Below are 144,179 nucleotides of genomic sequence, written 5' to 3'. Positions count from 1 at the left end.
CCCATAGAACACATTGACATTCAAAGGAATTACACACATACATGTCCAAGAGTGGGAGGAAAAGAGTCTCACTCTTGGCAGATGGAAAAAAACAAACTCCCGAAATCCAGCAAAGCTGCTGGGGGACTCACTAGGTTAGGAAATTCAGCCTAAACAGAGAATTCTCCCTAAGACTCGGCCACCCCAGACTAAGGGACAGGAGGATTTAATCCATTCCTGGATGAATCTCATACCTCTAGTCGATGACATACATCCTAGAGAGACCATCAGCATTTTGGTGGTGACATCCTGACCTGTGCTCAATGGTGAAATCAAACCCTTGCAGGCAGATCAACCATCTCAATAGTTTTGGGTTTTCCCCTTTCATTTGCATTAACCATCTCAAGGGTTGGTGTTCAGTCTGAATAACAAAAGTAGAACCATACAAGTACGGCCTAAACTTCTTCAGAGCCCACACGATAGCAAAGCACTCTCTTTCGATTGTTGCCCACCTTGTTTCAGGATCCTTCAGCTTGCGGCTGATGAAGCAAACGGGGTGCTCCCTACCTTTCCCATCCAGTTGACTGAGTACGACACCTATTCCTACATTTGAAGCATCTGTCTGCACAATGAAGTGTTGGCGGTAATCAGGAGCTCTGAGTACTGGGGCTTGGCAAAGAGCCGTTTTCAGGTTTTCAAAAGCCTGATTGCACTCCTCATTCCATCTAACCTTCTTAGGAAATTTGGGCGAGGAGATGACATTCAGTGGAGAAGCTATGGTCCCATAGTTCTCTATGAAATTCCTTTAATACCCAGTGAGGCCTAGGAAGGCTCTCACCTGGGTTTGAGTAGTCGGTGTTGTCCAATTTTGCACAGCTTCAATTTTACTGAGCAAAGGCCTTATTTCTCCACCGCCTACCTCATGCCCAAGATAGACTACCTTACTCTGTTCAATTTGGCATTTGCTCACCTTTATGGTCAGATTGGCTCTTCCAAGAGCCTGCACAATATCTCTCAGGTGGGTTACATGTTCTTCCCAGGAATTGCTGAACACTGCGATGTCATCCAAGTATGCCATGCAGAAGTCCTCCATCCCATTCAGAACCTGGTTTACCATCCGTTGAAACGTAGCAGGTGCATTCTTCAATCCGAAAGGCATCACCTTAAACTGGTATAAGCCAACGGGGGTAGAAAATTCAGTTTTCTCCTTGGCATGGTCTGTCAGGGCTATTTGCCAATAGCCTGACGTCAAGTCAAAAGTGCTGAGGAACTTGGCGGCGCCAAGTTTATCCACCAACTCATCTGTTCTTGGCAAAGGGTGGGCATCAGTCTTGGTGACTGCATTAAGAGCTCTATAATCCACGCAGAATCTAAGTTCTTTAGATCCGGCCTTTGGTACTAACACAACTGGGCTAGACCATGGACTAGTAGAGGGCTCTATTACCCCGAGATCAAGCATCTTGCTGACCTCCCCTTTGATGTGGGTTCGTACGTTTTCTGACATGCGGTATCCTCTGCTTTTGACTGGCAGACAGTCACCAGTGAGTATGTCGTGCTGGCCCCAAGGGGTCAAGCCTGGTGAAAGCGAAAACAGAGAGGCAAACTGATTCAACATAGATTTGCACTCTTCTTGTTGCTCGGGTGTCAGATTGGAGGAGAGATTTACTCCTTCAACTTTTTCATCTAAAGGTAAGCCTCTGAGGAGATCCGGAAGAGCTTCACTCTCTTCTTCTTCCTCCGATGACGCTAGAAGCAACGCTCCTACATCAGGTCGTGAGACATACGCTTTAAGTCGGTTGGTGTGAAAGACTGTCGGAGCCTCCTTGGGATTGCCCAAGTCCACCAGATAGTTAACCTCTCCGAGTTTACCCACAACTCGGAAGGGTCCCATCCACTTATCTTGCAAGGCCCTCTGCCTTGTTGGGATCATAACGAGAACGAGCTGGTCTTGAGCGAACTCCACCATGTTAGCCTTTTGATCGTGCCAGTGCTTGGCCAATGCTTGTCCAGCTTTCAAGTTATCGCTTGCTTCCGTCATCATGTGTGACATTCTCCTCCGGAGACCTATCACGTAGTCAGTCACTCTGACTGGCTTGGGGGAAGGAGCACTCTCCAACCCCTCCTTAATCAGGGCCAATGGACCTCTGACGGGATGACCATAGAGTAGTTCGAAGGGCGAGTAACCTACGCCCTCCTGAGGGACTTCTCTATAAGCAAAGAGAAGGCATGGCAGTAGCAGGTCCCACTTACGCTTAAGGGGCTCCTCTAAAGCACCTATAATGCTCTTCATGGTTCGGTTGAACCGTTCTACCAACCCATTGGTTTGTGGGTGGTAAGCTGTTGAGAACTTGTAAGTAACTCCACAGGTTTTCCACATGGCTTTCATGTAGTTGGACATAAAGTTTGACCCCCTGTCAGAGATTACATCCTTAGGAAACCCGACCTTAGTAAAAATACCAAGGAGGGCCTTAGCCACAGCCGGAGCTGTAACAGTCCTCATAGGAATTGCCTCAGGATACCTAGTAGCATGGTCTACTACAACAAGTATAAACCTGTTGCCTGAGGAGGTTGGAGGATCAAGGGGACCAACAATGTCAATCCCTACACTCTCAAATGGGACTCCCACAACTGGGAGAGGCACTAACGGTGCCACGTTCTTCGATCCAACCTTACCAGAGATCTGGCAGGTGTGGCAGCTCCTGCAGTGTTTTTCTACTCCGGCCCCCATCTTTGGCCAAAAGAAGTAGAGCGAGAGCCTTCCCTTAGTCTTCTTGAAACTCAAGTGACCAGCCAAAGGAATCTCGTGGGCTAACTGCAAGAACTGTGGTCTGTTCTCTTGGGGTACTACAAGGCGTTTGTAGTCTCCAGGTGCAGACTCGGTCGGTTCACTGTAGAAGAGGCCATCTTCCCAGTGCAACCTGTATTTCCCAGGCTCTTGCCCTTCAGCCTGAGCTTCTGCCTGATGGCGAAGACCTTCCAGAGTTGGACATTCTGTCTGTCCCTTAGTGAAGTCTGCCCTGCTGGGTCTACCTTCTGCCAGTAAAGACTGCAGCTCAGGATGGTCAACAGGATCCAGATCTCCAATGAGTTCCTGGCCTTCCATTAGCTCTTCCTCAGAGTCTAATTCTACCACGCAGGGTTGTACCTCCCTCTCAGCCTCGGCTGGAGGTGGAGTTACGGGTGTGACGTTGGACAACCCCGGGGAAGTCCGTGTCGGCTGCACTGGAATGCTTGCGGCTGGTTTCGGGATAGAAGTCTTAGGTTTCCCCTTCGCTTCTGATTTCTTGGAGACAGCGGCCGACAATTCCAGTGGAGCAGGAGTGATTTCTTTCTTCATCATCTCCGGGAGAGTACCGCGCATGGTCCTCTCTCGTGCGGGTCTGGTTAGCTCCTGTAACCGTTTACCAGGAGGTCTGGGAGTATGCGATACAACTCCGAGAGTTTTCAAATCGTTACCCAACAGTACGCGTCCTGGTACCTCACTCTGTATGCTGACAGGTATCTTCACAGTCATGTCGTTACACTGGCTGAGAACTGGTAATTGGGGAAGCATGTGCACAGGCCCTCCAGCTAACTTGGTGAGGGGTTTGGGTGCCTTAGCAACATCCTCAGCCTGAAAAAACGATTTACCCACCACAGTTATGCTGGCCCCAGTGTCCCTAATGGCAGGAATCTCCTGACCATTCACCTGGACACTGTCCTTATAATACTCTTTAGTATCATCGGGGATAGAATTATAGACATCTAAATTCTGTTGTTCCCACAACCCCAGAGATACTAAAGAAACGCTGGCTGAGACTCCAATGGGTTCGTCAGCTAGCAGTAGAAAGTTTCCACTTGCCATTTGGACTTCCTCCTCTGGAGCGAAGGCTAAGGAGACAAGCTGGACCCCTGAAGGTTTACCCTTACATCTGGGATCTCCTTTCACGTGGTCAGTCGAGCCACAAACAAAGCATTTACCGAATGCTTTCTGGAATGGTGGCTTGTTCTGACCTCCTTCCGGTTTGGCACCAGAAGACACACTATTCTGCTGTGGTTTTCCCGGTGGCTTACCCTTCTGGTTTTGTTTGGGGCCCTCTTTGGAATGTGAGTTATTGGAATTCTCTTTTGAGTCTTTTTTAGGCTGTTTTCCCTCATCCTTTTTCTGAGTTGCCCCAGAATCCTTATGAGTAGCCCTGTTGGCAACCCACAAGTCAGCAGCCTTAGCTAGTGCCCTGGAATCCAATTCCTTCGAATCAGCCAAGTGCTGTCTGAGCTCAGGAGAACAGGCATCTCCCTGTCCCTTTGACTTGTGCCTTTTCACGATAAATGAATCCTACATGTTCTTGCCGCATGCCTGCACTGTACAATGCTGCCCTGTCTCTTTTCTGTCCATAGGGCTTGAGTATCCAGCATGCACAGGAAGTTTCCCACTGCAGTTGTAACTTTCCAGCACAAGGAAGGGCCTTGCAGAACCAGTTTCTTCATTTCTACCATGTTTTCGCAGTGGCTATCACTGATCTCTGACTGCATCCTGTCCCGGGGTCCTCTGAGGCCATGGGTAATGTGGTGGTCTTTTCTTCATTGTGCCGGGTTGTCCAGCTGTCCAGTGCCAGGAACCATCTCACCAGAGTGCTTACCCGCCGACTCGCCAGACCTGAATCCTGTCACTGAAAGTGACCCCTGCAGCAGAGAACAAGTTATGAGAGATGAGGGACCAGCGATTTCAGGACCCCCAGAAGTGGTCCTTCAGTGAGTGGGTCTATGGGAGGTGTCTGTTCCTAACCCTCCGCCCCAATAGAGTTTTTACAGGGATACTTGTCCTATCTCTCCCTTGCCTGATCATGCTCTGCGGAGTTCTGGTGAACAATTCTTCCCTGGGGTTTGCCTAAGGTGGTTGAATTGGGAGAGGGTCTCCAAAGAACTTTACTAATATAGTTCCTGGACTTTGAAACACTTACATACTGACAGGTGGCTTTGCCAATGCTTTTTCAGAGAACCTTGAAGACTCCCAGCATCCTACAAAGAGCGTTGTTGTGACTTGTGACTCTAAGAACACCTTGCCCCGTCTCCTTTAGCAAGGTATGGGCTTGTTAAGTGTAAAACCCTTTAATTATAAGGTTGTGTATAGTGTTTTACTTCGTTTTTCCATGAATATGGCTTTGCTAATGCTAAAGTACAGTGTTCTAAACCTGGTCAAACTGTGTTTAAAAGTAAACTGTTAGTGCTATGTAGCCAGAGCACCCCAAAAATGAATGTGTATACAATTGTAGTGTATGTGTACTATAATACTTGCCTGTAGGTTTCAATTACTATGCATTGCCCAAGCCCTAAATACACACTTGTATGTTTTTACATGTTGCCTAACTTGTATTATTAAGAGTGCTCTGTGTGTGCTTAACAGAACCCTTCACCACTCTCATGTCTCCTAAATCTGCTTAGTCACACTACCATAATAGTTTGGCTGTTAGAGGGTCTTTCCTTGTTCCCCAGAACAGGGTGTCCACCGGGCTGATTCTGCAACTCCATCTAAACAGGAGCTGTTCTGCCCCCGTACTTCCACAGAGTTAAAAAGGTACAAATTCGTGATCGGTGGAGTCTTGACCACGGATCACCTCCTAGGCTTACCTAAAGAAATGTGCTCACCTCTATTATTGCATTTCTGGACCACTCACTTGTTGGCGTTGTCATAACTTGCTCCACTACTTTACAAATACTCAAATTTCCCTACAAAGAGTTAACTCTGGGACTTGTGGCTTTTAGGGCACTAGGCCCCGCCCTCTTTAGTAGGATACTTTCTCAGAAAAATGATCTGGAGCCACTGCGTTAACAAGTGCATACAATCTCATTGTGTTTGACCCTATGCCGGTTTTGATGTTGCTGTTTACGGTGTACCTACTGACCCACAGAGTGAATGGTTTATTTTTAACAGATATAAAATATATCAGCATAGCTTTAATATGAAAATGTGGAATGTCTTATAAAACCCAGTTTAACCCTTTGAAAAATGACTTCCTCCCTAACTCTGTGGCATAATTTTTGACTATATAAAAAAAAGAAATAACATAAAGGTCAGGATCCCACTGTTTGCCTCTGCTAAATAGGGGATAGCGTGGGTCAACAATCTCAGTTCCAATACCTATCCCATTCGGTTGTATGCCTTCTCTCGGACCTGGGTATTCAATCAATATTGACGAGTTGTAAACCATTATATTGTCATCAAATTCCTTCTATACAAAGGTGGATAAAGGCAGTGTCCCCCCCTACTTGCCTCACCCATTTTAATAATCAATTAGTTGATACACCGTCCCAATTCCCACTTTGAGACATTGGCATACCCCAAGAGACCAAAAACAAAAGAATACTATAGCTCTACAAAAATACAAAACATCACAATCCTGGACATTTTATCTTGGCACCATGACCAAGCAAGCATTCCCTCTGGGCAGAAATGCCTCTGTGCTCTCATCACATGACACTAAAGAATGGACCAGCATGCAGATCTCAGAGGACTTCCTTCTAAACACATCAACACACCAGCAAGGCTATCTAGCATTCTCCCTCTATTCCCACCGTTGTAATCCACTCCCTTCTCTTTCAGATCCACCAGAGTCCCTGGAGAGCATGGTGCACTGTATAAATCCCAACAACAAAGCATAACATTACATTGCCCGTAGGACATGCCCTCATCTTCACATTAATTACACAACACATAGCTGACGCACCCAAAGCAAGCAATCACCCCCCATTTCCAAACTATATAAGAATCCACTCACAAGCCCACTGTGGGATGATTTTGAGGGTCACTCAACTAATTTCATTCTGGGTTTCGCCATAGCAAAATAAAAGTGACTGCACTACTGGCAGGTAGAATTGTGCTAAATCCTAGAAGATGTTGATAAATGGGCCCCCTCACTTTCAGGGCTTCATATCTTGCCTTCTTTAGACAAGGTGGAGCGTGACAACCAAAACCTCTGCTGTAAAAACTGACCTTAGTGTCTTTAGCCGAAGAAGGCCCCATACATTTTTATTTGACTACTTTCCAACCGAGACCATTTACTCAGGTGTGGTGTTCCTCAGGGCACCCCTCTTGCACCTCTTTTTATTTGTCTTTGAAACCTGATAATCCCAGCAGCAGGTACAAAATCACTAAAACACTGTTGCTGTCCTGTTATTTGCATCTTGCTCAGTGCCCCCAGGAACTAAAAATCAGCTTGTAGCCCCAGACCGGTAATCCTGAATGCATTAAGGGGGTAATTCATAGAATTCAGCGCACAAGTGGCGCACGCGGCTGGCGCACAGTGTGCGCGTGCGAATCCCTGCGCCAGCCGCGTGCGCCAAAACCTATTTCCGCGCACAGCGTATTCATGGATTCCAGCTACCAAAACCAGCCGCGGCGCACAGTGGTGCAGTGACCCTGCAGCAGCGCCAGTTACGCCCCCAAGAACGCCTCTCGCGCAGGGAAAAGCCATCAAAATCCCCAATCCAGCGCAAAGGGCTGCGCTAACCCTGTACCAGCACGGCAAGCGGGCTACGTGTATCACTGGGGTGCGCGGAAGTACCTCACGTCATTTCAGCTGGGTACGTGCATTTCAGGGGTGCGCGGGAAGTTCCACACGCGATTTCAGCAGGGTACGTGTATTTCAGGGGTGCGCTGGAAGTTCCACCCGCGATTTCAGCAGGGTACGTGTATCACTGAGGTGCGCTTGAAGTTCCACAGGCGATTGCATCAGGGTACGTGTACATCAGGGGTGCGTGGGAATTTTCACACGTGAATTCAGCAGGGTACGTGTATATCAGGGGTGCGCGGGAAGTTCCACACGCGAATGTCCTGGCTACGTGTATTTCGGGGTGCGCGGGAAGTTTCACACGCGATATCAGCAGGGTACGTGTATTCCAGGGGTGTGCGGGAAGTTCCTGTTAAGCGGAAACCTGTGCAGTTCCCTCTGGGACCACTGCAAAATATTTAGGACTACAGGTGTTTGGCGGTGAACCCACTTGGTAGCAGTCTGTACCACACAGATTCACTTGGTAGCTGTGGCTGAGCAGTCAGACTTCCCTCAAGAAGAGTTGAGCAGTATGTGGAGTATACAAAATAGGGCAATTCTTCGCAGCAAGACAAGCAAACACGCAACAAGGCTTAGTGTAAAGATATTAAGGTATTTATTTATAACGGAACATCTATGGAAAACACTATGGCACTATCACAGCAAACAAATCAAACACAATTACTCTACGAAGCAGAAACGATCAATCCCCCTAGCAATATTTCGACAAGTCTAGGTTCTACCGGCACCACTTATTTACAGACAGAGGTGTATACCTCAACCTAGATGGCACTCTAATATTAGTTAGGACGGGAGAGAAAAAGTTAGGCAAGTTACGAAATCAACACAGTTCAATACTTCACGGGAAAAATGCAAGGCAAGAAGGCAAGAACCACAATAGATCATAAAGTTCAGAGGCCAGGCCCACTTGTAGAGAGGCAAGGCGATATGTCCCAAAAAGTCTCTAGTGGAGATGCATTCAAGTCTTTGTAGCAAATTGTTATCGGCAGATTGAACCAGTTCAGAACAATAAATGAGAAAAGCTTGGAGGCGACCCAACGGCAAGGAGAGGATTAAGACACCTCACTCGAACCGATCGAAAGGGAAGCCAGGCAGACACGGTACCTTGTTGTGGAGGGCAGCTCCGGCGGGGGCAGTTGTTCCTGGTGGTGGATGCACGTCGGGTCTTTGCCAAGAGTAGAGAGGTTCTCGTCGTCGAAGAAAAGTGAAGTCCAGTGCACCACCAGGGAAGAGACCAGCCGCGGAGTGCTCTGTCACAAGGCACCACCTTTTGGTCGCGGTACAGGGGTAGTGGCTATCCGGTTGCCGAGGTTCGCTGCACGGGCAATTCGACCACTGCGTGCTGAGGCGAATAAAAAGCAAAGGGGACTGGTTGTTCCCACCAGTCAGGGGAAGAGACTCTCCGGCAGGGAGATCTCCTCTGTCGTCGGGAAGTGGTGAGTCGGCTCAGCAGGGCTCCACCGGAGGTGTCGTCGTTGCAGGTCGGCTCAGCGTTACCCTCGTCGGATTCTTAGGTCCTGTGGCGACTTCTGAAGATCCAGTCCCAAAAGCCCTGCTTTTATGCAGAAAACCCCCATTCATTCAGCCTAGCTGTCAATCAACACTTGCTAAGTGGTGAGCGGGGTGGCTCACCACTTGGGCCAATCACTCCAGATTGCGACCGAAGTTGGCAAGGCAACTCGGTCCAGGGTGCCTAAACCCCCTCCCACACCCCTGTGGTAACCCAGACAGAATGGCACCACTTTGGAGGGTCTCTGTACAGAGCCTGCCAAAAGTAGAACAAAGGGCCCAACCTTTGGTTTAGGAGTCACAGAGACGAACACAGACGCCATTTTAAAAACCGAGTTCTGGCAGAAAATACCATCCGATAAACTTATTTACGATAAGTAGACCGGTGGTACGTTAGAGATTAACGAGGAAAAGTATCAATCTCCAACAATGGGACGAATCCTATAGGGTTAGGTTCGGGGTCGAACATAACAAGTACTTTCCACTGCCACCAGCCAAAACTCGACGAGGGGGGACGGGACAGTGCCCCCTCGAATAACAGATCCAGGAGTAATCGAATTACCCCTACTAGTACGACCACAATAAGATGGTTTGTACTAGTTCTGTTAGTAAATTTAGGTCTAGTAAAACCAATGGTGACTTTACATGCCCGGGGAGACAGTAGTCAGTCCCCGGGTATGGAGTCTATGGTGGGGGTCCGCTAGGACGCCCCTGTGCTACGGCATGTAGGGTGCCGTGTAACACACATAGAAAAACATATGAGACCCTATGGAGTAAAAGACCCCATAGCCCATAGAACACATTGACATTCAAAGGAATTACACACATACATGTCCAGGAGTGGGAGGAAAAGAGTCTCACTCTTGGCAGGATGGAAAAAAACAAATTCCCGAAATCCAGCAAAGCTGCTGGGGGACTCACTAGGTTAGGAAATTCAGCCTAAACAGAGAATTCTCCCTAAGACTCGGCCACCCCAGACTAAGGGACAGGAGGATTTAATCCACTCCTGGATGAATCTCATTCCTCTAGTCGATGACATACATCCTAGAGAGACCATCAGCATTTTGGTGGTGACATCCTGACCTGTGTTCAATGGTGAAATCAAACCCTTGCAGGCAGATCAACCATCTCAATAGTTTTGGGATTTCCCCTTTCATTTGCATTAACCATCTCAAGGGTTGGTGGTCAGTCTGAATGACAAAAGTAGAACCATACAAGTACGGCCTAAACTTCTTCAGAGCCCACACGATAGCAAAGCACTCTCTTTCGATTGTTGCCCACCTTGTTTCAGGATCCTTCAGCTTGCGGCTGATGAAGCAAACGGGGTGCTCCCTACCTTTCCCATCCAGTTGACTGAGTACGGCACCTATTCCTACATTTGAAGCATCTGTATGCACAATGAAGTGTTGGCGGTAATCAGGAGCTCTGAGTACTGGGGCTTGGCAAAGAGCCGGTTTCAGGTTTTCAAAAGCCTGATTGCACTCCTCATTCCATCTAACCTTCTTAGGAAATTTGGGCGAGGAGATGACATTCAGTGGAGAAGCTATGGTCCCATAGTTCTCTATGAAATTCCTTTAATACCCAGTGAGGCCTAGGAAGGCTCTCACCTGGGTTTGAGTAGTCGGTGCTGTCCAATTTTGCACAGCTTCAATTTTACTGAGCAAAGGCCTTATTTCTCCACCGCCTACCTCATGCCCAAGATAGACTACCTTACTCTGTTCAATTTGGCATTTGCTCGCCTTTATGGTCAGATTGGCTCGTCCAAGAGCCTGCAAAATATCTCTCAGGTGGGTTACATGTTCTTCCCAGGAATTGCTGAACACTGCGATGTCATCCAAGTATGCCATGCAGAAGTCCTCCATCCCATTCAGAACCTGGTTTACCATCCGTTGAAACGTAGCAGGTGCATTCTTCAATCCGAAAGGCATCACCTTAAACTGGTATAAGCCAACGGGGGTAGAAAATGCAGTTTTCTCCTTGGCATGGTCTGTCAGGGCTATTTGCCAATAGCCTGACGTCAAGTCAAATGTGCTGAGGAACTTGGCGGCGCCAAGTTTATCCACCAACTCATCTGTTCTTGACAAAGGGTGGGCATCAGTCTTGGTGACTGCATTAAGAGCTCTATAATCCACGCAGAATCTAAGTTCTTTAGATCCGGCCTTTGGTACTAACACAACTGGACTAGACCATGGACTAGTAAAGGGCTCTATTACCCCGAGATCACGCATCTTGCTGACCTCCCCTTTGATGTGGGTTCGTACGTTTTCTGACATGCGGTGTCCTCTGCTTTTGACTGGCAGACAGTCACCAGTGAGTATGTCGTGCTGGCCCCAAGGGGTCAAGCCTGGTGAAAGCGAGAACAGAGAGGCAAACTCATTCAACATAGATTTGCACTCTTCTTGTTGCTCGGGTGTCAGAATGGAGGAGAGATTTACTCCTTCAACTTTTTCATCTAAAGGTAAGCCTCTGAGGAGATCCGGAAGAGCTTCACTCTCTTCTTCTTCCTCCGATGATGCTAGAAGCAACGCTCCTACATCAGGTCGTGAGACATACGCTTTAAGTCGGTTGGTGTGAAAGACTGTCGGAGCCTCCTTGGGATTGCCCAAGTCCACCAGATAGTTAACCTTTCCGAGTTTATCCACAACTCGGAAGGGTCCCATCCACTTATCTTGCAAGGCCCTCTGCCTTTTTGGGATCATAACGAGAACGAGCTGGTCTTGAGCGAACTCCACCATGTTAGCCTTTTGATCGTGCCAGTGCTTGACCAATGCTTGTCCAGCTTTCAAGTTATCGCTTGCTTCCGTCATCATGTGTGACATTCTCCTCCGGAGACCTATCACGTAGTCAGTCACTCTGACTGGCTTGGGAATAGGAGCACTCTCCAACCCCTCCTTAATCAGGGCCAATGGACCTCTGACGGGATGACCATAGAGTAGTTCGAAGGGCGAGTAACCTACGCCCTCCTGAGGGACTTCTCTATAAGCAAAGAGAAGGCATGGCAGTAGCAGGTCCCACGTACGCTTAAGGGGCTCCTCTAAAGCACCTATAATGCTCTTCATGGTTCGGTTGAACCGTTCTACCAACCCATTGGTTTGTGGGTGGTAAGCTGTTGAGAACTTGTAAGTAACTCCACAGGTTTTCCACATGGCTTTCATGTAGTTGGACATAAAGTTTGACCCCCTGTCAGAGATTACATCCTTAGGAAACCCGACCCTAGTAAAAATACCAAGGAGGGCCTTAGCCACAGCCGGAGCTGTAACAGTCCTCATAGGAATTGCCTCAGGATACCTAGTAGCATGGTCTACTACAACAAGTATAAACCTGTTGCCTGAGGAGGTTGGAGGATCAAGGGGACCAACAATGTCAATCCCTACTCTCTCAAATGGGACTCCCACAACTGGGAGAGGCACTAAAGGTGCCACATTCTTGGAGCCAACCTTACCAGAAAGCTGACAGGTGTTGCAGCTCCTGCAGTGTTTTTCTACTTCGGCCCCCATATTCGGCCAATAGAAGTAGAGAGAGAGCCTTTCCTTAGTCTTCTTGAAACTCAAGTGACCAGCCAAAGGAATCTCGTGGGCTAACTGCAAGAACTGTGGTCTGTTCTCTTGGGGTACTAGAAGTCATTTGTAGTCTCCAGGTGCAGACTCGGTCGGTTCACTGTAGAAGAGGCCATCTTCCCAGTGCAACCTGTATTTCCCAGGCTCTTGCCCTTCAGCCTGAGCTTCTGCCTGGTGGCGAAGACCTTCCAGAGTTGGACATTCTCTCTGTCCCTTAGTGAAGTCTGCCCTGCTGGGTCCACCTTCTGCCAGTAAAGACTGCAGCTCAGGATGGTCAATAGGATCCAGATCTCCAATGAGTTCCTGGCCTTCCATTAGCTCTTCCTCAGAGTCTAATTCTACCACACAGGGTTGTACCTCCCTCTCAGCCTCGGCTGGAGGTGGAGTTACGGGTGTAACTTTGGACAACCGCGGGGAAGTCCGTGTTGGTTGCACTGAAATGCTGGCTGCTGGTTTCGGGATAGAAGTCTTAGGTTTCCCTTTCGCTTCTGATTTCTTGGAGACAGCTGCCGACAATTCCAGTGGAGCAGGAGTGATCTCTTTCTTCATCATCTCCTGGAGAGTACCGCGCATGGTCCTCTCTCTTGCGGGTCTTGTTAGCTCCTGTAACCGTTTACTAGGAGGTCTGGGAGTATGCGATACAACTCCAAGAGTTTTCAAATCGTTACCCAACAGTACGCGTCCTGGTACCTCACTCTGTATGCTGACAGGTATCTTCACAGTCATGTCGTTACACTGGATGAGAACTGGTAATTGGGGAAGCATCTGCACATGCCCTCCAGCTAACTTGGTGAGGCGTTTGAGTGCCTTAGCAACATCCTCAGCCTGAAAAAACGATTTATCCACCACAGTTATGCTGGCCCCAGTGTCCCTAATGGCAGGAGTCTGCTGACCATTCACCTGGACACTCTCTTTATAATACTCTTTAGTATTATCGGGGATAGAATTATAGACATCTGAATTCTGTTGTTCCCACAACCCCAGAGATACTAAAGAAACGCTGGCTGAGACTCCAATGGGTTCGTCAGCTAGCAGTAGAAAGTTTCCACTTGCCATTTGGACTTCCTCCTCTGGAGCGAAGGCTAAGGAGACAAGCTGGACCCCTGAAGGTTTACCCTTACATCTGGGATCTCCTTTCACGTGGTCAGTCGAGCCACAAACAAAGCATTTACCGAATGCTTTTTGAAATGGTGGTTTGTTCTGACCTCCTTCCGGTTTGGCACCAGAAGACACACTATTCTGCTGTGGTTTTCCTTGTGGCTTACCCTTCTGGTCTGGTTTGGGGCCCTCTTTGGAATTTGAGTTATTCGAATTCTCTTTTGAGTCTTTTTTAGGCTGTTTTCCCTCATCCTTTTTCTGAGTTGCCCCAGAATCCTTGTGAGTAGCCCTGTTGGCAACCCACAAGTCAGCAGCCTTAGCTAGCTTCCGGGAATCCAATTCCTTCGAATCAGCCAAGTGCTGTCTGAGCTCAGGAGAACAGGCATCATAAATCGACTCCAACATAAAAAGATTCCTCATACCCTCATAAGTGTTCACTTTGTAACCCTTAATCCATCCCTCTAAGTTCTTCAACCCTTCACTCACCCAGGTAGCCCAAGGGGTACCATCATGCTTTTTGAGGATTCTAAACCTCTTAAGATACTGGGAAGGGGTCTTCCCGAATCTAGCTATTAAAGCTAGTTTCACACTTTCGTAATCCATCTTATCCGCCTCCCCCAACTCCATTACCACATCAGTCACAACAGGAGGGAGCCTAGAGAACAACCAGGGAAGTAAAGCATTCCCGGTGATGTCCTGGAGCCCATGATTGTATTCAAACAGTTTCAACCAATCCAATACATCCAATCTCGGTTCATACATACCCACTAATTCCTTCGGCATCCGGGGTCTTTTGGGACTGGAGCTCCTAGAGGAACCAGAGGAGAGAGAAGCATTTTCCATAGACAACTTTTTCATCTCTAACTCGTGATTAAGTTCTATTTCCCTGAGTCTTAACTCAGCTTGCTTCTGCTCAGCCTGGGCATTCATCCGTCTGAACTCGAGCTCTTGGTTTCTTTCAGATTGAGCCAAGAACCGTTTGTATTCTAATTCGAGCTTCATTTTTTCAAGTTCAAAATAAGCAGGGTTACTTGTGGGACCTGGTATGGGTCCCGTAGGCACAGCTGGTAAGGCGGGTAGAGGAGCAGGGGAGACAGTTTCGTTAGCCTCTCCGTCTACGTCAGCCTCTTCATCGCTATCATCAGAATTTACGATTTAGATCAATACCATCACTGTTATCTACATTTGCTGGAGAGCTTGGTTCCTCTGAACCAGTACCCAGACTTTGGTTCGCCAGCAATCTCTCGATTAGTTCTAACTTCTTGCCTCTTACAGAAAGATTCTCTTGCCTACAGAGAGCTCGCAAACTCTCAGTATTTTAACCTGACAAGGACTCTTGACTGTAAGTTTCCATCGTAGACATGTTTTTGAAAGTTGCTTTTTGTGCTAAGTTTTGTGGTTAGTTATCCTACATGTTAGGGAGAATTCTCTGTTTAGGCTGAATTTCCTAACCTAGTGAGTCCCCCAGCAACTTTGCTGGATTTCTGGAGTTTGTTTTTTCCATCCTGCCAAGAGTGAGACTCTTTTCTCCCACTCTTGGACATGTATGTGTGTAATTCCTTTGAAATGTCAATGTGTTCGATGGGCTATGGGGTCTTTTACTCCATAGGGTCTCATATGTTTTTCTATGTGTGTTACACCGCACCCTACGTGTTGTAACACGGGGGCGCCTTAGCGGGTCCCCCACCATAAACTCCATACCCGGGGACTGACTACTGTCTCCCCGGGCATGTAAAGTCACCATTGGCTTTACTAGACCTAAATTTACTAACAGAACTAGTACCAACCATCTTATTGTGGACGTACTAGTAGGGGTAATTCGATTACTCCTGGATCTGTTCCTCGAGGGGGCACTGTCCCGTCCCCCCTCGTCGAGTTTTGGCTGGTGGCAGTGGAAACTACTTGTTATGTTCGATCCCGAACATAACCCTATGGGATTCGTCCCATTGTTGGAGATTGATACTTTTTCTCATTTATCTCTGACGTACCACCGATCTACTTATCTTAAATAAGTTTATCGAGTGGTATTTTCTGCCAGCACTCGGTTTTAAAATGGCGTCTGTGTTCGTCTCTGTGACTCCTAAACCAAAGGTTGAGCCCTTTGTTCCACTTTTGGTGGGCCTCTGTACAGAGACCCTCCAAAGTGGTGCCATTCTGTCTGGGTTACCTCAGGGGTGTGGGAGGGGGTTTAGGCACCCTGGACCGAGTTGCCTTGCCAACTCAGGTCGCACTCTGGAGTGATTGGCCGAGGTGGTGAGCCTTCCCGCTCACCACTTAGCATGTGTTGATTGACAGCTAGGCTGAATGAATGGGGATCTTCTGCATAAAAGCAGGGCTTTAGGGACTGGATCTTCAGAAGTCGCCACAGGACCTAAGAATCCGACGAGGGTAACGCTGAGCCGACCTGCAATGACGACACCTCCGGTGGAGCCCTGCTGAGCCGACTCACCACTTCCCGACGACAGAGGAGATCTCCCTGCCGGAGAGTCTCCTCCCCTGACTGGTGGGAACAACCAGTCCCCTTCACTTTTTATTTGCCTCAGGACGCAGTGGTCGAATTGCCCGTGCAGAGCACCTCGGCAACCGGATAGCCACTACCCCTGTACCGCGACCAAAAGGTGGTGCCTTGTGACAGAGCACTCCGCGGCTGGTCTCTTCCCTGGTGGTGCACCGGACTTCACTTTCCTTCGACAACAAGATCATCTCTACTCTTGGCCAAGACCCGACGTGCATCCACCACCAGGAACAACTGCCCCCGCCGGAGCTGCCCTCCACAACAAGGTACTGTGTCCGCCTGGCTTCCCTTTCGTTCGGTTCGAGTGAGGTGTCTTAATCCTCTCCGTTCCGATGGGTCGCCTCCAAGCTTTGCTCATTCTTTGTTCTGAACTGGTTCAATCTGCCGATAACAATTTGCTATAAAGACTTGAATGCATCTCCACTAGAGACTTTTTGGGACATTGCGCCTTGCCTCTCTCCGAGTGGGCCTGGCCTCTGAACTTTACGATCTATTGTGATTCTTGCCTTCCTGCATTTTATCCGCATAGGATTGAACTGTGTTGATTTCATAACCTGCCTATCTTTTTCTCTCCCTTCCTAACTAATATTCGAGTGTCATCTAGGTTGAGGTATACACCTCTGTCTGGAAATAAGTGGTACCGGTAGAACCTAGAGTTGTCGATATTTTGCTAGGGGCATTGATCGTTTTCTACTTCGTAGATTAATTGTGTTTGATTTGTTTGCCATGATTTGCTTTAGTGTTTTCCATAGATGTTGTGTTATAAATAAATACCATACTATCTTTACACTAAGCCTCGTTGCGTGTTTGCTTGTCTTGCTGTGAAGAATTGCCCTATGTCGATACTTCACATACTGCTCAACTTTTCTTGAGAGAAGTCTGACTGCTCAGCCACAGCTACCAAGTGAATCTGTGTGGTACAGACTGCTACCACGTGGGTTCACCGCCAACGCCTGTAGTTCTAAATCTTTTGCAGTGGTCCCAGAGGGAACTGCACAGGTTTCCACCTAACACTGGTGTACAGCGGTGGGATTTGTATCGAGTATACAGTTTAGAGTGCTTTTCGACACTGTAGGATAACTAACCACAAAGCCTAGCACTAAAAAGCAAACTTTCACAAACATGTCTACGATGGAAACTTACAGTCAAGAATCCTTGTCAGGTGAAAATACTGAGAGTCTGCGAGCTCTCTGTAGGCAAGAGAATCTTTCTGTAAGAGGCAAGAAGTTAGAACTAATAGAGAGATTGCTGGCGAACCAAAGTCTGGGTACTGGTTCAGAGGAACCAATCTCCCCAGCGAATGTAGACGACAGTAATGGTGTTGATCTGAATCGTAATTCTGATAATAGCGATGAAGAGGCTGACGAGGACGGAGAGGCTAACGAAACTGTCTCCCCCGCTCCTCTACCTGCCTTACCAGCTGTGCCTACGGGGTCCATACCAGGTCCCACAAGTAACCCTACTTATTTTGAACTTGAAAAAATGAAGCTCGAATTAGAATATAAACGGTTCTTGGCTCAATCCGAACGAAACCAAGAGCTCGAGTTCAGACGGATGAATGCCCAGGCTGAGCAGAAGCAAGCTGAGTTAAGACTCAGAGAAATAGAACTTAATCATGAGTTAGAAATGAAAAAGTTGTCTATGGAAAATGCTTCTCTCTCCTCTGGTTCCTCTAGTTGCTCCAGTCCCAAAAGACCCCGGATGCCGAAGGAATTAGTGGGTATGTATGAACCGAGATTGGATGTGTTGGATTGGTTGAAACTGTTTGAATACAATCATGGGCTCCAGAACATCACCGGGAATGCGTTGCTTCCCTGGTTGTTCTCTAGGCTCCCTCCTGTTGCGACTGATGTGGTAATGGAGTTGGGGGAGGCGGATAAGACGGATTACGAAAGTGTGAATCTAGCTTTGATAGCTAGATTCGGGAAGACCCCTTCCCAGTATCTTAAGAGGTTTAGAACCCTCACAAAGCATGATGGTACCCCTTGGGCTACCTGGGTGAGTGAAGGGTTGAAAAACTTAGAGGGATGGATTAAGGGTTACAAAGTGAACACTTATGAGGGTATGAGGAATCTTTTTATTTTGGAGTCTATTTATGGTGCCTGTTCTCCTGAGTTCAGACAGCACTTGGCTGATTCGAAGGAATTGGATTCCAGGGCACTAGCTAAGGCTGCTGACTTGTGGGTTGCCAACAGGGCTACTCATAAGGATTCTGGGGCAACTCAGAAAAAGGATGAGGGAAAACAGCCTAAAAAAGAATCAAAAGAGAATTCGAATAACTCAAATTCCAAAGAGGGCCCCAAACAAAACCAGAAGGGTAAGCCACCGGGAAAACCACAGCAGAATAGTGTGTCTTCTGGTGCCAAACCGGAAGGAGGTCAGAACAAGCCACCATTCCAGAAAGCATTCGGTAAATGCTTTGTTTGTGGCTCGACTGACCACGTGAAAGGAGATCCCAGATGTAAGGGTAAACCTTCAGGGGTCCAGCTTGTCTCCTTAGCCTTCGCTCCAGAGGAGGAAGTCCAAATGGCAAGTGGAAACTTTCTACTGCTAGCTGACGAACCCATTGGAGTCTCAGCCAGCGTTTCTTTAGTATCTCTGGGGTTGTGGGAACAACAGAATTTAGATGTCTATAATTCTATCCCCGATAATACTAAAGAGTATTATAAGGACATTGTCCAGGTGAATGGTCAGGAGATTCCTGCCATTAGGGACACTGGGGCCAGCATAACTGTGGTGGATAAATCGTTTTTTCAGGCTGAGGATGTTGCTAAGGCACCCAAACCCCTCACCAAGTTAGCTGGATGGCCTGTGCAGATGCTTCCCCAATTACCAGTTCTCATCCAGTGTAACGACATGACTGTGAAGATACCTGTCAGCATACAGAGTGAGGTACCAGGACGCCTACTGTTGGGTAACGATTTGAAAACTCTCGGAGTTGTATCGCATACTCCCAGACCTCCTAGTAAACGGTTACAGGAGCTAACCAGACCCGCACGAGAGAGGACCATGCGCGGTACTCTCCCGGAGATGATGAAGAAAGAAATCACTTCTGCTCCACTGGAATTGTCGGCCGCTGTCTCCAAGAAATCAGAAGCGAAGGGGAAACCTAAGACTTCTATCCCGAAACCAGCCGCCAGCATTCCAGTGCAGCCGACACGGACTTCCCCGCGGTTGTCCAACGTCACACCCGTAACTCCATCTCCAGCCGAGGCTGAGAGGGAGGTACAACCCTTCGTGGTAGAATTAGACTCTGAGTAAGAGCTAATGGAAGGCCAGGAACTCATTGGAGATCTGGATCCTGTTGACCATCCTGAGCTGCAGTCTTTACTGGCAGAAGGTGGACCCAGCAGGGCAGACTTCACTAAGGGACAGAGAGAATGTCCAACTCTGGAAGGTCTTCGCCATCAGGCAGAAGCTCAGGCTGAAGGGCAAGAGCCTGGGAAATAAAGGTTGCACTGGGAAGATGGCCTCTTCTACAGTGAACCGACCGAGTCTGCACCTGGAGACTACAAACGCCTTGTAGTACCCCAAGAGAACAGACCACAGTTCTTGCAGTTAGCCCACGAGATTCCTTTGGCTTGTCACTTGAGTTTCAAGAAGACGGAAGGAAAGGCTCTCGCTCTACTTCTTTTGGCCAAAGATGGGGGCCGGAGTAGAAAAACACTGCAGGAGCTGCCACACCTGCCAGATCTCTGGTAAGGTTGGATCCAAGAACGTGGCACCGTTAGTGCCTCTCCCGGTTGTGGGAGTCCCATTTGAGAGAGTAGGGATTGACATTGTTGCTCCCCTTTATCCTCCAACCTCCTCAGGCAACAGGTTTATACTTGTTGTAGTAGACCATGCTACTAGGTATCCTGAGGCAATTCCTATGAGGACTGTTACAGCTCCGGCTGTGGCTAAGGCCCTCCTTGGTATTTTTACCAGGGTCGGGTTTCCTACGGAAGTCATCTCTGACAGGGGGTCAAACTTTATGTCCCACTACATGAAAGCCATGTGGAAAACCTGCGGAGTAACTTACAAGTTCTCAACGGCTTACCACCCACAAACCAATGGGTTGGTAGAACCATTCAACCGAACCATGAAGAGCATGATAGGTGCTCTAGAGGAACCCCTTAAGCGTAAGTGGGACCTTCTATTGCCATGCCTTCTTTTTGCTTATAGAGAAGTCCCTCAGGAGGGAGTAGGTTACTCTCCCTTCGAACTACTCTATGGTCATCCCGTCAGAGGTCCATTGGCCCTGATTAAGGAGGGGTTGGAGAGTGCTCCTTCCCCCAAGCCAGTCATAGTGACTGACTACGTGATAGGTCTCCGGAGGAGAATGTCGCACATGATGACGGAAGCAAGCGATAACTTGAAAGTTGGACAAGCATTGGTCAAGCACTGGTACGATCAAAAGGCTAAAATGGTTGAGTTCGCTCAAGACCAGCTCGTTCTCGTTATGATCCCAACAAGGCAAAGGGCCTTGAAAGATAAGTGGATGGGACCCTACCGAGTAGTGGGTAAACTCGGAGAGGTTAACTATCTGGTGGACTTGGGCAATCCCAAGGAGGCTCCGACAGTCTTTCACACCAACCGACTTAAAGCGTATGTCTCACGACCTGATGTAGGAGCGTTGCTTCTAGCATCATCCGAGGAAGAAGAAGAGAGAAAAGCTCTTCCGGATCTCCTCAGAGGCTTACCTTTAGGTGGAAAAATTGAAGGAGTGAATCTCTCCTCCAGTCTGACACCCGAGCAACAAGAAGAGTGCAAATCTATGTTGAATGAGTTTGCCTCTCTGTTCTCGCTTTCACCAGGCTTGACCCCTTGGGGCCAGCACGACATACTCACTGGTGACTGTCTGCCGGTCAAAAGTAGAGGATACCGCATGTCAGAAAACGTACGAACCCACATCAAAGGTGAGGTCAGCAAGATGCTTGATCTCGGGGTAATAGAGCCCTCTACTAGTCCATTGTCTAGCCCAGTTGTGTTAGTACCAAAGGCCGGATCTAAAGAACTTAGATTCTGCGTGGATTATAGAGCTCTTAATGCAGTCACCAAGACTGATGCCCACCATTTGCCAAGAACAGATGAGTTGGTGGATAAACTTGGCGCCGCCAAGTTCCTCAGCACATTTGACTTGACGTCAGGCTATTGGCAAATAGCCCTGACAGACCATGCCAAGGAGAAAACTGCATTTTCTACCCCCGTTGGCTTATACCAGTCTAAGGTAATGCCTTTCGGACTGGAGAATGCACCTGCTACGTTTCAACGGATGGTAAACCAGGTTCTGAATGGGATGGAGGACTTCTGCATGGCATACTTGGATAACATCGCAGTGTTCAGCAATTCCTGGGAAGAACATGTAATCCACCTGAGAGATGTTTTGCAGGCTCTTGGACGAGCCAATCTGACCATAAAGGCAAGTAAATGCCAAATTGGACAGAGTAAGGTAGTCTATCTTGGGCATGAGGTAGGCGGTGGAGAAATAAGGCCTTTGCTCAGTAAGATTGAAGCTGTGCAAAATTGGACAACACCGACTACTCAAACCCAGGTGAGAGCCTTCCTAGGCCTCACTGGGTATTACAGGAATTTCATAGAGAACTATGGGACCATAGCTTCTCCACTGAATGTCATCTCCTCGCCCAAATTTCCTAAAAAGGTTAAATGGAACGAGGAGTGCAATCAGGCTTTTGAAAACCTGAAACAGGCTCTTTGCCAAGCCCCAGTACTCAGAGCTCCTGATTACCGCCAACACTTCATTGTGCAGACAGACGCTTCCAATGTAGGGATAGGTGCCGTACTCAGTCAACTGGATGGGAAAGGTAGGGAGCACCCCGTTTGCTTCATCAGCCGCAAGCTGAAGGATCCTGAAACAAGGCGGGCAACAATCGAAAGAGAGTGCTTTGCTATCGTGTGGGCTCTGAAGAAGTTTAGGCCGTACTTGTATGGTTCTACTTTTGTTATTCAGACTGACCACCAACCCTTGAGATGGTTAATGCAAATGAAAGGGGAGAACCCAAAACTATTGAGATGGTCGATCTGCCTGCAAGGGTTTGATTTCACCATTGAGCACAGGTCAGGGTGTCACCACCAAAATGCTGATGGTCTCTCTAGGATGTATGTCATCGACTAGAGGTATGAGATTCATCCAGTAGTGGATTAAATCCTCCTGTCCCTTAGTCTGGGGGGGGGGGCGAGTGTTAGGGAGAATTCTCTGTTTAGGCTGAATTTCCTAACCTAGTGAGTCCCCCACCAACTTTGCTGGATTTCTGGAGTTTGTTTTTTCCATCCTGCCAAGAATGAGACTCTTTTCTCCCACTCTTGGACATGTATGTGTGTAATTCCTTTGAAATGTCAATGTGTTCGATGGGCTATGGGGTCTTTTACTCCATAGGGTCTCATATGTTTTTCTATGTGTGTTACACCGCACCCTATGTGTCGTAACACGGGGGCGCCCTAGCGGGTCCCCCACCATAGACTCCATACCCGGGGACTGACTACTGTCTCCCCGGGCATGTAAAGTCACCATTGGCTTTACTAGACCTAAATTTACTAACAGAACTAGTACCAACCATCTTATTGTGGACGTAATAGTAGGGGTAATTCGATTACTCCTGGATCTGTTACTCGAGGGGGCACTGTCCCGTCCCCCTCGTCGAGTTTTGGCTGGTGGCAGTGGAAACTACTTGTTATGTTCGATCCCGAACATAACCCTATGGGATTCGTCCCATTGTTGGAGATTGATACTTTTTCTCATTTATCTCTGACGTACCACCGATCTACTTATCTTAAATAAGTTTATCGAGTGGTATTTTCTGCCAGAACTCGGTTTTAAAATGGCGTCTGTGTTCGTCTCTGTGACTCCTAAACCAAAGGTTGAGCCCTTTGTTCCACTTTTGGCGGGCCTCTGTACAGAGACCCTCCAAAGTGGTGCCATTCTGTCTGGGTTACCTCAGGGGTGTCGGAGGGGGTTTAGGCACCCTGGACCGAGTTGCCTTGCCAACTCAGGTCGCACTCTGGAGTGATTGGCCCAGGTGGTGAGCCTTCCCGCTCAACACTTAGCATGTGTTGATTGACAGCTAGGCTGAATGAATGGGGGTCTTCTGCATAAAAGCAGGGCTTTTGGGACTGGATCTTCAGAAGTCACCACAGGACCTAAGAATCCGACGAGGGTAACGCTGAGCCGACCTGCAACGACGACACCTCCGCTGGAGCCCTGCTGAACCGACTCACCACTTCCCGACGACAGAGGAGATCTCCCTGCCGGAGAGTCTCTTCCCCTGACTGGTGGGAACAACCAGTCCCCTTCACTTTTTATTCGCCTCAGGACGCAGTGGTCGAATTGACCATGCAGAGCACCTCGGCAACCGGATAGCCACTACCCCTGTACCGCGACCAAAAGGTGGTGCCTTGTGACGGAGCACTCCGCGGCTGGTCTCTTCCCTGGTGGTGCACCGGACTTCACTTTCCTTCGACGACGAGATCATCTCTACTCTTGGCCAAGACCCGATGTGCATCCACCACCAGGAACAACTGCCCCCGCCGGAGCTGCCCTCCACAACAAGGTACCGTGTCCGCCTGGCTTCCCTTTCGTTCGGTTCGAGTGAGGTGTCTTAATCCTCTCCGTTCCGCTGGGTCGCCTCCAAGCTTTGCTCATTCTTTGTTATGAACTGGTTCAATCTGCCGATAACAATTTGCTATAAAGACTTGAATGGTACGTTAGAGATTAACGAGGAAAAGTATCAATCTCCAACAATGGGACGAATCCCATAGGGTTAGGTTCGGGGTCGAACATAACAAGTAGCTTCCACTGCTACCAGCCAAAACTCGACGAGGGGGGACGGGACAGTGCCCCCTCGAATAACAGATCCAGGAGTAATCGAATTACCCCTACTAGTACGTCCACAATAAGATGGTTTGTACTAGTTCTGTTAGTAAATTTAGGTCTAGTAAAGCCAATGGTGACTTTACATGCCCGGGGAGACAGAAGTCAGTCCCCGGGTATGGAGTCTATGGTGGGGGTCCGCTAGGACGCCCCTGTGCTATGGCACGTAGGTTGCGGTGTAACACACATAGAAAAACATATGAGACCCTATGGAGTAAAAGACCCCATAGCCCATCGAACACATTGACATTTCAAAGGAATTACACACATACATGTCCAAGAGTTGGAGAAAAGAGTCTCACTCTTGGCAGGATGGAAAAAACAAACTCCAGAAATCCAGCAAAGTTGCTGGGGGACTCACTAGGTTAGGAAATTCAGCCTAAACAGAGAATTCTCCCTAACAGTTCCACACGCGAATGTCCAGGCTACGTGTATTTCGGGGTGCGCGGGAAGTTTCATACGCAATATCAGCAGGGTACGTGTATTCCAGGTGTGCGCGGGAAGTTCCACACGCGAATGTCCAGGCTACGTGTATTTCGGGGTGCGCGGGAAGTTTCACACGCGATATCAGCAGGGTACGTGTATTCCAGGGGTGCGCGGGAAGTTCCACACGCGAATCTCCAGGCTACGTGTATTTCGGGGTGCGCGGGAAGTTTCACACACGATATCAGCAGGGTACGTGTATTCCAGGGGTGCGCGGGAAGTTCCACAAGCAAATGTCCTGGCTATGTGTATTTCGGGGTGCACGGGAAGTTCCACATGCAAATCTCCTGGCTACGTGTATCTTGGGGTGCGTGGGAAGTTTCACACGCGAAGTCAGCAGGGTACATGTATATCAGGGGTGCGCGGGAAGTTACACACGCGAATCTCCTGGCTACGTGTATCTTGGCGTGCGTGGGAAGTTTCACACGCGAAGTCAGCAGGGTACATGTATATTAGGGGTGCGCGGGAAGTTACACACGGGAATCTCCTGGCTACGTGTATTTCGGGTGCGCGGGAAGTTTCACACACGATTCCATCAGGGTACATGTATTACAGGGGTGCGCGGGGAGCACCACAGGTGAATTGCTCGTGTGGGTCCTCCCAGGTGTTCCCTCTACACCCTCCACGGCCCCTGCAGGTGGCTCACACCACAGGGGCCTACCCTGCACATGTCCTGCAGGCACCCCACCATGGCCATGCCCCCCAGCCAACCCACATGTCAACTTGCACTACTGCCCACCAACGCATGTCCCCCTGCACCCCCAGCCACCAGGGGCACCCTCCACCAGGCCCTCACCCATGTCTCCCACCACCCCCACCCCCCAGCAGTGCAGGGGCAGCCTCCACCAGGCCCCCACTCATGTCCAACTCATGTCCCGACCACCCCCACCCCCCAGCACTGTGGGCCACCTGCCAGCAGGCCCCCACCCATGTCCAACTCATGTTCCCCACCACCCCCACCCCCCAGCACTGTGGGGCACCTGCCAGCAGGCCCCCACCCATGTCCAACTCATGTTCCCCACCACCCCCACCCCCCAGCACTGTGGGGCACCTGCCAGCAGGCCCCCACCCATGTCCAACTCATGTTCCCCACCACCCCCACCCCCCAGCAGTGCAGGGGCACCCTCCACCAGGCCTCCACCCATGTCTCCCACCACCCCCACCCCCCAGCAGTGCAGGGGCACCCTCCACCAGGCCCCCACCCATGTCTCCCACCACCCCCACCCCCCAGCAGTGCAAGGGCAGCCCCCACCAGGCCCCCATCCATGTCCAACTCATGTTCCCCACCACCCCCACCCCCCAGCACTGTGGGGCACCTGCCAGCAGGGCCCCACCCATGTCCAACTCATGTTCCCCACCACCCCCACCCCCCAGCACTGTGGGGCACCTGCCAGCAGGCCCCCACCCATGTCCAACTCATGTTCTCCACCACCCCCAACCCCCAGCAGTGCAGGGGCACCCTCCACCAGGCCTCCACCCATGTCTCCCACCACCCCCACCCCCCAGCAGTGCAGGGGCACCCTCCGCCAGGCCCCCACCCATGTCTCCCACCACCCCCACCCCCCAGCAGTGCAAGGGCAGCCTCCACCAGGCCCCCACCCATGTCCAAGTCATGTTCCCCACCACCCCCACCCCCCAGCACTGTGGGGCACCTGCCAGCAGGCCCCCACCCATGTCCAACTCATGTTCCCCACCACCCCCACCCCCCAGCACTGTGGGGCACCTGCCAGCAGGCCCCCACCCATGTCCAACTCATGTTCCCCACCACCCCCACCCCCCAGCACTGTGGGGCACCTGCCAGCAGGCCCCCACCCATGTCCAACTCATGTCCCCACCACCCTCACCCCCCAGCACTGTGGGGCACCTGCCAGCAGGCCCCCACCCATGTCCAACTCATGTCTCCCACCACCCCCACCCCCCAGAAGTGCAGGGGCATACTCCACCAGGCCCCCACCCATGTCTCCCACCACCTCCACCCCCCAGCAGTGCAGCGGCATCCTCCACCAGGCCCCCACAAATGTCTCCCACCACCCCCACCCCCCAGCAGTGCAGGGGCAGCCTCCAACAGGCCCCCACCCATGTCCAACTCATGTTCCCCACCACCCCCACCCCCCAGCACTGTGGGGCACCTGCCAGCAGGCCCCCACCCATGTCCAACTCATGTCCCCACCACCCCCACCCCCCAGCACTGTGGGGCACCTGCCAGCAGGCCCCCACCCATGTCCAACTCATGTTCCCCACCACCCCCACCCCCCAGCAGTGCAGGGGCAACCTCCATCAGGCCCCAACTCATGTTCCCCACCGCCCACACCCCCCAGCAGTGCAGGGGCACCCTCCACCAGGCCCCCACCCATGTCTCCCACCACCCCCACCCCCCAGCACTGTGGGGCACCTGCCAGCAGGCCCCCACCCATGTCCAACTCATGTCCCCACCACCCCCACCCCCCAGCACTGTGGGGCACCTGCCAGCAGGCCCCCACCCATGTCCAACTCATGTCCCCACCACCCCCACCCCTCAGCACTGTGGGGCACCTGCCAGCAGGCCCCCACCCAGGTCCAACTCATGTCTCCCACCACCCCCACCCCCCAGCAGTGCAGGGGCACCCTCCAACAGGCCCCCACCCATGTCACCCACCACCCCCACCCCCCAGCAGTGCAGGGGCACCCTCCACCAGGCCCCCACCCATGTCTCCCACCACCCCCACCCCCCAGCAGTGCAGGGGCACCCTCCACCAGGCCCCCACCCATGTCCAACTCATGTTCCCCACCACCCCCACCCCCCAGCAGTGCAGGGGCACCCTCCACCAGGCCCCCACCCATGTCTCCCACCACCCCCACCCTCCAGCAGTGCAGGGGCACCCTCCAACAGGCCCCCACCCATGTCCAACTCATGTCCCCACCACCCCCACCCCCCAGCACTGTGGGACACCTGCCAGCAGGCCCCCACCCATGTCCAACTCATGTCCCCACCACCCCCACCCCCCAGCACTGTGGGGCACCTGCCAGCAGGCCCTCACCCATGTCCAACTCATGTCTCCCACCACCCCCACCCCCCAGCAGTGCAGGGACATCCTCCACCAGGCCCCCACCCATGTCTCCCACCACCCCCACCCCCCAGCAGTGCAGGGGCATCCTCCACCAGGCCCCCACCCATGTCTCCCACCACCCCCACTCCCCAGCAATACAGGGGCACCCTCCACCAGGCCCCGACCCATGTCCAACTCATGTTCCCCACCACCCCCACCCCCCAGCACTGTGGGGCACCTGCCAGCAGGCCCCCACCCAGGTCCAACTCATGTTCCCCAGCCAACATGTCATCACAATCTAGATCCCTGGTCCCTATGGTCAGCCTACAAATGCAAAACACCCACCCGAGTATTGTATCCACCCACTCAGAAATGGCAATTACATGACAGAACACCAATTGCAAGTTTCGAAACAAACACATGTCCCTCACATACACCCAATGGGTGTCAGTGAATCTCAAAACCCACATCATGATATTCATGAAACCAATGAGATGATACTACACATTGAAGTTCGATAAAAAAATATGTATTAAAGGAAACATAAATAGATTCAAAAATAACGAAACAGAAATGGGAATGTACAAAAATGAAAAGAAGCATGTCCTTGAAAAAAAGCAAAAACAAAAATCATAATCCAAAGTAATGGTGTCCAAAGTCACTGTCCACAAAAGAAAATCCAATGGGAAATAATAATTGAAAGCCATTGCTCCATGGGTAAATTGTGAAAGAAAAATAAAATCCAACTGTGAACTATGTACAGACGAACAAGCCAGGGTCCATTATCCCAACAAAAGAAATGAAACCTATCTAACAACACTAACTAATAAAATAACCTATATACAAAAATGTGGCCAATGTCCAAAAGGTCCAAAATAAATCAAAAAACAAAGGAAACCTAACACTAACTACATAACTATGTACAAGGGCAGCGTGCTAGTTTGACGGCTCACTTGTGGATGTCCCGGGCCAGGGCATCATTGAATTCCTGCTCAATGTCCTCCTCCATGGCCCTGAGGGTCCGCAGGGCCGTCGACGTGTCCACCTCCAACCCCCTGCGGATTGCCTCGAGGCACTAGGCCCACCTCAGGGCCCTCCGCATGGAGTTCTCCGCCCTGACCATTGTGAGCCGTGCCTCTTCCGCCCGCTGCCGCTCCGCATCTATGGCGTGGCCCAACCGCTGCCACACGGAAGACACTCTCTGTCCTGGGTCCTCCTGCCCTCCGGCCGATGCCTGCCCCTCCGATGTTGAAGGCCCTGAGCCTTCATGGCTCCCACCACGTTGCTGCTGCTGCTGTGCCTCTGCCCGTGCACTGCCTCCTGCTGCCTGCACATCCTCCGCCGGCTGGGGTGCAGTCGTTGATGTGGCCACCCCTGCTGGACGTCCGACTCCCGACTGTGGCAGGGATGCCTCCTCCACCAGCCTGGCCGCACCGTCAGAGGCAGCTCCACAGGGCACCCAGGTGACTGATGGGTGGGAAGATGGCACGGAGGACGACTGGCGCGTAGTGGGTTCAGTTGAGGAGGGGGTCGTAGCAAGCCCCATCAAACTGAGGAATCCGGCCTGGGTGACCTGTCCCAGTAGGCTGACGTGGTCAACGAGCCATTCGAGATGACGTGCAGTCTCCTCATGAAAAGACTGCAGGTCACCTCGCATGGCCTGTTGACGCAACGCCACACCAGTCAGGACAGGCTCAACCCGGACCCGGATAGCCACGTCCGCAGGCAGAGGAAGGCCAGTTGTCGTTTGCTCATCCCCTGCCTGAAAACGGGTCTGGACGTAGGCATCGCTGCTGGTGCAAGATGATGCAGGGACAGGATGAGGGACAGGATTGCACACAGGCACCTCCGCGGCGGCCTGTGCTGCCTCCTGTCCCTGGTCCTGCACTGCACCACTAGCACCAGTGGGATCCCCACCTCCAGACCCCGTCTCTGTTGCTTGCACGGCCTCCTCCTCCACCAAACCCCCCACCAACCTTGATGACTCCGTGCCATCCTCCCCCGTTGGGCCCTGTGGGGTCCCAGCTGCCCCTTCTGCTGCCGAGGAGTCCTACTCCAACCTCCGCCTCTTGGACCTCCCCCCGGCAGCTGCGGCCTGGGACTCGGCACCGGACTCCTCACTCCCCGACTAGATGACAACATGGGAGCGGAGCCGGGCCTTGCGTCTCCGGCTGGCGGTGGGATCCCTGCCGCTGTGCTCCACAGCACCTTCTCCGCCCTCTTCATCAGTTGACGCTGCAGACAGGGAGAAATAAAACACAGGCATCAGGGCACTGTACAATGGACACATACACACATGACAGTTGTACATGAGTGGCATTGGCAAACCTCAGACATGCCATCACAATCCCCAACACACATGTCATTTCAACTCGCACACATGAGCCATACCACTGCCATATCGCAACTGCCAGCACCTTCCATACACATACAACAGCATGAGCAGGCAAAGCTGAGCCAGACATCACATGCAACACAGGAAGTGCACCACACATGTACACACACCACCACACTTGCATGCATGTGTACACCTCTGCCAAGTGTCGCAGTGTTCAGATGGGCATCCATGTCACATCTGCCAATCAGGCTTCCACATCCCGCTGTCACATGCATCCATGTTGCATCACTGTGGCACCCTTGTCAAATACACACAAATGCACATGTACATAGTGCTGATACATGCAGCTGAAAACAACATACATGCGTGACATCACGGACATGTCTACTTACATACACATTCATCCAAACATGTGTGCCCACACAACTGCATTTGGCATGCAAGCCTACACACACAAGCACCATCCATGTCTCACACATTACAGCCCTCGCACGTGTTAGCCCCACGGCCCTGTACACCCCCACCCATACTCGACCCCATACAAACAGATGTGCAACCTGCACACTACTGAAACATAGCTCACAATCAGGATGCATGTACACTTACCGCTCGACTCCAGACGGGTCTGCCTCTCAAGGACCTGGACGTGGAGCGCTGGGGATATGCATTCCAGGACCCTCATCTGATCTTCCGACAAGTGGCCCCGGCGCCCCTTGGCATCCGCTGCCTTCAAGAGGCGCCGGGCCTTGTTCAGGGTCCTGGACCTGAAGTCCCCTCAGTGCTTCTTGACATGTTGTAAGTCGCGGACTGGCAGTCACGATGTCAGTCCAGATCCGAGTCCGTCCTTCCTTGTCGGCACGCACACTTCCAAAGAGGGCATCATACTGCCCCAGGACTTGCTCCACCAGGACACCAACTTCCCTGGCACTGAAGCTGGTGCCCCTCTGCCTCTCTGACCGGGGGTTGTAAGTGGTGCCAGATGTTGCAGTGCCCGACATGACAACCCCAGAGGCAGAAGTGGGTGGGCAACTGGGTCCTGAGGCTGGGCTGTGGAGCGATGGAATCCCAGTCGGGAGTCTTCGGTTCCAGCAGGGGTGGTCACAGCAACAGCACCCCTGGCTGATGTGCAGGCAGCAAATGGCAGGGCACGTGGGCAGCAGGCAGTCAGGCAGCAGCAGATGGCAGGTGGGAGCGTGCTCGGGGCTCGGGGGGCAGTAGTTCGGCCTTCTGGGCAGGAGCGTGGTCTTCCGTGTGCTTACGCGTGGCCAGCTTGATACGGAGTGATTTGGCACGTGAAAATTTGGCACGTCAGCGTGTAATTCGAGGAAAGGCCCTTAGCGCGTAAGTGCGTCTACACGCATACGCAATTTCATTGGACAGAAGGCCCCTCAAGCGCAAGCGCCCCTGTGACGTGACGCGCAGAGGCGTGCATGGGCATTTCAGCGCGCGTGAAAAACTGCACGTCCGCGTGTAATACGAGGAAGGGGCCCATGCGCGTAAGTGATGTGACGCGCGCGTGCGTTTCCCTCAGCACGGGTTAAAGGTGAGCGGGCCCAGTAGTTCGCTGTACGTGCCTTTCGCGGAGACCGACGTGTGTTGCTGCTTCCTGTTGTTTCGCGCGCCATCACAACTTCACAGCTATCAAGGACGTATCTCTTCTTTTGGCGGGGGTATTGGCTACGCGTGTTTTTCTGCATCGCGCTAGTCAGACGGTGAGTCGCACACGCTCTTTTTCCCACTGCGGGTGCCCCTGTGTATCGCACCCATTTTCGATGTCATAGTAGCCTGCGTGTCCCACGCGTACGCGTTATTCGTGTTACTGGGTGCCACCGCGTACTGCGGGTGGTTGAATCCACGCACGTAGGCTGCAGGGTTGCGTGCACGGTTATACTGCAGTTTTGGGGTGCCTGAGCATTGCGTGACCCGTCACTACATCACCGGGGTCACATACAGCCTTGCAGGTGCAGGAGGGCTGTTAACATCTTGCTTCCCACCCCCTTCACCCCAATTGCCCAGGTCAATTGTGGTGTACACCTCCCATTGGCACCACACCATCTGTGCCGGCACTACTACATCTGTGCCATGGTTGGGAGGCCACCAAAGGTGAGGGGCGCCTCAGCTGGGCGTCCTCCTCGTGGCGGGCGTGGTCGGGGACGTAGTCGTGGTGACCAGGGAGTAGGGGGACTCCAGGGTGTCCAGGGCGGCCACAGAGGGGGAAGAGGCAGGGGTGCGCCACTTGAGCACAATGTTGTGCCATGTGTCGGTGCAGTCATGCCACCACCCCCTGTGGTTCCGGGGGATGCAGCTTCTGCATCTGGCACTGGCGCCCGTGTGACCCGGCAGTCCGTTCCATCGACTGCCATGGGCCGAAGGGTAGTGGTAGCTGCAGGTGCAGCTGTGGACACAGCCACCCAGGCTCAGGGTCTGCCAGCGCAGGCTGCGTTGGCACTTGAAGAGCCCTTGGTAGATCTCCAACAGGCCAGGGGGGAAACCATAGGGGCAGGGGCAGATGCACCCAACAGCACCCCGGTTGTGAGTCTGCCAACCAGGACCATTGCGGTCAATGACCCTGCCACAGCTGATGTTGCTGCGCAGGGTCCATTAGTGGGCACCCAGCTGCCACTGACACAAGTCAGGCCTTTGGTCATCCCTCCACCTGCCACTCCCTTGGCTCAATCCACCGAACCCACTGGCCATACTGGTCAGGGCGGCATTAGCCAGCCAGGGTCTGCGCCACAGTCCAAGAGGAGGAAGGTTGCACCTGTAGCACAGGCTGGGACCCCACACACAGCCACGACCTCCTGCACGTCAAGGAAGAAGCCTTTCTGTAAGCAGGAACTGGACTTCCTCGTGGACTACGTGCGGTGCCACAGCCGTGACATGCTAGTGGGTGCCAATAGTCAGACTACGGCTGCCCAACGTGACACCCACTGGAAGCATGTTGCGGAACATGTCAGTTTTTTCGGCCATGAGGTGCGCACGGCGCAAGAGTGCAAAAAGCGTTGGATTGACATCAAACGCAGCACTAAGGCTAAGCGTGCCTCTAATTACAACTTGACTCTGGTGACTGGCGGTGGGCCTGCACCAGAGGAGGAAGAGCTCACTCCGCATGAGGCACTCGTTGCGGAGTTCATACCACCTGAATTGGTCGAAGGAGTGGGAGAGATGCTGGACTTTGATGCCCAGTCCAGTGAGTGTTGATGCGTGTTTGTTGAGGACGTGTTTGTTTCACTTGTGGGATGTGTTGTGCATGATTGCCGCTACATGTGACGTGTACATGGTTCTGATGTGTAAGTAATGCAATGCTCCCGTCATGCATGTCTCCTCTGCCTGCATGCGGGGACTCCATGTAGGCATGTTCCCTTGCCCCTTCTCCGCCACTCTGCACCCCAGTTCCACCTTTGCACTGGTGTTCTTCAATCTTGCCAATGTGTACTTTCTTGTTCATGCATCCTGTGTAGATGCCAACTTCCAGCGTAGAATCTGCCAAACATATGCCGTGTGGTACAGCCTTAGTACTTGATGCAGGGTATCTCACTTGTACTGTGCATAGGTCAGATGTCCCGCAGGGACATGAGTGCCCATTCATGCTCCATGTGCATTGCACGCATGCCCCTATGTGTCCTTGACTGGATGATCACTGTAATACAGGTCCTTGGTTACATACATTGCCTGCCATCTCATCAGCCTTCCCATTGTCAACTATGGCTCAGTCCTGCGTTGCACACATGTTTAGGGTCTGACAATCTGTGTGGCTCACAGGCCTCAGCCTGTTCAATGGCCAATGACTCTGTCCAACTGTTGTTGTGTCTTCTTCACACATGGGCGGAATCCAGAGTTTTCATCATGTGTCCTGCTTACTGTCCCAGCATCATTTGCAGTGTTGTCACTTGAATCACATTCAGCTGTTGATGCCAGTCAACACTGCCTGTCAATACACAGGTATATGGTCCGCCTTATGATACCATGCTAGGCATCCCTGCTTTGGTACTGGGGTGGAGGGGTGCTTGGCTTCTAGATATGGTACACATTGAATGCACAATGCACGTGATTTCTGAATTTGACATTGCACTGCCTTCACATTTCCTGGCACACACCATGGAGTCCTTGTACATGTAGGTAGTGAGTGACGTACACATTTTCTGCACTGCATAGACCCACTTCCATGGAAACTGCCACCTTTCAACAGGTCTGATCACAGAAGCAATTCAAAGTTGACACAGCATGCATGGCAGGTTATATGTTGTGTGTCACATGTCTGTCTGATGCATTTGCTGTCGGTGTGTGTGTGTGTTGTGTGCTTCTGACATGTGTAGTGACCTTTTTTCTCTCTATTTTTCAGGTGATGACGCAATGGAGGCGGAGGATGGTGTTGTCATGCCAGACACAGGGTTGTTACCACTACATCAACCCGGCACTAGTGGGGGTCGTGGGGTGGTAGGCCACGAAACCCCCAAGTGCTACAGTCCATCTTGTCTCTGGCTGCCTATGAGTCCAGCCTTGATGACGACTCTGACGTCCATGTTGAGTTGGATGAGCATCAAGTCCATGTGTCAGGGGTGAGTGATTCTGATGTGGACACTCCTCTGTCTGCGACACCTGCACTGAGGGATCAGACAGTCTTGGTTCCTCCGCCCGTGGTGGATCGGGTTGCAGGGTCACCCTCCACACCAGTCACTGATGTGCCTGGGACATCACGTCGACGGGGGCATGTAGTCGTGCAGCCGCGGGCGGTGCCAACACAGCGAGGGCCCCCGGTCCTTGGGTCCCGCAGGGGTCAAGCCCTGTAACGCGGTCGTCGCGCGCAACCGCAGTATACTGAGTGGGAGCAAGACATGACTGCCAATTCAGAACGGCAGGGGGCAGCAATGGAGAACATTGCTGAGAGCATGGAGCGTGTGGCCCGATCTGTGCTCCCCCCTGCTAGGCAGGTGCTTCTCCAGCAGCAGGCGGCACGGTCCACGGGCCCGCTAGCTCAGGCTGGGCATGGCGGCCTCAGACAGGGCACGCCAGGCTGAAATGTCGTCTCCGCGTCAAGCAATTGCTGCTCATGCAGAGGCGCACATGGATGCCCTGAGGGAGGAGTATGCTTCCCTCAGATCCACTCTGGGTGTCCTTATGATGTCCCAGAGGCAGCAGGCAGAGGAGAGGTTTGCACAGCTTCAGCGTACCATCTTGGCTGAGCTACAGGCTTGCCGGGAGGTGCAGCGGTTGTCCAGCCAGGCCTTGTAGGAGGAACTCCGTGTTACACGTGCTACCTTGCAAGAGGAAGCACGTGTATCACGTGAGGATCTGCATGCAGACCTGCGTCACATCGCCACACAGAACCAGGCTCACCCGTCCGGCAGACTTGCTGCTGACGAGGGGCAAGCTGCGGCTAGGCGTGGCCAGGCTACTGTGCCACGTCCTCCTTTACAGGATGAGCCAGACTCGGACGACCATCTATCTCCCACATAGGTCGGGCTGTGCAGGCGTTGAGCCCATGGAGGTTTTTTTTTTGGCTCAGCATCATCGCATGTGGATGTTGAGCAGCACCCTGTACCTCCCCCCTCCTGGGTGGCTCCCCTCCCCCCCGGGTCGTATGTGGCCATTTTTGATTTTTCTTTTAGTTTAGTTAGTTAAGTCTCTGTTTGATGGTTAGTTTAATTAGGTAATGTAGGTTTTCCATAGTTAGTGTAATTAGTTAATAGTTACTATAGTTTAAAATTGCTTGTCTATTGTGCTTTCATGTGACGGTGCGGTGCTTTGTGGCTTTTGAAGGCATCCACTGTCTGTTCCAGCTGGGCCCTTCAGGCTTGTCTTGTGTATGTGTTTGCTGCTTGGGGTCCTTGACTCACATATGCCACTCCTGCCTCCCTTATCCATGGGCTCGCAAGGATGGTTCGGTGTCACAAACATTTACACAAGGGCTTTGGACTGTCATATCTGTGGCATGTCTGGTGCTGTGGGACTTGTGTTTACACCCCTAGTGGGGATGATTTTGGTGTTATTGTCTACTGTTCAGCTTTTGCTAGATGGGGTGTTTCATGATTAATGTGTATATTAATCGCTATGCATTGTGTAGTATGTTTCTTATCTTTACTGTACGCGTGCTTGTTGCAATTCATGCTGTAGATAGTGTTCCAAACTTTGGATGTGAAAGACGGACTGATGGTGTGATTTCTGATGTGACTCTCTGACATGGTCAAGTAATGAGATGCCTGAAGAGACACACACAGATGACTTTGAGCATTAATCATGTGTTTCATGCCCTTTCTGCAGGGGGATGAGCCTCCAGAGCACCTTTGCCAGCAGACATGGCCCATTGGACGACAGAATTCTGGACACGTTTGTTGGTGCCCACATGCACATGTGTGCACAAGCAGAGGCACAGGGATTGCAGACCTACATCCTAGAACTGCTGACATGTTCCAAGGAACTCCAGGCATGGTGAGCAGCACAGGGGGGCCACAACACAGCAAAGCTTGGACCAGGCGAGTTGCACATGCAGGCTTAGTCACAGCACTGAGGGTGAGCTTGGACGAATATTGGTGTTGTAGCACACAATGCAGCTCAGATGTGTTGGTGGACTGATGGCTGTTGATTTTAAGGTTGTCTGGGACACCTGCAGGGGCAGTGGCACATACCCTCCGGTACACCAAGGTCCATTGAGGCACTTGCATCAACCATGTAGCCTTCCGAGACATGGAAAGGGGCAGCTCACAGGGACATACAGCAAGGGACATACTTGGGTGCAGTGCATTTCATTTCCATGTACTTTATGATAAATGCACTGCCAACTTTGTTTCGGTCATGGTGGTACGCAACTTGCTCTGAAGTCATGGCTTGCTATATGGGTCTGTCTGCTTACCCAGGGAACATTGCATGTATTGTGAATTGTGACACATTGGTGTTCCATTTGCCACGCACCCACCGGCGGCTGACTTACTGCATTGACTGTGTATGACCCGTCACAGGGGTAATGTTATATATGGGTACGAAGCATCTACACCAGATTGTCTGTTTGTAGAGTAGTTTGTTGCTATGGGGAATGTTTGGTGGTGTGTTTTTGTGTAATTGGCGCGTACAGGTTGTTGACTGTGGCTCTCTTTGCAGCATTGCAGTGCTCCTGTAACCGGACCTGAGAGTGCGCAGGCAGGAGGCCAGCACTCAAAACCAGAGCTAAGTGTCTTCTTGTTTTTCTTTCAAACTGCTCTGCATAGGCTTGCTGGGGGGTGCACTAATGCATGGATGTATGTGTGATTCAATTTGGTATGTTTTTTCCCCCCTAATCACCCGGAATCCTATGCAATTTTGAACCCTGTACCCTCTACCCGGTGTTCCTGCTTCCCGTACCTATCCAAGCAACGTTCCCTAACCCTCTTTCCCCGCTGGGGTTGCGGATGCCTGTGTAAGCCCCGAACCTGCAGGCGCCAAAACCCTAGAGGGGGTGGTTGGTTCGTACCACGCCTAAGCCTGGACTACAGAAGGCCATGACAATGATGTCCAAGTTTGTTTGGATTGTGTATGTGTTCATGCAGGTAGTACATTTTCGTGCATTCCCTACTTTCATGTGTCATTCCTCCTCCCCTCTCCTGCCACTCATTCCAGTTATCCAGTGTGCCAACACCTGTCCCGACTGCATATCCCTGAACCTCCTTCCCCACCAGGGTCTCAGGGGCCTGTGTGAGTTTGACCTTGCAGGCACCCGGGACACGGTGGGGGTGGTTGTTTCGTGACACTCCCGCGCCTGTACACGGGACCTGTGACAGTACACATCCGTTCATGGTGCATCATCCTATGTTATGTACCACACATGGTTCACATCCTGTTGTGACATTGTTTTACTGTGCTACCTTGGTTGTTGCATCATTGTGGTAGTACTTGGCCTTTGTGAGGCACTGCTACGTCAAGTCATCTACTGGAGGGTGTTCGGGTTCGTTTTTTTGCCTTGGATTTTGTGATTTTGGAAATGAGTGTGGATTCTGAGGGTGCAGGCACCTTTTTACACACAAGGTGGGAGATGGTGACGAAGGGTAAAGGTGATCCTGTGGCCAGGTGGAATTGAGGGTTGAAGGCTCCATGACCCAGGTGCAGTTGTTCAGTGGGTCATGGTCATTTGTGAGGGAGGGGGGGGTTGTTGTTGATAGTTGCCTTGCCCTGCAGTGTGATGGGAACTCTGACATTGTAATGGTGGTATCCTATTTACATGTTGTGTTGTGCTGATCAATGCCTGTTCATGTGTTGTGTTTACCTTTCAGGTGCGAGGGGATAGTTGTGGTTTGACATGCTGGGGTGTACACATGGTGGATGTTCACATGTGATGTGTAGAGAACACTGATGGTCACTTGAGGGCACATGCATATGTTGAGTGCATGTCCTTGCAGACCCACACACTTGCACTCTGATGCACTACATGTACTCCCACCCTTGCATATCCACGTGTACACTGTTTGCCTTCTGGTGGCCACTGTGTCCCTGCAGCACATGTTCTGTGACCAATTATGAATCCTGTACATGCCTAATTTGCTTTTTGATGTGGTCTGTCGCTTAGATGTGATGCTCAGGGTGTGCATCACACACAATGGCTGTTCACTGTGCTGTGCACTGAGCAGTGTGTTGCAGGAGTAGGACACAGCACACAGAAGCTGCAGTGTTGATTTTGCAATGCACAATGTGCATGTAGACAGGCATTCATTGTTATGTTACGTCTACAACTCTTGTAATGCATTTGGAAATGACTTCTTTTGGGTGGGAGGTTGTTGGTCTGTCATTTCATCTGATTCCAGGTCAGGCATCATTGTCTGATGCCACTGTACATTTTGGACATGGCAATGTGTACCTTATTGTTACTGTGTTGGTGTATGGGTATTGCTTGCCATGTCATGTTGTGGTTTGGGAGGGTTTGAGTGACATAACAGTGATGGCATGGCCTGTTTTGCAGGTCTGTGTGAGGCACACCTTGCATGTCAGGGTCATCTGCTTCTCAGAGCAACTAGCTGGGGGTAGATCTCTCTCCGCGGCAGGGCCCTCCCTCTGGAACAGCCTTCCTGCCTCACTTGAACTTGAGGGGAACCATCTCCGGTTCGGGAAGCACCTCAAGACCTTCCTCTTTGCTTCTGCTTTCTCTCTGCCTCTCCCTTGCGGAATTCTTCACTGGAACTGCACTGGATCTGCAACTGGGCCACTCTCACCGACCTCGGTCCCTGGCCCAGCCACTCTCCACTTGCACTGCCTCCCTGGCAACCCCTGCACTGCGGTACGGTCTCTCTATCCCGACAGCCCCCCTTCCCAGCACTTGTCTGCACTTACCTTTGCAGTTGCCACCAGCTGACCTACGTATTTGTTTTTTGGTCTACTTCCCCTGTACTGCACTCCCCCCCCTCCCTTCCCCTTGCACTTTTCCCTTCCCCCTACCCCTCCACTTGCACAATCTAAATGACACCTGGCCTAGTAGTACCATTGTCTGTCTTCCCTTGTTCCCCCCTCCCTGCCTCATCGCACCTTGTAATACTTGTGTATAGGCCATATCATGTCATATGTCATATGTGTGCCTTTTGGTCACACAGGATAGCTTGTGTTTAAGTAGCTAGGGATGCAGAAGATGTGGCACTTCCATGGCAACTTTCTCAGGGTGGTAGGGTTGTGACAGTTGACTGTCTCTTTGTCATCATCGATTGTCACCTGGTATGTGCCAGGAATGTGTGCACTCCGCAGGGGTGGGAGTTTAGGTGAAAAATGTGGCCACAAGCTGGGTCCGGGCTTCCGCGCCATGTGCCCTGTCCCCTCCCATGGGCAGCGCCTGTGGTTGGGGATGTGGGGGCACCACCATGTCCACTGGGACGCCCTGCCGTGTTGCAACATTGTGCAGGACACATGCTGCCACAATGATCCTGCACACTACTGGTGGTGCATAGAGTAGTTGCCCGCCAGAGCGGTCAAGGGAGCGGAAACGTGACTTGAGCACTCCGAATGTGCGCTCCACTATGGCCCTGGTTGCAATATGGGCGGTGTTGTATCTTACCTGGGGTGGGGTGGTGGGGTTCCGGATTGGCATCATCATGTGGTTGCTCAGAGGGTAGGCACTGTCCCCTGGGGAGGTGATAATAGTTTAGATTATTAGGGTTTGGGTATTTGTCTGTGTGTAACTTGCATGCATGTGCAAGGCATTTGTACTCACCTAGGAGCCATGTGTCGCAATGCTGCCCAGCTTCCAGGGCCCGGCTCAGGGCGGACATTCTGTATATGAAACTGTCATGGGTGGAGCCAGGGTAGTTTGCATAGACAGAGGTGATGATTCCCTTTGCATCGCATACCATCTGTACATTGATGGAATGCCAGTGCTTGCGGTTTCGGTAGATGTGCTCAGTGGCCCTAGGTGGACGTAGGGCCACATGGTGCAATCTATTGCACCGAGCACTTTGGGGAAGTGTGCCACCCTGATAAAATCCAGGACAACGGCCTGCCTTTCTGCGGGTGTTCTGGGCATGTATATGTGCCTGCGGACTGAGGGGCGCGCTGTCATGATTGCCAGTACCTGGTGTAGGCAGCGTGACTGCGTGGCCTGTGAGACCCCCCCACTATGGCAGTAGTCCGCTGAAATGACCCAGTGGCCAAAAAATGCAGGACATTGAGCAGCTTCTCCAAGGGGCTCAATGCTTGGGAGCAAAGGGTGGGGGATGTAAGGTCATCTTCCCACTCCCTAACCAGGTCTAGCATGATATGGGGTGGAAACCTATACTTGCCATAGACCTGGTCGTCAGGCATCCCAAAAAGGCTTGTCCGTGGTGCGAAAATGCGTGCCCTGGCTATTCTCCTCCTCCTGCGGTGTCCCACGATCAGTGCTGCGACAAATGGGGCATTCATCGTAGCTGTATATACGTGTTTGTTGTTTGCGCGCACCTTTGTACTGTGCACGGGGACGCTTCCGCCTGCCTTTGTGTGGCGGACGCGTTGACGCCTGTGTGCATCCTTTGCCGTGCGCGGGTTTTCCGTATTCGGATCCATGAATATGGGTTGTTCGCGTGCGTGTGGGCGTTCCGTGTAGTTCCCTGCAGTACTTCCCCAGTTACGCCTTCTTTTTCACGCGTTGTTCCCCATTCCGCATGTTACGCCAACTTTGGTTGTGTGTGCCGCACTATGTGCGCTTTTGCTGTGCGCGTAGCGCACGCCGTGTATGCCTGCGTGCGCCATGGCTGGATTGGGTGCACGGACAGCAGGAAACACGCGCAGCGTCTTCCTTGAATCGCACGCGTGCGCTGCGTTTCTCACGCTTGCGCTCCCTTGCACCTGCTTGCGCATGGATTTTCGGCGCACGTTTGTTCCATGAATCGGCCCCTGAGTGTCAACTCAACCAGCAAAAAGCAGTTTATCTTCCTGGAAAGTTCATTGACTTTTGTTTCACCATCCCTTTACTTTAGTTTATTTCTCCTTGCACATCATGCATCATTCCATCGAAATGTCTCAGAGTCTTTTTTCACTATAACCTAAAATATATTGTACAGATTAAGGATTGTTTTATCTGCTTTTTTCAGTTCCATCTTTTGTGGCATATTTTAAGGTCTCTTCCTTTCAAACTCTGTCCTTTTGTGGGGTTCCATATGATAAAGTTGCTTTGAAAAATTTGACCCATAAAATTATTTCCCCAAATTTTCTATCAGGGGTATAATTATATATTATTTATGGCCTTTAGAAGTAGCTCTGTCAAACATGTTATTCCAATTTTCAAAGACGAAATAGGCATATTAGCATGTAAAGTACAACTGTTTTCCAGTTTAGGTAATTCTGCATTAATCATGATAAATGTGTATTGGAACCCTGCTTCTTCCAAACTCCAGGTTTTCCTGGGAAAGTTAACAGATCTACTGGGGAAAATTAATGTAGAATGGCAAGGAGTGAGTATCTTGTTGGTGAATGATCTTAATGCAGAGTGCGTATATTAAAGGAAGGGGCCAGGGGTGGAGGGCTACAAAATATATCTAGTAAGGGGAAGGTCTGGCTTGATTTTGCAAACACATGGGACCTGAAAATGCAAAATAAGGCCTTACAGGGAGGTACAGACCTCTGCATGACATGGCACAGAGGTAACTCATCCTCTGTTTTAGATTATATTTTTGTTGGTGAGGGATTATTTTCCTGTGATTCTGTGTTAAAGTTGAAACAGGAAGGGGGAAGTGACCACTCGAGACTGGAGCTCTAATTCACAGACCTATCTGTATCCACAAAGTTAGTGTACAACCTAAAATATATTTGGGTCAAAAGGGCCGTTACGATTGGTAAAATATGGCCAAGGTGGGAGGAAACTAAACAGAAAACTACAAAATATCCCAGAGCAAACATCTCAAGAGCTTTGCCAACCAGAACAGTTTGTGAATATTATCTGGTCACTGGTCCCACCAAAACCCCCCCTTAAACAATACACAACATAAACATACACATAGCTTTGATGAGGAAACCTGGATAAGAAAGCGGAACCTGAGCAAAAGTATCCGCGGTTTAAGGGCCTTAAAACTAGACCAAAGGGTTTATAACATAGAAGTAAAAGCCATTAGAAACAACTATAAAGCCTGGGTAAAAAATCAAAATGCCCTCCACCATCAACGAGATGGGGAACAAATGCTGAAGCTGGTCTCAGAATCAAACTCAAGATGTTTCTGGTCAGTAATAAGTGAGTTGAATTCTCAGTCCAATAGCTCACTATTTAACCTTTTTCCCGAAAGGGAGTGGATAGAGTACCTTACAGGTATATTTACAAAATTGCAAAAGGAGCTAGAATGTTTGCTGCTAGACGACGGGTGGGAGCTGCATCTGGAGGAGAAAGAGATTGAGGACATAATATATAAGGCCTCAACATCAAGAGCAGCAGGCCCCAATGGCCTCACATACCAGGTTCTCAAAAATGATCCATCACTTTGGCAAAAATTACTAAAACAACGATTTAGTGAGATTCTACAGAAAAGGCAGTTCCCCCCCGTCCTGGAAAACAGCACTGGTAATACATTTTTCAAGGAGGGCGATAAGAAAAATCCAACAAATTATCGCCCTATCGCCCTCCTTGATATTGAGAGCAAAGTATTCATGAGGTTGCTGTTAAATGAGTTATCAGTTTGGGTGGAGTGTGAAAAGATCCTATTCTGTTTTCAGACAGGATTTATAAAAGGGCTGTCGACGATGTTAATGGTATTATATTAAACCTGCTCAGTGAAATTGCTACATCTAAGGGAAGCACACCATTATATGGGGCCTGGATTGACCTCTCTAAGGCCTTCGACCAGATTGATAGGTCAAAGCTGTGGCGTAAGTTAAGAGCAAAAGGCATCCCAGAAACATCACTGTCAATGTTAATGGAGCTCCATAGGGGGATGACAGTAAGGGTGCGATTAGACAATAGGGGTCACCTGTCCAAGTCAGTACCAGTGGATAGAGTGGTAAGGCAGGGATGCCTGGGAGCTCCCACATTTTTCAATCTATTCCTAGTGGATGCAGGGGAACATCTGAGGTCATCGGCCCTAGCCAGTCTGGAGTTAAACAGGAGAAATATCTTCTAATTAGTTTATGCCGATGACATTGTCCTGCTAGACAGAACTGCTATCGGTCTGTGGCGATTGCTGAATGGGCTGAGCGACTATGCAGCCAAAAACGTGCTAACAATAAACCCTAATAAATCAAAGATACTGGTATTTAAACATCCCAAGAAGAAGATCAGCTTCAAACAATGGGTATCAGATGGACAAATAATCCCACAAGTTGAAGAACTAGTATATTTGGGATACAAGGTTTATGCAAGTCCAACAATATATAAAGTAGAACAGGATATTCTTACTAAATCACTTTCACTAATCCCTCACCTGAAAAAAATCTGTGCTAAATACTGTAAATTCTCCATTGTCCCGATGATAAAGTACTAATCAGCTAAAATAGTCCCAATATTATTGTATGGCCTAGAAGCCAAACCACAACTATGGGACCTAAATTGGTCGAAATTGGAAGGCAAAATTTGGAAGGGGCTTTAAATTTACCTTGGAGCACCCCTGGGTGGCATCGGCGCTCTGAACTGGGACTACAATCCCTAGGCTGCTTAGCAGAATGGAAACTGCTATCTCTTTTTAGAGAGATTGTAAGTCCCAAACTAGGCTCACTGTATGAGGATATTAAGGCACATCATGGCCATTTAAAATCTAGTATCCTACGGAGACTATAATTTAGGGTGGAAACTGCATTGACTAAAATAGACTCAGGCTTCGAAACTTTAATCAGCAATCCCCTGAAGGTGAAATGGGAGTTGGAATTATTGGACTGGATAGAAACCACCGTGAAAGTAAGATCATCACTCCCCCAAAATACATTTTTGGTTGTTGACAAAAAGCTAGGATTCCTCCCACAATACCTAGAAAAATTCCCAGATGACAAGATTAGGAACAACTTTCTTAGGGATAGGCTCAATATACTGGCAACTGGGGAGATACTAGAAATGCAAAAACAGGGGGCTAAAGCTGTGAAATATTGTGAGGGTTGCGCAGTCCCAGTAAATCAGTCCTTCCGGCTCTTATTAATGGAATGTGGAGGAACTTGGGCCTTGAACGTAACAAACTGGGAAGATTTGTGGAAAGGATCGAATGGTTAACATCAGAGAATATGGGGTATAGAATGATATCAGGGCACAAAGTACAGTTGACAGCAGCAGTGGTTGATCTACTAAGGTCCCTAAACCTCCTAAACTAAGTTAAAGTTACCATCAAGGGAGGGGGAGCTGGAGGACATTAGACAACAATGTTGAAAATTACCCATGTTTCAGAAAAACAAAATTCTGGGGATATGGATGAACTTTTAAAGAGCCAGAGACAAAAGAGGGCTGGGAAAGGTTTGGGGGAAGAAATGCAAGTTTAGTTGGGATGGAGTGGGTGCCTTGCCTGTAATGTGAGGTACCTGACCTCCCCACTATCCAGGCTTCTCTTTCCTAAACTATGGTGATTGGGTTGGGTCTCTGGTGTTTTATTGTAAAGAGGAATTGTGAAGAACTATATTGTGTACCAAATTGTAAAGGTTTGTTCTATTGTATTTAGACTGCAAACCAAACACAATAAAACATTTTAAAAACATTACAATTATATATTATTACCTGCAATCCTAGAATATTTGGAGAAAGTGTTTAATTGTCTGGATGGTGCATTTTTAGGCAAACCTTGCCACTTGGAGGCCATTTCCACTGCAACATTATCACTGGATACCCTTTTGTGATAGATGCTCCAACTAACTACTTTTCTAGGGGAAGCTAATATCTGAAACACAGATCTCAATCGGACATCTTCAGTGCTCCTCCCAAAGGTCCATGAATCAGGAAGAGAATAGGGACGAGGCCTCTGCTGCCAGGCGATTCCCTCCATTGGCTTCAAGAGACTGTCAGAAATAACTCCTTAATATCTCCTATAGACGTCTGTATTATGACATTCCTCTGTATTTGACAAACGTACTTATACTCCACTGCACCAGTCCTTCATATCTCATAAAGGCCCCTGTTTTAGGACGGGCCTCTGTATTTGACAAACTTATTATAGTCTGCTGCACCAAATAGATTCTTTGCTTCTCTGACAATTTCACTGCGGCGAGTTCCTATAGATGTGAGGTAGGCTCTTCAATATCTGGGGCGTCCAACTGTGGTGGAGTACTCCCCGATGAGCTTTGAAATAAAGCCACACAGATTCGGTTACAGAAGTCCCTTAAAGCTCACCTCTTTAGTTAAAGCAGGCAACCATCTCGGACCATAAAATGATCTATCCCAAGATAGGGTTCAGTCTGAGGTAAGTGCTACACAATTCATCTCTTTCACTCATTTGGGAGCACTCTCCGGGAGTCGTGGGATGCAGCAAGTGGTAACGCTACTAAATTAGCATTGATCTCTGGTTCGCAGAACAGTGGAGCAGGCCGAATCCAGGTGGCACATGTGAAATTTCATCACAGTTAGCAAAGAAGAAGGACTGTAAAAGGAACAGAATAGTCAAAATCCTCACAACTGGCAATTGGAGATGGGACAGTCTGGGGCGAAGCAAAAAACCCAGGTCGGTCGTCTATGGGCAAAAGGAGGTGGGGAAATGGTCAGACACATAGTTCTTCCGGTCTTCTCCTTGCACCCTTTGTAAGAAACCCGGTAAAATTGGAGCGCTTTGCGATTCGCCATGATGTGGCCTGTCAATCATCCTGCTTGCAGCCACCCTCAATCCCCAATCCACACCGCTCATTCTGTTTACTGCAGCTAAAGTCTTTTTATGAGTCATCCTATGATGGTCTGTAAGCATGTTTCCTTCTAGTGTCATAGAGCGCTCTGAAGTAGCCTCAAAGCAGTTGTGTTGCTATTTTTTCAAACAAACACAAAATCGCCACTGTGGGTTGGATTGCCTTTAGAAATATATATTTGAAGACATATTGGTGCATCCTTTGACCAGTGGAAGTCCTTCGCGAGCAACCGAACTCGAGCAAGTTGGGTCATGCAGGGCAACGGAGAGATGTGGCGTTCTAAAATGGATGCCAGGCTTTTGTTAATTCCAAGAAGTTACTGAGTGTGCAAAACAACAAGACTGTCAATATACTGCATCCTCACGGGTGGGGGCGGTAGCTAGGACTAAGAACCCCCACCATCCTTGAAGCATGTGCCCTGCAGAATTAACTACTAATCCTATGATTGCTATTGGAGGATCGACATTGTTCCCAGCACCGTGGCAGGCCATTCTTTGAAAGAACCTAAGCATACTTTAGGGCAGCAGTAGCTGGTAAACACACTTTGATGTTATGGTAGCCTAGTAGGCACATTCCAATTAGCATTGCAGAAATGGACCAATGCCATTGTCTGCTGCAGCTGCTATCTTACCAAGGGGTGGTTTTCATCTTCTTTTTAGAATTGTCTTTTAGACGCAATCATACATCTTAGACGTGTAAAACAAATGCTAAAGTTTAAGGCAGTCCCGTGCAAACTCGCACGTTTGAGGCGCAGATGCCACAGTGATCAGCACAGAATTGGAAATGATGTTTGTGGGGTTTCAGATCACGTGGTATACAGTGGGTAAAGAAGTTACTTGGGTGTGGGTAGAATAAGTATGATGCTGTTGTGTTCAGAAAGAGATAAAACCAGGAGAAATATTATTTCACATTCTGCACTCGAGGCCTCACTTATCTGGATTATTGTGTCCTGTACTGGAGACCGTGTCTCCAGAACGATACAACAGTCATAGACAAGAGACCGAATGGAGGGCAGGCAAGATCAGTGGTCTCCAAACTGTGCGACTGGTACCCCTATGGGGGCCTGGAGGGTGTCCAGGGGGTTACAAGGAGCTATCAAAAGGGAGGATGGTGACTGCTTTTAATCGGTAATATAAGAAGATATGGCATTTGAGGAGGCTCAACATACAATATTTTTAATGAAGGGGGCTTAGCATAAAAACGTTTGGAGACGATTGTGACAGATATAGATAACCTGGCCCTTTTTCATGGCCATCTTTTAGAGTAACCGGCCTCCCGGAGCATCTCCTTTGTGTCCAACAAGCAAGCCCAGTTCAGGTTTTCTTTGGCATATATTTGTGTCACACACCCTTTGTAAAAGTCCTATTTGGACACAACATCTCCCTTGTTCCCCATTTGTTTTGTTCTATTTGGAACGTCCTATTTGGACACAGCATCTCCCTTGTTCCCCATTTGGTTTGTTCTGGCGAAGATCCCGGTTAATCAATTCGAATCCTTTGAGACTGCCGCATGCTTCTTCTATAATGTAAGTGGGATTTTTGTTTTTTTCCCTGCGCCTGGACCCTTCAACCAAGGATAGAGTTGTGCGAGCTCAAGTAGTGTTTATTCTACAGAGAAAGAACAAGATGAAAACCTGTTTGAAGACTGGGTAATTGGGCCAGCAAGACCTGACAGCCAAGGAAAATCAAATGATCAAATGGCCGCCACTGGTAGTGCATCCTGCTCTTCCTCCATCCCTCCCTCTGGCCACTGAGGGTACCCCTCTCCTTTGCATTGGGGATAACCCCCTCCCCTGCGCCTTTCTCCTCCGCTAAAGCACCAAAGGTGGCATCAAGCGAATCAGAAGTGGAGGAATGCAGTGGTGTGGCAGGTGGAGTCCCTTCTGGGGTTGGTCGACGACGTAATCCTGTCTTCTTCATCTCTCTCCGCCTGGGCTGCAGTTAACCCGTCACTGCTAGTCTCTTGGGTGCAGTAGGCATGTTGAATCAGCTTACCATGACAAGCATAGAGGTGGGGCAATAATTGATTAACTGTGATATGGAAACTTGACAGTTTTTCAAATGCACGACTTTATGTAGGTTTGGCAGTGATCCGGGTGTCAATTGGCTACAGAAGCAATCATTTCCAGAATGAGGGTTAGGCTTGTTTTGGGAATGTGTGGTGTAACACTAGTGTGCAACTGAAGGACATAAACCGCCAAAGATCACCACAGTTGCCAACATGAACCATTCCAATCCGTGGATGTGTATACAGTTTTTTTTTCCATTGCATTCTGGGATCTGTAGTCCGAGTTTTATAATGGGAAAATCATAACTAAAAATCCCAAAATGCAAAGGGAATCTGGTCTGGATAAGCACCAACAGATGGAAGGGGTCATGTTGGAAAATGTGGATCAACCCTGCTGCCACCCCCAAACAGCTCATGAGCCACACGCCCCCAAACACGCCCATAGCAACGGAAGACTGCTTATCTGCCTGCTGGTCACGTGTGGAGGGCCGCCCAGGAAGTACAGAAATGAGAAACCAATTGCTCCTGTTTTTTTGATAACACAGAAGAAATACACTGATGTGGGCTTCACGCCCGAGTGATAATAAGCGTTCACCATTCACTTCTCGACCAAATCTTAAAGCAGTTACAAGTGATTAATTACGAGGCAGAGCCAGCTTGCTATATCAGCCCACCTTTTCCATACTAATACCTATGCATGGACACAGCTTTAAACACCTTTAACATGGCTTAATCAGTGCCAATGTCGCAGAGCAGGATAGGTGGTCATGGCAACGCATAACAACATGACATAACATGAGACAACAATGTAGCAAAACAACATCGCATGTTGTTGCACAGCAAACCGAACACATCCTGAAGTGGCATCAGATAGCACAATATACCATAAACCGACAGCCTAGGATTATGCCATTACCTAAGAAAACAAGACCGCTAAGCAGAACAATGCAACATTGTAGAGCTAGCGGGATAGCTCAGCAAGTTATCTGCTTGACTCTGACACCTATATTTATGCTGCCGGATCCAGATCTGGAACCCAGCAGGGCTGATTGATCCCTCAGGCATTCATGAGTAATGAGAAAGAGCAGAAATGCCCCCCTTGAGTGGTTTTACCCAGAGCTTTAATTAACATTTTGGAAGAAGTCATACAATATATGAGTGGAAATGTGGAACCCATTGCAATTTTTGGGATAACAAAATAATTCTATGATTTAAAATGTGTGACTACACATGGCTTAACTGATAACAGCAATAAAGCAGAGTTGCCTTTCTTCCTGCTTTTCATGTCTGAGAACAAAGAAGAGGAAATAAAATAACAATTGGATTTGTCGAAGTCTGAAACTGGCAACTGTAGACCAACAAAAATTAAATACGATCAACATGTGAATATTTGCAATATATAGGAGTCTTTGACTTTCTGGCTCCTGTTGTTTGGATGTATTATCTATGTCCAGACGTTAAACAGTGCAAATGAGACTTTGTTGCAACATCGGCTGGATCATGAAGTCACTGCCATTAATGCGATCGAGGTATATATACTTCAGGAAAGGGTATCCCGTCATTGCATCGACAACCAAACCATCTAACACCAAACCATCAACTTTTTCTATCGAAAAACCATTCCATAGAATGGCCATTTTGTTGAATAAAATTTGATGGATTCATCAAAATGTAATCTTAAAAATAGTGGTCAGATTAGGGTTATGGTTGGGTTAGGGTTGCGGCTAGGGTTAGATTAAGGGTTACATTCGGGTTAGGGTTGGGGCTAGGGTTAGCTTAAGGGTTACATTAGGATTAGTGCTGGGGGTTAGGTTTGGGGCTAGGGTTAGATGAATGGTTATGCTAGGGTTAGGGTTAGTGTTGGGGTTAGGGTTAGGGTTGGGGCTAGGGTTAGATTAAGGGTTACATTAGTAACCCTAAGGGCTCCAGCTTCCCCACACTTGCAGCAACCCACTGGAATGCTCTGCCCTCTCACCTAAGAATGATAGACTTGCACCTTGCATTCAGGAAAGCCATCAAAACTAAACTCTTCATTTAGTTGACCACGCTCTGTATGCAATCTTCATACCTACCCACTCTGTACTGGGTTTCGTACTGCTATCATTGTTATTCCTTTGTTCTCACACACTATCTCTGCCTTCTGTAACCAAGAGACTGCTGTTCACCTAAATCAAAAATGCTTACATATTCCTGTAACAGCGCCTCGATGTCCACGGGCTGCAAGTGCGCTTAACAAATGCAAATAAATAAAATTAGGGTTAGGGTTGGGGCTAGGGTTAGATTAAGGGTTACGTTAGTGTTATAGGTTAGGGTTAGGGTTAGATTAAGGGTTACATTAGGGTTAGGGTTGGGGTTAGGTTAGGGTTAGGGCTACGGCTAGGGATAGGGTTAGGATTGGGGCTAGGGTTAGATTAAGGGTTACATTAGGGTTAGGGTTAAGTTTGGGGGGGCTGGGCATGGGGGTTGGGGAGACTGGGGGGACCCCAAACTATACCAAAAAATGAAAGTGTTACAAGTACCTGGCCAGTGCCAACATTTCAGCACTGGGCAGCTCCATGTAACATTTAACGTTACAAAGAAATGCATTGAAATCCTATCTTTTACATGTAAAAGTGCTTTTCCATTTAAACCAGTCCATTTATATTTTCGATGGACTGGTTTAGATGGAAAGGCTCTTTTCCATGTTAAAGGTAACCTATTGATGCTTTGGCATTAGACGCTTTGTTTTCGATGCTTTGGTGTGTCAACCCTTTTTTTCGATGCAAAAACTATAAACCTCAGGAGAGTAGTGGAGGGTTTATTGTTCGCATGCCATCTGAGAAAAAAGCCTGAGCCAGCTGGTCCGCTATAATAACCAGGTAGACGTTGGAGGGAAAGAAGTCCTTGCTCTAATATTCGTTTTGAGCTGGCAAGGGGGCAGGTCTGGACATGCCTGATTGTTTCCTTAACATCACGGGGAGCACATTGGAAGAGCTATCAATCCCGGAAATAATGCTTATTTGCACACCTATTCACATTATATTGCGAGGTCTGTATGTGACATCGGGGGTGTTTTTCTCAGGTCAGCGTTACTCCCTCCACCACCTTTCTAAGATTCATATGCATTGTCAGAGTGCCTAGAAGTCGCCCAAGAACCATTGTTCAGCCCTAGCTTTGGTGCACTGATTCTTACTACGTTTTCGAGGTGTGGGTATAAATTGCATTTTTTTAGATGTCTGCTGGGAGGCCAGCCGAGAGAACACTGATGGTCAGATGAATGCCAAGGAGCTCATTGATCCTGGTCTGTCGTAGAATGGGCTGCCCGCGCAGTGGTGAACGATGTAGAACTTCGGCAGGTTTTAGTTTTACACTGAATTCAGCTGCCAAGCAGAATTTGTAAGGGCGTGTTCCTACCAGCTGACCACCTAGAGGCAGATGATTGGGAAATTATTGCTTGATGCACAAAGAATGTTGAGTATAGTTGTGTTCAAACTCTTTTGAGCACATCTCGAATCACTCGAATTTCAAATAAGTTGACTGATTATGACTTTCGTTGAGCAAAAGAGGTTCATATGAAGTTGGCCTTGTTCCTGTAACCGGCACCTGCTTCTGAGGTTCAGGACCAGTCTGGGTAAGATGTTCCGAGTTGAAGGTGCGTGCTGTTCTGGCAAGAGGGGTAGCCAGGTTTATCTAACAAATGGGGCCTGAAGCTAATGTAGTTGTGGCCACCGCAGTGACATCAAGTCACTGAGCTTAGCATGAGTGGGCATTTGCAGATTTTGGGTGGGCCTTGCCCGCTATGCCTCTTTTCCAGCACAGGGAACAGTTTGGACCTTTTCAATTGGAATTAGTTTAGATGTAGCAGAAGGGCATCATTGAAATTACAAAAAGGGAATTTTTATTTGTTAGGATTCAGAGGGTAACAGTGGCATATGGTGTTTTTGTGGGGGGGGCGAGACATCATTTGTATTCTTAATGCAACAGAAAATCAGTTACTTGCTTCATAGAGTGACGCTTTTCAGGTGCAGAACGCTGTGGACAGGGCTCAGAGAAATGCAGACTTTTTTTTTAATCGCGAGTGAGTAGGAAATTGGCCCTTGGGTTCAGAGAGAAGCTCACCTTTTTTCCCCTGAGAATGCACGAAATCGAGTACTGGGTTCAGAAATTCCCAAAATATTTTATTTCAGGGGAAACAGCAACTCAGTCATTGCGTTCAGAGAGTGACAGGCATGTTTTCATTTTTATTGAAGAACATCGAGGATTGGGTTCAGAGAAACATGCTTGTCTTTTTCCTGGAGGAGAAGAAAAACAGCGACTTGTCTGAAGGAACGATTGCTTTGACGATAATGCCTCCGTTCGTTTTCCAGTGGGATAAGTGTCTGTGATCAAGGGGAGTGGCATACTTGTTTTTATAACGAGGGAGCAAACCAGCAGTGACTGTCTTCAGAGTGGCGAATTTGTCTTTTCTGAGGGAGGAGGAAAGCAGAAAATCAGTGACTCAGTACACACACACATGTCATTTCCTGAGAGAGCATAACACCAATAACTGGGTCCAGATAGGGAATCGTCCAAACTGACGAATTCAAAAGCCTGAATGCTTGATTTTGCTGAATTCCGGCCGTTCGAAAATTCCGAAAAGGCCGAAAAGTTTGACCAAATCACACATTCGGTACCGGGGGTTGAGGGGGTGTCCCCGGCACCCTTGCTCACAATATTGTGAGTGGGGGTTGCAGAGGTGTTGCCCGCAGCCGTTCCCGAAAGAAAAAAAAAAGGAAAGGACCCTGCACCGCCGGTTCCCGAAAAAGGAAGTGAAAGGGAGCAGGCACTGCAGGGACACAGTGAGTCGGCAGCAAGGTAAGTAGGGAGTTGGGGGTATGGTGGGAGTGTGTGTAGGGGTGTGGGTGGGGGAGGAGGCCAAGTTGGAAATGTTCTGGGGAGAAAAGACCAAAGGTTATTTAGGAAAAATAATATTCAGTCTTTTCTCCTGCGAACAATTCTAGCTCGAGCTTTCAACCACGATCCCCAGATACATGCTTTTCTAACTGAAGCAGCAGAAAATCAATCAGAACAACACACTTGCGTTTCTTGTGTAAACTGGAAACCTGTAAAACTGGATTCAAAGAGGCATACACCTTTTTTTGAGGGAGCAGAAAACCTCAGTACCTGAGAAATATACTTTTTGTCAAAGTGCATACACATTATAGTGCCTGTCGTGGCACGAGGCTGAGGTTCGAGGGCACTTCCTGTCTGCCTAAAGGTAATGCTATTCTCAACCCCAGGTCGAGATTTCAACATAAGTTCAACCCTTAAGAAAGCTCACAAGGGCCTGTGGCTGCTCGATTTTCGGGGAAACAGTTTACACGGTCTGTGAGTATATTTCAGAGGTGTTCTAGCAGGCCTTGATGAGAACATGGCCTGCTTTGTGGGGAGGCTTTTTATGAGAATTGGTGAGAACCCAATGCCTTCCAGGTTGAGAAGTACTCATTGCACAAGAAGGTTTAATTGGTCGTCAACACCAGATGTTCAAGTCGTGTATTGAATCCTAATGACCCGGTGATTGATGGGAGTTTTAAAGTAAAACCAAGGAGGGTGTGGCGAAAGAGGCATGACTTTGAGGTGATGGACTTGAAGAGATGCTCTAAAGAATTGCTAAGTGTCCCATAGAATTCATTGATGGTGGTGCTAAAAGTCGTTGTTGGAACAGCAGCTCACATGCCCGTCCCCCAGTTTCCCAAGCTGACCTTAAGATTCCCTTTGTTACACTGAGTTGTCTCTTTAAGAGACGTGAGTCGAGTCACGGGGTCTAGCCACGTGACGCGTGACGTTGGGGGGAGGAGTGCCTGCGGGCAGAAAGGAATTGTACACGAATAAAGAAAGACGTGTTTCCTACACTCGGTGTGCCTGTCTTCATTGCGCAGGCCCCCCCCGGGCCTAACAACTGGCGACGAGGTGTCTTCCAGGGCCGCCGAGTCCTCCTCCTCCTCCTCCTCGCCCACGGCGCCAACCCAGCTCCACTGCGCACGTCGGGTGCTGACGGCTTGACCTGCGAGCGCTCGCCTCCTCCTCCACTCCAGCTCCTACGACACGCCGATCCCGGCCCACCAGCAACCCACTCCTCCGAGGCTTCCACGTCACGCAGGAAGGGCGCGTGCACGATCCCCCAAAAAAAAAAAAAAAAAAAAAACATCAATACTAAAACGAACCCTCCACGCACGTTACAGCGACAAGCCTGATCCCAGGCCCAGCCCCACGGGGGCTCCAGCATCAAGCCTGATCCCAGGCCCAACCCAGCAGCAGGCCCAGGCCCAGGCACCCACCAGCACGCCTGACCTAGGCCCGGCCACCCACAACAAGAGACTGACGCTGAGGGTACGACCACCCGCCCGCCAAGCCATACAGGCTCCGGAGACCGCCACCAGGACCCCGGTGAAAGGTGGGTGTCACCCCGCGCTGCCCACCAGCCCACAGCTCCTGCCACCAGGGCAACGGCCCCCAGGGACGGACACACGCAAGTGAACGGCACCGCTCACTGCTACAATGAGCGCACCCCAAGATCAGCAGGCCCCGGGCCCCCCTGCCCCAGCGGGGAACACAGCAACCACGGCTTGGCGCATGCCACCCCCCTTCTCCATGATGCCACAGGCAGATAAAGGCCCAAGGTGGGTTGAGTGGTTGGAAGACTTCAACACCTTCATTGACGCCGCGGGTGAAGAGAAATCCCCAAGACTACGCAGCATGTTTCTGAACCTAGCGGGGAATGACATTAAAATACTACTGAAAACCATCCCACAAGCAGAGCAAGCAGACTTCCCAGCCCTTATTGCAGCGCTGAACAAAAGACTGGTGATTGAACCCAACAGGGATTACGAAAGATACATCTTCAATCAGTGCAAACAGAGGGCAGATGAAACGGTCGACGAGTTCATCACCCGCTTACGAATAAAAGGTGCGAACTGCCAGTTCCACGCGTTCTCCCTAGACGAAGCCATTAGGTTACGAGTGATTGAAGGGTGCGTATCTCAGACGCTAAAGAAGCAACTGTTAAAATCACCCGTCACGATTGATGAAGTTAGCCAGATGGCAAGGATCCTCGAGAGAGTCGAAAAGCAAGTGACGCAGATAACTGGCACCGCCTCCTCCAAGCATGATAACAACGAGGTGATCGCAGCCATGCAGGCCAGTAATGCCAGGGCATCAGAGAGAGGACCCAACCTCACCTACTCAACAATTCCGAGAACGCAACGCCAGTGTTACCGTTGTGGAATGCCGTATCCCCATGCAGGGACATGCCCCGCATTGTCCCAGAAATGCGGCAACTGCGGGAGAGAGGGACACTTCCAATCAGTTTGCAGAGAGGGCAAACCGTTCCCAACCCAAAGACCGCCAGTCGCCCCACAATTCAAGATACCCTACAGGAATCCACAAAGCCAAGGCTATCTGTCGCGCCCGTTTCAACAAAACCCGAGAAGGTATGTCAGGGTAGTCGAAGATGTCTACCCTTCGGAAGAACCCCAAGGCGACGGAGAATATGAACAGATATCCCGCATTAGAGATGAATACGACGGGCCCCCAGCACCCATCTCTCACTACGAGGCGGACCAACACCAACAGCACCCCGAAGAGGAAGGGTATCAGTTTGACCACTATCGGCAAGATGAATATGTCAACCTCATAATGGACGAAGGACAAGCACGTGAGGCACCCAAGATACCAATGGAAATTGGAGGCCACCAATTCTGTTTCCTGGTTGACTCAGGAGCAACGGTCAACATAATGGGAGAAAAGGAGTTCCACCAAATTCCCAAGAAACCGACCTTAGTGCCCTCTGAGTCCAAGATATATCAATGGGGCGCCGACACTCCACTACAATCAATTGGCTTCTTCGCCCGCCAACTCGTTCATGGCAACCGTGCCATAATGACAAACATACACGTAATTCGCAGCCCAACGAAAGGAAGGTGCCTCCTTAGCTACAGGACGGCCTCCTCCCTGGGACTCATAGACATACACGTCCGAGATGGTGACATGATCTACTCATCAGAACCGACTCAGGTGGCGAAAGAGAGCGTGTCAAACGTCCAAGCGGAACCCAAGGAGATGGACGTGATATCAAAAGACGCCATCGTGAAAGAATTCCCCCTCATCTGCAAGGGCCTAGGAAAGCTGAAAGGGCCCTCAGTTAAACTGCATATTGACCCCGCAGTTCGCCCGGTTCCCCAGCACCCGAGGAGAGTCGGGTTCCACCTCCAAGCTGCCGTGTCAGCTGAACTCAAACAGCTCCTAGATAATGACATAATTGAACCAGCAGTGGGCCCGACCCCGTGGGTCTCCCCACTAGTCATCGTGCCAAAAGAGGGGGGACAGCTCAGGCTCTGCGTCGACATGCGCGTCGCCAACACCGCGATCCAGCGGGAGCGACACCCCGGCCCCCGAATCGAGGACATGATCGTCCAGATAAACAAGTCCACCCTTTTCTCAAAACTGGACCTTAATCAGGGTTACCACCAACTGGTACTTCATCCAGAATCCAGAGGCATAACCACATTCGCCACGCACGATGGCTTATTCCGGTACAAGCGCCTTAACTTTGGCATTTCGTCGGCCGCAGAGATCTTCCACGAAACCATCAGGCAAATCATTCGCCCAATCAGAGGAGCACTTAACTACAGCGACAACATCCTAGTATTTGGCAGGTCAAAGGAGGAACACGATGTAGCTCTCCGCGCCACCTGCAAAGCCATTCAAGATGCTGGACTCACCCTTAATGTCGACAAATGTCGATTCAGCAAGACCAAGCTGAAGTTCTTTGGCCACATATTCTCCGCGGATGGAATGACACCGGATCCCGACAAGGTGGCGACGATCTTCAGCCTACAAGAACCAAGGCAAATAGCGGACGTGCGATCGTTTCTGGGGATGGCAGGTTACTGCGCGAGATACATACCCCACTATGCCACAATCACGGAACCCCTCAGGAAACTCCTTCAAAAAGAGATGCTCTTCGCCTGGACGGCTGATTGCCAAGATGCGTTTGACTCCATAAAGCAATACCTAGCGGAAGCCAGAAAACTTGCCTACTTTGACCCCAGCTGGCACACTGAAATCGTGGTCGATGCAAGTCCAGTCGGGCTGGGTGCCATCCTCGCCCAAACAAACGGTACAGACACCCACCCGAGACATGTGGTGGCCTATGCCAGCAGAGCTCTCTCGAAACCTGAGTCCGCGTATTCGCAGGCGGAAAAGGAAAGCCTAGCAGCAGTCTGGGCATGCGAACATTTCCACAACTTTGTCATAGGAAAAAAATTTACTCTAATAACGGACCATCAAGCCCTCCTCTCACTGTTCGGCAACCCTCGAACCAAGATGCCGCCACGAATTGAACGGTGGGGTATCCGCCTGCAGGAATATGACTATCACATAATTCATCGTCCGGGGGGAGAACACAACCCAGCGGACTACTTGTCGAGACACCCCACGGGAAAAGCCACACAGCGAAAGGGAGATGTAGAATACATCAGCTATGTCACCACAAACGCACTTCCCCCGGCAATTTCACTCGAGACAATCGCGGAGGCGTCAGCTGCTGATCCATCCATAGCACTGGCGATCAACCTCACAGAACACAACAGATGGAAGTCATACAGGAAACTTTTGACGGAACATCCGGACGCGAATCGAGATGAACTGGAAAGGTTGGCAAAAGTTCATACAGAACTAGCCGTCAAGGACAAGTCCATACTTCTTCGAGGGTGCAGAATAATAATCCCAGCAGCCCTACGATCGGACATTATAAAGACAGCCCATGAAGGCCATCGCGGGGCAGACAACACCAAACGGCAACTTCGGTGCCACGTATGGTTCCCATTCCTGGACGCGCTAGTAGATCGATGGGTACGAAACTGCATGGCATGTCAATGCACAGCTAGGGCTGAAGCCCCCGCACCACTGCAGTCACTGCAGATCCCCGATCACCCATGGGAAAGAGTGGCAATAGACTTTTACGGGCCCCTCGAGTCTGGCGAGTACCTACTACTGTTCATTGACGAGCACTCTCGCTTCCCAATTGTGAAAAAGTCGCCGTCAACAGCCTTCGCCCACATAGCAGCTGTCTTCGACGAGGTCATGAGCGAGTGGGGCATACCAGAAGTTATCAAGTCGGATAACGGCCCGCCGTTCTGTGGTCACGACTTCGCAACTTTCGCCAAGCATCTGGGTTTCAGACACCAGAAGATAACACCAAGATGGCCACAAGCCAACGGGATGGCCGAGAGATTCATGTCATCGATCAAGAAGACCTTACAAAGAGCCAGACTAGAAAATGTTGACCCTCACCAGGCTCTGTGCAGGATGCTTCGGGACTATCGAAACACGCCGCACGAGGCCACAAACAGGACGCCGGCTGAGATGATGGTAAAATACCAAGTTCGCACTCGCATCATAAGACATCCCAACAACAGACCGGAAGCAGATCCGGAAGTCTTAGCGAGAGATGCGGAACGGAAGGAACGGGCCCGCATCCGAACAGATGAGAAAAGAGGTGCTCGCCCGAAAGAGATCCAGGTAGGAGACGAAGTACTGGTCCAACAGACGATGGTCAAAAAGACTGACTCAAGGTTCTCCCCACAGCCGCTTCTCGTGACAGCCATGAAAGGAACCATGGTAACAGCTGAAAATGAAGAACGGGAAGTAACTCGGAACTGCTCACAGTTCAAACTCACCACCGTTCAGGGCCAGCAGGAGCGAGACCCCCCGGATCCGGAACCAATGCCTATGGACCCGAGAGACTCGCTGTGGTCACCACCGAGATTTTCAGCTCGCCCAGGAGTGAGGAGAGTACAAGAGCCAGAAGATGATCTAGGTGAAGCCGCCAACGGTCGGCCCCATCGGGTCGTAAAGAAACCGTCGCGCCTAGTTGAAGAATGTTAATACTGTTGTTGTAAGGACATTCGTCCGGGGGTGATGTTCCAGTGCCAAAGAAACTGGACATTTTCATGTACAGCACCCATTAATGTCTGGCATAAAATAACGGAGTGCATCGATGGAGTTCTGCCCTGCATTCCAGTGACGCAATATCACAGCAATGTGCTATATGTGCAACGAACGGCAATGGAAAGTGTCAGATGGGGTGAGCCAAGAGTTCAGGGTCATGGCGTTCGAGTCCTTTGTGTCCACGATAATGTAGTGCCCTGCGGTAGCTGTACTTGTAGCCAATTGGGGATATCTGCCATCAAACGTCTCACCGGAAATGCCCTCGACTGTATGTGCAGGATGCATCAAAAAATGGCCACCATCTTGCACTGGGTTGGTTAATGTTGGAAGAATTCCAGAAGCTTCCCAGGAGATCGCGTTTCCTGGCTGTGTATCTAACTGTCTTTCCTCTCCTGTACATTACGTTTCACAATGTCTTCATGCAGACGTGGTCAGAGCTTGCCAAGGCCTGGTGGTTGAAGCTGCGCAAACGTTAGAGGCCTGGAAAGAATCTGACAGGATATGTTCCGCCTGAGGACAGCTAAGCGGTAGTAAAAGATACAATGATTTATGTATTTGGAAGTTTATGAGTTTGCACACAAAAAAAAAAAATGATATTGCAGAATCGCACTTCAGCAAGCTGCATAAGGCACAGGGAGCGTTTTCAGAAAATGAACGGGAGTATTGATTGAATGCTGAGGAAGTGCTTAAAACATCTGGAAATCCTAATTCTGGAAATGCAAACTTTGCTATTCCTCACAAATCAAAACCAGTCTTACGAATAATCTGCCAGCATGCCAATTGCCTATTGGGTGGCCTTGATCTTCGACGGCCCAATTCAGCATTTTGTTTGTGCAATCTGGATTATGAATGACTGAATAGAATTACAAATGGGATTGTGGGAATGTGACGAATCTATTTCCGGGGCATCTGTGATGCAGGGATTAATATCGATTTCTAAACCATCAATCAGCCTCACAGATCTATTGCACCAGAAGGGGTCCAAACAGATTGGGAACACAAACACATTAGAAACCTCTTTGTCCAATTTTGGTAACGTGGATGGAATGGTAGGATTGTCCCGCCAGGTCGTGGATCGTTGGCTAGTTACAATGATTACCCAATGATAAAAGGGACTGTCCAGTCAAGGTAGTATAAACATATCTACTTTATTATTATCACAACAGACAGTGATAGCACACTACAAAACACAACCGATAAACGAATGCAATAGTTCTAGGACATTTGGTTTCACCACAAAGGGAGTAATGGGTCAGTAACTGACACCAGGGGCCTTCGGAGAAGGACCAAGGTGACAGAACCACAATGTAACTTGTGCTTGTAGAAGTTCTTGCTGCTCGACAGCGTCAAGTTGGTTTCAGGGCATTTTGCAGCTTCTGCAACAGAGTTCAAGATGGGACACAGCTGCGGGTATTAGGCTGCAGGCTAAAGGTAGTTGGGCAACGAGCGAGGCTGGACAGACGGTTGCAGCCTGGCCTACACAGCAGCTCAGGGTCAGGAATCGTTGTTTCAGTGCTGGTCGGTATGTCTGAAGCACTTGCCGAGGTGTCTCATACAGCATTAGCGACTGACACGTAACAACAATCAGCAGTCGGTTGCAGCTCGAGGCGCTCGAATGGCTCGAAAATGTCCTTTAAGGTGGACATCGGTAGATTGTTGATGCACTCCCCCTAGATTTTTCACTGGGCTCGTGTCTTCCTTTAAGGCAGACAGCCTAAAGCTGAGGAGAGTGTTGCAGGCAGCTGCCTTCTCGTTAGTTTGGTTCCCAGATTTTCTGGCACTTCTCACCTAGGAAGATTGCTACAGAACCTAGCAGGACACGCTGTATGCTGGCTGGGTACCGGTTCAGGAGCTACTGGAGGGTCCTCTGGATTCAGTATCTCCCTTTGTTCCCATGGAGAATCTTAGGGGAGGGATCTTGCTAGCCTCTTGGAGGTCCTTGCCTTCCTTAACTGTTGGAAAATGTAAGGCAGACTGTACCTTCAGCCAGGGTCCAGTGCTGAGTTCTTCTTGCTATTCTTTGCAAAGCCTTCAGATGATCTGCCCAAAAGAGAGGCTCAGACCTCTTTTAATACCAAATGCGCCACAGTGATTGGTGTCGGCTAAGCCTACCTTAATGAACCAATTCTGGGTCCCCACCAGCAATCTCCTGTATTTGTGAGGTCCAGAGTGCTTTGCAACAGAAAAGGTGAAGGGGTGAAAACATGTCTGCTGTGGATCTGTTGTGGATCAAAGGGCCTCTCTGGTTAATTGAGCTCTCTGTGGTTCCTGATGAAAGTGACAGGTCTCCCTTGAAGCTGTGGGGAGACCTGACTTTCTGACTTCTGCAAACCACATTCTCGTACCTTCTGAATGTGGTCCCCCTGTGGGGAAGACTACTGAAAACAGCTCTCGCAGACATGACAGTTTACTACCCTTGATAGTAAGAGGCAGGAACTGGCTTCAGGGTGACACAGATGCATATCAAAGGTTGTTGGGGTTTTCCTGTCTCCTTTTTTAGCCCTGCAGCCAGGCCCCACATGATCCTGTTTGAATTAACTGATTAGTTTGCAAAGCTGCCACCAGCAGAGCTCACACACAACACAGTGGATCCATAGAGTGTTTGTTAATTAATCAGGCTCCCACTTCTGAGATGGCTTGATGTACTCTTGGCTGTCCTATCCCAACTAAATATGACAATGAGGAAGGCTTCTGTAGGTTGTGTCCTCCCGGAGTACACTTTTCTATGTGTATGCCATGTGGTGAGCATATAAAAATGTGTGCAGATTAGGCCCACTCCTATTCCGGAGGTTCATCTACTATCATTACATTTCTTTTAACATTTTACAAACCCAGGAGGGTGCACACCCACTGTGCGGATGGTCGAATTCCTCACATGCCCCCCAGCCTCAACATGTGAAACACCACCCTACTGAGGTTCTGGTTCATCATCAAGGCGAAAGTACTGGCAGTCCCATGCTGGGATCCTAGCTTGTGCTCCATGTCCATATCTAATCCCTGTAGCGATATGGCCAAAGCAGAAGTTTAGGGTTCTCCCCTTTGTGTGAAACCAGGAGGTGCCTCACCCGCTAGTCCCCGGGCATGTCATCCAGGTGGCCCGAACACAGCCATCGGTGTTGGATTCACTTCCTGGGGGTGGACCTGTGCTGGAGGTTCACCTGGATGGGGGAGTGGGACACTGGATGGTGAAACACAGTATCCCCTTTCCTCTAACACCATTTCCTCATCCTACCAAGTAGGATACTTAGGAACTCACCCCCACCCCTTTCCTGACACAAACACTTTCTCACAGACAGCTCACTGTGAGAGAACATGGACTAACGCCCGAGCCGTATACCTGACATGTCCCAACACAAGGGTCAGGCAGAGTCAGGCAATTACTGATAATTACACACATCTGACTTCCATCACACTTCCCCACACTAATAATAGGCAGAACACGAAAGCACAATCTGAGCAAGGCAAAACACACAAGGAAGTGGCAGTTCTGAGATGGCAGTGTAATACGAGGAGAAAGATGGCAAGACCAGAGAGGGTTGCAAGGAGGGAACTACCCATGACCTTTTCGGAGAAGAGCCGCGACTTTCAAGAGCCCTCAAGAAAAAGAAACATAAGACAGGGATCGATAGTCAAAGGTGGTTAGGAACGACTGCCGCCGTGGTACTGTCCTTGGCTCACAAAACAAAGCGCAGCAAGGTCAGCACAGTCAGTGAGTCGGGGTGACTGATAGCAAACCGCTCTCTGTTAGAATCAAGGTTGCAAGCAGAAACATTTTATGAAGAAATCTGCAAAGAAGAGTATGAGGCATATGTGATGAACAATGTGAACATAATGAATATTTAAGGAGTGACTGAACTTTTGAAACCAAGATAGATGCCAAATACAGAGTAGTCTGGTATGACATGGGTGCTCATTCGAAGGTCTCTGTTAGAGATCCAACTGAGAGTGTAAAATTGTCGAACTGTGAAATCGAAGTGGTCCTGCAACGGGTCAAGCTAAACCCGTGCACATGTCATGCGTCATCTGCTCACACCTTCGTGGCAGGTATGGAGTAAGTGGAGGCTCTGCCGCCATTGAATGTCCCCATTTGGGTATCTCTACTTCCTGGTTTACCGGTCTAGTTTTCTGTCCTTTTTTGTTTACCTTCTGGTATTTAGTCACGCCCACCGACCTGTTTGGGGCGTTGTAACCCTTCGCTTTCTGCTCCGGGTGCTATCGCTCATTTTCCCACTCAGTTGTACTTCCTCGCTACTTTCCTGGCAGCTGTCTTTATTCCCTTCTGAGTTTCTTTTCTCCTTTGCTACCTACTTTCTTTGCTCCTCGCGCCCCGCGCCAGCCACTTGGGCTCCTTGTTCGCGGTGGGGGCGCTGCTGCCGTTCTTTCGGCTCTCTCTCTGTGGTCCTCCATTTTTGTTTTTTAAACTGTTTTTGCCCCTTTTCCTGTTTCCTTTCTAATATTCCCTTCCTTCTATTTTCTTTGTTTCTTTTCGCCCTCCTGACTACTTACCTTCTTTTCTCCCTTTCAGTTTGTTGTTTGTTCTTTCCTGGTGTTCCTTCTCTCTCTACCGGTGGTGGAGTCACTCTATCCTTCTGCCTATCGAACAGGAATCTCTAGCATACAGTGGACACTCCTCCAAGTTCTACGGTTACGAACTACTTTGAACTGTTGTCAAGAAGTATTTATCCTCATATTTTTCCGGGCTGCTACCCCGAGGAACCTTGGCTCTCTACGATCAGCAAACTAGAAGACTTTCATCCTTCCCAACCCTTCAACTTCCTGAGAGGTTTTTGTAAGCATTGCCTTTTTCCTCTCTTCTGGCGTTTTCTGGAAGGGGGTCCCCTGTTCCCCTGTTTATTTAGGGTACCAGGGTGGCTTCTTTCCAGGAGCGACCCTTTCTCTTCTCGAGGAAAAGGACTCCTAAGATGAAGGGACAGAAAAAGAAGTCTTCCACAGAAGAATCAGGTGAGGAGGAGTGGGGTTCTGAAGAGCGGGAGGACCTAGGAGTTGACAGATTGCAACGCCAAACGACTGCAATTATGGCCTCCGCAGAACAAGTCCAGGAGTTACTTACTGCAGTACAGGGGCTGTCCCAAGAGCTCCAAGCTGTCAAAGCTGAGAATGCAACTCTCAGGCAGAGATAACCACGAGAGAATGCAGACGAAGCACACCCACTACCTCTTACTTCAGGCAAGTTTGATGGTTCGCCCCGTAAATTCAAAGAATTTATGGAAACCTGTATCATTCACTTCATCTTTAGACCTCAGACTTTTACATCATATCAGGCACGCATTGGGTTTCTAACATCCAATCTTACTGGTAATGCTCTGGCCTGGACCATGCCACTGGTAACCAGCGCCAGCCCGCTACTACAGGATTATAGTGGATTCACAGCACAATTTAAGGAAGCCTTTGAAAGAAAAGAGACAGCGCAAGTGGCAAGCGAACAATTAGTAGATATCCGTCAAGGCAATAGTGATCTCTTGTCCTACATATCCATCTTCAAGCGAATTGCTGCAGAGACTGGTTGGCCAGAAGCGGCTCAATACACTATATTTCAGCATGGGCTCCCGGAAGAATTAAAGGAGGAACTAGCCCACCTGCCCAGGCCAGCCACACTATCTGACTTATGGTCTACCGTATTACAATTGGACTTTTGTCTTTCTGAGAGAAGGTCGGAACGACGTAAGCGTCGTCCATTGCAAAACATCCCTGAGATACCTACCCTCTCCCCCTACTTACCTCTACGCTCGAAGGAAGAACATATGCAGATTGGCACTACGAGAGGCCCTCTCACCACAGTGGAAAGGATGAGAAGGAGAGGCAATAATCTGTGTATGTACTGTGGCTCTGAACATCACTTGCACGAGACTGCCCGGAGGTGCCCCCAAGACGGCCGATAACGCACATCCTTGGAACCAATAGGGACTGGTTACTGAGGGGGAATTGGGGGTCCCTATGTCTCCATATCAGTCACATCGGTAACCCCGTCAGAAGACAAACGACTGATGGTGGCAGCCATTCAACTGAAGCTCCAACAAGCGCAACTTGATGTCTTAGCCCTCATAGACTGTGGGGCTGCCGGATGTTTTATGGACACCATATGGGCCCATAAGGCTGGTATTGAAAGACTTGAGAAGGAGGTAGACCAGAAGGAGGAAGGAGTGGATGGGAAACCTCTTAGCTCAGGTCTTATCACGCACACCACTCCCTCATTTACCATGAAGGTACTACAACATTCTGATGAAATTCAATTTGATCTCATAAGAGCTGCGCATTTCCCCGTCATACTGGGAATCTCATGGTTGCGCAAGCATAACCCCACGATTGATTGGGAAAGGAACCAGATGGCTTTCTCTTCACACTTTTGTCTCAGAACATGTCTGTCTGAATTCTGGTACACCACAGTTCAAGCCATAGAGGAAGAAACCCAATCTGCAGCTACCGTGGGAGTAAATTGCATCCCTACTGAACTATGCCAATTTAGGGGAGTTTTTCTAGATAAGGTGCCTCAAGAATTGCCCCTACACCGACCAGAAGATTGTGCCATAGATATCATCCCAGGTTCTATGGTACCTTTTGGACATATGTATTCATTATCCTTGAAAGAGAGAAAAGTTTTAAGGGAATATCTGGATGCCAACCTTCACAACGGGCTGATTCAACCCTCTCATTCCCCGGCGGGAACATCACAGTTTTCCATTCCAAAAAAGACACAGATGAGCTAAGACCCTGTATCGACTACCGCGGGTTAAATCGAGTGACCATCATAGATCGTTATCCGATGCCCCTTATAAAGGATATCCTAGAAGCATTTCAAGGGGCTGGTGAACGCTCCCTCTATCTTCCTGAGATTTATGGATCGCCTCTTCTCTGACCTCTTATTCCATAATGCCATCATTTACTTGGACAATATTTTGGTATATTCTCCAAATAGACACCTTCACCAGCTCCATCTCCGATAAGTGTTACAGAGACTCCAAGACAATTACTTGCTCGTCAATCCAGAGAAGTGTATCTTCCAGGTAACCAAGTTCCCCTACTTGTTGTTTTATGCTCTCAGACGAAGGTATCAAGATGGATCCCCGAAAAATCGCTGCTATATTGGATTGACCCGTTCCTGAATCTATAAAGCATATCCAGAGGTTTCCTCGGTTGGCAAATTTTTATCGGAAATATATTTCTGGATTTTCAGATGTGGTGGTGCCGATAATGAGCTTGCTCAAGGAGACCTCTTCTCCCTTTCAATGGTCCCCGAAAGCTGATGAGGCATTCCTGCGATTGAAGAAAGCTTTTTGTTCTGCTCCTGCTCTCTGTCGGCCAGACCAAGAGAGACTCTTTATTGTGGAAACAGATGCCTCTGCTGCGGCTGTAGGAGCAGCTTTGCTACAAGAACACCAAGGGGTTGAATACCCCATTGCCTATGTGTCCAAGAAACGGACTCCTAGCTAACTCCATTATTCAGTGATAGAAAAGGAGTTATTGGCGATGAAAATTGCATGTGAGGAGTGGCGTCACTTGTTAAAAGGGGCCTTTCCTGGACGCTGCCTTTATTCCCTTCTGAGTTTCTTTTCTCCTTCGCTACCTACTTTCTTTGCTCTTCACGCCCCGCGCCAGCCGCTTGGGCTCCTTGTTCACGGTGGAGGCGGCGCTGCCGTTCTTTCGGCTTTCTCTCTGTGGTCCTCCGTTTTTGTATTTTGAAAGGAATCCCTTTCCCCTTTTCGTGTTTCCTTTCTAATATTCCCTTCCTTCTATTTTCTTTGTTTCTTTTCGCCCTCCTGACTACTTACCTTCTTTTCTCCCTTTCGGTTTGTTGTTCGTTCTTTCCTGGTGTTCCTTCTCTCTCTACCGGCGGTGCAGTCACTCTGGCCTTCCGCCTATCGAACAGGAATCTCTTGCATACTGTGGAAAACAACAGCCCAGTTATTTCCTTTTTGTCAATTGCCTGCTAATGTAGGCAACAGTTTGCTCTACCACTTGAAAATTCAGCTGAGCTAAAATTGCTCCAATGACAAAATCACAGGTGTCTGTCCAGATAATGAATTCCTGACTATATTCTAGCACTTTCAGAACTGGGGCCCTGCACAATCCATCCTTTAAATCCTGAAACGAGGTTTGACAGGTGGGGGGTCCAATTTACCTTGTTTGCATTTTTTTCAAAGTTGTATCATTCAGGGGCCTGGCAATGGTCCAATACCCCTGGATGAACGACTGGTAATACTCGGTGAGACCTAGAAAGGCTCTCACCTGCGTCTGTGTAGTGGGGTTGTCCCAATCCTTCACAGCCTTTACCTTTGCTTTGAGAGGATGTTTCTTACCTCCACCGACCAGGTAGTCTAGGTAAGTCACTGTGCGCTGCGCTATCTGGCACTTTGTGGCATTGATAGTCAGAGCTGCATTCTGCAGCGCCTGAAGCACTTGTTTTAGGTGAGATATGTGATCCTTACAGGTGTGGCTGAACACAGCAATGTTGTCTCAATAGGCCACACTGAAGTTTTCCAGACCAGACAAAACCTGGTTAACCATCTGCTGAAATGTGGTAGGGGCATTTTTCAATCCGAAGGGCAGCAACGTGAACTGATAATGTCCTTTTGGGGTTGCAAATTCTGACCTCTCCCTCACTCCATCTGTCAAGCCGACCTGCCAATACCGTGTCGAGGGTACTCATGTACTTGGCAGCAACAAGTTTGTCCATGAGCTCATCTGCCCGAAGAATGGGTTGAGCATCTGTTTTCATGACAGAATTGAGCCCCCCGTAGTCCTCACAAAAGCAGACTTCAGTCTTCCCACCACTGGTCTTGTTAGGGACCAGTACCACTGGGCTACCACAGGGGCTGTCGGATCACCTCTAGGGAAAGCATCTTGGAAATGTCCTCCTTGATGGTGTCCATTGTCCATTGCAAGGTTGATACCTTTAACTGACAGGGTCGACAGGGTCGGATTGGCCCCTCTGCCTTTCGGCCCGTGGCCGGGGCAAAATCGTTCCTGGGGAGTGGGGGCCAGTTTTTTTTTGTTTTTTTTTCAAAAAGCCTTTCATCCTTCTTAGGTCGATAAATGTGTACCACCACAGGTTGGGTGATATTGGATGCATATTTCTTCTATAAAAAAAGAGCTTAAGCTTAAGTGCTATACAATAACATTATCATTTGGCTTTGGAACTCTGCTTGGATTCACAGTAATTTAGTGTACTTAGGAACAATGCTATTTGATGCCATTTCCTGTTTTGTCAATGGGTGAAAGGTTGTGTTTCATTGCTTCCCAGGATGTCACTGTGGGGTCAAAGGACATCACTTCTGGTGATGTCATCATAGGTCAAGGGTTGTGAGGCGAGGGGTGGGCCACTTTTTTGAGGCGAGGGGTGGGCCACTTTTTTTTTGGGTGACCGGGCCTATTTCTTGTCCCAGTCCGACCCTGTCAACTGACCCATCTGTGGCTTCAGTGTGCAGGAGGTCTGGTCGGGGATCGGTCTCCTCCTCAGTCTCTCGATCAGTCACTAATGCCATGAGGAAGTCATGCCGGCTATAATTGTGTTTTAGCCGGTTGATGTGAAAGACCCTACACATTTGTTTTGGTCCTTTCACATCAATGAGATAATTCACTTCACTGACTTTTTCCAGCACACAGTAAGGCCCAGTCCACTTGTCCTGAAGGGCCCTGGGTTTTACAAGTTCCATAATCACACCCACTGGCCTGGAGAATAGACTGTCACCATTGCCTTCTGGTCATGCCAGTGCTTCATCAGCTCCTGGCTGGCCTTTAGTTTTTTTGTCGACTGTTCCATGTACTTTGTCATTCTAGGCCGAAGGCCAAGTACATAGTCAAAGAAATCTCACATAGGGGATGAGGGGTTGCCCTCCCATCTCTCTGTCACTAGACTGAGGGGACCTCCTACAGGGTGTCCAAACAGAAGCTCAAAGCGGCTAAACCCTACTCTGTTCTGGAGTACCTCCCTGTGGGTGAAAAGTAGGCATGGCAAGAGAATATCCCATTTTCTCCTCAGGTGCTCTTCTAAGACACCTACTATGCCTTTCAGGGTCTTTATTGAACCGCTCATTAGGCCTGTTTGTTTGTGGATGAAAGGATGTAGAGAACCGGTAGGTGGCTCCACACTCTTCCCACGTAGATCTTCATATACACTGATCTGAAGTTTGATCCCATGTCAGAAACGACTTCCTTGTGTAATCCAACAAGAGAGAATATCGCAATCAGAGCATTCGCAACCACAGGGGATTTGATGTTCCACAGAGGGACAGCCTCATGGTACCTTGTGCCATGGTCTACCACCACCAAGATGTATGTGTTCCCTGAGCTGGTTTGAGGATCCAAAGGACCTACAATGTCCATGCCTATTCTCTTGAAATGCCTCCCAACCATGGGTAGTGGAATCAAGGGGGCCTTTGGAGCACCACCTGACTTGCCAGAAGCTTGACAAGTTGGGCTGGGCTGGATAAACTCCTTAACCTTTACGTCAAACTGCGTCCAGTAAAAGTGCAGAGACAACCGGTCTGATGTCTTAGTCACTCCCAAGTGACCCGCTATAGGAAATTGGTGAGCCAAATCCAAAAGGAACTTTCTCTGGCACTGGGGAATCACCAACCTTCTGGTTCCCTTGCCCTCAGAGTCTTTTGGCTCACTGTACAGGAGTTAATCCTCCCAGTACACTCTGAACAGTCCAGGGGCCTCACCCTTAGCCTGCTCCTCCGCCTGCTTCCGCAGACCTGCCAGGGTGGGACACTCTTTCTTTGCTGTGAAGAAGTCAGTCTTATTTGGACCCCCAGCTGATGCAAACTCACCCAGTTTGGGCAGGCCTTTCAGATCTATGCCCACCTGGTCCTCCACCTCAGGTTCCTGCGCTGCGCCAGGCAACTTTGAAGTCACAGAGTCCCCTTCTACGAATGTAGTATCCTGGTTGGCTACTGACCCCTCTCCCACAGGAGTTCGCGACTCAGCAGTCGGTGGAACTAGACTAGGAGCTAACGGCCACGCTGGTCCTTCCAACAAGCCTTCTGAAAGCACTCCAGGCCCTAATGCTCTGAGAGTGTTCAGTATGGCGATCTCTTTGACCCTCGATCGCTTAGCCACTACGACTATCTCGGGACCAGGAAAATCATTACCCAACAGGCAAACAGGCATGGAGTCTTTCACTGATACACAGCGCTGTCCCAAATTCACCTTGCCAGCTGAACTCTACTATTGCCAAAGGGCACTTACTGTTTCTGTCAAACTCACTGATGCTACAATCAGGCCCATCAATATATTGGGCTAGCTGTATCCACTGTCGGGTGACAGCAGTGAACCTAGACGGGTTTCTTGGACCGCAGTAGCTTTGTGGCCATTGATATACACATGTTCTAAATAGAGTTGAGTATTATAAGGAACTGGGATCTTACCTGGAGACCCGTTACCATTCCCACTGAGTGTACCCAATCCACATTTGGCCATTCCTTGGTCAAGTGGGAAGTCTTTCTATGAAACCAACATTCACTATGGCTTGCTTGGATAAGCCCTTGCAAGCAGGATCTCCTTTCCTATGGCCGAACTCCTTACATACAAAAAAACCTTTGGGTGGTGAGAACGCTGATGTCCCAATGTTAAGGGTGCCTGCACTCTTCTTTTCAGTGTGTACGGATGAACCATGGTCCTTTGTAACTTTGTCCTTCCCATCTATCTTTGTTTACTTTTTTGTTTACTTTTTTGTCTGAAGATTTCTCTGCCAGTTTGGGTGTGCTCATCTGAGCTTTTTTTCTGGACTCTGGTACTCGCATACCTGTCGGCAGCCTTTGCAAGTTCCCTAGGGTCTGTGATAGTCTTTTCCACAAGATGTTGGTGTAGGTCAATCTCGCAACTCTTCAATACATGCTCACACACAATCAAATTGCACCTCCCTTTAAATGTGTCAACTTTGTTACCAGCCACCCACATTCACAGATATTTCAACGACATGTGTGTGAATGCTTCAAATGCCTGTCCACTTTTCTTTGCAAGCTCTCTGAAGCTCTTGATATACTGTTCTGTAGTTTTACAGTAGTACCTATGGAGGGCCACCTTCATGCTTTCTTAAATGGTCCTTTCATCAGGAGTTAACTGAAGAATTGCATCAGTCCCTGGTGTCGGTAAGTGACTCATCAATGCTGCACCCAACAGTACTCCCTTTCCTATAGCTGAAAAGTCAGCTTGAGCACTTCAAAGGAGTCACAAATTTCCTTCCCCACTTCGTGAGCCTGCACTAAGTCTTTGGGGATGTGCCACCGGGGCTTATCACGGGCATTCTGGCTGGGCCACTATTACTGCTTTTGCTTTTGCTAGATCTGTTGGCCTCCTTCTTCTCTTCAAGCAACAGCTTGCGCATCTCTATTACGGCCCAGTCCCACTCTATGGTGACCTTGCCCACTGTTTCTGTTCTTCTAGCACTAGCCTTCTCTCCTCCAGCAGGAGCTTTCTAGTTGCTACCTCATTAACAGCCTGAACAATTACTTAGAGACTGTGCTGAGGCCTGGGACCTGCAGGATACCTCACTAGCCCACAACCTCACTCCAGTGTTGAGAAAACATGTAGGATGGTTGGTTAGAAACACTGCTCATGATGTCTTCCTCGTCATCTACCACTTCGCCTCCAGAAGGTCTTTTATGTTCAGGTACACAGGGCCTGGCCCATCCCCTGGGGTATTCTCCCCAACTGCCCTTGCTTCTACCCAAGCTAGGAGGCTGATCAGCAACTCTAGTTTATTAACCTTAGTGCTGTGGGGAAGTCCCCTCTCTTGACATAGGACGCACAGGACATCCTTCCTCATGCCTTTCACAGTCTCTATGTCAACATCCATGATTATTACAAATATATAGCAGTGTCTAAACGTTGCCTGCAACAATACCTTTATCGTTGGGAGATTAAGCTGTGGGCAAGGCTCCAACTAGATCCTACCGCTTGCCACCAATGTGACAAATCAACTTCTGAGTCACCAGTGGTCCAGGGATTAATATCATTTTCTAAACCATCAATCAGACCCACACCTCTAGTACACCATAAGGGATCCAAACAGATTGGAAACACAAGAAAATGATAAACCTCCTTGTCCAATTTTGGTAACATGGACGGAGCAATAGGTCTCTGCAAGATTGCGGATCGTTGGTTAGTTGCAACACAGCAAAAATACAATTATTTTCCAATAATAAAATGGATTGTCTAGTCAAGGTTGTATAAATATATCTACTTTATATATCTACTTTATTATTATCGTATTAGACAGTTCTAACACACTACAAAATACAATTCACCCTGTAAAAGAATGCAAGGGACAGAAAGTTTCAAGAAGGAAAAGGGATGCACTCTGGATACTAACAGGAGGGTAGTCGGTAAAGTAATTAATCACAATATTTCAAGGATACTTGGTTTCAGCACAAAGGGAGTAATGGGACGTATAATGTCACAAGGGGCCTTCGGAGATGGACCAAGGGGACAGAACCACAATGTACCTTGTGCTTGTAGAAGTTTTTGGTGCTCGACAGGGTCTAGTCGGTTTCAGGGTGCTTTGCAGCTCCTGCAACAGAGTTCAAGACGAGAGACAGCTGCTGGTATCAGGCAGAAGGCAGTTTGTCGAGCGATGCTGGTTGGAAGGCTGCAGAGTGGCCTACACAACGGCTCAGGAATCGTTGTCTCAGTGTTGGTTGGTGGGTTTGAAGCACTGTCCGAGGCATCTCGAATTACATAAGCGACTGCCATGTGACAACAGTGAGAGGTGCAGTCGTTTGCAGCTCGTGGGGCTCGACTTGCTTGAAAATGTCCTTTAAGGCGGATGCTAGTTGATTCTTGTTGATGCACTCCTCCTAGCTTCTTCACTGGGCTTGTGTCATCCTTTAAGGCTGATGGCCCAAAGCTGAGGAGAGTGGTGTAGGCAACAGCCTTGTCCTTGGTTTGATTCACAGACTCTCTGGCACTTCCCACCTAGGAAGCTTGCTGCAGAGTCTAGAAGGGCATGCTGTGTGCTGGCTGGGTAGGGGCAGGATCTTGCTTCGCTCTTTGGAAATCCTGGCCTTCCCTCACTTGTGGAATCTGTAAGGCAGACTGTACATTCAACCAGGATCCAGTCCTGAGTTCATCTTGTTACTCCTTGCAGTCTTCAGATGATCTGCCCAAAAAAGGGACTCAGCCATCTTTTAAAGCCAAATTGGCCACAGTGATTGTTGTAGAATAGGCCTACCTTAATGAAGCAATCCTGGTCCCAACTATCTCCTGTATGCATGAGGTCATAACCAGAGTGCTTTGCAACAGAAAAGGTAAAGGGGTGAAAACATGTAATTGTAAGTCCCACCCATCTTCAAGTCTGTTGTGGCTCAAAGGGTCTCTCTGGTTAATTGAGCTCTCTGTGGGTCCTGATTAAAGCGGCAGGTCTCACTTGAAGGTGCGGAAAGACCAGACTTTCCGTCTCAATCAATCCACATACTCATAACTTCTGAATGGGGTCCCCCTGCTGGGGTTGCCTACTGTAAACATGCAGTCACAGACATGACAGGTCACTGCCCTTGATACTGAGAGGCAGAAGCTGGCATCAGGTTGACATAGTGCATATCAAACATTGTTGGGGTCTTCCTGTATTTTGTTTAGCCTCTGCAGCCAGGCCCCATGTGGGCCTGTTTCAAGTATACTCTATTAGTATGTTAATCATGTTAATTGCTGCCACCATTTGCAGTGTTTCCACAAAAGGACAGGCCATATCCACAGAGCCTTTGATACTTAGGCAGGAGGAAGGTTTTGACCCTCCCCCTTTCTGACATACATCATGTACTCCACCTGTCAGATCCCAACTAAATATGACAGGGAGGACTGTGCCTGTAGGCTGTGCCCACCCAGAGTACACTGGTATATTTGTATGTCGTGCTGTGAGCATAGGAACATTTCCAGAGTTGTATCTACCATCATTACATTTCATACAAAATTTAAAAAAATCGAAGGTGAGCACACACCAACCGTGCAGATGTTCAAATTACACACAGCATGTACACAAAATACTTGCAAAACAGGAGCATATAATCCAAGCAGTTGCCATAGCGGAGCAAAGCATTGTATGGTCCATGTGTATAAAAAAGCCCTTCAAAAGCAAAATAAAACTCACACAAAGGGCTTTGCTAGTCATTAAACTACATCCTCGTTTTAACTGCAACAGAGTCCTTAGTAGCATTACCCATATAACCACTCTTTCATATTGCTGCTCTACAGCAAAGTGAGCAAGCTCATGCACACAGACGTCCATCCGCCTTGCTTCATGAGCATAGATTATCCTCATCGCCTTCTAAACAGTTGTAGTATTGCTTCGAATAAAAATCGGGCAAAGGAACCCGTGCCAGGGTTGCATTAGGTCTGGGAAAATTGATAAAACATATAAGAGATCTTTGACAGATAGTTTACACTGTCTGCATAGCCGCACATCCTGTCTGAGCTGAGGTGACGCGCCAGTCCCCTGCTGGCATAAAACAACTATGGCCAAATCGAATACTCATAAAAATCACTCCTCCTGAATGCCGTCTTTCTGAGTTCCCTTGAATTACTTTGAGGTGTCATTTAGTCTCCAAAAATGTTTTCCACCCTTTTTTCGCTTTCATCCTTCGTGCACTTGCATCAGAAGAAACCGTTTGGAAGTAAATGTTTAATGCTTTTTCCCCATATTGGCATTTCTTGGTTGGGTGAGTTGGAGGGGGCGTGAGTGGCCCCTGTCTCCATTGCGATCTTTTGTTGTTCGATTATATTCCTGGCAAATCCGGCAGATATTGGGGTTCTCATAGTATGGCTGGTTCTTAACTTCATAACTATAACCTGTGAGAAAATCAGTGTTTGCTTTTTAGTTTGTGCTATTAGAAGTCGCTTGTGACACCTATAATCCCAATACATTGCATTAAACTACAGCTAGGGAGAAATGGCATATGAGGAGGGTCACACAGCTTGTAGGTGTGGTTTGGTTATTCACACACCATTGACTACATATGCCAATCCCTATGGCCATTCCCACCCAGTTCCTGCCATCCCCACCGACACCCCCCGCCCAAAACACCTCCACCTGGGAAACCGTTGAGCTTGCTTTAAGAAAGCCTTTTCATCAAACTTTGCACTCTAAGTGCCTGCCAGTGTTTTCTTGAAGCGGTCTTCTGAGAGTTAATGACCTAATTGGAGTTGAAAACACAGAACTGCTGGTATAAACAAGTCTAAACCAGGACTGGCTTCAGCCACTTGATTTATAAGCCCCTTGCATGTCCTTCAGTGAAGGCCTGTTAAAATGAAGCATTGGCAAAGCCAACAGTTTTGGCTTGTGTATCAGTGGTAGGCATTTTCCAGGCACTGCTATTAGATGCCAAGATGCACGCAACATTTTTCACCTGCTACCATCAATGGCCAGTTAATACCACTACGGCTGTGCCTGGCAAGTGCCTTTCGCATGCCTGCATAAAAGCGGAAACTGTTGGCATTGCCAATGCATGATTATAGACAGCCGCTGATATAACACAGCTTCTGCGGATATGAACGTTCTATGAATCTTCCCAAATTCCAGGTAGTTATCCTCCTAAGAGGATGCTTTTTCTTTGCTTACAAAGCTTTCACGTCTAGACTCAATGTTATCCAAGGCAGCCCAGTCCAGGCAAATATCCGCTTGTGCAGCACACAAGTCAGAGGCTGAAGAGGCTGCCCCATATTTCCTTTGAAAGCGTGGGATATCTTACACTATTCTCTCTGCATGTAGCGCCATCATGTCCTTGTGATGTTTCTATTTTATATTGCAACGAAAAATCACCTCCGAATATTTGTTTCTTACCAATGTGTCTTTGGAATATATGTGATTCGACTGAAGTGCACCTGGTAAAATGACGTATCCATGAAAACCCTCCAAATGAATACCACTCATCGAATCCATCTCCATACCTCTCAACCATTGAAGATATTACCCTCGAATCCTCAGCCCAGTGATAGAAGTGTAGGATAAAAGTAATGGAACTGTGACTGCGGCGGGGGACCGAGCAGGAACGAAGGGAGCAACGTGCAACACATTTTTCAAGGGTTGCAGTCATGCTGGTTGACAGCCAATTGAGTTGAAATAGATTTCAGTTTAGCTGTAACTTATTTCTGCTGAAGAAGTGTGCTTTAACTTCAAAAGGAACAGTTCCAGATGCTGAAAATGGTTGCAAAAAGTAGTGAAGCTGTTAATAGCAAAAAATAAAAGTAGTGGAGCACCGCTCCCGACCGTTCCTGCTCAATTCGACAACTGCCCAGCCCCACTGCGACTACCACTGTCCTCATTAATGGGGAGGTTTAAACCCCCCAAGGTGCCCCCTCTACCATATCAACACTTAATTGGCTTGATAACCAGCCCACACGATGCCCCATGCTGGCACAATCTCACCCCATCCCACAACCCCCTGGCCCTGTAACCCCACGCTATACCTACAACCAGCCTTCCCCCCCAATATCCTTACCTTTGGTGGCACTCTGTGTTCCACTTCCTGGCTTGGTGCAATAAAAAATGGACAAAGAAAGCAGACTATGCGTTTAAAGTCCTTATATTGTTGGTTATTTTGTAAAGCCTGTGAATTTCTCGAGCAAGGTGGGCATCGCGTTCTTTATTCTTTAGACTGTGGTTTATGGGTGAATGTTCAGTCCTTGCGCACCCCAGTATCTCCCTCACAGTAAGCCTTGCACTTGGCTTGCGTTGCCCAGATGTGAGCCAACAACACTTTTAAGGAGTTATTTGAACCCCTCAGATAGCAATTAATCACTCATTTCAATGTCATTGGCAACTTTCTCCTCTTTGCCCACCAGTTGCCATCCTCACATTGTGACACAAATGTTCTGAAGAAATAAACCTGCTCACAGTCATACATTTGGCCAAGTGAAAGGCTAGGATTGGTGCCACTGTTTCCTGCTTCCAGATGTAACTGAAGTGAACCGTAACCTCCATTTCCCACTTGCTATGAATATCCAAATCAATGCAATGTAAGATTCGTTCATTAGACCAGATATTCCAAAACCAGGGCACCAGCAACCCGTACAAACACAAATGCACATTATGCAGGGGACAGGGCTGAATGGGAGTTTTACTCACTTCCTCTGTTTGTCTGTTTGTAAGATGCAGTTCACAGGTTTGAATCCAGGAACTGACGACTCCGCCCTTTCTTCTACCACGGTTCAGTGAATTAGCATAATTGAACTGATTAATAGCACTGGTTATTTAATCTCTCAGAAAAAAATCAGTTTATTGTGTATATGCTGTAAGCCTTTTCAAACAGTTTTGGATAGCCCAAGTTCAACTAAAACCTTGAACAGTTCTGCTGATTCAAAAGAAAGGATTCCAAATGTGGAGAGCAGGCTACCATGATGACCCACAGGGCACTGTTAAATGCAACACAGGCATGAGCCCTGTAAAGGACGGCCCTGCCAAGATGACCCACAGAGCAGCCAATGCATTCACCACAGGCATTGGCCCTGCAGGAAGGGCAGGATCCCATGATGACCCACAAGGCACCAATACATGCATCATATGCATGGGCCCTGCAAGAAGGGCAGGCTGCCATGATGACCTACAGAGACCTAATACATGCAGCAGAGGCATGTGCCCTGCAAAGGAGGGCACTGCCAAGACGACCCACAGAGCAGCCAATGCATGCACCCCAGGTATGGCCCTTGCAAAGACGGGCAGGCTACCATGATGACCCACAGGACACCATTTCCTGCACCGCAGCCATGGGCCCTGCAAGAAGGGCAGGCTACCATGATGGCCCACAGGGCACCAATTCATACACCACAGGCCTGGACCCAGCAAGATGGGCGCTGCCAAGATAACACACAGGGCCCAAATACAAGTACCACAGGCATTGGCTCTGTAAGAAGGGCAGGCTACCATGGCAGCCCACAGGGCACCCATACATGCACTGCTGACAAGAGCCCTGCAAGAAGGGCAGGATAATAAGATGTGTCAGAATGCACCAATACATCACAACAGGCATGTGCCCTGCGAAGAAGGGCATGCTACCAGGATACCCTGCAGGGCCCAAATACATGTACCATAGGCATGGGCTCTGCAAAAAGGGTAGGATACTAAGATGTGCCACAAGGCCCTCACACATGCACCAAAAGCATGCGCTCTACAAGAAGGGCAGGCTACCAAGATGGCCCACAGGGCACCAATACATCAGCAGAGGCATGGACCCTGGAAAGAAGGGCAGGCTAGCATGATGGCCACCGGGGCACCAATAGATCAGCAGAGGCATGGACCCTGGAAAGAAGGGCATGCTAGCATGATGGCCCACAGTGCACCAATAGATGCACCACATGCATGAGAGCTGCAAGAAGGGCAGGCTATCATGACAACCCATGGGGCCTAAATCCATGCCGCACAGCATTGGACGCTGCAAGAAGGGCAGGATACAAAGATTACCCACAGGGAACCAATGCAAGCACCACAGGTATGGAACCTGCGAAGCAGGGCAGGCTACCATGATGGTCCACAGGTCACGAATATATGCACCACTTCCGTCCCGTGGTCTGAACCCCACAGGGCTGTGTGCCATGTTTACTAGTGCATCCCTCACCCAGCGCTGAGGGATTTTTAGCACGTGCCATGCCACTTCCAATAAAGGTAGATAAAGAGAACCTTTTCAATATCCAGAGCGAGCAGAGCTTTACTAGAGAAATAGAAATGATTTGTCTATTTCTAAAGCGTGCTTGAATGTCAGCCCTTCAAAGGATCGTTTTCTATATGTAGCACAAGCGAGCCTCCCGTATTTGTGTTAGAACAATACATTATTTCTCGGGCAGCACTAGTAAGCTTTGGGAGAGCTCCTCGTGCTCCGAGGCGTATGTGCACTCCCCCGCTCCTAAGTAATCAGTGAATATTTGCAGGTCTACCAATGTTCAAATGGGCGACCCACACATATGTGCAGGTCTCTTTGGGCGTCTTTGCGCTACACTTTGTAGTATGCGCATGCTCGATGTCAATAGCTCTTCTGTACATGACCTTTTGATATGCTCTTCAAATACTCTATAGGAACGTCGCTGTATACTGGGATCAGCACAAAACAAAGAGTTACATTTAGCCCCCCACTCCCACCTATGGTAGTAATGGGTAAATTGCACGTTTTCTCTCCTGACTGTGAAACAACAATTACCAAAATCACTCACTTCAAATACAATTTAGGTAAAAGAAGAATATTAAGACAATAGGTTGTAAAGCATTCATTAAAACAAATGTATGACTTTAAGGGAGGGATGTGTGCACTAATATATTCGAACGGCTAGCACCGGTGGTCTGCAGTAAATGTTTATAGGCCGTTGTTGAGAGGTTGGGAGAACTGCCGAATGTTATTTCTTGTATTGTATCAGGATTGGTGGATTTAGAATATGCGTTGCATTACAGGTGCCTATGGTTGAGGAGTGTAGCGTTTACTTGTCCTCTCGACAGTAGTTTCAGAGGGCCGCTCCGCCATATTATTTCTCCTTCCTTGCATGCATGCGTGGGAGTCCCAGGGCTCTGTAAGGGTTCTATTAAGGTAGCACCTCTCTGGCAGTGGCTTTCTTGGTAAACACTTGTTATGAGAGAATCTGACTTCACCGATACCAAAAAAAGACAATTTACAAGCAGTAGGGCGTGAATCAAGGGGCCAGCGGAACCCACAGTCTTATTGCCACTTGCAGATGCATTTTGTACATCACTTAAAAGGGAAGATATCTGGGTGAAGTAAATGGGGTAACACTGGTGTTGGTTGAACAACTAAGGGACCCTTCCCATTCCATTCCTTGGCCTTGCATCACAGAGTGGGTGGTGCCTCCCTGGTCACCTACTCCAATTCACATGCAGCCGGCAAGGTACAGCATCACATCAGCCAACGACCTTCACTCACCTGACAAAGAATGAATTACTATTGGGTAGGTCAGGACCACAAAAGTAACACCTCATTGACATTGAGCCATTGTGGGGTAAAAAGAGAGCCCCAGAGCAACAGAGATGGAGAGTCCATGCTAGGCCCCATTGTGAGAGTGAAGCTGGCTCAGTATAGAGTTGATTGAAATATAGAAGCCAATATAAAGCAGTGATTTCAACATTCAACATGAGGCCTAGTGAATGAGTGAGAATGGGCCTCCCTCCATTTTGTCATAATGCACAGGCATTCAGCCCGAAAAGAGTGAGACTAATAACTGGAATATTGTTAACTGCGGCCGATGAATTTCAAGTACATGGGGCACTTTAGATGCTGTCTCCGTGTAAATGCCCACTTTTACAGATTCAAAACTGTAACAGTGCTCATGGAAAGGATAAAGACATTTGAAATACTGGCATCTTGAAGGTAGAAAGGAGGAATGATGCCTTACATTGGTAAAGTAAAGTCAAATGACAGACTGAGTTTTCAAGAGACCCAATTTCAGCACATAGAAATGACAGCATTTACAAGGAAAGCCTATTTAGTTTTTGCATAAATGAACACTGGTAACTGTGCCATATTTTATGTCTGTTTATACAGATATAAAGAAAGATTATTGTGAACAACAGGCCCTCCTGCAGTATTGAAAGTTACATGTACGCGGTTGGTAAATGCAATATGCTAGCCTTTCAAAATTGTGAACTGCAACTTGTTTTTTCTCACAGAGCTCAAACTTTGACCCAAGGCCTTTGGGGCTGGGCCCAGCAAGGAAACATGTCTAGTTGTCAATTAAAATGCTAGCATATACAAATAAGTAGATTGAAATTATGGGATTTACAGATAACATGACCAACAGAAATTAACTTTAAGGTCAGTTTTCAAATAAAATGTGCATTGGCGCTGAACAAAGACCCTTTGAAGTGCAGCAGAAGAGGGTAGTATAAACACTGGTCTGAGCAGGTGGCTGGTCACAGGCTCCAGGAGAAATGGAAACTTGGGTGAGAAATGAAACTACTTCTCACAGCATGCAGTGCCATTGATTAAACATTGAAAACATTTTCCTAAATAAATAGAGCATTGTGTATTCTATCACACCCTCCTCCCCCCGGGTTCTTTTTAAAGGGGTTAAAAGCCAGTTGGGACCATGTACAAACAAGATTTTTGTGATGTACATAGCTAAAGTTATAGTCAAATGTATGATTCTGGCATTTTCAGGAGGGTGTGCCGAAATAAAATTAGTATTTTCCAACTCGCCATAAAATATAGAACTCAAAAATATATATATTCATGTGGTTCTCTGAAAGATTCAGGTATTTGCCACATTGTGAGATGTTTCAGAATAAAGCATGTAAAACGCACCTGCCACTTTGGGTTGACAAATCTTTCTCCTCCCTCAGCCTACATCACACATATCTCCCAACTTCTGATCCTATCAGCACTCAATGTGCATCTTGGTGGGAGGTGAAGGAAGGTTGCTAGCCAATACTTAGCATGTGAATTATGACAATGTTGGAGTGTCATCATCCCTACAAGAGAGCATGTTTGCATCAGAATGTGTTTTTTTCACTTTATTCCAGGAGCTAGCCTGCTGATGGACTCTTGTGAGGAACAACTAGCAGAGAGGCCTCAATCCTTTCATTGGAGACAGTGACAGGGAAACCTAAAAGCTAGCTTGGAGCAGAGGAGCTAGAAAGAGTCTGGGTACAGGTGGGGAGCTACCTGACTTAACCATTTCCATTAGTGGGCAGGGGGGGTTGAAACTGGGGAGGCCCTTGGCACATTGCATTAAATCCAATTTCAGTTAATTCCACTATACAAAATCACCCAATCCATTTAAATTGCATTGTTTTGGGAGCAGCCCACCTTAATCCTTTCCATTAAATTGTGGGGAGGGGAGAAGCTGTGTAGATTCTTAGTGCATTGAATTAAAGTTAAATCAATTAATTCCCATATAGAAAATCACAGGATGAGTGTTGTTAGAATTCGGAACTAACAAAGTGTATGCCCAGTGTGTTAGAGCTGGTATAGCCCATAAAGACTTGGTTGACTGTTTTCTGAAACCCTGGACCTCTGTACAGAAAGGGCAGTGGTCATGAATCCCAAAAGATGTAATAAACAAAATGCCACCTTTGAAGTCAGTGTGCAGGGTGCACCATTGTGCACATTTCCCATTTATCACCATTCATTTTAAATCAGAATTACAAAACATTGCATCTCATCTGTATGTGTGTTGCAAAACAAAATTTCCCCTGTGTTTCCATTGTTCTCCGACCCAAATCACAAAGCCCTGCCTTTCATTTTCATGTGTGTTGCAAAAACAATTCCCCCCCTGTATTCCTTTCCCTCATATTGAATTTCTAGTAACAAGCCCAAAATTATTTTTCCCTTTGATTTCCCTTTCCAAACAATGCCTTTTTAAATAAGAAGCCAAACCGATTTTTCCATTGTACTCTCACTCCCCCCCCCCCCCCCTTACCTTTAAATCACGTCCATGAACAGCCTGGGACACTTGTTAGGAGTGCAGACCTCAGATACTGCTACAATAAGATGGGCTGGTCATTTCAAAGCCTTTAGTAGACCAGATATCCAGGTCTTATGATCATGTAACTACTGGGGCATATGCCAAAGTGGGACACTGCTGGCTGAAAATGAAGCATGGCAGAAAGTTGGCAGGGTAAGAGCAGGTCATGGACTGCAACCCTCCACCCCCCATAAACAGGGGAATTTCACAGTGATGTAGCCCCAGTGGTGATGGACTTGGCAAATGCATGCTGGAACATGAACGTCCACTTCCATGAACAAACACGCTAGCTAAGAGGCAGATGGAAAAGCAATCGGGTGCAGTCAAAGCTCATGAAGTGAGCCATGACTACAGCTTCCTACCTACAATCTGTCACCAACCTGACCATTAATCGATTATCCACCGCCTAAGACCAGCATACAAAAAACCAATGCAACTATGGTACTATATTGTGGATGCAACACTCTCCATTCCAACATCCCAGTCAAGTCTTTTCAGGAATCTGGCCTGTGGTGCCGCACTAGCCTGCTAGAACAGCAGTCCCTTTCCATGAGACCACAAATACGGCTCAGAAGTAATTAATATAGCGTTTCCATAAAAATGGACCAGGAGCATTTCGACTAAACTTTAGAGGTTAGCGAAGGTGCAGGATTGGCCTTATTAGGCGGGTTGTGTGGGTCAGTTGGAGCCTTGGCATGGGGTGCTTCATCCACAGCATGGGTCTGCCTTTGTGGAAGTAGCTGTGCATCGCTTTCTTCATTACTCCTCATCCACCTCTGGTGGCTCTGGTGCTGTCAATGTATTGTCATGCTTGGCCAACTTCTCAGCGGTATACTGAAAGTACAACATATCTAATGCAGTCCCATAAATCTTCTTCTGAACCCACACGCATGCTCAAAACGTGTGTAGGATTAGGTATATCATACATCAAACTGGCGTGATGTCTATCGAACAAGTCTGAGTATTCATGGCAGATAGAGGCATCTAATTGTTACCTATAAAAGGGAGTTTGCATTAGACCATTATGACTCAAAATCATGGTTATTCCGTGGTCATGCTGTATTTGTCATAATGTGCAGGGGGGTTTCAACTTGTCATGTGTCGGATGGACATAGCTCGACCAGACCTGGTTTATTTTTTGTCAGGCTTGACATTCTGAATTATTCATATTAAATATATGCCTGCAAGCTTCCAAATGGAAATTTTAACCAGGAACTGGTGGGCTACTCCACCTGGCTTTGGGCAATTTGCGTGTTTTATCTGTGCATTGAAAGGCTGTGGTAACGTTAGGATCCACCTGGGGGGGTATCAGAGTACTCAGCGCCTTCCATCCGGAGGAATGGCATGCAGTCACCAAAATGTCTGAGCTTGGAGATTCCAATGGAGACCGTCGGATATGACAGAACAGGAGGTAAGTTGGAGCTCACAATTATATTCAGTTGTCTTCAATAAAAGTGTGCATTAACGTACGCATCCATGTCATCAGTATAACCTTTGTAACAAAGGACTTTGAACTTGACTTCCATGCAGTGTGCCACTTCCGGGCTCGTTCTGATGAAACTCTCGAACAATGGTGTCACACGATCTGGAGACTATCACAAAGTAAGAGGAACTGAGGGCTATATCGAGTTGAGGGGTGTGGTTGTCTATACATTCATAAGAAGCCCTGTTGCCACAAGAACACATGACAACTCTGTAGAGGAGCAGCTGAATAGCTCTGCAGGAAGTCCCGCCCCCATTCTTCCTATATGTTGGGAACCGGAAATCGCAACATGCACAACACCAGTGATGGTGCCAATTTCACTGGATAGTCTTCGAGAAAAAGTATCCATAGAAAAGAACCTACATGATGTACCCCTCAGAGATGACAATCTCTTGGAGGTGATCCCTGAAGGAATATGAAGATAAGAGAAAAGGAGGCTGGTGACATCACAAGAAATTAGCGCAACGGACTGTGAAGAGTGGTCAAAGGAGGAGATGCATAGACCTTATAGAATCTGATGACGAAGTAAAGATCGAGTAAACTTTCATATGCGAAATCAAGATTGCACATGTGAAGAGCAGTGCAGAAAATATAAGCCGTTTTACAACTGCACATGTGCAGCAACGCAAGTAGACAAAGTAATCATAAAGGCTGGCTATACGTAGTGAATAGACTGCAGGTGGCGCCCTCATTATATAGAATCTGGACGTCGTTGTCACACATTTAGTAAGCTTAGACCCATGAAGAAAGAAGGATCGAAAAGCTGTGTCTCAGTAAGAAGGCAGCTGAAGATCGAGGAAAGGCTTGAAATAGCTGTCTGGCTTGGTGTTAAATGATGGAGTGGTCAATAACCGGTTTTCTATCCTTGAAGAACAGTGAACGTGAGAAGCTGAATCAGCCCTTGTTAAGGTGCAAGAAAGAACACCATGCATGCCAAGATCATTAATTCAAGACAATTAAATGTTACAAAACAGGCCGAAATGTGGTCTCCAGTCATATGAGTCCAGGATGGAATAGGAGTTGGGTGTACAGACCTGAACTGCGATAAGAGCGTGCCTATACTCCCTTTTATTCTCAGGAGCAGTGATATTTTGCAAGGACAAGTTCAAAGACAATCTGAATGGCAGACAGCATGAGCGATGAGAGATGATGGGCTAATTGGGTGGAGAGACATGTCAAGTCCACCCACTGGCACCTGGGGTATCAACTTACGTGCTGCTAGTGAGTTGAATGTTCCAGAAGAGAACAAGCATGCCTACCAATAGTAGAGGGCCATATAACGAAGGGCCTTATAGTTTGATAGCCAATGGTGTACCGTTTAACTAGTAACTGTTGAAGATGATTTGCACTAGGGGTGGGCATAACCTGTCCACCTGATTGCAGAGACCCAATCACAACCCGATCCCTTAATGTAAGTATACTTAGATGTTCCTCTTAAGCCAATCACAACCCCCTGTAGGTTTTCTTAGTTTGCCACGTAGTATGACATCACATATGATATGTTTTTGCCAGTGAAATGTGTTGAGATAGAACAGAGATGCTCCCTCCACGAGAGCCGCAGGAGACCTCCTCCTCCTCTCATATCCATGTAGCTGCCCTGATAGCGTACCTCAGCTCAGCATGTGGTGTACGGCTCTGTGATTTAAAGTCCAGCCAGATCAAGTCCTGGGATGGGGAAGAAGACAGGGTGCAGCTGCCTGAAGCTGCCTCCCTGTGTCCAGCAATGTTCCCTGATACCACACCTCAGCATGGCATGCAGATTCCAGCTGTGATTTACTGCCCAGCCGGCTCACGTCCACGGCCTGTGACGGGGCAGAAGACGGGGTGCAGCTGCTCGAAGCTGCCTCCCTGTGCCCAGCTAGGCCATCCTGGGTGCCCATGGATGCATGCTGAGCCCTCCTGCCCCCTGAATTACCTATCTGCAAGCCACGCTGATTGCCAACTCTAGCCCCCTCTGACATTTACGAATGCACTCTGACCTCTGCTTATTTTCGACTCTGTGTAGTCCACTCTATGGAGCACACACTTACCTCTTCTATAGCTCTTTGTAACCCACCCTTCTTCACCCCGCATAACTTCATGAATGCTGCCATGCCACCTCACTGTCTATCTCTAAGAATTCTGCCTCTGCCTGCACCGTATAACTCTATAAAATCCATGAAACTCCCCTGGCCCCCTTATTTCTTGAATCCAACTCGCTAATTGTGTGAAACTCACCACATACCCCTCTGTAGCTTCATGGCACTTCCTGCCTGCCACCCCCACCCCCTTCACTCTAAGAAAATCACTAGTTCCCCATCTCTGACTATGTGAAACTCACAAAGGGCTCCCTCTCTACATGTCACCCACTGACCCCCCTCCTCCGCTCCACTTTATGAGACTTCCTCCCGCCCCCACCACCCACGCCAAATCTATGAAATTGGTGATCTTGCCTAACACTATGAAACTCCAAGAAGCCCATGTGTCACATGCAGGCAATGCCTGGACCTCCGGCCCCCCATCTGCAACTCGATGAAACCCCCTGTGACTTCCCTCACTTAACTTTATAAATCCACTTCAGTCCTGCTCTCCAATTATATGTAAGTGGTTGTCCTCCACAATATGTAACTTTGTACATATCCACAAACTCCCTTATGCAACTCTAGGAACCCTCACAAATATGACTGCATAGATCCCACACTTAACCATCAAGGTATACATACCCAATAGCCTCCTATCATTCTTTAAATTTCACTCTACCCCATATCAAGCTTTATAAATTCTACCCTACACCCACTCGCGTTTTTAAGGACTTCACTCCAATCCTGTATATCTAACACTATCATTCATATCTTTATCCCTATGTTTCCACCCCACCCCACATCATTCCCTACAGCCCCCACATACATTCAATGGATCGAACACATAATCATCTGAGTCCACAAATGGCCCCTACCGTGCACACGCTGTATGACTACTATCCCGACCCCATGGAATGACTAACACCCCCAACGTCAGTTAATGCAGGTAAGTTACGAACAGGGTAAACTCCTCACCTCCAGACCGCAAATCCCACTGTGGCTGAAAGGTGGAGTATCCTCTCCGGTAAGTTATCCCCTGGCTGAGCAACTTCCCCTGTACAGGTCCATCCCGTCCTGTGGGCGAGGGTCACCTTTGCAGCAGGGTCCCAGGACTCCTCTCCTAGCGACCTAATCCATCCGCAAGAGGGAAACATGCCAGGCAGAGAAACACTCATACTTGTGTTCATGAAGGGGGGCACGGCAGTCACATACAAGAGGTTGGCATTTAGAAAGAGGCACAGGGGGTGATCTGTTCCTTTGTAGATCAGGTGTAAGTGGTTCTAGGACACCTGGCCTATGCCCCACCCACCTTCTTAGCCCTGCCTCTTCCTTTCTGCTCTTAACTCTTAGATCAAGGGCAGACAAAGGAAAGGGCAATTCCTGTTTGGACCTGTTCAGACCAGGAGGACCCAGGGTCTGAACCACTGCCCAGATAGTAGTTAAGCAAGCACACACATGTGTTTTCTCCCTCTGTCCCCACAGGCCATTCCAACCATCATCAGGCAACGCCAACGTCAACTTCTCCGGTGCTGGGGTGAGGACATTTGTTCCATGGCACAGTAATTTGTGCATCTGTAAAAGTTGTATTCTTGCGCTATAGCGCGTGTGTGCCTGTTCCCCCTTTCTTTGTGCCAGTTGCTTCCTTGTTTATTGGGCCTCTCCCCTCCATCCCCTGCACTCCCATTGGTTGGGCTGTCTGCCGTGGCAGCACGTAGTTTGCAGCCGTCAACCTGCTGTGACTGATCAGGTAAGCCAAATCTGGGTGTGTTGTATTGTGCTGTGCTCAAAAACATAGCCTTTTCCCCCCTTTTGGGAAAGTTGAATCTCTGTGCGTTGTATTGTGCTCTGCTCAAATACTTAGCCAATAACTTGGCCACGAGAACTCCCTCACATTGTAGGTCCCCACTTCCTTTTTTTTATTTTCAAACATACAAATCAATAAAATGTATAAAGATAAACCAATAAATAATGAAAACCTAACTAAACCTACAATCTAAAATGAACACAATAACCCAACATATATACAAAATACAGTGAAAGACCTAGTATACATCAAGACATTTTCTCCATATTTTCTCAAAAATGTTCAGTTTCTTCTGTCTCCTGAAAATTACCATTTCCATATCTGCAAGAGAATGCATCTCAGAGATCCAATCAGATGACAGTGGCATAGTCTGTGACTTCCAGTTGCGAAGTATCATCTTTTTACCTATTAATGCCCCTCTGAACAAGAATTTTCTCTGTGACACTGTAAGATCATCCAATAAACCGTTACTTCCTAAAATCATTGGGCCTCATTACACGGTAGGCGGTAAGGGTTTACCGGTACCGGTATTTTACCAGTACCGGTAAATCCTTACCGCCTTACTACGAGGTCCCTTTGCGGGTTGGGGAATTTAACGCCTGCTTTTTGCAGGCGTTAAAAACCAACCCGCAAAGGGACCCAAGGAGCTAATTACGGTACCGCAATTTGCGGTGTCGTAATTAGCGCCTTCCCCATTCCCATTATGCCCTATGGGGCAAAAATGGGAATGGGGAAGGGCAATGGTGGAAGGGGGAATTACCGCCCCGCCAACCTTGGAATGGGCCAGTAATTCCCCTTTCCACCAAGGCGGTGCCGGTATTTTACCGGGATGAACCATGGCGCTAATAGCGCCATGGTTCTCCGCCTACCGTGTAATGAGGCCCTTTGTCTTAAAGTCCAGATCAATGTCAGTCTCTAGAACACAAAGGCACAAGTGACAAATATCTGACCAAAATCCTCGAATTCTTGGACAATGCCAGAACATGTGTTCTAATGTACCTATATCATTCAAACATTTCCAACAATCATCAGAATCAGACATTCCCCGTTTTATCATTCTTTCGGGGCTCAAATAAACCCTGTTCAGAATTTTTATCTGTCTAGATCTTTCACTCAAATTCAACAAACAAAGTTTCACTTTCCCACACATCTCCATCCATTCTTCCCCTGTAATATCATACCCCAAATGCTGACTCCATTCTTCTCTTAGTTTCACATTCTCTTTGCATTTAGAAACAATTTATTTGTACATGCTACTCGCAATTCCTCCTTCACCTGGTTCTCTTACAGCCATCAATATTTCCATATTCACGTCCTCTTTCCACCTCACCTTACCAATGCTCTTCTTCAAACGTCTGTAATCAGATTCTGAAAAATTGTCAACATTCCATCTCTCACAGACTTCAGTCCCTGAAATCCATTTTCCATTCTGCCATCAATCTCCAATCCAGCACACTCTGGCTAAAAACCAAACAACTCCACCCAAAATAACACCTTTCCTTTATCTTTAACTACAGAATTCATCCATATCGAAGCATTCGGGGAACTTAAAGCATCTGATCCCAAATATTTATAAAGCTGTTTCCAACTCTTTCTCAAGAAATCAGTAATGGGATTTCTCCTACTCACAATGCTTGTCGTAGTAAGGACCGCCTTTGGTAGAAGTGGTCCAGCTAGCCCTGTCTCTAAAACAACCCAGTCATTTGATTCTTCCTTAAGAAATGGAATAAGGAATTGACATGTAAAAGCTAAATGATAAGCATGAAAATGGGGCAATCCTAGGCCCCCTTTTTCCAATGGGAGTTGAAGCTTCCATAACTGTAATCTCAGGGGCTTCTTATCCCATATGAACAACTGAACCAGATAGTCCAGCTCCCTCCAAAATGAGGACTCCATTTCCAGCAGGAGCATGCTAAGTTTGTAATTAATTCTAGGTGTAGCAGTCATTTTCAAAGCATTTGCTTGACCCCATTATGATAACTTTAACAAGGACCATCTTTCCAACTTACTTTAAAATCTTTACACACCGCATTCATGTTCTCCTCAACCATGTTCTCAACTTGTGGAGTGAGCCATACACCGAGATATTTAATTCTCTTCTCACACCATGGGAAGCCCAACTATGAAATAACGTCAATGGCATAACTCCTGACTTAGAACAATTCATCTTGTAACCTGCCACTCCATAAAATCTACTCAGTATTTCCAACAATGTTTGCAGGGAACTATTCAGATCCCTTATTATCAACAATAGATTGTCTGTGTAAAACCAGATCTTTTGCTCTGCCCCTTGAATTCCAATTCCTCTAATGTCTTGACTTTGTCTTAAAGCAAATGCCAAAGGTTGAATTGCTAAAACGAAAAAAGCAATGGAGACAAGGGGCAGCCTTGTCTAGTACGTCTCTGTAATATAAATGAGTCATACCGTAAACCATTAGTCCTGATATTGGCTGTTGGAAGTGTATTTAAAGACGTATCCATGAAATAAAACTCTCTCCGAAGTTCATTCTTTTTAGAACTGAGAAAAGATAGTTCCAATTTATTCTATCAAACGCCTTCTGTGGATCAAGCGGAAAGGCTGCAACATCTCCCATGGAGGATTGAGCCTTACACATTGTTAGCAACAATTTCCGCACATTACTTGACGTTTTGCGACATTGAATGAAACCTGATTGGTTATCATGAACTAGAGTACCCATCAGATGAGCAATTCTTAATGCTAATACCTTTGCCAGAATGTTATTATCAGTATTGATTAAGCTTATTGGGCGATAGTTTGCCAGAAGATTACCATCCTTTCCCTTTTTTAAAAACACAGAGATTGTTGCATGAATAGTAGAAGACGGTAAAAGTCCTTCATCTCAGGACATAATGTAAGTATCCCTCAACAAGCCTAGCGCAGAATCCAGCAGAATTTTGTAAAATTCCACCAGAAGTCTATCTGGCCCTGGTGACTTTCCTATATTTAAGTTGTGAATCGCCATTTAGATCTCATCTAAAGTTATAGATTTTTCAAGGGATTTTTTATCTTTATCAGACACTTATGGGATTAGTAAGGACTCAAAAAAGGATTCACCATGCCCTGTAATATCTGGCTCATCCTGATACAATATGGAATAGTACTCTTTAAAAATTGTTTTTATTTCCACGGGATTACAAGTTGTATTACCATCCTAGGCACAAATCGATGTAATAGCCCCCTTAGAATTCTGCTCACGAAGCTTGGAGGCCAGCTAGCAATTACACTTTTCACCTTGCTCAAAATAGGAAATAACTGTTCCTCAGCGCTCACATTAATTATTCTGTTCATTTTTCTTTTTAAAGTACATCATTCTTTCTTTTTACCTGGACTTGCTGGATCAATCACCAAAATATTAGTCACTTCCTTAATCTGTTTTACCAATTTCAATCTTAAAACTTCCATTGTTTTCCTCCTACCTCTCGATAGACCCAAGACCAGGCCTCTAATTGTGCATTTAAATGCCTCCCAAATTACTTTAGCATTCAAATCATCAGTTCGGTTTTCTCTCACAAAATAGTCTGCTTCACTTCTAGCTTTATCAACTAACTTTTCATCTTGTAAGATTAAGGTGTTCATCCGCCAAGTGAAAGATGTATGGATTTCAAAATCAAGTTTCACCATCAAAGAGACAGGGGCATGATCCGTAACCACAGTATTTCCTATTTCCCCTGCCATAAAATTTTCAGTAATTTTACCGCTTGTGAGAAACATATCAATGCGAGCATAGGTCCAATGAGAGTTTGAATAAAAACTATACTCTTTCAGCTGTGGATGTGTTAGGCATCAACATTCCTATAAATCGTTCTCCGCTATTAATGACTGAAAAGATCTAAAATGAGGGTCTCTTCTACTGTCCATACCACCATTACTTCAATCTAATTTTGTATCCATTACCAAGTTGAAGTCCCCACCTAAAATAACATTTGGGGTATTAAAATCCTGTATCAATTTTGAAACCTTCCTGAAAAAGAAACCATCATCAATGGATGGTGCATAAATGTTACATAGAGTCACCTTGCATTGTTGAAGTTCTATCAACAAGACTATGGGCCTCATTATAAGTCAGGCAGTAAGGGGTTAACGGTGCTGGTAAAGGTGCCGGCGCCGTCAACCCCGTACCGCCTGATTACGAGGTCCCCTCGCGGGACCCGCTCTGCACGTCTGGTTTTACCAGACGTTCAGAGCGGGTCCCGCAAGGGGAAGAGGGAGCAAACAAGGGGCTGCTCGTAATCGGCCCGTTGTTTGCTCCCTCTCCCATTCCCATTCAACCCTATGGGCGCTGAAATGGGAATGGGGAAGGTCCGGGTCTGGTTTCCTGAAGGGAGGAATTACTGGGCCCTCCGAACTCAGAATGGCCCGGTGATTCCCCATTCTGGGAACCCGGACCCGGTCCCAATTTTGGCAGCAGCCATGCCGCCAATAGCGGCATGGCTTCCACCAAAGTAGTAATGACCGCTTTTAATTCTTCCCTCTTTTTTCTGTATTTTGTTTTAAAATTTTAACCGGTGCATTTTTATGAATTAAAATCGCTACTCCTCTAGATATGGAAGAGTAGCCTGAACCATACGCACCACTGACCCATTGTTTCTGCAGTCTTTGGATCTCCTCATTCGATAAAAGTGTTTCTTGTAGCAAATAAATAAATATCACACTACATCTCACAGATACAATTGTAAATACTCTCCTGCTTGCTCAGATTATTCAATCTGTTAAGATTCCAGGACATCACTCTCAGATCCTGCTTCATTGGAGACACCGGGCCTCATTCCGAGTACGGCGCTAACCAATGGCGCTATTAACGCCTTGGTTGACGCCGTACCCGGACCGGCAGCGCCTTGGTGGATGGCGGAATTACCTCCCCATTCCAAGGTTGGCGGGGAGGTAATTCCCCAATCCACATTTACCCTTCCCCATTCCCATTCTTGCCCCATAGGGCATAATGGGAGTGGGGAAGGCGTTAATTACGCCACCGTAAATTACGGTGGCGTAATTAACATCAAGGTCCCTTAGCGCCATGGTTTTTAACACCTGCTAAAAGCAGGTGTTAAAACCTCCATGGCGCAAAGGGAACTCGGAGTATGGCGGTAAGGGATTACCGCCACCGCTCTCGTTAGCTGTGGCCGCTATCCCTTACCGCCATACTCGGAATGAGGCCCACCATCTTTTTTAACAAATCCAGAAATACACTAGGTGTGTCAAATTCTTCTAAAAGAACTGAAACCAAACAACAAAAGTACAAATAACCACTCTCCCCCGTATTGACAGAATAGTGATAACCAACACTACAGTATATGAAAGCCCAGGTCCCCAAGCACTCACCCCAAATTTATAATGAGAACATCAGTCACTATTCTGAGAAAATAGCACTTGACTGAATAAATACATTCTTCATTGTAGCCAGAGCTCATCATTATAGACACGTAAGACTTCCCCAGTCAGCTTAAAGCTGTGTCAACCAGCTGCACCATCCATTTGCCACTGTGTAACCCATACTCTCATCACTATTGCCCATTCTCTAGACTATACACAGTCTGTAAAAACCTTTTAGAATAACAACTCCCATATTTCTTATAAACTCATCAAATCTGCACATCTATCACAAGGTAATAATGTACATATATTTTCTATGTAATACAGAATTAAATTGGCAAATGAGCTTTATTCCACATGACCAAACTTTTATTCAGAGTAGATACTAATTTGCACTTATGGACAGCCTTCGTTTACTGCGAGGTATCTTCATGGACCAGAAAGGAAACCTGAAAAGAAAACATTCTCAGCAAAGAGAAGACACAATCTTCATTTACCTAACATTGATAGTATTTCACCCTAAAAGGTACAGTAAAGACAGGGACACCAGCTTGAAATCTTTCACTCCCCTCTTATACTCACACATTTCTGCTTTTGCCACAAGGTATATTCTACAATCCACAAATATTATTGCTTCTGGAACTACAAAAGGTATTATAAAAATACTACTTGGAATATATTACGCAACATGCTGTGTCAAAAGAAAGATCAAGCATGGATGTCATATGCTCAAGCTGAATAATCATAGACATAACCATATTTTAAAAAATGAGTCAAGTTATGTTTGCAGTAAAAATGATTTGCTCCTGGATATGGCTGTAAATTCCGCAAAAGCTTTCTGAGATGCGAACGCTCCCGACATATCTTCTTACCGTCGTATTAGTTCTAAAATTGAAATGTCCGTTGTAAACATTCCCGTGCACCCTCTGAAATATGCATCTCATCAAACAATCCTCTCCGGACCCCGTCTTCCAAAATGAATGAATGAATTCCACGTGTTGATCAGCATGGATCAGCTGTTCATTTAATTGCACTTTGCGCGGATGCAGCATGACTCCCAATGTAGCCGCGTGAAGCGAAAGCTTCCCAATAATTATTTCTTACACGTTTGATTCAGCATTGAAGTTACGCACGTAACATGAGCATCAGCTGATTACATGACCAGGGTGAAGGTCCTTTCTTCTATTTCCCCTACTGGCACGAACCATCAGAAGACACGCTCTCCGTAACAAGTATACTTTTAAAATGTAAATGTTTAACTGTAGCGACATGGCGGCGCCATTTAAGCCTATTTTATTAATGTATGAAAAATAAGTCACAAACAAATTTAAAATAAAATATATTATATTACCAGATGACAGATTGTAAATCACTCCATTTCAGTAGTATTAACAGACCCCTCACAGTGTTTCTCTAGCCAAGAAGTTGCTTCCTTTGGTTCATTAGTGATCCTTTCTCCAGTTGGCAAAAATAGTGTCATAGAGTTTAATTTGTTGAGAAAGACTTTTATATTCAGATCTGTTGCCAAATATTTAACTACTTTGAACAATTTCCTGATTTCCAAATGCTCCTTTGGGAAATCTGGTTATATGAAGATTGGCTTTCCTTTGAAAGTAGTTGTTCCTTTAGTTCTAGCAGCTTGCATTATGGACTCCTTCTTGTTAGAGATTGCAAACGTGACAAGAATATGTCTAGGTCTGGATCCAACAGATCTTCCAGCACGATAAATATTGTCAATATCAGACTCATTAACCGACTCCATACCATAAAAGTTGCAGAATTAATAAGGATAGCTTTTCTCCCGCTGGATCTGTATTCTCTTCCAATCCGATTCTCCTGATGTTTTTCTCTCTCAACTTCAAGTCCATTTCCAAGCGCTTTTCCTTCTCCTTACATAGATCTTTCTTCAGGATATTGTAAGCTCTGAAGCTACCAGCTTTCAGAGGCCATGTTTGAAGATGTCTTCTCCAAGCTAGTTACTCTGACATCTAAATGAGAAACACCAGATCTAAGGTCTGCTATAGTTGCCTTGACTTCCTTCATATCTCGAGCAACTTGTCTAAGTAGCTTGTAAATAGTCTTAGGGCTGGGATCTTCTTCTTCATCTTCCTCCATCTCTGGAAGTTGTTTGCTTCTTGGGAATAGGATTAGCAGATTCCTGAGATTTCTTCTTTGAGTTCATAATTAAATATGCAATATCTTCAGGGAGGAGGGCAGGAGCTGCAAGCTTCAGATGCTGCTTCTAGGACCAACATTCTGGAATCCAGGTCCCCACATCCTAATCTGTCCCCCTCCCCTCCTGCATTTCCATTCCTTCCTCTCACATCCCTGCCCTTTCCTCTTTGATCTTTTGTGTACTATTCTGAAACTGTCTCGTGTTCCACTGTTTTTCTGGAATTACTTTGCATTGCTTGCATTCTTCTTCTAGGTTCCAGTTGTGCTCTGTGCCTTGTGGACTGTATTGCTGACTATATTAATTTGGTGTTTGCACTCTGCAGTTCTTGATATTGTGTTGTTATACACAGTTTGTGGCATCACATTGCAATCACCTGCATTCTTAACTTCTAGGTTCCCTGCTGACCTCTGTGTTTTGCTTTTGGTCCTGTATTGCATCTGCTTTCTTTACTTCCAGGTTCCCTGGTGTGACTTGTTCTTTGCCTTGGTTCTGTACTACATCTGCATTCTCTACCTCTAGGTTCCCTGTTGTGCTCTTTTCTTTCTGATGGTTCTGCACTGCATCTGATTTGTAGGTCCAATGTTCTTGCACTTTGTTGTGCCCCCTCCCTTTTGTGTCCCCCTGGTGCACCCCTCCTGTCTCCCCTCCCTGCTTGACCTTCCCTAGACACTCCTCTGCCTAGGCTCCCCTCTCCCTAACCCCTCTTTACTCCCCACACCCCCTGTGGTGCTCTCTGTCTCACCTATCTTTCTAACTGCTTTACTATAGACTATCCTATCCCTCTGACTAAGTCTAGCAGGAAGAAGTTCAAAAGGGACATCCTGGTCTCGAAGCCATGTCTCCCTATCACTGATGCCCATACCAGTGCTGCCTCCAGACAGACCCTTACCGACATACTCTTTGTTGTTCCATCTCCAGGCCTACCTCCAACTTTCTGTTCCAAAACATCTTTCTTCTCAAGCTCTCTGCTAATCCACCTCCAACTCTTTGAGGGTCTGACGCTTCTACAAACAGATATTTGGGGGCAGATCTATCTCCTCAGCTGAGGCCTCCCTCTGGAACAGCCTCCCTGCCTCCTGCGAGTATCAATGTCTCCCTCCCTCCATTGTATCTAAAAAGTGCAGGTACTCACCAATCTAGGCTTTAAATGAGCTGGGGTGGGGGCTGTGTGGATTTTAAAATAGTTCCCATGCTGGAGCCAACTGAGACTCATTGGGCCTCATTAGGAGTGTTGCGGTAAGGCAACAACGGCGCTGGTAGTGCTACCGGTGCCATTGTTACCTCGCTGCAACATTCCGAGTATGCTCGCGGGTGCCACTCTGGACGCCTGGTCAGAACAGGCATGCAGAGTGGCACTCGCCAGCAGTACCGGATGGTAGCAACAGCCCTGTTATTAACGGGACCGTTGTAACCATCCTCCCCATTCCCATTGAGCCCTCTATGGGCTCAATGGGAATGGGGACGTACCTGGTCCGGGTCCCGCGAATGGGAATTACCGGGCCCTCCAAGGTCGGAATGGCCTGGTAAGTCCCCTTTTGCGGGACACAGACCCGAGTTTGGGGGTAGCCATGCCCTTTTTAAGGGCATGGCTACCTCCAAACACATAATGAGGCCCATTGACCCATTTCCATTAGTCTCATACTATGTGCACGTCTCCAACTCTATTTTCCTACTTCTCTATTTGTCTCTCTGTCTATGTGCATCCCACTCGTGTCTCATTCTCTATATGTGTCCATTTCTATATGTCTCACTCCCCACACTGTAACTTCAGTTCTGTTCTCGGACCCTCTTTAACTCTCTGTGGAGTCTGGCCTTTGGATCATGCTCTGGTCAAAGACCCTGTGTTTCCATCCAAAATGTCAGTATAATGGTTTACTGTTAAGTCATTACCTTTACATTTGAGTCTGCCAGAATACAGCAACAATCTCTCAAAGACACTCATCAATCACAGACTTTGCAGGCAATGCACAGTGAGATTAAATTATGAGCCAATGATCACACACTTTGGTTTTGCAGTGTATCTCAGATTCTGTCGCACAAACATCCAGTTTGTTATGCACTCTGTTAAGAAAATGTGAATATCCATATAAATTGAGACTTTTTTTGTGAGTCAAACTAGCAGATTTCATAGCTGTAAACTAGCTTTACAAGGGGAGCTTTATTATTGCTAGCTTTCAGTGTGAAATAATAAGGAGTTTGGTAGGTAACTGAAGCTGCGTGCGGAGTTTCAGTCCAAAATCTTCCATCCCAACTCTAATTACTTATTAACGTTTACATATTAGAAAAAGGCAATGGAAATAACAAGGAAAAAGGATAAACATGTAATTGCCCAGGCCTTCAAAACAATCAGTGCTCCATATGCAAGGGACCCTGTGGGTGACAGGTGAAGCACACTTAGGGAAATGGTGTTCTGTGCTTAGTGTGCTGGTAGCTCTGGAACTGCATGCCTGTCTCTCATTTTGCTCTGCAGGGCGGGCCTAGGCGGAGACATTATGGGCACTGCAGGTGGTGGAGAGAGGAGGAGGGAGGGGGTGCGGCTTTCCCACATAAGGGTGCTGGAGCTTAGACTTTCATTGTCAAAAAGTGAAATTAAATACTTTCCCTTTAACCTCGTCACATAGTTGAGTACTGGTACTCTTTCAAACTTTGAGAAGTTCAGGTACTGAAATGCTAAAAACCAGGAAGTGCAGGTACTGGGGGGCCGGGTAGTACCGGCCCATTTAAAGCACTGCCCATTAGAGTCTGTTTTTCTTCTCTTTGTCTCTCCCATCTGTATAACTCTTTTTCTAGGTAGACCCGCCACTTCAATTGCTTTATCACTCTTCCTCTCCCCCGCTGTCTTACCTCCTCTTTTCCCCTCTGTAGTTCATAACTCAATCACTCTTGTCACTTTTTTTTGGGCAATCCCCGTAACTTTTTCAGAAATGTTGCATATAGTTTTTAATGCATCATTGTGCCTAAAGTTAAATCCTTCATGATTGTCTCTTCTAGCTGAGTATGGGCCACTCTGTATCTTCGGTGCAATGGTGGAGAGTCCTTCTAGAGCAGCTGCAATTGCCAAAGCACTTGCCTGGATGCGCCCCCCTCTGGGGCGTTGATGTCCGCTTGCCGAGCCCAGATTGCCCATTTCCATACTGGGTGAAGCAAGTTGGCAAATGCTCTGAAGAATGCGCCTGTCACCCGCCCAAGTAGCCCACACTAGCTGGAAAGTTCCAGAGTACTCGATTATGGCGGTGGCACAGAAAAGCATTAATTTTGTATGTAGACAGTGCCTGCCTTAGTGGCAGCAGTCCCCCGGGCAGAAAAAGAACAATTGGGCGCCTCCCCTTCTGCCGTGCCACTGGTCAATTGGGGGGTTGGAGCCACCAAATGTCTCTTTTTGTGGTGCAAGAAATGTTATTTTAAAATTAAATATGATCGCGGGAGTGGGAGCATGGCACCCTAATAAGATGATTATCGCCCCACTTATGCACCGGAGCAGGGTGGTCATTATCTCAATAGGGTGCCGCGAGCGCATTTAATTTCAAAATGACACTTCTCCAACCACACCAGCTCGGGGAAGCCCTTGAAAGGATCCCCTGAGCTAGCGCCCTGGGGGCTAATGGCGCCCCGGGCAGTCGCCCGGCCCGCCCTGCCCTAAGGCCAGCTCTGTGTACAGGTGCAGAAGATGGCTAAAAGAAATTCGAATTTGCAGCAGAAATAATTGAGCACTGAATCAGGAATCCAACTACTGCTTGAGTGTATTTAATGGAGGGACGCAAAGTAGAATGGGCAATGCTGCAGTACCTCACAAAGCGAAGCAGGGTAACTGCTGTTACCATCAGCAGGCCCGGAAAGGGGCAGCCAAACCTCTCCCCTTCACTGCTCCTCTCCCCCCCAAGTCGAAGAGACACGCAGTCTGACCTACACAATGCTGAGGAAGAGTGAAGTGTGAACAACCACTTCACCCTTCCTTCATGCAACAAGGTGCTAAGCGCCTAAGGAAACCAACAGGCAGGCAGGGACCAGGTTCAAAGAACTGTCCCTCCCGGGAGGCCAGATAGTCGGCTATCCGGCTGGGGGCTGAAACATGACATCCCCCTCTACTACACATAACAAAGACCCAGGGCTCCCGTGGGTCTTATAAATACAGAGCAACATGCTCTGAGAAAACACAAACAGTTTGTGGACCCTGAACGGGGACCCAAACACACAGGAGGTGCACTGTTTACTTAGTGCCTTCCAAAACCTTTGCTTCTTTAGCAATCTTTAAGTTTGCTGTATCTACAGCGTCTTACTCCTCTGAGCATTGTACTGCTCATGAATTTTCCGTGACCGCGAGCGAGCAGCGGTTTGTTGAACAAACAAACACAAAAGCAGAGCGGGGTTTTCCACATACCAGCGCGAACGAAGAAAACTTCAGCGAAGCCCGGCGGAGGCAGCGTCTGCGAGAGACTGTGTCAATGTCCAAGGCAAACCGCCTCGCCGGGCAAAGAACACACAAATAGGAACACTGTTTCCAATCGCGAACAGTTTAATTTAAACATCCGCAAGACAGCCGCTTGTTCCCGGCTTTTTGAGCATGCGCAGCATGTATCATTGACTTCAAAGCAGCGAATGTGATAGCCTGAAACCGCTGGAAACCCCGGACCGGGGGCATTATTCATAGGTCCCTGTAATGGGCTACTGCTTATTTGCTCAAATAGAGAGTGTGCACAGTTTATATGCTGGCATACAATGATCAGGTTTTTACTAGAACCCAGCCCAAAAGTGGGCACGCACAAATTATTAAGAACTACACTCAAAAATACAAAGTAGTTTTGGTTGGGAAGCCAACTGAATAATCCTGCGAACAACAAAGCAGTTATCCAGCACGGGTAACCCCATCAACAAAATCTAATCAATCACAATAGCACAGCGAGTAGAGCTCGTGCTTTTTGACATCCGTGCAGAACCTCCTGATCCAGGTTCGAATCCCGGCCGGGAAAAAAAAAAAAACCTTTGTTTTGATGCAAAACATTTATTTCAGCAAGTACAAAGTTTAATTTGACATCTGTACAGGGACCGCTGACACGGGTGCAAATCCTTACAGAGCCAAAAAACAGTCCCCCACCCTTTTTTCAATATTTTTCCTTTCTAATCAAAACAGGCGGAACGGAAAGCATGGTTCCCAAACGCAAAACCACGGGATCCCAAAACACCAGCACAGAAGCCCAAATCGCCCCACCTGCTGGCAGCCCTCGAGGCAGCAGAACATTAAGGTTGGCTATGGGTAAGAGAAAACATGTACGGACTACCAAGGGAGGGGATCCCCTCACCGCCCAGTCAAGATGACGTCATACCTCCATCAAAGAGACAGAAACTGACAGATGGCCCTAGAATACGTAACAAAAAACTGGCAAAATTGTGTAATAATATGTCAGAAATGCAACAACTTTTGCAGAAAATGAGGGAGAAACAGGTTTCCCAAACAGGGGATCCGGGGCTCACAAATCACAATAGAACCCTTGAATCTATCATATTGGTGACCCCCACTACAGCAACAACAACACAAAAAACAGCCCCAGTCACATCAGTGACACAAGCGCCAGCAACGCCAGCGGCAGCTACCGCAACTGCTCCGGCAGTGGCCACGGCAGACCCAACAGGTGCCTTGAAAGCATGGGCAACCCCCAGCACGGAACCAGTGGGGCAAACAGGACAAATCAATTGCAATCCAGACATAGCAAAGATCTTCAATGACCAGTTAGAGGCAAAATTGAAATTCTTCCAGGCAGAGATACTAAATAGATATAAAAGATGCCTAGCATGGAATATTGATACCACAATCAAAGAAGCCATATGGGCCAAAGAATTCATAGTAATATTTTCACTGATAGAAGCCCAACGCAAAGGTAAGGATGCCTTCAGGGACCCCAAAAATATAGAAGAGAAAGCCATAGCCAGAAACGCCCAAGTAGAGCAAAACTGGGACAACTGGCTGCAGGCTTTCGCCATCCTGGCAACAATTTATGAGGAGAAATTCTCCAATGATGCAGAACTCCTGGAGAAAATACAAGCCCTGACAATAAAAGACAAGGGCACAGTTAAGGAAATTCAATCGTTAGCAGGCAGTCTTAATTGCGCTGCCAGAATAATCCCGCAAGGGAGGGTCTTTTCCAGAAGTCTGGAATTTAAAACCAAATCACTTACCAAACCCCTTTACACATCCGACTAGGCGCAGAGGTGAAACAAGATCTGGAAATTTGGGGGAATCGCCTCAAAAATTTCAATGGGATATCGTTGTGGCAAACGCCTTTGAACACATGGACAAAAAGGGTACTTTTCACCGATGCTGCCGGGAGCAAGGGTTTTGGAGCCATACTAGATTCAGAATGAGTGGCAGGCCACTGGCCCACCTCATGGCAACAGACAGGGTGGACAAAAAACATCACCCTCCTTGAAATATTTCCCATCTGGCTAACATTATACATCTGGGGCAGGCAGCTAGCTAACACGGAATTCCTGGTCTGGTGCGATAACATGGCATTAGTATGCTCCATAAACAGAAGGTCTACCAAATGCCCTCTAGTGCTGAAAGTCCTTAGAGCCATCACAGCAATCACACTACAGTATAAACATTGTAGTCAAAGCAAAGCACATCTCCGGGGAGGATAATAACATAGCAGATGCTCTATCTCGCTTTCAGTGGCCAAGATTCCGGGAGCTAGCGCCGCACGCCCAGGAACAATGACCCCGATACCGGCGGAATGCTGGGATATAATGGGAAATCAATAATAACGGCATCAACGCCAGCGCCAGAGAGCCCAGGCCGGGATGCCCAACAAACACCAGGCACCTAAAAAACAGGTGCCAATAAAATAACGACATCAACAACAATAGCATTTTCGATTCTAGACAGTGTGTACTCCAACTGCAGACACCTGATTTTATTCATTGTGCCCCCTAATTGTTGAATCTCGAATATAGATAGTGTGTATTCTAACTGCAGATATCTGATTCTAGTCACTGTGCCCTCTAATTGTTGAAATTCAAATCTAGATACTGTTACTGTGTATTCTTACTGCAGACAATTGATTTTAGTCATTGTGCCCCCTAATTGTTGAATCTCGAATCTAGATAGTGTGTATTTTAACGGCAGATATCTGATCCTAATCACTGTGCCCTCTAATTGTTGAAATTCGAATCTAGATACTGTTACTGTGTATTCTAACTGCAGACACCTGATTTTAGTCATTGTGCCCCCTAATTATTGAATCTCAAATCTAGTTAGTGTGTATTCTAACGGCAGATATCTGATTTTAGTCACTGTGCCCTCTAATTGCTGAAATGGTTGAAACTCGAATCCAGATACTATGTACTCTAACTGCAAACATCTGACTTTAGAGTGTACTTTCCTATCTAGGCTTTGGTCCATTGCAACCTAGCCTAATCAGTGTACAGTGCACTGCACTTGTTTTGTATTGCAACCTGCGCCCAGACCATGCTCATTTGGCTTACTCTCACCATGTTCCCCTTCTGTATCGTGCCAAACAATATACCCTGTAGCGACCACAACTTCATAACCTTCTACGATGTCCTAGCCAATCTTGGATGTCCAAGGCACTACCCAATCCCCTGCCCTACGCCATTCCTTCCCTCCCAACCACCCTCCCCACCTAACCACCATCCTCACCACTCCTCTTCCACAAACATTAGCCCCCCAGACATTACCTCTCCTAACAGACTCAGCGCCCTTAGCCACACTGTGCCCCCTACACTTAAATCCCCCAAACCCCCTTGCTCAACCAACCCGGATATCACAGCCCGCAATATTAGATTAGGCACCAGTCTCCACCTTACAGCTAGCAACCACCTTCCCAAACTCAATACCAATACCAAGAAGAATCCAAAGCCCCCCAATAAGCCTGATCCACTCCCCTTAAAAGGAGCCTTACTCAATGTCAGGTCCCTGGCCGCACAACCCACAGAGATTGCCGATACCATCCTAACCAACGATCTTGACTTCCTTGCCCTAACGGAAACATGGCTGCACAAGGCATCAGGACCTCATTTATCGCTAGCTATTCCGGTCAATTACTCCATCCTCAGAGCTGACAGACCTAAAGGCAAGGGAGGCGGTGTAGCAATCATCTCTAAATCACTACTAGGCTGCAGACTAGTCTCCACCCTATCACTCAAATCCTGTGAGCTACTCACTGTCAAACTACAAACCTCTCCCTCAAGCACGATCACTCTTCACCTTATATATTGACCCCCAGACCCTCCTGGAGTCTTCGAAGAAGACATCACTGCGCTCATCTCTGAAAACTCCAAGCCACTAGCACAAACCATTATCCTCTGAGATTTCAATCTTGGATACAACGACCCCAAGGACACCCCAGCCACATCCTTAGCAAACACCCTGACTGAGCATGGATTCACTCAACTCAGTACCTCACCCACCAGAAAGGTAGAATTATTGACTGGGTAGCAACTCCTAACTGCAATACCACTTGTAAGGACCCCCAACCTCTCACATGGACGGATCACTACCTTATCCCCTTTGAAATTCACATTAACCATGCAGCTCCTAAAAAGTGCCCCTTGGCAACAGCCTGCCCTACCAGAAACAAACGCAACATCACCACCGAAGCCCTATTGCCCTTGGTCCTACCCACCCTCAACGCTCTACCAGACAATGCTGATCTAAACCTACTTGTTGACACCTTCAACAACTCCATGACCACTGCCATTGATACCATTGCCCCTTTAAAATTACGCAAAAGCAAACCAATAAGCCACTTGAACTCGTGGTACACCCCCGAACTCAAACTACTTAGGAAAAAGAAGGCCAAATCAGAGCTCTTATGGAAAACCAATCCATCATCTGAAAACAAATCCAATCTCAAGAACATCTCCGCGCTATACAAAAGCGAGATAATTCGCACCAAAAAAGATGCCTACAACGCTAGGATAGATCAGGCTGGCTCCTCCACCAAAGAACTATTTAAAATACTGAAGGAGCTAGAAAACCCTAGTCCACCTACAGACACCTGCTCAAAAGATAAACCTTGGTGCACCAGCATCCAGAACGCCCTCAACAACAAAATCATAGGTCTCCAAACCAAACTCGAGGACAAACACCAACAACTTTTCAGCAATAAGACTACCAACCCTATCCTTAGCCTACCAAATCCTATCAAAGATAATATAGGCTTCACCTTTAAGAAGGTTACTATCCCGGAGGTCCAAAAAATCATCACCTCCTTAAAACCATCTAACTGCAAAGGGGACAGTTGTCCTGCCCAGATAATAAAGGACGCAGCCAGAGACCTCTCCCCATTTATCACCAAGCTCATTAACCTATCATTCACTAACAACTCTGTCCCCAGCAACCTAAAACAATCCTGGGTCCTCCCTCTCTTAAAAAAAACAATCACTAGACCCAGCCATACCAACTAACTATAGGCCCATCACCACTGTCCCTTTCCTGTTAAAAATCCTGGACAGAGTTGCCGACCTCCAGATTCAGGAATACCTAGAATCCAACCAGCTGCTAGGCATACGTCAATCTGGCTTCAGACCTCAACACGGAACAGAAACCGCTCTGGTCGACCTCAAAAGCCAGATTGAAGAAATCAAAGAAAAGGTTATGCCGCAATCCTACTTCTCCTAGACCTCTCAGCGGCTTTCGACTTAGTCGACCACAAAATACTCTGCAGCCACCTATCTATCGCAGCCCACTTCTTCTCCTCTGCCTCCGCATGGATACAATCCTTCCTGTCGAACAGAACTATGCGAGTTTTCTCCACAACTGCAGCGGCAGACCCTATCCCCATCACATGCGGAGTCCCACAAGGCTCCTGCGTCTCCCCCACTTTGTATAATATATTTACAAAGCCGCTTTTCGACAAACTGGACTGTCTGGGTGTCACCTACACTAACTACGCAGATGACACCCAGATCCTCCTCACCATCTCGGGCAACTACAATGCGGACGTCACCCGGATCAACAAAATCTTCTCCATCATCCAGGCATGGATGGCCACCCATGGCTTATGCCTGAATGATGAGAAGACAGAGCTTCTTCTGGTCGGCTCTCCCAATAACCTGTCTAAACTCAGTCCTTGTCACAATAAAATTATCATAGATGGTAATACCATCCCCATCGTTAAGAGTGTGAAAACCCTAGGCTTCCACCTTGACGCCAACACCAACCTATCCAAACAAATCAACGTGACCGCCTCAGCCACGCCCTATACGGGTAAGCTAATTAGGGCTAGTAGACCCTTCCTATCCTCCAACAGCTGCCTCACTCTGGCCAGAGCTCTCATCCAGTCCAAACTGGACTATTGTAATAGCCTGTACCTAGGAGCCAACCAATCCATAATAAACAAACACCAGGTTCTCCAAAACAACGCGCTACGAGCAGCACTCAACTTCCCTAGACAAGAGCACATATCTAAAACCAGGATAGCATGTAAATGGCTCTCCATTCAGCAAAAAATTGACCTCAAAACCATTTGTCTCACCTACAAGTCCTTAAACCACCTAGCCCCACCGTACCTCACTAACAAATTTACTTTAACCACTTCCACCAGAACCACCAGATCATCCAACTCTTTATGCCTATCAGTGCCCAGATTTGCCCGAAAAAGAGCAGGAGGCACGAGTTTCACAGTGCTTGCCTCCCAACTTTGGAACACCTTACCACTCAACATTAAAACCATTGAGTCCTTTCCGATCTTTAGGAAACATGTTATTGGCTGGTTACTGAACAAAGACTAGCACACACCTCACCCTCTAAGGTCTTCAACTCACCAAGGCCATAACCATGCCTTTCTATTTTGCAAATTGTTATACCATGTAATTTATGTGATTGTTGTACTATGTAATGTATATCTCAATGCTGTAACCGCTTCCTTAAGCGCCCATCTACCTACGGGTCTGGAGCGCCATATAAATAAACAAACAAACAAACAAAACAAACAAACAAACACCAGCGCCAAAGAGCCAAGGCTGGTATGTCCAACAAGAACCAGGCACTTCAAAAAGAGGTGCCAACAACTCCCTAGGCTTCCTCATGGAGATGGCAGGGAAAGCACTGGCAAGCACCACCGCAGCTCAGTACAGTAAGTGCTTGCAAACAGATTTAAAGCCAGAGGCATAGAACACGTAGGGTTAATAACGATTAAAGACATAGAAATATTCTTAAAATGGGCACATGAACAGGGTTTTGGGAGTGATTGGGCCAAAAGACACGTAGTTGCAGTCTCATATTTTTCAAAAATACGGGGTGATTCAGACCTCACCCAAAGTCCCCTCATTAAAAATGCATTAAAAGGTTGGGGCAGATTAGAGGGTCCTCAGGTAGACACCTGCCACCCCCTTGATTTCAACAAACTGGTACAAATTGCAAACTACTGGAAGCCAAATGCTGGCATCTATACAAAATCTTACTGTTCAGAACAGCCTTTTTTCTGGCATACTTCAGGGCTTTCCGTGTGAGTGAACTCATTGCTTCCAGCACCAAGGCCAGCAACGGGCTGGGCGTCATGGCAGTCAGGGTCAGAAGGGAGAGCATCAGCATAGAAATCCAACAATCAAAAACTGGGGCAAAAAGAATCATCAACATTTGTTGTATCGATGAGGCGGTGAACTGCCCAGTGTGTATTACCAACCTCTACTATGTACAAAGACCCAAGGTTGGGGGGAGGTTCTTGATCCATAAGGATGCCTCGACTCTAAGCTGCTACCAATTTAAAGGGGTGCTGATGAAAACAATCACCAATGCTAGGTGGGACCCCAGGGGTTTCGGCACCCATTCCTTCAGAATAGGGGCCACCACCTCAGCATGGCAAGGAGGTGTAGCCCCACAACAACTGAAAAACATAGCGGGCTGGAAATCAGATTGTTACAAAAGGTACATCAGACCACAATTAATTTAGACAGCCATCCTCACCCTCTCTTTCTCCCCCCCTTCAGACAGAAATACCAGGCGAAGGGAGGACCACGCTTCAATCAGCATGGATAGTCGGCCACTCTTTTATCTTCAGGACAGGCCGATGGGCAGAGGAGAACAAAGAAAGTTTAACTTTCAGGAACACCATTGCGTCATGGTGGGGTTACTGAGGCCTACGATGGGCAGAAATCCACGAAACATTAGCAGAACTAGTCGCATACAGAGACCCACCAGAATTCCTGATAGGTGGTAATGACCTAGTATCTTTTGGGAGGAGGAAGTTACTTGAGGACATGTGCTCCTCCCTTGCAGGCATCTCACACAATTGGAAAGGAACAGAAATATACTTCTCGGCCATCCTACCCAGAAAGAAATGGCAAGGGGCCAACTACTACAAATCTGTAGACATTTCTAGACGGAAAATCAACAGAGGGTTAGAAAACTTTTGCACGGCAAGAGGGTTGGGGTTCTTAAAGCACCCAGCCATCACTTTGGGTGACCCTGACCTTTCACAAAGAAGGCACCCATCTATCAATCAAGGGCATGGAACATTTCTTTCAAGAAATTACAGCAACTCTAGCCTCCAGGGGTTGTAAATAAGAAATAATTTTGGGGGAACACGGACAGCCGTCAACCTGCCCACGTGTGGCGGCACCGGCCAGAGGGGATAACCCCAAGTCCTGGTGCCCAAAAAGTATGTCATTTATCATAATATGTGATTATTGTTATCTGCATAACCATAGCTGTACAATAAAACCTACAGCCTTTTATTGCCAACACCGACAAACAATGTGTGAGACAAATCATTCTGGTGAGGGTATGGGATCGGCAATGTATAAGTATGCATGCATATGGGTTCAGCAGTTAGTAGAAGGAACACGAGGACCCTGCATAGATTTGCGCAGGGGCCTTTCTGGGTAGGGTGACCAGATGTCCCGGTTTTCCCGGAATTGTCCCAAAATTGAGCCTTTGGTCCACCCGTCCGTAGAGTTTTATTTAATTGAAGAACCCTGTCCTGGTTTTGGGGAGATCGAGGGTGTTTAGTCTTGTTTTGAGGAAAGGTGGGGTGACAACTTAATTTAATAGGCAATAATAAACATAATGATGTTTTTGCCATAGGTAATCCTCTGGAATAAAGCAGTAATAACATAACGCTCTTCCTATGCTCTGCGTATGAAACCTTACAGCATGTGTGTGAGTGCCAGTTTGTTGAGCACCACAAGCCTTCCGCCCTTCTCTCAAACTCGCTTGTGACTCTCTGTTGAAAGGCAGAGACCGTACGATGTTTTATAACAGCGGCTGGAACATATTACATCATGCGCAGCCCAGCCAGTCCCAGGAAAACAAACTGGGACACAGGCTCACCTGTGAGCACACAGTCCTGTGCCCTGGGAGGGTTGAATAGAGCCAACGCGGCTGCTGGATAGCCCAGCCCAGCCAAAGACCATATTTCTGTGTCTGAAAACAGTTCGTACAAATTGGCAGAGGCACGGGAGCACACAGCCTCTCTCGACCCTTATCGCAAGCTGGTGAAGTGCACTGTGCAACGTATGTTTTAAAAACTGTCATTCTGCACAACTATAGTTCTTGTGGGAGAAAAAACGCATTCCGAAAACATTCAGCATTCAATGAACTCGTGCAGCACAGTTGTCAGCAAACGATAAGGGGTGGTGTTAGGCACAGGGCAGGCATTTAGAGTACGAGGCTGGCGGCAAGGTTAGAGTTGAAGTCTGGCTTACATTAACAAAACAGGGTCAGGGCAGGCATAAGGCAGAGGCACAGTTAGGCCAATGATGGAGATAATTGAACAGGTAAAAGGAATGCAATTAAATAAAGGGTTGCTTAGGGTTAAGAACAGGGTTACATTAAAGTTTAAGAGGGGGGTAGTTATTTGGGAGGGTGCATGGTGGGATAACGACAGAGTTACATTAAATGGCAAAGTTCGGTTTGGGACAAGAAGCGAAGTTAAAGTTAGCAGCAACATTAGGGTTAGGATAACATGAAGGGCTGATGCTGGGGTTAAAGGCAGGATTAGGGGGCAGAGTTTGGGTTAAACGGAAGGTTAGAGTTTTGATTATGTGAAGTCTGCTGTGTCTTAGTATTGGAGGCAGTTGTAGAATTGGAGCTCATAGGGTAAAGATTTGTGGGTGAGGAATGAGCAGGTCATTTATGCTCAGAGTAAATGTGGTTTTAGGAAGGTTTAAAACAAAGTAAATAAAACATATAAGAAGAATGAACCAAGATGCAAGGGTTCTTGAGGTTTCCGTCTGCAGCTCGTCATGCCTTAAGAGATCCCAATATAGGATCAGCCTCTTTACTGTCATAACTCACATGCAAGGCATCCAGATCTGACTTCGCTGCTCTGAGAGAAGAGGCATCTTCCCTGTGCCCTGGCACCGCTGCTGCGAGGAATTCAGGAGCTCTTGGTGTTCTCCTGGGTGCACATCTTTTCCTTACACACCCCTTAGTAGGTTTGGTGGTCGGTGTCAGATCTTCCAGGTTCGCTCTAGTGTAGGTAGTTCACTTGCCTGCTGATCCAGGGAGAGGAACGGTGGTTAATGCAGGGATCTCAGCTAGGCATAGAATATGGTAAGATCCTTTCCCCAGTGTACTCAAGCTCAGACACAGGGACTCTTATGCGGTTTGAACATTGCGGCTGGTTAAATGTCTTACTATCCAGGTGAATATATACCAACCACCACTCAGTAGTTTCTGTTGGCTCTCCATGGTTAAGAGGGTCCAAATCGGTTCCCATTGTATTTCCCTTCTGGCATTTTAGAGGAGCAGTCAGTTCTAATGTGTGGGGTGTTTGCAGGGACTCAACCCCAGCACTTATTTCTGAGGCCTGGCACGTTTTGCCTCAGACTCAGTTTCATTATGCAATGGTGTTTTGGCAACTTCAATATTTGAACTTTTAGTTAGTCGTGGTCAAACAAACAACAGCATCCTGGGCCAGCTCACTGTTATTCAGGAACCTGATGACCCAAGTGGGGAGAGCAGCACTGGTTATCCATTTCATTGGATGACCATGAGTGGGAAGATGGCAATCGGTGCTGGGTGCTTGTGCTGGTCACGGCAGCACAGTGCTCCAGCCAGTCTGCATGTCATTGCTGGGGCTATGCTCCTATAATAACCAGCAGCATTGCCACAGCAGTGTGGAATGACAACAGCAGGACAGTCAGCAGTCCAGAGCACCAACACAGCGACAATGCCAGGGTAAAGGACACTGCCAAAGAGAAGTGCTTGTCATGAGTGCCAGCCTAGACAAGATCATCTAGCAGCTGTGCTTGAATGTGTTCATTCATTTTCTAAAGGAAATCATGTTTGCTCTTTTTCTATGGATAGAAGGTCAACATGTTCCACTTGAAACTTACAGAACCAAAGCAACATGTAAACAATGATGTGTTTAAAGAGTCACGTACATATTTCTCTTATTTCAAGACACAACTAGTGGGCTTTACTTTGTGTTATGTTGTCAAATGCACCGATTCCTTGGGCAGCGCATCCGTCATCCAGAATGAGCCTCTAAGAATGCAGATTTAACCAAAAATATGATGGCACTGTGGGAAGCATCCGTTGGTGTGGCAACAGTGCACTTGGAGCTACTCAACACTATTTGGGCCCTGGCACTTCTTTCTTTTTTTGGAAACATTATGCAATGGCATTCCCTCATTTCTGAAGAGCAGATTTAGGCCCAGATTCACAGAGCGTTTCCCAATGGGGTTGTGCCCCTATAAAGCACTTCACCTGTCCCACTGACATCTTCACAGTTATGGCTGCTGGCATCAGTTCCCCTTTTGTGGAAAGACTTTGTTACTGGTGACCCTTGGGTAAGCACCACTCGCCCACCATGGATTTTGGAAACGGCTAATGAGCAGGGACTTTGCAAACATTGAAATTGAAAACCAGAATGGTCCAATAGCAGTACGAAGCATGCCCAAATGTTTCCCTTTCTACTACCCCATTTGACTTCTCGGGTTCAAAATTAAAGGGCACGCATCTGCGATGGGAAGTGAAGCCCATCCTCGGGCATGTCCAACACTTTTACAGGGTGTACCTCTGGCCTGTACCCCTCCAGGAAAGTCCTTCAAATGTGGCAACCTGCTCCACATCGCTACTCTCAAATCTCCTTCAGCTGTCAAACACTCCTCTGACATCTTTCATCTCCTGGAAGAGCTTGATTTGGATGTACTCAGTCTCACTGAGACTTGGTTCAAGGCCATCTCTGTCACGAGTTTCAACACTCTCCTTCCTGATGGCTACAAGATCCTCTCTGAACCCAGAACCGACTATCCCGGTGAGGGTGCACCCTTGATTTTCCCAGAGTGGATCCCTGCTTCTATCATTCTAATGCAGCACTACTCCTCCTTTGAATGCCTGGTCTGCAGGCTCTCCATCTCTCCTGGCCTCTCTCTAACTGTGGGCACCATCTAAGGCCACCTGGCCAGGTCACCCTCTTCTTCTCTGAGTGGGCTGACCTCTCCCCCTCGCTCCTTGCCTCTACCACCCAACGTCTCCTCCTCTGAGACTTGAACATCCACCTGGATGCTACCAGCCCTTCTTCAGGATTCTTTCGCAACCTCTGCAATTCTCTCTCTCTCTCTCTATTCTTCCCTCTGGCCTGACTCACTATGCAGGGCACACCCTGGATTTTCTGATCTCCTCAGACATCCCCTTCTCTAACACTCTCACCACTCCTCTCTCTTGGAGTGATCAATTCTTTCCTTTCTTTCCACCTCTCTCTTCACCGCAGTTCAAGCCGGCTTCACCACCTCCACCTACCTTCTCTGTCATCCGACCCATGAAGTGTGTGTCTGTTGAGACTTTTCCTGCTACTTTCTCTCCTCCTCCTGTACCTTTGGCTGACACTCACCCTCGCACAGCCCTCTCTAACCTTCATTTCTCTATCTCTAAAACTTTGGTTGTCCTTGCCTCTGTCATGAGGACCTGCTTGAAGCCCAAATCAATCCAAGTGCAACTCTTGGTACGATTACAATCCCGCTGGCCAATCCTGCTGCCGTCTCTACCTCTCCTGTTCCTTCCAGGCCTTCAGCTCGTCCTTGGCCTCTCATTTCACTACTAAACCTCAGGACATCCTATTCACCCTTTCTTCCTCTACATCCTCTTCCTTCTCCTCTACCACTCCTGGCCCGTCTGAGGCCATCTCTTCTCCTCCTTTCTCCTCCTTTCACCTGTTCACCCATAACGATTTTTCTAGACAAGTCCGATCTATGAAAGTCTCATTAAAGCAGGTTCTCCTTGCTCATCCAGCTCATCCAAAACAATCAAGGACCACACCGACAGCTTTGCCTTGGGTGATTTCTGCAATCACTAATTTACCATGGGTACTTTCCCCTGTCCCTTAAGCACTCCCTTCTAAAGAAGACCTCGACTGATCATTCCTCTCCGCCAAACTATCGCCCAATCTCCATCAATCTTTTCCTGGGAAAACTCTTGGAAAAGCTGGCCATCTATCAGCTTGATCTACATACTGAATCTATCTGGTTTCCTCCATGACCACCAGTCTGACTTCAGAGCTGCTAGAAGCTCAGAAACTGCTCTCCTGAAAACCCATGAAGACTTTCTCTCCAATCTTGACTCTAATCTCCCTCATGTCCTCAATCTCCTTGATCTATCATCATGATCACTGATTTATGAAAACCTATCGCTCCTGGTCATGGGCTCCCTCTACTAAGCTACATGTGGAACCTAGATGTGCACAACTAGGGATTGGACAATTGTTATCCAAAATCCAACCCCTGAACCTCCCCCTAAAGAAGTGTGTTATTTGGTTATTGGTAGGCCCTAAATTACGTATGCAGTGAAAAAGGAAACATGTGCTCATCGATCAGAATGTGGTCACACTATCCATGAACTGACTGCATGATGATGACATGTTTATGTAGGTAAGAGAGAGAGAAACATATCGCCTTATTTTAATTAAATCAAATAGCCCCTGTTACCTCCCATGCCATTGTCGTCGAGTCTAAAGGACATGTTTCTCGCAACAGTGATCGCCATCCTGCTCTTGACTCTTAAATGAATTACTATTTTGTGTGTCATCCTACTTTTACCCTGCTAAAATATTATCACTGTAATTTGTAGTTTTTTCTTTAGTCGCATCTTGCATCCTTCTGTCACGCCTAGCGGACTGCGGAAACATTAATCTGCCAACTCTTTCTGACTTCCTGGGATGCGCAGTTCATCCCATTAACTTGAAACGGTGTGCCTGTCTTTGCAACTTATTTTATCTGACAGCTGAACCCACACAATCATTTCTTGTTCCACTATGCAATACTCCTCTACAAGGCCTTGGGTTTTTGACATTGTTTTAATGTAGTTACCATCTAGCTGGCTATGCCATTTTCCCTGAATTAAGTGAATGTGTTCAAGCGTGTTTAACAGGGCTTTTTCCTTAAAGCTGTGGCACTCAATTTTCTGCTGCTGGTGCAATTTAAAATGGCAACTTCGGTTCCTCTGCAGGATACATATGCTCTGCATTTATTTGCTGCCTACTGAGGCCTGGTGCATGGCTTGCACATGACATTTCTACATATGGGTACGCTGTAACCTCTTCCCTACCTATTAGCCATGCTGCCCTACATTTGTAGTGAGACCCTATCTTCGTACACGCCTACTTGTCACCTACTGTATTCTATTAAAAAACACACTACTTGTGAAAGCTAATGCCTCATTTGTCCCTACTTGTGTGACAAAACTAACTATTCTTTGTGCCAGCTGCATTTACTGGCAATTTAAAGTCAGTTTCAAGTGGGTCCTTTCTGATTTTGTAATTCCGTGTTTTCTGAGGAAGGCAGGGGGCACATGCTCTCTAGTCAACAACTGTCCCACTACACAACCATATCATCCTGATCAATAGTCTCCGGGACAACCCTGGTATTACTGATCAGTCCCTGGACAGGTTGACCTCCTTTCTCAGGTCCAACTGTGATCTTTCCTCTCTTCTATTTCTCTCTCTACTTGTGGTGTTCCACAGGGGTTTAAGCTCTCTCCCTGGCTCTTCAACCACTACCTGGCACCTCTTGCCCACCGCATCGCTACTTTCTGCTTCAATCTTCAATGTTATGTGGATGACAGCTCTGTTTCAGGCTCCCCTCAGCCACCTCTACTTCTTCTCTCATACCAGATTGTCTTGCTGCAATTCAGGAGTGGTGTACCACCAATGATCTCTGCATTAATGCCAGTAAGACCGAAATCCTCCTCATTGGGACACCCACTCCCTCATTTCCTCTCTCTCTCTGCCCACCCACTCTGGGTGCTCTTCCTGTTCCTTCCTGTGAGGCTAATAACCTTGCTGTCATCTTCAACTCCACCCTCTACTTCTCTCCTCACATCTCTGACATATCTAAGAAGTCAAACTATCAGCTGCGCCTCCTCAGAGGTATTATTCATTCTCTCAATTTCTCCCAGAAGCTCACTGTCTCCAGAGCTCTGGTCCTCTCTAGGCTGGACCTTTGCAACAGCTTCTTTCTGAATCTTCCTGCCTCTACTCTTTGACCTTTACAACTTATCCAGAACAGGACCGTGAGACTTGTCCTTGGCCTCAAGCCCAGGGATTGTATCTCTCCAGCTCTCAAATCTCATCACTGGCTCCCTGTGGCTGCAAGCATCAACTTCAAGACCCTCTGCATTGTCCACAAGGCTCCCTGGGGCCTTTGACTGCTCTACCTCCAACTTTCTCTTCCAAAACATCTTTCTTCTCAAGCTCTCTGCTCATCCACCTCCAACTCTTTGAGGGTCTGACGCTTCTCCAAACAGAGATTTGGGGGCAGATCTATCTCCTCAGCTGGGGCCTCCCTCTGGAACAGCCTCCTTACCTCTCTCAAACTTGAGCAGATCCAGCTCTGGTTCTGGAAGCAACTCAAGACCTTCCTTTTCACTTCCACTTTCTCTCTTCCTCTCCCCAGCTGATGCACCTGACTGCTCCGAGCACTGGTCACCTTATCACCCTCTGAACCCGGGCATGCATCTCCAGTTGCTCTTGCACTGCCTCCAGGCTCCCCAGTCCTTAAAGGTCTGTATCTGCAACCCTACAGTCCATTCTCTCTGCACTTATGAGCCACTCGCTGGCTGCACTTGTGAGTTAACTGTACTTTCCCCTTCGCCTCCCTGCTGGTACATCTCCCCTTCCCTCTTCCCCACACTTGCACAATCTGAATGACACAAGGCCTAGTGAGATAATTTTTTTGTCCTCCCTTGTTTACCCATCCTTGCCTTGTCGCACCTAGAAACACTTTTGCACAGGCGTGTTATAACTGCCACATCATATCATAGAATATTTGCCTCCTTTTCGGTATCTCGATGGCAGTGGTTATTACCGCACCTGTGATGGCATCTACCCCTTTTTGTAGTGCTGCTGCCCATCGATAAATATTTTTTGTGATGAGTGAACTCCAGCATAAAGGTATTTCCAGTCTGTACAACTAGTCATGCCAGATAGGCTTCACATGTTGGCTACATTAATTATAACCCATCCAGATGGACGGTGGAACACGCAACACTCGCATGGGAAGTAATGGATAATCACTTGCTGATGTGTGATACAGTGTTTCTACCCTGATGATGTTTAACCTAACCGGTGTCCCCCTGCTCCCTCTCTCTACAAGTGTCCTATGCCCAGGAGTGCAGCAGAGGGTGCCAAAGCCTGCACAAGACCCTGGAGTGCCAGGCAGTTATTAACTTAATTTTGGATGGTTGTGGCTGCTGCAAGGCCTGTGCCAAACAGCTGTGTGAGCTCTGCACCAAGGATGTCTTTGATCGCCACAAGGGGCTCCCCTGTGGTTTCAGTTCTCGAATAAACGGGAAAATCGGAGTTTGCATTGGTAAATTTGCATATGGACACTACTATTCGTTTTTGACACACCCTAGTGGGATTAAAATGGCCACACATGTCAACATTTCTTTCTCTCTCTCCTGCAAGTATCAATGTTTCCCTCCCTCCATTTCATCTAAAAAGTGCAGGTACTCACCATTCTAGGCTTTAAATAGGCTGGGGCTGAGCCTGTGTGGATTTTAAAATAGTTCCCATGCTGGAGCCAACTGAGACTCATTGGGCCTCATTAGGAGTGTTGCGGTAAGTCAACAACGGCGCTGGTAGTGCTACCGGCGCCATTGTTACCTCGCTGTAACATTCGGAATATGCTTGCAGGTGCCACTCTGGGCGCCTGGTCAAAACAGGCGTGCAGAGCGCCACTCGCGAGCAGTACAGGATGGTAGCAACAGCCCTGTTATTAACGGGACCGTTGTTACCATCCTCCCCATTCCCATTGAACCCTATGGGGGCTCAAATGGGAATGGGGATGTACGGCTCCGGGTACCGCGAATGGGAATTACCGGGCCCTCCAAGTTCGGAATGGCCCGGTAAATCCCCTTTTGCGGGACCCGGACCCGAGTTTGGGGGTAGCCATGCCCTTAAGGGGATGGCTAACCCCAAACTCGTGATGAGGCCCATTGACCCATTTCCATTAGTCTCATACTACGTGGTCGTCTCCAACTCTATTTTCCTAGTTCTCCATTTGTCTCTCTGTCTATGTGCGTCTCACTCGTGTCTCATTCTCTATATGTGTCCATTTCTATACGTCTCACTCCCCATACTGTAACTTTAGTTATGTTTTCGGAACCTCTTTAACTCTCTGTGGAGTCTGGCCTTTGGATCATGCTCTAGTCAAAGAGCCTGTGTTTCCAACCAAAATGTCAGTATAATTGTTTACTGTTAAAGTCATTACCTTTATATTTGAGTCTGCCAGAGTACAGCAACCATCTCTCAAAGACACTCATCAATCAAAGACTTTGCAGGCAATGCACAGTGAGATTAAATTATGAGCCAATGATCACGCACTTTGGTTAAGCAGTGTTTCTCAGATTCTGTCGCACAAACTTCCAGTTTGTTATGCACTCTGTTAAGAAAATGTGAATATCCATATAAATTGAGACTTTTTTTGTGAGTCAAATTAGCAGATTTCATAGCTGTAAACTAGCTTTACAAGGGGAGCTTTATTAATGCTGGCTTTCAGTGTGAAATAATAAGGAGTTTGGTAGGTAACTGAAGCTGCGTGCAGGGTTTCAGTCCAAAATCTTAAATCCAAATTCTAATTACTTATTAACGTTTACATATTAGAAAAATGCAATGGAAATAACAAGGAAAAAGGATAAACATGTAATTGCCCAGGCCTTCCAAACCAATCAGTGCTCCATATGCAAGGGACCCTGTGGGTGACAGGTGAAGCACACTTAGGGAAATGGTGTTCTGTGCTTAGTGTGCTGGTAGCTCTGGAACTGCATGCCTGTCTCTCATTTTGCTCTGCAGGGCGGGCCTGGGCGGAGACATTATGGGCGCTGCAGGTGGTGGAGAGAGGAGGAGGGAGGGGGCGCGGCTTTCCCACATCAGGGTGCTGGAGCTTAGACTTTCATTGTCAAAAAGTGAAATTGAATACTTTCCCTTTAACCTCGTCACATAGTTGAGTAGTGGTACTGTAGCATGGTGACATCTGCTGCACTGATGTGGAATCTACAGGGATTCCAGAAGGGAATGTGGAAGGAGAGGAGAGAACATTCAAGGGACAGTTGGGGAGACTGAGGCATCCCCCTTCAGAGCCTCCCTATATATGTATCCCCTTTTAATACCTATACTTCTACCTATTTGTATTAATACAACCCCAGTTACATTTATACAACTGTCTCCTCCTCCTTGATGCTTCATTGGCAACGAGGAAGTTTTGGAGAGCAGTCATCAGATGGAAGCCAAGTAATCTGAAGTTCAGGTACTCTCTTTCAGACTTTGAGAAGTTCAGGTACTCAAATGCTAAAAACCAGGAGTTGCAGGTACTGGGGGGCCGGGTCGTACCAGCCCATTTAAAGCACTGCCCATTAGACTCTTTGTTTTTCTCCTCTTTGTCTCTCCCATCTGCATAACTCTTTTTCTAGGTAGACCCGCCACTTCAATTGTTTTATCACTCGCCCTCTCCCCGCTGTCTTACCTCCTCATTTCCCCTCTGTAGTTCATAACTCCCTCACTCTTGTCACTTTTTTTTGGGCAATCCCCGTAACTTTTTCAGAAACGTTGCACATAGCTTTTAATGCATCATTGTGCCTAAAGTTAAATCCCTCATGATTGTCTCTTCTAGCTGAGGATGAGCCACTCTGTATCTTCGGTGCAATGGTGGAGAGTCCTTCTAGAGCAGCTGCAAATGCCACAGCACTTGCCTGGATGCGCCCCCCTCTGGGGCGTTGATGTCAGCTTGCCGAGCCCAGATTGACCATTCCCACACTGGGTGAAGCAGGTTGGCAAATGCTACAAAGAATGCGTCTGTCACCCGCCCAAGTAGCCAGCACTAGCTGGTAAGTTCCAGAGTACTCGATTATGGCGGTGGCACAGAAAAGAATTCATTTTGTATATATATATATATATATATAGAGAGAGAGAGAGAGAGAGAGAGAGAGAGAGAGAGAGAGAGAGACAGTGCCTGCCTTAGTGGCAGCAGCCCCCCAGGCAGAAAAAGAACAATTGGGCGCCAGAAATGTTATTTTAAAATTAAATTTGATCTCGGGAGTGGGCGCATGGCACCCTACTAAGATGATTATCGCCCCACTCATGCACCGGAGCAGGGTGGTCATTATCTCAATAGGGTGCCACAGCACCTTATTGTTGTTAAATGCACCCGCTCCCGTGAGCGCATTTAATTTCAAAATGACACTTCTCTAACCACTCCAGCTCGGGGAAGCCCTTGAAAGGATCCCCTGAGCCTGCGCCCTGGGAGCTAATGGCGCCCCGGGCAGTCGCCCGGCCCGCCCTGCCCTAAGGCCAGCTCTGTGTACAGGTGCAGAAGATGGCTAAAAGAAATTCGAATTTGCAGCAGAAATAATTGAGCACTGAATCAGGAATCCAACTACTGCTTGAGTGTATTTAATGGAGGGACGCAAAGTAGAATGGGCAATGCTGCAGTGCCTCACAAAGCGAGGCAGGGTAACTGCTGTTACCATCAGCAAGCCCGGAGAGGGGCAGCCAAACCTCTCCCCTTCACTGCTGCCCCCCCCGCAAGTCAAAGGGACACGCAGTCTGACCTACACAATGCTGAGGAAGGAGGAAGTGTGAACAATCACTTCACCCTTCCTTCATGCAACAAGGTGCTAAGCACCTAAGGAAACCAACAGGCAGGCAGGGACCAGGTTCAAAGACCTGCCCCCCCCTGGGGGGCCAGATAGTCAGCTAACTGGCCGGGGGCTGAAACATAACAGCCCCCTCTACTACGCATAACAAAGACCCAGGGCTCCCGTGGGTCTTATAAATACAGAGCAACATGCTCTGAGAAAACACAAACAGTTTGTGGACCCTGAACGGGGACTCAAACACACAGGAGGTGCACTGTTTACTTAGTGCCTTCCAAAACCTTTGCTTCTTTAGCAATCTTTAAGTTCCCTGTATCCGCAGCGTCTTACTCCTCTGAGCATTGTACTGCTCATGAACTTTCCGCGACCGCGAGCGAGCAGTGGTTTGTTGAACAAACAAACACAGAAGCAGAGCGGGGTTTCCCACTTACCAGCGCGAACGAAGAAAACTTCAGCAAAGCCCGGCGGAGGCAGTCTCTGCAAGAGACTGTGTCAATTTCCAAGGTAAACCGCCTCGCCGGGCGACAAACACACAAATGGGAACACTGTTTCCAATCGCGAACAGTTTAATTTAAACATCCGCAAGACAGCCGCTTGTTCCCAGCTTTTTGAGCACGCGCAGCATGTATCATTGACTTCAAAGCAGCAAATGTGATAGCCTGAAACCGCTAGAAACTCCGGACAAGGGGCATTATTCATAGGTCCCTGTAACGGACTACTGCTTATTTGCTCGAATAGAGAGTGTGCATAGTTTATATTAACTACTGCTGGCATACAACGATCGGGTTTTTACTAGAACCCAGCCCAAAAGTGGGCATGCACAAATTATTAAGAACTGCTCCACATCGCTACTCTCAAATCTCCTTCAGCGGTTAAACACTCCTCTGACATCTGTCATCTCCTGGAAGAGCTTGATTTGGATGTACTCAGTCTCACGGAGACTTGGTTCACGGCCATCTCTGTCACGAGTTTCAACACTCTCCTTCCTGATGGCTACAAGATCCTCTCTGAACCCAGAACCGACTATCCCGGTGAGGGTGCACCCTTGATTTTCCCAGAGTGGATCCCTGCTTCTATCATTCCAATGCAGCACTACTCCTCCTTTGAATGCCTGGTCTGCAGGCTCTCCATCTCTCCTGGCCTCTCTCTAACTGTGGGCACCATCTAAGGCCACCTGGCCAGGTCACCCTCTTCTTCTCTGAGTGGGCTGACCTCTCCCCCTAGCTCCTTGCCTCTACCACCCAACGTCTCCTCCTCTGAGACTTGAACATCCACATGGATGCTACCAGCCCTTCTTCAGGATTCTTTCGCAACCTCTGCAATTCTCTCTCTCTCTCTATTCTTCCCTCTGGCCTGACTCACTATGCAGTGCACACCCTGGATTTTCTGATCTCCTCAGACATCCCCTTCTCTAACACTCTCACCATTCCTCTCTCTTGGAGTGATCACTTCTTTCCTTTGTTTCCACCTCTCTCTTCCCCGCAGGTCAAGCCGGCTCCACCACCTCCACCTACCTTCTCTGTCATCTGACCCATGAAGCGTGTGTCTGTTAAGACTTGTCCTGCTACTTTCTCTCCTCCTCCTGTACCTTTGGCTGACACTTGCCCTGGCACAGCCCTCTCTAACCTTCATTTCTCTATCTCTAACACTTTGGATGTCCTTGCCTCTGTCATGAGGACCTGCTTGAAGCCCAAATCAATCCAAGTGCAACTCTTGGTACGATTCCAATCTCGCTAGCCAATCCTGCTGCCGTCTCTACCTCTCCTGTTCCTTCCAGGCCTTCAGCTCGGCCTTGGCCTCTCATTTCACTACTAAACCTCAGGACATCCTATTCACCCTTTCTTCCTCTACATCCTCTTCCTTCTCCTCTACCACTCCAGGCCCGTCTGAGGCCATCTCTTCTCCTTTCTCCTCTTTTCACCTGTTCACCCATATCGATTTTTCTAGACAAGTCTGATCTATGAAAGTCTCATTAAAGCAGGTTCTCCTTGCTCATCCAGCTCATCCAAAACAATCAAGGACCACACCGACAGCTTTGCCTTGGGTGATTTCTGAAATCACTAATTTACCATGGGTACTTTCTCCTGTCCCTTAAGCACTCCCTTCTAAAGAAGACCTCGACTGATCATTCCTCTCTGCCAAACTATCGCCCAATCTCCAACAATCTTTTCCAGGGAAAACTCTTGGAAATCTGGCCCTCTATCAGCTTGATCTACATACTGAATCTATCTGGTTTCCTCCATGACCACCAGTCTGACTTCAGAGCTGCTAGAAGCTCAGAAACTGCTCTCCTGAAAACCCATGAAGACTTTCTCTCCAATCTTGACTCTAATCTCCCTCATGTCCTCAATCTCCTTGATCTATCCTCTGCTTTTGACATGGTCAACTGAAAAGATGGTGTCAAAAAGCCAAATCACTCTCTAATTGGTATTTGTCAAAAAAGAGACAACAAAGAGTAGTTGTGGTATGCCAAATGCAAGGTAACCAGTTATTGCAATAGACTGGGGAAAAGCAACAATAAAAGCCAATCTCTCACTCCAACATTCTCAGATGTTTGAACAGACAACAGGAGTTTATATTGTACAAATGAGTCATTCTGATGTCATCATGATCACTGATTTATGAAAACCTATCGCTCCTGGTCATTGGCTCCCTCTACTAAGCTACATGTGGAACCTAGATGTGCACAACTAGGGATTGGAAAATTGTTATCTAAGACCCCACCCCTGAACCTCCCCCTAAAGAAGTGTGTTATTTGATTATTGGTAGGCCCTAAATTACGTATGCAGTGAAAAAGGAAACATGTGCTCATCGATCAGAATGTGGTCACACTATCCATGAACTGACTGCATGATGATGACATGTTTATGTAGGTAAGAGAGAGAGAAGCATATCGCCTTATTTTAGTTAAATCAAATAACCCCTGGTACCTCCCATGCCATGGTCGTCGAGTCTCAAGGACATGTTTCTCGCAACAGTGATCGCCATCCTGCTCTTGACTCTTAAATGAATTACTATTTTGTGTGTCATCCTACTTTTACCCTGCTAAGATATTATTACTGTAATGTGTAGTTTTTTCTTTAGTCGCATCTTGCATCCTTCTGTCACGCCTAGCGGACTGCGGAAACATTAATCTGCCAACTCCTTCTGACTTCCTGGGATGCCCAGTTCATCCCATTAACTTGAAACGGTGTGCGTGTCTTTGCAACTTATTTTATCGGACAGCTGAACCCACACAATCATTTCTTGTTCCACTATGCAATACTCCTCTACAAGGCCTTGGGTTTTTTACATTGTTTTAATGTAGTTACCATCTAGCTGGCTATACCATTTTCCCTGAATTAAGTGAATTTGTTCAAGCGTGTTTAACAGGGCTTTTTCCTCAAAGCTGTGGCACTCAATTTTCTGCTGCTGGTGCAATTTAAAATGGCAACTTCTGTTCCTCTGCAGGATACATTTGCTCTGCATTTATTTGCTGCCTACTTAGGCCTGGTGCATGCCTTGCACATGACATTTCTACATATGTGTACGCTGCAACCTCATCCCTACCTATTAGCCATGCTGCCCTACATTTGTAGTGAGACCCTATCTTGGTACACGCCTACCTGTGACCTACTGTATTCTATTAAAAAACACACTACTTTTGAAAGTTAATGCCTCATTTGTCCCTACTTGTGTGACAAAACGAAATATTCTTTGTACCAGCTGCAATTCTGGGCAATTTAAAGTGCAGTTTCAAGTGGCTCCTTTCTGATTTTGTAATTCCGTGTTTTCTGAGGAAGGCAGGGGGCACATGCTCTCTAGTCAACAACTGCCCCACTACACACCCATAACATCCCGATAAATAGTCTCCGGGACAACCCTGGTATTACTGGTCAGTCCCTGGCCAGGTTGACCTCCTTTCTCACGGCTGACCCTCTCAGGTCCAACTGTGATCTTTCCTCTGTTCTATCTCTCTCTCTACTTGTGGTGTTCCCCAGGGGTTTAAGCTCTCTCCCTGGCTCTTCAACCACTACCTGGCAGCTCTTGCCCACCGCATCGCTACTTTCTGCTTCAATCTTCAATGTTATGTGGATGACAGCTCTGTTTCAGGCTCCCCTCAGCCACCTCTACTTCTTCTCTCATACCAGACTGTCTGGCTGCAATTCAGGAATGGTGTGCCACCAATGATCTCTGCATTGATGCCAGTAAGACCGAAATCCTCCTCTTTGGGAAACCCACTCCCTCATTTCCTCTCTCTCTCTGCCCACCCACTATGGGTGCTCTTCCTGTTCCTTCCTGTGAGGCTAATAACCTTGTTGTCATCTTCGACTCCACCCTCTCCTTCTCTCCTCACATCTCTGACATATCTAAGAAGTCAAACTATCAGCTGCGCCTCCTCAGAGGTATTATTCATTCTCTCAATTTCTCACAGGAGCTCACTGTCTCCAGAGCTCTGGTCCTCTCTAGGCTGGACCTTTGCAACAGCTTCTTTCTGAATCTTCCTGCCTCTACTCTTCGACCTTTACAACTTATCCAGAACAGGACCGTGAGACTTGTCCTTGGCCTCAAGCCCAGGGATCGTATCTCTCCAGCTCTCAAATCTCATCACTAGCTCCCTGTGGCTGCAAGCATCAACTTCAAGACTCTCTGCTTTGTCCACATGGCTCTCTGGGGCCTTTGACCGCTCTACCTCCAACTTTCTCTTCCAAAACATCTTTCTTCTCAAGCTCTCTGCTCATCAACCTCCAACTCTTTGAGGGTCTGACGCTTCACCAAACAGAGATTTAGGGGCAGATCTATCTCCTCGGATGGAGCCTCCCTCTGGAACAGCCTCCCTGCCTCTCTCAAACTTGAGCAGATCCAGCTCTGGTTCTGGAAGCAACTCAAGACCTTCCTTTTCGCTTCCACTTTCTCTCTTCCTCTCCCCAGCTGATGCACCTGACTGCTCCGAGCACTGGTCACCTTATCACCCTCTGAACCCGGGCATGCATCTCCAGTTGCTCTTGCACTGCCTCCAGGCTCCCCAGCCCTAAAAGGTCTGTATGTGCAACCCTACAGTCCATTCTCTCTGCACTTATGAGCCACTCGCTGGCTGCACTTGTGAGTTAACTGCACTTTCCCCTTCCCCTCCCTGCTGGTACAGCTCCCCTTCCCTCTTCCCTGCACTTGCAAAATCTGAATGACACAAGGCCTAGTGAGATCATTTTTTTGTCCTCCCTTGTTTACCCATCCTTGCCTTGTTGCACCTAGGAACACTTTTGCACAAGTGCGTTATAACTGCCACATCATATCATCTAATTTTCGCCTCCTTTTGGGTATCTCGATGGCAGTGGTTATTACCGCACCTGTGATGGCATCTACCCCTTTTTGTAGTGCTGCTGCCCATCGATAAAGTGAGCTCCAGCATAAAGGTATTTCCAGTCTGTACAACTAGTCATGCCAGATAGGCTTCACATGTTGGCTACATTAATTATAACCCATCCAGATGGACGGTGGAACACGCAACACTCGCATGGGAAGTAATGGATAATCACTTGCTGATGTGTGATACTGTGTTTCTACCCTGATGATGTTTAATCTAACCGGTGTCCCCTGCTCCCTCAATTTACAAGTGTTCTATGCCCAGGAGTGCAGCGGAGGGTGCCAAAGCTTGTACAAGACCCTGGAGTGCCAGGCAGTTATTAGCTTAGTTTTGGATGGTTGTTGCTGCTGCAAGGCCTGTGCCAAACAGTTGTGTGATCTCTGCACCAAGGATGTCTTTGATCCCCACAAGGGGCTCCCTGTGGTTTCAGCTCTCGAATAAACAGGAAAATCGGAGTTTGCACTGGTAAATTTGCATATGGACACTACTAGTCGTTTTTGACACGCCCTAGTGGGATTACAATGGCCACACATGTCAACATTTCTTTCTCTCTCTCCTGCGAGTATCAATGTTTCCCTCCCTCCATTTCATCTAAAAAGTGCATGTACTCAATAATCTAGGCTTTAAATGGGCTGGGGCTGAGCCTGTGTGGATTTTAAAATAGTTCCGATGCTGGAGCCAACTGAGACTCTTTGGGCCTCATTAGGAGTGTTGCGGTAAGGCAACAACGGCGGTGGTAGTGCTACCGGCGCCATTGTTACCTCGCTGTAACATTCCGAATATGCTCGCGGCTGCCACTTTGGACGCCTGGTCAGAACAGGCGTGCAGAGCGCCACTCACGAGCAGTACCGGATGGTAGCAACAGCCTGTTATTAACGGGACCGTTGTTACCATCCTCCCCATTCCATTGAACCTTTGGGGGCTCAAATGGGAATGGGGACGTACGGCTCTGGGTCCGGCGAATGGGAATTACCGGGCCCTCCAAGGTCGGAATGGCCCGGTAAATCCCCTTTTGCCCTCCAAGGTCGGAATGGCCCGGTAAATCGAATTTGGGGGTCCAAAACTCGTGATGAGGCCCATTGACCCATTCCATTAGTCTCATACTACGTGTATTTCTCCAACTATATTTTCCTAGTTCTCCATTTGTCTCTCTGTCTATGTGCGTCTCACTCGTGTCTCATTCTCTATATGTGTCCATTTCTATACGTCTCACTCCCCGTACTGTAACTTTAGTTATGTTTTCGGACCCTCTTTAACTCTCTGTGGAGTCTGGCCTTTGGACCATGCTCTAGTCAAAGAGCCTGTGTTTCCAACCAAAATGTCGGTATAATTGTTTACTGTTAAAGTCATGACCTTTATATTTGAGTCTGCCAGAGTACAGCACCCAACTCTCAAAGACACTCATCAATCACAGACTTTGCAGGCAATGCACATTGAGATTAAATTATGAGCCAATGATCACACACTTTGGTTAAGCAGTGTTTCTCAGATTTTGTCGCTCAAACTTCCAGTTTGTTATGCACTCTGTTAAGAAAATGTGAATATCCATATAAATTGAGACTTTGTTTGTGAGTCAAACTAGCAAATTTCATAGCTGTAAACTAGCTTTACAAGGGGAGCTTTATTATTGCTGGCTTTCAGTGTGAAATCATAAGGAGTTTGGTAGGTAACTGAAGCTGCGTACAGGGTTTCAGTCCAAAATCTTCCATCCAAATTCTAATTACTTATTAACGTTTACATATTAGAAAAAGGCAATGGAAATAACAAGGAAAAAGGATAAACATGTAATTGCCCAGACCTTCCAAACCAATCAGTGCTCCATATGCAAGGGACCCTGTGGGTGACAGGTGAAGCACACTTAGGGAAATGGTGTTCTGTGCTTAGTGTGCTGGTAGCTCTGGAACTGCATGCCTGTCTCTCATTTTGCTTGAGTAGTGGTACTCTCTTTCAGACTTTGAGAAGTTCAGGTACTCAAATGCTAAAAACCAGGAAGTGCAGGTACTGGGGGGCTGGGTGGTACCAGCCCATTTAAAGCACTGCCATTAGACTCTTCGTTTTTCTCCTCTTTGTCTCTCCCATCTGCATCACTCTTTTTCTAGGTAGTCCCGCCACTTCAATTGCTTTATCACTCGCCCTCTCCCCGCTGTCTTACCTCCTCTTTTCCCCTCTGTAGTTCATAACTCCCTCACTCTTGTCACTTTTTTTTGGGCAATCCCGTAACTTTTTCAGAAACATTGCACATAGTTTTTAATGCATCATTGTGCCTAAAGTTAAATCCCTCATGATTGTCTCTTCTAGCTGAGGATGGGCCACTCGGTATCTTCAGTGCAATGGTGGAGAGTCCTTCTAGAGCAGCTGCAAATGCCACCGCACTTGCCTGGATTCGCCCCCCTCTGGGGCGTTGATGTCCGCTTGCCGAGCCCAGATTGACCATTTCCACACTGGGTGAAGCAGGTGACAAATGCTCCGAAGAATGCGTCTGTCACCCGCCCAAGTAGCCCGCACCAGCTGGTAAGTTCCAGAGTACTCGATTATGGCGGTGGCACAGAAAAGCATTCATTTTGTATATATATATATAGACAGTGCCTGCCTTAGTGGCAGCAGCCCCCCAGGCAGAAAAAGAACAATTGGGCGCCAGAAATATTATTTTAAAATTAAATGTGATCGCGGGAGTGGGCCCATGGCACCCTACTAAGATGATTATCGCCCCACTCACGCACCGGAGCAGGGTGGTCATTATCTCAATAGGGTGCCACAGCACCTTATTGTTGTTAAATGCACCCTCTCCCGCGAGCGATTTAATTTCAAAATGACACTTCTCCAACCACTCCAGCTCGGGAAGCCCTTGAAAGGATCCCCTGAGCTAGCGCCCTGGGGGCTAATGGCACCCCGGGCAGTCGCAGGCCCGCCCTGCCCAAGGCCAACTCTGTGTACAGGTGCAGACGATGGCTAAAAGAAATTCGAATTTGCAGCAGAAATAATTGAGCACTGAATCAGGAATCCAACTACTGCTTGAGTGTATTTAATGGAGGGACGCAAAGTAGAACGGGCAATGCTGCAGTGCCTCACAAAGCGAGGCAGGGTAACTGCTGTTACCATCAGCAGGCCCGGAGAGGGGCAGCCAAACCTCTCCCCTTCACTGCTCGACCCCCCCCAAGTCGAAGAGACACGCAGTCTGACCTACACAATGCTGAGGAAGAAGGAAGTTTAAACAATCACTTCACCCTTCATTCATGCAACAAGGTGCTAAGCACCTAAGGAAACCAACAGGCAGGCAGGGACCAGGTTCAAAGACCTGCCCCCCCCCGGGGGGCCAGGTAGTCGGCTATCCGGCCGGGGGCTGAAACATAACAGCCCCCTGTACTACGCATAACAAAGACCCAGGGCTCCCCTGGGTCTTATAAATACAGAGCAACATGCTCTGAGAAAACACAAACAGTTTGTGGACCCTGAACGGGGACTCAAACACACAGGAGGTGCACTGTTTACTTAGTGCCTTCCAAAACCTTTGCTTCTTTAGCAATGTTTAAGTTCGCTGTATCCGCAGCGTCTTACTCCTCTGAGCATTGTACTGCTCATGAACTTTCCGCGTCCGTGAGCGAGCAGCGGTTTGTTGAACAAACAAACACAGAAGCAGAGCGGGGTTTTCCACTTACCAGCGCGAACGAAGAAAACTTCAGCGAAGCCCGGCTGAGGCAGCCTCTGCAATAGACTGTGTGAATTTCCAAGGTAAGCCGCCTCGCCGGGCGACAAACACACAAATGGGAACACTGTTTCCAATCACGAACAGTTTCATTTAAACATCCGCAAGACAGCCGCTTGTTCCCAGCTTTTTCAGCACGCGCAGCATGTATCATTGACTTCAAAGCAGCGAATGTGATAGCCTGAAACCGCTGGAAACCCCGGACCGGGGGCATTATTCATAGGTTCTGTAACGGGCTACTGCTTATTTGCTCGAATAGAGAGTGTGCATAGTTTATATTAACTACTGCTGGCATTCAACGATCGGGTTTTTACTAGAACCCAGCCCAAAAGTGGGCATGCACGAATTATTAAGAACTACACTCAAAAGTACAAAGGAGTTTTGGTTGTGAAGCCAACTGAATAATCCTGCGAACAACTTAGAAGTTATCCATCACAGGTAACCCCATCAACAAAATTCTAATCAGTCACAATAGCACAGCGAGTAGAGCTTGTGCTTTTTGACATCCGTGCAGAACCTTCTGATCCAGGTTTGAATCCCGGCCGGGAAAAACCCAGCCCTTTGTTTTGATGCAAAACATTTATTTCAGCAATTACAAAGTTTAATTTGACATCTGTACAGGGACCACTGACACGGGTGCAAATCCTTACAGGGCCAAAAAACAGCCCCCCCCCCCCTTTTTTCAATATTTTTCCGTTCTAATCAAAACAGGCGGAACGGAAAGCATGGGTCCCAAACGAAAAACACGGGAACCCAAAACACCAGCCCTCGAGGCAGCAGAACATTACGGTTGGCCATGGGTATGAGAAAACATGTACGCACTACCAAGGGAGGGGATCCCCTCACCGCCCAGTCAAGATGACGTCATACCTCCATCAAAGAGACAGAAACTGACAGATGGCCCTAGAAAAGGTAACAAAAAACTGGCAAAATTGTGTAATAATATGTCAGAAATGCAACAACTATTGCGGGAAATGAGGGAGAAACAGGTTTCCCAAACAGGGGATCCGGGGCTCACAAATCACAATACCCTTGAACCTATCATATTGGTGACCCCCACTACAGCAACAACAACACAAAAAACAGCCCCAGTCACATCAGTGACACAAGCACCAGCAACGCCAGTGGCAGCTACCGCAACTGCTCCGGCAGTGGCCACGGCAGACCCAACAGGTGCCTTGAAAGCATGGGCAACCCCCAGCACGGAACCAGTGGGGCAAACAGGACAAATCAATTGCAATCCAGACATAGCAAAGATCTGCAATGACCAGTTAGAGGCAAAATTAAAATTCTTCCAGACAGTGATACTAAATAGATATAAAAGATGCCTAGCATGGAATATTGATACCACTATCATAGAAGTCATATGGGCCAAAGAATTCATAGAAATATTTTCACTGATAGAAGCCCAACGCAAAGGTAAGGATGCCTTCAGGGACCCCAAAAAGATAGAAGAGAAAGCCATAGCCAGAAACGCCCAAGAAGAGCAAAACTGGGACAACTGGCTGCAGGCTTTCGCCATCCTGGCAACAATTTATGAGGAGAAATTCCCCAATGATGGCAGAAAATTATCGGCTTACATGGATAAAATACGAGAAGTAAAAGTCGCTCATAAAGGGAAGACCTGGCTAGCTTATGATATCAGATTTAGGAGAAGGATGTCGGAGAGGCCAGCCATAGAATGGGATGAGTTTCAAAATGATTTATATATGTTAAACACTGAGTCTCCAGCAGAAGAAGAGGCACCACAGAACTCCTCCAAATATAATAAAAATACCCAAGGTGCCAGGAACAATGACAATGACAAGCACAAAAAGAGCAAACAGCCTTTTCGGAAGAACCAGCCATGTGGGGCGAAGTCTAATACCCACAAGCAGAACAAAAACCACTCTGCAAAAGCCAACATTCCATGCAGGAATTTTGGAAAGAACCAATGCACCTGGGGCAAAGAATGCTGGTACAAGCACAGTTGCACAAACTGCAACGGCGACCATGCAGCAAGTAATTGCACCAGATTACCGGCCAAAAATTCAAAAGACTAGCAACAATCATCCCCCGCCAAAACCCAGACTCGCACCAGGCAGAACTCCCATCAACCCAAACAATTTTAGAGAAGCGCTCAGCAACTACCCAGACAGAGTGACCAGCGAGGCAATCTGGCTGGCCTTTACTGAGGTTTTTGGATCCCTTTTAAGGGTATGGGATCACTGAACATCCCACTGAACCTAAAGTCCACCAGGGACAACCCCCAAATAGTGGAGGACAAAATCAAGAAAGAACTGCTGTTAGGCAGGATTTCTGGACCCTGGGATCACATGCCCCTCAAAGATTACTTAATATCACCTTTAGGCCTGGTCCCTAAAAAAGAAGCAGAGAAAATGAGGCTAATTCACCACCTATCATATTCCAAAGGCCAATCACTAAACGACGGCATTCCGCACACGGAATCCGCAGTGTCCTACACACAATTCCAGGAGGCAGTAAGACTCATTCAAGAATGTGGTAGGTACGCCCTGATGGCCAAACTAGATATCAAATCCGCATTCAGACTTTTACCAGTACATCCAGATTCCCAACAATGGTTAGGTTTTACTTTTAATAATAAGTTCTATGTAGACAAATGCCTACCCATGGGGTGTGCAGTTTCCTGCGTCCGATTCGAGCAATTCAGCTCCTTTTTCCAATGGGCTTTTCAGAAAGAGAGACCAGGGGCCAAAGTGGTACATTACCTAGATGATTTCATGGTAATGGGTCCAGCAAACTCAGAAGAATGCCATGGGGCCTTGAGGGAACTAGCAAGAATGGCCGCTCAGTGGGGCATAACTCTAGCAATAGAAAAAATGACCAAACCAGCCACCAATATAATTTTTCTAGGCATTGAGATTGACTCAGCTCAAGGACTATGCAAGATCCCGAAATCAAAAATTGCAGAACTCCTGGAGAAAATACAAGCCCTGACAATAAAAGACAAGGGCACAGTTAAGGAAATTCAATCGTTAGCAGGCAGTCTTAATTTTGATGCCAGGAAAATCCTGCAAGGGAGGGTCTTTTCCAGAAGTCTGGAATTTAAAACCAAATCACTTACCAAACCCCATTTACACATCCGACTAGGCGCAGAGGTGAAACAAGATCTGGAAATTTGGGGGAATTTCCTAGAAAATGTCAATGGGATATCGCTGTGGCGAACGCCTTTGAACACATGGACAAAAAGGGTACTTTTCACTGATGCAGCCGGGGGCAAGGGTTTTGGAGCCATACTAGATTCAGAATGAGTGGCAGGCCACTGGCCCAACTCATGGCAACAGACAGGGTGGACAAAAAACATCACCCTCCTTGAAATATTTCCCATCTGGCTAACATTATACATCTGGGGCAGGCAGCTAGCTAATACAGAACTCTTGGTGTGGTGCGATAACATGGCAGTAGTAGGCTCCATAAACAGAAGGTCTACCAAATGCCCTCTAGTGCTGAAACTCATACGAGCCATCACAGCAATCACACTACAGGAAAACATTGTAGTCAAAGCAAAGCACATCGCCGGGGAGGATAATAACATAGCAGAGGCTTTATCTCGCTTTCAGTGGCCGAAATTCCGTGAGCTAGCGCCGCAGGCCCAAGAACAAAGACCCTGATACCGGCGGAATGCTGGGGTATAATGGGAAATCAATAATAACGGCATCAACGCCAGTGCCATAGAGCCCAGGCCGGGATGCCCAACAAACACCAGGCACCTCAAAAACAGGTGCCAATAAAATAACGACATCAACACCAGCGCCAAAGAGCCAAGGCTCGGATGTCCAACAAGAACCAGGCACTTCAAAAACGGGTGCCAACAACTCCCTAGGCTTCCTCACGGAGATGGCAGAGAAAGCACTGGCAAGCACCACCGCAGCTCAGTACAGTAAGTGCTTGCAAACAGTTTTTAAAGCCACAGGCATAGAACACGTAGAGTTAATAACGATTAAAGACATAGAAATATTCTTAAAATGGACACATGAACAGGGTTTTAGGAGAGATTGGGCCAAAAGACACTTAGTTGCAGTCTCACATTTTTCAAAAATTCAGGTTGATTCAGACCCCACCCAAAGTCCCCTCATTAATTATGCATTAAAAGGTTAGGGCAGATTAGAGGGCCGTCAGGTAGACACCTGCCACCCCCTTGATTTCAACAAACTGGTACAAATTGCAAACCAACTGGAAGCCATATGCTGACATCCATACAAAATCTTACTGTTCAGAACAGACTTTTTTCTGGCATACTTCGGGGCTTTCCGTGTGAGTGAACTCATTGCTTCCAGCACCAAGGCCAGCAACGGGCTGGGCATCATGGAAGTCAGGGTCAGAAGGGAGAGCATTAGCATAGAAATCCAACAATCAAAAACCGGGGCAAAAAGAACCATTAACATTTTTGGAATCGATGAGGCGGTAAACTGCCCAGTATGTATTACCAACCTCTACTATGTACAAAGACCCAAGGTTGTGGGGAGGTTCTTGATCCATAAGGATGCCTCAGCACTAAGCCGCTACCAATTTAAAGGGGTGCTGATGAAAACAATCACCAATGCTGGGTGGGACCCCAGGGGTTGCGGCACCCATTCCTTCAGAATAGGGGCCGCCACCTCAGCATGGCAAGAAGGTTTAGCCCCACAACAACTGAAAAACATAGTGTGCTGGAAATCAGATTGTTACAAAAGGTACATCAGACCACAATTAATTTAGCCATCCATCCTCACCCTTTCTTTCTCCCCCCCCCTTCATACAGAAATACCAGGCGATGGGAGGACCACGCTTCAATCAGCATGGATAGTCGGCCACTCTTTTATCTTCAGGATGGGCCGATGGGCAGAGGAAACCAAAGAAAGGTCACCTTTCAGGAACGCCATTGCGTCATGGTGGGGTTACAGAGGCCTACGATGGGCAGAAATCCATGAAACATTAGCAGAACTAGTCGCATACAGAGACCCACCAGAATTCCTGATAGGTGGTAATGACCTAGTATCTTTTGGGAGGAGGAAGTTACTTGAGGACATGTGCTCCTCCCTTGCAGGCATCTCACACAATTGGAAAGGAACAGAAAATATACTTCTCGGCCATCCTACCCAGAAAGAAATGGCAAGGGGCCAACTGCTACAAATCTGTAGACATTTCTAGACGGAAAATCAACAGAGGGTTAGAAAAATTTTGCATGGCAAGAGGGTTGGGTTTCATTAAGCACCCAGCCATCACTTTGGGTGACCCTGACCTTTTTCACAAAGATGGCACCCATCTATCAATCAAGGGCATGGAACATTTCTTTCGAGAAATTACAGCAACTCTAGCCTCCAGGGGTTGTAAATAAGAAATACTTTTGGGGGAACGGGGTCAGCAGTCAACCTGCCCACGTGTGGCGGCACGGGCCAGAGGGGATAACCCCAAGTCCTGGTGCCCAAAAAGTATGTCATTTATCATAATATGTGATTATTGTTATCTGCATAACCATAGCTGTACAATAAAACCTACAGCCTTTTATTGCCAACACTGACAAACAATGTGTGAGACAAATCATTCTGGTGAGGGTATGGGATCGGCAAAGTATAAGTATGCATGCATATGGGTACAGCAGTTAGTAGAAGGAACACGAGGACCCTGCATAGATTTGCGCAGGGGCCTTTCTGGGTAGGGTGACCAGATGTCCCGGTTTTCCCGGAATTGTCCCGAAATTGAGCCTTTGGTCCCCCCGTCCGTAGAGTTTTATTTAATTGAAGAACCCTGTCCTGGTTTTGGGGAGATCGAGGGTGTTTAATCTTGTTTTGAGGAAAGGTGGGGTGACAACTTAATTTAATAGGCAATAATAAACATAATGATGTTTTTGCCATAGATAATCCTCTGGAATAAAGCAGTAATAACATAACGCTCTTCCTATGCTCTGCGTATGCAACCTTACAGCGTGTGTGTGAGTGCCAGTTTGTTGAGCACCACAAGCCTTCCGCCCTTCTCTCAAACTCGCTTGTGACTCTCTGTTGAAAGGCAGAGTCCGTACGATGTTTTATAACAGCGGCTGGAACATATTACATCATGCGCAGCCCAGCCAGTCCCAGGAAAACAAACTGGGACACAGGCTCACCTGTGAGCACACAGTCCTGTGCCATGGGAGGGTTGAATAGAGCCAACGCGGCTGCTGGATAGCCCAGCCCAGCCAAAGACCATATTTCTGTGTCTGAAAACAGTTCGTACAAATTGGCAGAGGCACGGGAGCACACAGCCTCTCTCGACCCTTATCGCAAGCTGGTGAAGTGCACTGTGCAACGTATGTTTTAAAAACTGTCATTCTGCACAACTATAGTTCTTGTGGGAGAAAAAACGCATTCCGAAAACATTCAGCATTCAATGAACTCGTGCAGCACAGTTGACAGCAAACGATAAGGGGTGGTGTTAGGCACAGGGCAGGCATTTAGAGTACGAGGCTGGCGGCAAGGTTAGAGTTGAAGTCTGGCTTACATTAACAAAACAGGGTCAGGGCAGGCATAAGGCAGAGGCAGAGTTAGGCCAATGATGGAGATAATTGAACAGGTAAAAGGAATGCAATTAAATAAAGCGTTGCTTAGGGTTAAGAACAGGGTTACATTAAAGTTTAAGAGGGGGTAGTTATTTGGGAGGGTGCATGGTGGGAAAACGGCAGGGTTACATTAAATGGCAACGTTCGGTTTGGGACAAGAAGCAAAGTTAAAGTTAGCAGCGACATTAGGGTTAGGATAAAATGAAGGGCTTGTGCTGGGGTTAAAGGCAGGAGTGTGGGTTAAAGGGAAGGTTAGAGTTTTGATTATGTGAAGTCTGGTGTGTCTTAGTATTGGAGGCAGTTGTAGAATTGGAGCTCATAGGGTAAAGATTTGTGGGTGAGGAATGAGCAGGTCATTTATGCTCAGAGTAAATGTGGTTTTAGGAAGGTTTAAAACAAAGTAAATAAAACATATAAGAAGAATGAACCAAGATGCAAGGGTTCTTGAGGTTTCCGTCTGCAGCTCGTCATGCCTTAAGAGATACCAATATAGGATCAGCCTCTTTACTGTCATTACTCACATGCAAGGCATCCAGTCCTGACTTCGCTGCTCTGAGAGAAGAGGCATCTTCCCTGTGCCCTGGCACCGCTGCTGCGAGGAATTCCGGAGCTCTTGGTTTTCTCCTGGGTGCTCATCTTTTCCTTACACACCCCTTAGTAGGTTTGGTGGTCGGTGTCAGATCTTCCAGGTTCGCTCTAGTGTAAGGTAGTTCACTTGCCTGCTGATCCAGGGAGAGGAACTGCGGCTAATGCAGGGATCTCAGCTAGGCATAGAATATGGTAAGATCCTTTCCCCAGTGTACTCAAGCTCAGACACAGGGACTCTTATGCGTTTTGAACATTGCGGCTGGTTAAATGTCTTACTATCCAGGTGAATATATACCAACCACCACTCAGTAGTTTCTGTTGGCTCTCCATGGTTAAGAGGGTCCAAATCGGTTCCCATTGTATTTCCCTTCTGGCATTTTAGAGGAGCAGTCAGTTCTAATGTGTGGGGTGTTTGCAGGGGCTCAACCCCAGCACTTATTTCTGAGGCCTGGCACGTTTTGCCTCAGACTCAGTTTCATTATGCAATGGTGTTTTGGCAACTTCAATATTTGAACTTTTAGTTAGTCGTGGTCAAACAAACAACAGCATCCTGGGCCAGCTCACTGTTATTCAGGAACCTGATGACCCAAGTGGGGAGAGCAGCACTGGTTATCCATTTCATTGGATGACCATGAGTGGGAAGATGGCAATCGGTGCTGGGTGCTTGTGCTGGTCACGGCAGCACAGTGCTCAAGCCAGTCTGCATGTCATTGCTGGGGCTATGCTCCTATAATAACCAGCAACATTGCCACAGCAGTGTGGAATGACAACAGCAGGACAGTCAGCAGTCCAGAGCACCAACACAGCGACAATGCCAGGGTAAAGGACACTGCCAAAGAGAAGTGCTTGTCATGAGTGCCAGCCTAGACAAGATCATCTAGCAGCTGTGCTTGAATGTGTTCATTCATTTTCTAAAGGAAATCATGTTTGCTCTTTTTCTATGGATAGAAGGTCAACATGTTCCACTTGAAATTTACAGAACCAAAGCAACATGTAAACAATGATGTGTTTAAAGAGTCACGTACATATTTCTCTTATTTCAAGACACAACTAGTGGGCTTTACTTTGTGTTATGTTGTCAAATGCACCGATTCCTTGGGCAGCGCATCCGTCATCCAGAATGAGCCTCTAAGAATGCAGATTTAACCAAAAATATGATGGCACTGTGGGAAGCATCCATGGGTGTGGCAACAGTGCACTTGGAGCTACTCAACACTATTTGGGCCCTGGCACTTCTTTCTTTTTTTGGAAACATTATGCAATGGCATTCCCTCATTTCTGAAGAGCAGATTTAGGCTCAGATTCACAGAGCGTTTCCCAATGGGGTTGTGCCCCTATAAAGCACTTCACCTGTCCCACTGACATCTTCACAGTTATGGCTGCTGGCATCAGTTCGCCTTTTGTGGAAAGACTTTGTTACTGGTGACCCTTGGGTAAGCACCACTCGCCCACCATGGATTTTGGAAACGGCTAATGAGCAGGGACTTTGCAAACATTGAAATTGAAAACCAGAATGGTCCAATAGCAGTACGAAGCATGCCCAAATGTTTCCCTTTCTACTACCCCATTTGACTTCCCAGGTTCAAAATTAAAGGGCACGCATCTGCGATGGGAAGTGAAGCCCATCCTCGGGCATGTCCAACACTTTTACAGGGTGTACCTCTGGCCTGTACCCCTCCAGGAAAGTCCTTCAAATGTGGCAACCTGCTCCACATCGCTACTCTCAAATCTCCTTCAGCTGTCAAACACTCCTCTGACATCTTTCATCTCCTGGAAGAGCTTGATTTGGATGTACTCAGTCTCACTGAGACTTGGTTCAAGGCCATCTCTGTCACGAGTTTCAACACTCTCCTTCCTGATGGCTACAAGATCCTCTCTGAACCCAGAACCGACTATCCCGGTGAGGGTGCACCCTTGATTTTCCCAGAGTGGATCCCTGCTTCTATCATTCTAATGCAGCACTATTCCTCCTTTGAATGCCTATTCTGCAGGCTCTCCATCTCTCCTAGCCTCTCTCTAACTGTGGGCACCATCTACAGGCCACCTGGCCAGGTCACCCTCTTCTTCTCTGAGTGGGCTGACCTCTCCCCCTCGCTCCTTGCCTCTACCACCCAACGTCTCCTCCTCTGAGACTTGAACATCCACCTGGATGCTACCAGCCCTTCTTCAGGATTCTTTCGCAACCTCTGCAATTCTCTCTCTCTCTCTCTATTCTTCCCTCTGGCCTGACTCACTATGCAGGGCACATCCCCTTCTCTAACACTCTCACCACTCCTCTCTCTTGGAGTGATCAATTCTTTCCTTTCTTTCCACCTCTCTCTTCACCGCAGTTCAAGCCGGCTTCACCACCTCCACCTACCTTCTCTGTCATCCGACCCATGAAGTGTGTGTCTGTTGAGACTTTTCCTGCTACTTTCTCTCCTCCTCCTGTACCTTTGGCTGACACTCACCCTCGCACAGCCCTCTCTAACCTTCATTTCTCTATCTCTAAAACTTTGGTTGTCCTTGCCTCTGTCATGAGGACCTGCTTGAAGCCCAAATCAATCCAAGTGCAACTCTTGGTACGATTACAATCCCACTGGCCAAACCTGCTGCCGTCTCTACCTCTCCTGTTCCTTCCAGGCCTTCAGCTCGTCCTTGGCCTCTCATTTCACTACTAAACCTCAGGACATCCTATTCACCCTTTCTTCCTCTACATCCTCTTCCTTCTCCTCTACCACTCCTGGCCCGTCTGAGGCCATCTCTTCTCCTCCTTTCTCCTCCTTTCACCTGTTCACCCATAACGATTTTTCTAGACAAGTCCGATCTATGAAAGTCTCATTAAAGCAGGTTCTCCTTGCTCATCCAGCTCATCCAAAACAATCAAGGACCACACCGACAGCTTTGCCTTGGGTGATTTCTGAAATCACTAATTTACCATGGGTACTTTCCCCTGTCCCTTAAGCACTCCCTTCTAAAGACGACCTCGACTGATCATTCCTCTCCGCCAAACTATCGCCCAATCTCCATCAATCTTTTCCTGGGAAAACTCTTGGAAAAGCTGGCCATCTATCAGCTTGATCTACATACTGAATCTATCTGGTTTCCTCCATGACCACCAGTCTGACTTCAGAGCTGCTAGAAGCTCAGAAACTGCTCTCCTGAAAACCCATGAAGACTTTCTCTCCAATCTTGACTCTAATCTCCCTCATGTCCTCAATCTCCTTGATCTATCATCATGACCACAGATTTATGAAAACCTATCGCTCCTGGTCATGGGCTCCCTCTACTAAGCTACATGTGGAACCTAGATGTGCACAACTAGGGATTGGACAATTGTTATCCAAAATCCAACCCCTGAACCTCCCCCTAAAGAAGTGTGTTATTTGTTTATTGGTAGGCCCTAAATTACGTATGCAGTGAAAAAGGAAACATGTGCTCATCGATCAGAATGTGGTCACACTATCCATGAACTGACTGCATGATGATGACATGTTTATGTAGGTAAGAGAGAGAGAAACATATCGCCTTATTTTAATTAAATCAAATAGCCCCTGTTACCTCCCATGCCATTGTCGTCGAGTCTAAAGGACATGTTTCTCGCAACAGTGATCGCCATCCTGCTCTTGACTCTTAAATGAATTACTATTTTGTGTGTCATCCTACTTTTACCCTGCTAAAATATTATCACTGTAATTTGTAGTTTTTTCTTTAGTCGCATCTTGCATCCTTCTGTCACGCCTAGCGGACTGCGGAAACATTAATCTGCCAACTCTTTCTGACTTCCTGGGATGCCCAGTTCATCCCATTAACTTGAAACGGTGTGCCTGTCTTTGCAACTTATTTTATCTGACAGCTGAACCCACACAATCATTTCTTGTTCCACTATGCAATACTCCTCTACAAGGCCTTGGGTTTTTGACATTGTTTTAATGTAGTTACCATCTAGCTGGCTATGCCATTTTCCCTGAATTAAGTGAATTTGTTCAAGCGTGTTTAACAGGGCTTTTTCCTTAAAGCTGTGGCACTCAATTTTCTGCTGCTGGTGCAATTTAAAATGGCAACTTCGGTTCCTCTGCAGGATACATATGCTCTGCATTTATTTGCTGCCTACTGAGGCCTGGTGCATGGCTTGCACATGACATTTCTACATATGGGTACGCTGTAACCTCTTCCCTACCTATTAGCCATGCTGCCCTACATTTGTAGTGAGACCCTATCTTCGTACACGCCTACTTGTCACCTACTGTATTCTATTAAAAAACACACTACTTGTGAAAGCTAATGCCTCATTTGTCCCTACTTGTGTGACAAAACTAACTATTCTTTGTGCCAGCTGCATTTACGGGCAATTTAAAGTCAGTTTCAAGTGGGTCCTTTCTGATTTTGTAATTCCGTGTTTTCTGAGGAAGGCAGGGGGCACATGCTCTCTAGTCAACAACTGTCCCACTACACAACCATATCATCCTGATCAATAGTCTCCGGGACAACCCTGGTATTACTGATCAGTCCCTGGACAGGTTGACCTCCTTTCTCACGGCTGACCCTCTCAGGTCCAACTGTGATCTTTCCTCTCTTCTATTTCTCTCTCTACTTGTGGTGTTCCACAGGGGTTTAAGCTCTCTCCCTGGCTCTTCAACCACTACCTGGCACCTCTTGTCCACCGCATCGCTACTTTCTGCTTCAATCTTCAATGTTATGTGGATGACAGCTCTGTTTCAGGCTCCCCTCAGCCACCTCTACTTCTTCTCTCATACCAGATTGTCTTGCTGCAATTCAGGAGTGGTGTACCACCAATGATCTCTGCATTAATGCCAGTAAGACCGAAATCCTCCTCATTGGGACACCCACTCCCTCATTTCCTCTCTCTCTCTGCCCACCCACTCTGGGTGCTCTTCCTGTTCCTTCCTGTGAGGCTAATAACCTTGCTGTCATCTTCAACTCCACCCTCTACTTCTCTCCTCACATCTCTGACATATCTAAGAAGTCAAACTATCAGCTGCGCCTCCTCAGAGGTATTATTCATTCTCTCAATTTCTCCCAGAAGCTCACTGTCTCCAGAGCTCTGGTCCTCTCTAGGCTGGACCTTTGCAACAGCTTCTTTCTGAATCTTCCTGCCTCTACTCTTCGACCTTTACAACTTATCCAGAACAGGACCGTGAGACTTGTCCTTGGCCTCAAGCCCAGGGATTGTATCTCTCCAGCTCTCAAATCTCATCACTGGCTCCCTGTGGCTGCAAGCATCAACTTCAAGACCCTCTGCATTGTCCACAAGGCTCCCTGGGGCCTTTGACTGCTCTACCTCCAACTTTCTCTTCCAAAACATCTTTCTTCTCAAGCTCTCTGCTCATCCACCTCCAACTCTTTGAGGGTCTGACGCTTCTCCAAACAGGGATTTGGGGGCAGATCTATCTCCTCAGCTGGGGTCTCCCTCTGGAACAGCCTCCCTACCTCTCTCAAACTTGAGCAGATCCAGCTCTGGTTCTGGAAGCAACTCAAGACCTTCCTTTTCGCTTCCACTTTCTCTCTTCCTCTCCCCAGCTGATGCACCTGACTGCTCCGAGCACTGGTCACCTTATCACCCTCTGAACCCGGGCATGCATCTCCAGTTGCTCTTGCACTGCCTCCAGGCTCCCCAGTCCTTAAAGGTCTGTATCTGCAACCCTACAGTCCATTCTCTCTGCACTTATGAGCCACTCGCTGGCTGCACTTGTGAGTTAACTGTACTTTCCCCTTCGCCTCCCTGCTGGTACATCTCCCCTTCCCTCTTCCCCGCACTTGGACAATCTGAATGACACAAGGCCTAGTGAGATCATTTTTTTGTCCTCCCTTGTTTACCCATCCTTGCCTTGTCGCACCTAGAAACACTTTTACACAGGCGTGTTATAACTGCCACATCATATCATAGAATTTTCGCCTCCTTTTCGGTATCTCGATGGCAGTGGTTATTACCGCACCTGTGATGGCATCTACCCCTTTTTGTAGTGCTGCTGCCCATCGATAAATATTTTTTGTGATGAGTGAACTCCAGCATAAAGGTATTTCCAGTCTGTACAACTAGTCATGCCAGATAGGCTTCACATGTTGGCTACATTAATTATAACCCATCCAGATGGACGGTGGAACACGCAACACTCGCATGGGAAGTAATGGATAATCACTTGCTGATGTGTGATACAGTGTTTCTACCCTGATGATGTTTAACCTAACCAGTGTCCCCTGCTCCCTCTCTCTACAAGTGTCCTATGCCCAGGAGTGCAGCAGAGGGTGCCAAAGCCTGCACAAGACCCTGGAGTGCCAGGCAGTTATTAACTTAATTTTAGATGGTTGTGGCTGCTGCAATGCCTGTGCCAAACAGCTGTGTGAGCTCTGCACCAAGGATGTCTTTGATCCCCACAAGGGGCTCCCCTGTGGTTTCAGTTCTCGAATAAACGGGAAAATCGGAGTTTGCACTGGTAAATTTGCATATGGACACTACTATTCGTTTTTGACACACCCTAGTGGGATTAAAATGGCCACACATGTCAACATTTCTTTCTCTCTCTCCTGCAAGTATCAATGTTTCCCTCCCTCCATTTCATCTAAAAAGTGCAGGTACTCACCAATCTAGGCTTTAAATAGGCTGGGGCTGAGCCTGTGTGGATTTTAAAATAGTTCCCATGCTGGAGCCAACTGAGACTCATTGGGCCTCATTAGGAGTGTTGCGGTAAGGCAACAACGGCGCTGATAGTGCTACCGGCGCCATTGTTACCTCGCTGTAACATTCCGAATATGCTTGCAGGTGCCACTCTGGGCGCCTGGTCAAAACAGGCGTGCAGAGCGCCACTCGCGAGCAGTACAGGATAGTAGCAACAGCCCTGTTATTAACGGGACCGTTGTTACCATCCTCCCCATTCCCATTGAACCCTATGGGGGCTCAAATGGGAATGGGGATGTACGGCTCCGGGTACCGCGAATGGGAATTACCGGGCCCTCCAAGTTCGGAATGGCCCGGTAAATCCCCTTTTGCGGGACCCGGACCCGAGTTTGGGGGTAGCCATGCCCTTAAGGGGATGGCTAACCCCAAACTCGTGATGAGGCCCATTGACCCATTTCCATTAGTCTCATACTACGTGGTCGTCTCCAACTCTATTTTCCTAGTTCTCCATTTGTCTCTCTGTCTATGTGCGTCTCACTCGTGTCTCATTCTCTATATGTGTCCATTTCTATACGTCTCACTCCCCATACTGTAACTTTAGTTATGTTTTCGGAACCTCTTTAACTCTCTGTGGAGTCTGGCCTTTGGATCATGCTCTAGTCAAAGAGCCTGTGTTTCCAACCAAAATGTCAGTATAATTGTTTACTGTTAAAGTCATTACCTTTATATTTGAGTCTGCCAGAGTACAGCAACCATCTCTCAAAGACACTCATCAATCAAAGACTTTGCAGGCAATGCACAGTGAGATTAAATTATGAGCCAATGATCACGCATTTTGGTTAAGCAGTGTTTCTCAGATTCTGTCGCTCAAACTTCCAGTTTGTTATGCACTCTGTTAAGAAAATGTGAATATCCATATAAATTGAGACTTTTTTTGTGAGTCAAACTAGCAGATTTCATAGCTGTAAACTAGCTTTACAAGGGGAGCTTTATTAATGCTGGCTTTCAGTGTGAAATAATAAGGAGTTTGGTAGGTAACTGAAGCTGCGTGCAGGGTTTCAGTCCAAAATCTTCCATCCAAATTCTAATTACTTATTAACGTTTACATATTAGAAAAAGGCAATGGAAATAACAAGGAAAAAGGATAAACATGTAATTGCCCAGGCCTTCCAAACCAATCAGTGCTCCATATGCAAGGGACCCTGTGGGTGACAGGTGAAGCACACTTAGGGAAATGGTGTTCTGTGCTTAGTGTGCTGGTAGCTCTGGAACTGCATGCCTGTCTCTCATTTTGCTCTGCAGGGCGGGCCTGGGCGGAGACATTATGGGCGCTGCAGGTGGTGGAGAGAGGAGGAGGGAGGGGGCGCGGCTTTCCCACATAAGGGTGCTGGAGCTTAGACTTTCATTGTCAAAAAGTGAAATTGAATACTTTCCCTTTAACCTCGTCACATAGTTGAGTAGTGGTACTGTAGCATAGTGACATCTGCTGCACTGATGTGGAATCTACAGGGATTCCAGAAGGGAATGTGGAAGGAGAGGAGAGAACATTCAAGGGACAGTTGGGGAGACTGAGGCATCCGCCCTTCAGAGCCTCCCTATATATGTATCCCCTTTTAATACCTATACTTCTACCTATTTGTATTAATACAACCCCAGTTACATTTATACAACTGTCTCCTCCTCCTTGATGCTTCATTGGCAACGAGGAAGTTTTGGAGAGCAGTCATCAGATGGAAGCCAAGTAATCTGAAGTTCAGGTACTCTCTTTCAGACTTTGAGAAGTTCAGGTACTCAAATGCTAAAAACCAGGAAGTGCAGGTACTGGGGGACCGGGTCGTACCGGCCCATTTAAAGCACTGCCCATTAGACTCTTTGTTTTTCTCCTCTTTGTCTCTCCCATCTGCATAACTCTTTTTCTAGGTAGACCCGCCACTTCAATTGTTTTATCACTCGCCCTCTCCCCGCTGTCTTACCTCC

The sequence above is a fragment of the Ambystoma mexicanum genome, chromosome 3p, assembly GCF_040938575.1.
Source record: "Ambystoma mexicanum isolate Mex_15411 chromosome 3p, UKY_AmexF1_1, whole genome shotgun sequence".
Classification (NCBI taxonomy): Eukaryota; Metazoa; Chordata; class Amphibia; order Caudata; family Ambystomatidae; genus Ambystoma; species Ambystoma mexicanum.
This window is presented reverse-complemented; position numbering follows the sequence as displayed.